This window comes from Lepisosteus oculatus, chromosome 10 (assembly GCF_040954835.1).
Source record: "Lepisosteus oculatus isolate fLepOcu1 chromosome 10, fLepOcu1.hap2, whole genome shotgun sequence".
Classification (NCBI taxonomy): Eukaryota; Metazoa; Chordata; class Actinopteri; order Semionotiformes; family Lepisosteidae; genus Lepisosteus; species Lepisosteus oculatus.
Window position 1 is genome coordinate 8,852,292 of NC_090705.1, and position 121,109 is coordinate 8,973,400.

At 46.0% G+C, this 121,109-nt stretch overlaps 4 protein-coding genes, 3 long non-coding RNA genes and 1 other non-coding gene across 12 annotated transcripts; 2 read left to right on the forward strand and 6 right to left on the reverse strand.

Moving 5' to 3' along the window:
• Positions 1-1,081: 1,081 nt before the first annotated feature.
• Positions 1,082-21,821, reverse strand: LOC102693637 (sorting nexin-31). 3 transcript variants are annotated; one of them, XM_069194844.1, is made up of 14 exons: positions 21,510-21,816; positions 20,516-20,590; positions 18,852-18,966; positions 18,359-18,423; positions 17,623-17,733; positions 13,838-13,928; positions 12,511-12,598; positions 9,969-10,038; positions 9,684-9,776; positions 9,074-9,277; positions 7,606-7,701; positions 6,094-6,171; positions 5,102-5,152; positions 1,082-3,384 (listed from the first exon to the last, which is right to left on the reverse strand). In XM_069194844.1, exons 2-14 carry the CDS (start codon positions 20,534-20,536, stop codon positions 3,295-3,297), a joined length of 1,173 nt encoding a protein of 390 aa, XP_069050945.1. In that variant the 5' UTR covers positions 20,537-20,590; positions 21,510-21,816; the 3' UTR covers positions 1,082-3,294. The 3 variants fall into 3 exon arrangements, 2 of the variants coding, with proteins under 2 accessions (XP_069050945.1, XP_069050944.1); XM_069194843.1 differs by having other exon boundaries at positions 20,756-21,816; XR_001479666.2 differs by lacking the exon at positions 1,082-3,384 and having other exon boundaries at positions 5,131-5,152; positions 6,094-7,037; positions 20,756-21,821.
• Positions 21,822-24,896: 3,075 nt separating this feature from the next.
• Positions 24,897-34,410, reverse strand: pabpc1b (poly A binding protein, cytoplasmic 1 b). Of its 2 annotated transcripts, none has more exons than XM_069194842.1 (15): positions 33,389-34,410; positions 30,772-30,965; positions 30,519-30,634; positions 29,826-29,965; positions 29,401-29,495; positions 29,150-29,287; positions 28,558-28,653; positions 27,619-27,891; positions 27,264-27,354; positions 27,006-27,122; positions 26,774-26,910; positions 26,326-26,410; positions 26,078-26,208; positions 25,648-25,746; positions 24,897-25,296 (listed from the first exon to the last, which is right to left on the reverse strand). In XM_069194842.1, exons 1-14 carry the CDS (start codon positions 33,579-33,581, stop codon positions 25,654-25,656), a joined length of 1,899 nt encoding a protein of 632 aa, XP_069050943.1. In that variant the 5' UTR covers positions 33,582-34,410; the 3' UTR covers positions 24,897-25,296; positions 25,648-25,653. The 2 variants fall into 2 exon arrangements, with proteins under 2 accessions (XP_069050943.1, XP_006636038.2); XM_006635975.3 differs by having other exon boundaries at positions 26,759-26,910.
• Positions 30,155-30,291, reverse strand: LOC138241648 (small nucleolar RNA SNORA5). The gene has a single exon (XR_011190906.1). It is a non-coding gene; the product is annotated as a small nucleolar RNA SNORA5 (small nucleolar RNA).
• A 4,444-nt stretch (positions 34,411-38,854) lies between the features above and the next one.
• LOC138241400 (uncharacterized) lies at positions 38,855-39,351 on the reverse strand. Its single transcript, XR_011190628.1, has 2 exons — positions 39,235-39,351; positions 38,855-38,945 (listed from the first exon to the last, which is right to left on the reverse strand). It is a non-coding gene; the product is annotated as an uncharacterized lncRNA (long non-coding RNA).
• Positions 39,352-49,207: 9,856 nt separating this feature from the next.
• Positions 49,208-58,227, forward strand: LOC107078696 (uncharacterized). The gene is made up of 2 exons (XR_011190625.1): positions 49,208-49,297; positions 58,075-58,227. It is a non-coding gene; the product is annotated as an uncharacterized lncRNA (long non-coding RNA).
• Positions 52,588-76,698, reverse strand: ywhaz (tyrosine 3-monooxygenase/tryptophan 5-monooxygenase activation protein, zeta polypeptide). The gene is made up of 6 exons (XM_006635974.3): positions 76,461-76,698; positions 71,141-71,446; positions 58,398-58,521; positions 54,190-54,353; positions 53,988-54,083; positions 52,588-53,532 (listed from the first exon to the last, which is right to left on the reverse strand). The coding sequence occupies exons 2-6, from the start codon at positions 71,432-71,434 to the stop codon at positions 53,476-53,478; spliced, it is 735 nt and encodes a 244-aa protein (XP_006636037.1). The 5' UTR covers positions 71,435-71,446; positions 76,461-76,698; the 3' UTR covers positions 52,588-53,475.
• Positions 75,355-85,408, forward strand: LOC107078697 (uncharacterized). The gene is made up of 3 exons (XR_011190627.1): positions 75,355-76,429; positions 83,684-83,830; positions 84,947-85,408. It is a non-coding gene; the product is annotated as an uncharacterized lncRNA (long non-coding RNA).
• Positions 85,409-101,456: 16,048 nt separating this feature from the next.
• znf706 (zinc finger protein 706) lies at positions 101,457-109,457 on the reverse strand. Of its 2 annotated transcripts, none has more exons than XM_006635973.3 (3): positions 109,181-109,457; positions 105,791-105,939; positions 101,457-103,073 (listed from the first exon to the last, which is right to left on the reverse strand). In XM_006635973.3, the coding sequence occupies exons 2-3, from the start codon at positions 105,923-105,925 to the stop codon at positions 102,978-102,980; spliced, it is 231 nt and encodes a 76-aa protein (XP_006636036.1). In that variant the 5' UTR covers positions 105,926-105,939; positions 109,181-109,457; the 3' UTR covers positions 101,457-102,977. The 2 variants fall into 2 exon arrangements, with proteins under 2 accessions (XP_006636036.1, XP_015213695.1); XM_015358209.2 differs by lacking the exon at positions 109,181-109,457 and adding an exon at positions 109,094-109,151.
• Positions 109,458-121,109: the final 11,652 nt, after the last annotated feature.

A 121,109-nucleotide genomic window follows, 5' to 3' on the forward strand; every position in this document is an offset into this window, starting at 1 on the left:
ATGCGATTTTAACCTGCATGTACTGTACACCCAGTTTTTGGGTTTACCAAGCTCTAAACCTTGAGGGTTATAAACATACAGTACTGTTCAAGTCAATGCAAAATATGTCAAAGACGTTTTTTTGAAAGGAAGATAAATTAAGTGAAATCCCCCCCCAAAAAAACAGCTTTCAATTCCAGCCCTGATCTGTTCAGTCTTGAAATGTGCACTGTGTGTAAATGGGGAGTGTACAGAGAGTGTGACTCACAGTACAGTACCTAGAAATGTAGTTAGTTCTGTTCTGTGTGTTGTAGGCAGACAAGCCACCTGTTTCCCATTAAATGACACAAAGCCATGGGAACAATGGGGCTTGTCAGGCTTTTTCCTTGACTCCCAGAAGAGAGTGTGGGCTGAAGCTGATCAGACCAAGCCCCAGGCTACAGGGATGCTCCTGTCAGAAAACCCAGTTCAGGTAACATTTCCCCTGCACAGGTGAAGCACCACAGCGCTCGTGTACATGCAGTAAAAAACGCATGGGTCTTCAATGCCTCCGCTGGCAGGGATACTGCAAGCTCATCCGGTTTTGATGTTTCCCAGGGTGCGATTCCACAGCATCGCTCCCGGAGCACCAGTTCACAGCGCTTTTTCAGTCGCGTTTTTCTTTACGCTGGGTGAGGCCTGAGGCTGCCGAGAGCTGCCCTGGGGGGTTCGATGGTTATATATCATCGGTACGGGCACCTCCGCGTTCCTGACTGGCACTGGACACCCTCCAGTGACAATTCTGCACACCTGAACAGAAAACTATCCCTCCACCTTCTCACCAGTTTATCCAGTACAGGGGAACGGGGGAGCCAGAGCCCGTCCCAGCAAGCAGCTGGTGAAGGGACACACCCTGGCCAGGACACCAATCCAGCGCCGGGCACACGCCGACACAGGAAACAGGTTCAACCACACCGGCGATACAGCCTTCTCTGTGTAAGGATACCCTTATCCCCCAACACAACGAGCTCAAACCACTGCTTCTTTAGGACAGTGCCGAGCCCCAACACACCAACTAAAAGACAACGATACCCGCTGTCACTTGAGAACGACCGTGAGAGTATTAAAACGTGCGCAAACAATCTTTAATGCTTTATGGTAACCAATTTCAACATCCACACAAAAGGCAGCAACTACAGTATTTACAGTAATGACATTTTTACAGCCTGCAATAAGCAGAACTGCATGAACAACATTGAATAAGGGAGGAAGGAAGACTTCAGATCCAGCAGATCTTTGGACTTTCTCCCAGAGAGATGTAACCTGGTGTCTGATGTAAGTAAAATGCAGGAAAAAGTGCATTATATGTCAAATGTTATATAAACATTTGAAGTGACATTATAGTGAATCTCACTAATCCTCCAGGCAAGAGTATAAAGATATGTTGTTTGGGTATTCTTGTCCATCATCTTGCTAGCTTTTCTTTCTAATGGGTCAAATGAGGCAGTGCATCTATTGTACTGATCTTCCACAGACAAATCCCACTCCTCCTCTAGACAAGGGCACCTCGGTTTCTATCCAGCACGTACTGTCATTTTATACCATTTTGATCCCTGCCAGAACACAGCACCCGCAGAACCAATGGCATTGAATTTCATTGTACCAACTAAATAAACTGTATGATTTCCCACAAAAGTCATTTTAGAGAAAAAGGAAAGAGGAAAAAAAAACACATATCTAGCATATCACAGAAGGGCAGTCCTGGCACCAAAACTTCAAATGAAATTTTTTACAAAGCATGCGAAAGAAACATCAGAAACAGGAGGGCCGCGAGAGTCTGTGAAAACAAAAGCAGAAGGGCGTTTCAAATTCCCAGTAAATCAGACCACTCCGCGGGTTGTTTGAGAACTTTCCCGGGCTGGATCACTTGAAGCTGCCTGACCTCGATTTAACAATGTTGCAAGTCAGAAAGGGCTTTTTGGGAAGAAAAAAAAAAGACCGAAATGCCGAATGTCTTGGAATCCTACAGGAGGCCAACAGCCTTGTGCACCATCTCCTGTGTGCTCCCGTTAGCTTTTATTCAGTAAGGGAATGTCAAAGCACCAATAACAACTTCCCACAACAGCAAGGCCCTTGTGTCCCTGCAGAAGGCTGTCCTTGCCCTGTGGTGAAGTGGAGGTTCTGTTCCAGCTCCTGTGCGGAACAGTGCTGCCTGCATTTTTGTGGCTGGCCCAAGCCCCCCGAGAGAGAGAGAGGGGGGCACTAGCAACAAACACTGTAGTGCCAGCCTTCTAGTTCAACAGCTTCTTCTTCCCCAGCTAAACAGAAAGGAGCGTGCCAAACAAGAGAACTGCCAGTTTCCTTACGGCTCATGAGACAGGCGTCGGAAAATATACAGAAAGGGAGCAGCTGAAAACATTCTCGAAGCACAGAGCTGTTTAGGGAAGAGCTGCTGGCAGAACGACTACAATAAACGGACTGCCGACCTTGAAGGAAACAAAAAATCCTCAGCAAACACCCCCCACTTCTGCCTGTTCATCGAGGGCTCCAGGCTTGTTTAATAGCAGAAATATGTTAAAAATCCTCTCCAGCTTAAACAAGGCCGTCTGAAGTATCTGCATGTTTGTGTTGGGCCCGAGCTTGTTCCTGGAACTGCCTGTACCCACAGGACAGCCCTGAGGCAGAGGGCCAGAGCTCAGCAAGCGTCTGGGCTGCCCGAGGGGACTCGCTGTACGGTCAGTCAGAGTCCGAGTCGCTCAGCTGCTTCTGCTGTCTGGACAACTAGTCACCAAGAGTGGCGGAGGCGGGCGGCAGGCTTGAAAAGTCCACGTTTGTCCGCCAATGACGGTCGGAGGGAAAACGGAGCCCAGCAAGCCTTCCGTTTCAACTCCTGCAATGTCAGACCAGGTTGCTATAAGGGTCCAGCTGATGGAGGACGAACTGCGCTGAGCCCAGGCTCTGGGCTCCTTGGCATTTGTGTGGGTGCCTTTGTGGTTTCGTCTCCCGGATGACGAAAATGAAGACTGAAGACAGTCGTCTCATAATGCACACTCACGCACACAAAAATCTATTTTCTGAAATGGTTTTTTTTTCAGGGAGTAAAGCCAAATAAAAGAAATTGAACTGGTTTGTTAAGAAAAAAAAAAGAGTCTTCTGTCTTCGCTGTGCAGAGGAAGAGGGAAGGTTCTTCTCTGCCCTGCGCTCAGAGAACGTTTCGCACGGCCCGAGACAGCATCAGTGCCGGGACGCCCGTAGCCCACCCAGCCTCTCTCTGGGTGGCTCTGGCACGGGCTCCACGCCTGGTGTCGTCACAGCGTCGGCCTCCGCGTGTACACCTCACAGGTCCTTGTCCTGGATGCCTTCAAACACGACCTCCCGGCCTCCGGCGGCAGCACGTCTCCCAGACACGGGTTCCAGAGGGCTCGTCTGCGAGTAACCGAGAGAGAATAAGGAGCGAAGGAGCAGGCCTCTGGACACAGGCCACCCCAGGTCTGGAACCGAACGGCACCGCTGTCATGTCTCGATATCTCGACCCAGGAATGGCAAAGGCCTTGAAGACTGTGGCTTCCTTGCTCTGTCCTTTCACTGCTGGTTTTTTCCCCACTTCTGTATTCTCTTTCACACCTCTTTTTTTTTTACTTTCTACTCTTTTATCTCTCTTTTTTTATTTTAATGCTGGATTTATACAGTTTGTTGCGGTACCAAGTCCGCTGTACCATCGTGATTGTTCACATCTTTTCATTATTATTAAAATGGTACTATGTCACAATCTTTTGCTTTCTCAGAAAATCCCGTGAACAAATTGAACATTAAAAAAAAGAAATATCCCGTCAAGCCCACCAATAGTAAATAAGATGTTTAAGCTCACCCTGGAGAGCAGCGATTATCGGTAGCCCTGAGACATTTCTCATTTCCCCGACCACACATGACTAAATCACGGTCATTATATTTCTTTTACATTAAGTGCTTTGAGTGTCCAGAAAAGCGCTATATAAGTGTAAGCAATTATTATTATTATTATTATTATTATTATTATTATTATTATTAAGGGGTCGGAGCGGAAACCACGATGATTACGGTTCATGCAGTATCTCCGTGGAGTTTCTCCTGTTCAGAAACTTTCGCTCCATCTGTCGGTTTGTTTCCTGCTTCCTGCGTCTCTCCGGAGCGCCGCCGCCCGCACTCGCTGCGCGGCCAGCCGTGAGACCTGTGCCGGACTGCCGGCTGACCGCGCACCGAGCGCCTCGGCTCCCCCCTGCGGCGAACTGTAGCCGTTTCACCGGCCCCACTTCGGAAACCGACACCCGGTCACCGAGTGAAACGCGACGCTCGGGGGGGCTGCGGTCTGTCAACGGGGGGAGCGGCCATCAGTAGCCAAAACTTTCCTTTTTATACTCGTCATGTGAAATTCCCAGGAGCTATTTTGCACAGAACTCACAGTATTTATAACTATAATAGTATCACTGCCTGCACCCTGGGGCAGTGTGGCACTTTCTGAGAATTTGCATGATAAACACTGACATTCTAGAATATCAATAACAATATTAGGTAGCATTTCAACACAACGCTATTAATTAATAATGCACCACTTGTATTACACAACAACTTTTCCCTCTGTTGCCTGCAGGGTTTTGGGGGTGGCGACTTTCACAGCTGGTATCTTTCCACTACCTTCTTCCAGTGCGAAGAGAAGCTGTGGAGCCATTTCATTTAATTCCGCATTTAATTAGTGTTTATTCACGCTGTGGAACAAACAGATCAAACAAAGCCTGCCTCTGCAGTCTGCATCTGGAGCTAAACCGACTGAACTCTTGACCCTCAGTCAGTTTGCTCAACAGATGAACAGAACAGTCCTTTCCTCATGATTCTTTTAGTCTCTCCCCAGCTCCTGTATGGTATCTCCACCTCACAAAAGTGTCACAAAATACACATAAAAGCCTCAGAAACCCATGAAGCTAAGGGAACCAGACCTGTGAAGCACTGGTGAGGGACAGCCTGGTACTGAGATGTGGTCGTGTGCTCAGAACACAATTTTATTGGAAATGCTATATTCCAATATACTGTTCAGCCAAGTCCAAACAATTTAAAATAAGTGTCATTTTGGTGCCGTTCTTTTGCTCTTAATGGCTTCTTCCTCACTCACCTTCATGTTCTTGAAAATGCTCTTCTTCCTCCGCACATTCGGAGGGTCCGTCTGCAGAGCATGAAGATAAAACCTGAAGTTAGTCTCGTCAGAGTGATGAAGAAACTCAAGCGCTCGTCGAAAGTCAAGAACGTTTTCCAAGCACTTTGAAATGACACGATTGACACAGCTCACAGCTCGATCAACTTGGAAGATACCTGGTGCTCGTAAGCAAGTAAAACTTCAGCAGAGACGGGAATTGGATGGTCTGTTTGTAAGCAAAGTGTTGAGAGGTTTAACTGCTGCAAAGGCTTGTTTGCCTGTAAGAACAGGGCCTTCCATTCTCACCTTGTTCAAACAAACGCTGCTCTTGTTCCTTCACACTGCAGTTCTGCAAGGAGTCACAGTGCATTTCAGCAAAGATACGAAACGAGTTTTAACGGGCTACGGAAAAGGCCATTTCCTTAGAATAGACAGAATCATAGAAAAGTGCCTTCTCCTGTAGTGCTCTGCACCCAAAGATTTACAACCAGTTTATACTCCAGATCACCTCTCTTGGGTACTATAGGTTTAGTATTTAGGAGAGAGACTATTGCATATGCATTAAAACAAAATACATAGTATTGCATTTTGGGGCATCCTTATTCAGCCTTCCAATGGCTCCAAAATGTCACATACTGTTCTGTAAACACAACTCATGTCCGTCTTCCAGAGCATCCGGATAAAATCCTACAACATAACGAGCCCTATCTCAAATGCGCGCTAACCTTTTCCAGCTCATCATAGCCCAAAGACAGCAGCAGATGAGACAGCCTGGCAGCTGGAAGCCTTCGCTTTCCTGCTTTTCAACCTGCTTCCTGACCAACTAACTGTCTTCCAGCGACTCATCTGATGACTGAGGGCAGCAGGTCTTTCACTACAGCATTCTGCGGCAAGCATTCCAGACAGGACCCTCCATCTTCTCTGGCCCGCCTGTCCGCTCAAAGGCTGGAAAACAATACCTTCTTACTCACCACGTCAGTGAGGTCTTCAGCGACCTTCGCTTGCTGTTCTTTCAAAACCAGCAGCATTAACCTGCTTAGCAGGAAGGCCTACAAAAATAAAAAGCCAAGAGTGTCTTCATAAACCATGGCATAGCATACCACGACACTGAAGGTCTACAGTTTCTTGCAGATTTGCTTTCATTCTAAAGATTTAATTTTTTTTTAACGTGCATGGCATATTTCTGTGACCAGCACTTTCCCATTTCAGCTATATATCCTTACTGTCAATGGTCACCTAACTATTAGTGTCTAAATTTGCTAAAGGACTGAAAGAAAACATTCGGGAATGACAGATTGCAGACAGCATTTTCAGACTACTTTTCACAACCCAGTAAGAGCTAATACTCCAGACACCACTCTCCATTTGTCACGTCGGTGAAAACAAACCAGATCTCCATCAATGACACAGATTCATGCCAATTAATCCAACTGCTTTCCAACCAGTAAGTCAAGCGAAGTACTTTCTGGTAAGATACGCATTTGCCTGGAGTTTTGAGATAAAGTATTAGTACACTAAACAGAACAGTACTGCATTATGTAACATTAGAGGATTACAAAAACATTCAAACTAGGAAAAAGCAGTGCAGAACTATCGTGTCAAAAAAGTACTGATAGAAAAGAACAAGTAACATGGACAATCCCCTGTTTGACAAAATTGTCAAATATTATTAGACAATAACTTATAATAATATGACTATTATTTATTCAAATTCTAATCCCCAATTCTTATTTTCTTTGCTCCATTCTTTGACCCTTGTCTGAACTGAAGACCTGGACCATGGAAACAGGTCCAGGACCAACTGAACTGACCACTTGAAAGCTCACAGGCTGCAAGCTCCACAGTTACTCAAACGCCCCCAAGCCAAAGGCACGAACCCAGCGGGCCTCTTCAGAAGCCACAGCTCAAGAGGAACCTGAGGACACAGGCAGAGACGGCATGGACGAGCAGTCAAACCCACGAACGGGACACGCTTCTTTCCACCAAGGCTTGGGGAAATCCGGACCCCGCTGCCGAGCCGTGCCGCTGAGGCCGATGTATCTTCGGTTTTGTTACAAGAAACGACAGGATGAGGCGCCTGCATCAATCGGCTCTGGATTTCCAGAGGGGCAAAAATGGCCCCCCCTCTCGTTCCCCCCCCCCTTTCTTGTGCTCTCGTGTCGAGGACAGCGATGGCGGGGAGGTCGTGCAGCAGACTGAGGGGTTCATGCCCGCCACAGCAGCACGCTTCCTCAGTGCCTGGCTGGCCAAGCCCGGGCACGAAACTGCAGGGCGGCCCAGGTGGCTTCCACCAGCCCAACGAGGAAGGTCCCTCAAACACTGTTATCATCACCAGCGTCTCTGCACGTGGTGAGGGAATTCCCGTAAACACGAGGAATCGAGGCAGCAGGAACAAGGGGAACCTCTCTGAGGAACTGTGGTTTTAAAAGAAATCGTGTACCAGGCACAGGAACGATCGGGATGCCCCCAAACAAGACGGATACCTGTTTAGTGTGAAGAGTAATGCTTTTCCACACGTCATCAAAGGTGTACTCGAAGCTCAGGCTCAGCCCCACGGCGTCATCTTGACTCGATCTTGACTATTAAAAAAAAACAGGACTTTATGAAAAGGGTGGAACAGGACAAGCGTTTTTATTTCTTTAAACTGTGTACATACACTGTACATCCAGCTGAGAGAAAGAGATGAATTTGAATTTGAAATTGATTGCAGGCTGAATAACACTGCATCCCCACCAAAACCAATTTTTGGTGAAGGAGGAGCATGCAACCCTCAAAAATATTGGAATTAAGAGTACAAAATGTGCTTACAAATCCCCCGAAATGTGTTAGAGTGAATCTAAGAACTGCAGCATTTTTAATAAATTCTGTAGATGTCAGCAGTCTAAAATGCACGTGGTCATAAACTCTTATTAAATAAAGTGCAATTTCGTAAGTATTTTTGTATAGCACAAATTCTGATGAGCAAACAGCAAGGAGATGCAAATGGGGAACTTTAGAAACATGGAACAGTCTGCAAACTGGTGAAAAAATGCTAATATCATTTATCTGAAGTGTTGTTACAGAAAGGGAACAAACTTGGCCCGTACAACCAGTCATCTTCCTGGATCCTCGCACGTCACAAACAGAAACCGAAACCGAAAGGAGACAACCCTGTGGTCAATTGGGATCAATTCATTTTCAGATATTCAGTATTCCTTGACAATGCACCAACAGTACTTTTCATAAAACATCAATAAAGAGAAGAATAACTGCACAATTCAAAAAAGGCCTGTGCTAAACATTGTGTTAAAAAGAATGACCAGGTTGTCATCAGATTAAAAACACACGATTGGAGATGTGACTGTAATAAGTAATTTATCTTAAATTTAATCTGAAGTCATTTTGAAATGTCACTTAACTGACTTTGGGCATTATTGATTATTAAATTGCGTTTTTTCCACGTGTTGCGTATTTGAAGGTAATTTTTAAGATAGTAACAGCTTATTTTGAGTGTATAGTTCCATTGCTCTTTTAAAACAGATTTGTCTTAGCATGCACCTCCTTGAAGTACTGGTTGAGCACATGTATTGTTTTAATAAAGTATCAATAAATATTCTTATGAACCAATGTACAGAAATTAAAATGACTAATAAAAACCACTGCCACCTTGTGCTGCCATATCGTATATGTCAGAGCCTGTATTTTCCCAATCAAATGCTGTACTGTAACGATTTCATCTTAAATTCAGCTCCATATTATCTGTAATGTACAATCAGTGAATTTAACTCCAGTAAACCGCAAGAGTCAACATCGTTTTATGCATCTTGCTTGCTTACGACAAGCTAAGGGAATCGTGAATGCATTAATGAATCCATGAAAATGCAGTATATGCTTAAATAAAATGACCTACTGTATCCTGGAACACTAAAATCCGCGGCCTGGTCATAACATTTAACACAACTGTATACTCACCAACATGCTGACACACCAGGACTTCATCCGATTGATCTCGAAGTGCTCTTCTCTTGTCTGGTTGCCAGGCAACGTGATGCAACAGTGCAGGCCTGGATGCCCCACCCACACGGCGGCAGGGCAGCTGGGCTCGGGGTGGTCGCAGGTGCAGGGGTCTAACTGGATGTGGCCGTAGAACCTGAGGCGCTGGGCAGCCTGCAGGAACTGAAGGGGAACGCCGGTGAACAGAGAGGGGCGAGGGGGGCGCAGACTGGAATCAGAGGCAGCATCTTGGCTTTAGCTCTGCTACAGGGCCCAAGGAGAGTGCAGAGGCAGCGATTTATTATTCTAAGACACGCAGAAGCAGGAGGGGCGCATGATCAGCGGCTCTTCGTCCCTCTTGCACCTGGAAACGAATATTGATCCTTCAGCCGCCCACAGTCAAGAGAGGGGCTCACCCCTCTCACCCCTGAATCACGCAACAGGGCAACTGCGCTGTCTGAAGAAACGGCCCCTGAGCCTTCACGTCAAGAGCCGCTGATCTTGATCACCAGCGCCTGGTTACAGAGAATACAGAAAGGCCTGATCTCCGGGGCGTCGGCGGGGGTGCGAGCGCACTCCTGCGGTGTACCTCTCTCTTCCGGCCCGCCTCCAGCAGAGCCCCCAGTGTCCTGCGCTGCTCCTCCGTGGGCCGACTCCACCCCCTCTCCAGGTCAGCAGCAGCCTGGAGACGAGTACGGAAGCATCGCTCTAGACGGCTGCCTGGACAACCCTCGTTCTGCGCCCCCCCCCCGATTCCCAGAATCCTCGATTCCGGGCTCGTCCCAGAGAGAGGGCAGACTGGCTCGTCCTCTCCCTGGCTCTGGCCTCAGGACGGTCCTCCCCCACCAGCCCAAGCGCCCGGACCTCAGCTCACCTGCGCACAAAGCAGACTCAGGCCACAGCTGCTCTGCAGGACCTCCGCGTCCACGGACGTGTCCAGGTAGCTGCAGACACACAAGAATAAAACCGCTTCCCGGCAGGATAGAGACTAGCATCATCAGGAATCAGCATCATCATGTGTGCAGTAATAAACCAGGGAGGAACAACAGTGCAGTACACAGGCCCGAATCAAAAGAGTCTCTCATTTCTGTCCATTTTCGTGCACTGGAAACATGTTCCAGGAAATGAACAAGAGGAGATGTACTCCACATCAAACCCAGACGTTTTATATAATGTAATTAATGTTATAATGTAATGTAATTCCAGGCTAATTTAAAAATAATTGCCCAGGCAGGTGGAGATCATGCATTTGGCCCATTTGTCTGCCAAGGGGCCCAGCAAGCGAGTGTCCTTGCCTTACCTAGAAAGTAATCTGCTTGAGAAGGCATCAATTAAAAAAAGGTTCCGATTGTGATCTGCAGGTTGCTAATTCCACGGCACTTACAGAATACTGCATGTTTCCGAGTTTTCACCCTTGACATTTTAATCCAATTCAGATCCCTTCCGCAAGATATTACAAAGAAAAGTACCAGACTGGCAATCATTAAAAAAAAATGTAACCAGACCAACTCTGGTTATTTAACACCATTTAACCTCAAATGGATACACTGCAATACAAGAAAGCAGATCTCTCCAGGTAAGAGATTAATATTAGGATTCGGATCACAAACGTCAAGTCTGCTGTACTTAAAGAGATCAGTCTTCAACTACAGTAGTGCTTGATCAGTAGTGCACAAGGGATTGGTGTCCCCAGAGAGCACGATCATATTTGAACTAAGATAAAGCTTTCCCTCACTTTTCTGCAGACTCGCAATAGACTATGAACGAGTGATACTGGGGAAATTCACAGCACACGTGACATCGAGGCAAACGCTATCGGTTCGGCCATCGTCCTTGTTTTGCTTCTGTGGAGTTATTTCTATTGTTGATGGGGAAAGAGTCACTATAAGAGTTCACGTGTGTGCGATGCTCTCTCCCGGCCGAGATCCGATTGCGGGTGATCACAGCTCTGCAGCCTGTCCACTGCCAGAATTCCTGGCTGACATCCACGCAATTGAAAATTATGATGATTACAGACGGATACAGAAAATGAAGAAAAAATAAAACGTTTCATATGCTTACATGCATACCGAAGCATAAAAACATTCAAATTAAACTTTAAAATGCAGCCAAAGACACATACTGGCCTAATAGTCACATGGTTATCAGAATGCTGCCATACACTTGATGAGGTCCATACTGACTGTAACTGTTGACATAGTACAGCACTGTCTTGCTTAAGCTCTTCATAGCATGTGCCCCAGCCTTGTAGACCCACAAATGATCAGTGCTCTTTGATTTTCATTGCGACTGCCAAGCCCCCACCCAAAAAAGCGATCAAGCACGCGTCGCTCGTCAACATGACTAGGATCGGCTTGGATGAAGACACAGATCTGTATTTACTACAGCTAATAATCATAAGCTATAAAAAAATAGAATCGCGCATTTTTTCTTCTCAGCTAAAGGCGAAAGCATTCGTGGTTTACAATTCTTTGCTCCGATATTTGGGGGGGGGGATTATTTTTAGATGTTGGTGCGCAGTGTAACCCTTCTCCTGCAAAAACAGCGCCCTCTAGTGATCGGTCACCTATACAGACGGTATACGCCGCCGAGAACAGTAAATTCTCCCATCTGTCCAGCAGCGCTGCCTCCTGACCCCGACCCCGGCCCCGTGCACACAGAAAGGCTTCTTCTGGACTTGAACAGGCATTTGTCACGAATCAAACGTTCAAATGTCTACAAGAAGATACTGTACTTGTACCTGTACGAAATGGTACCAAAATCAAACTCTTAAATATTTAGAACAAACTTAATTTTCTGCGCAGACCCGTGTAAATAACAAGCTCCTATACTTTGTCAACAGATATAGTATAAGACGTCTGATTTTGGCTAATTACAGTGAGTTGGGTGGTATCTCTCACAGTTTTGTTACGGAGGGAGAGACTTCAGACATTCCCGAGCATGTTTTAGTCAACAGCAGTTAATGCAAGTATTGTAATCCTGAAAAAAAAAAAAATGTTGTACAAAGCACACACAGATCTTCCACCTCGTCAAAATGCAGTCAGTCAAAATACAAATCCTTTTTTAAGAGTACATCTGAGCACTTAGAATGACAGGCAATTACTTAAATAAAGTTTAAATGGGCATCCAGCTGTTCTCTCGGCCCTTTCCAGGCCAATGCAATCGTTGGTAGGCTTCACCAGCCTACAAAACACTGGGCCAGAAACCGAAACGAGCCTTTTGTACTGAGAAGGCAACACTGTCCCCTCCAAGGTCTGACACACAGCAGGATTCTGCCATACTGGGTCCTATATGGTCCTCGGAGCAGACATTTTGCAGAACACCCAATGCTTTTGCAAACCACACATAAAGTTTACCTTTCGCCCCCCGCTGTAAGGAATGTGCGCGTCACACATCTCAGCCGCACGCCAGCTTACCTCTTCCGGAGCATGATGGCGCTCGGGCCGCCCTCCAGGCTCTCCAGAGTGAGACGAGGCAGCTCGAAGGGCACCAGCTTCTTCACGACTGAACCGGGAGGCAGATTGGCGAAATGAGCGAGATGGGCCCGTAGAAAATACCCGACCCAGCGGTCCTTCCAACTCCTGGCCCGGCGGGGGTGGGGGGTGGTGCGCTCCGCTGGCGCTCCCTCCAGACGACCTCCGCGTCGCAGGTGCGAGTCGACGCGTGGGGCGGCTCTGCTCGCTGGCCGTGCAATACCACTTTGGCGGACGTTACTCCCGACTTCAGCTCACGGAGCGTCGTGCCGTCTCCCCGCAACGTGCTCCTTCAGACTTTGCTTCGTTATTTCCGATTTTTTTAAAAAAAACTTGATCAATTCGTGGTGGGAGGACAGCGGTGGGAACGCTGTGCTTGGCTTCTCCCGCCATTTCAGTCCAACGGGTTCAATTCCAGCCAGCGCACACAAACAAGGGGAGGTCTGGGGCTCCAGCACGGGGCTGATAGCTACAACCCCCCACAAAATGGTTTTAATGTTTGAAAGCGCACCTACAACCTACAGATCAAGAATGTGGCTGGACTGGAGAAAACCAGAGAAGAATGCAGCTACCCCCCACAGGACCAGGATGGAGAACCACTGGTGAAGAGGAATATAGAAGATACCTTTCATCCTGCACAAAGCAGCGTACAGAGAGACTCAAATATTCGAGATCCTGTGAAAACGACAATTTCAGTTCAGAGGGCTTCAAGATCAGCAGGGAGATACAAACCAGCAGCCCCGACTGCAGACCACTGGGAAATTCGTCTAAGACTGGGAACAGGAGGCACTTACACAGACGCCTGGTGTCTAAGCTGCCCCACTCAGTCCAACAGCCTCTCCCAGCTGTTTTCAACTAAGTCAACTGGATGCGACTAGAAAATCCTACGCCATTTTAAAGCCTGATCTAGCAGTTTTGTCTTCGTACCAGTTTTTTCCAACACACTTTGACTTGATGTGTTGATTCCTGTGAAAAGATGGCACTCCTACTTGGCCCTCTCAGCATATCTGTACTTTGAGACAGATGTACTACACAGAAGCTAAGTGAGCTTGGAATACAAAAACCGTGGAGCAGCTAAATTATTTCTCCGGGGAGAAAAAGAGGCATAAAACCCACTAAACCTCAGGCTTAGTAGAGGACAACCTTGTTGTCAGGGCTCTACTACGCTCATTCATATTCTGCACAATTTATCACTGAGTGTTTGACACTGTTATCAAACTGGATATGTCAACTTGTTTCTTAGGGATAATGCCATACATGATCAGCTTACCAGACAGTGTTTCATTGCCTTTCACTTGGACGAGGAACAGACCGAAATACCCCATCAGATCTCTGGGCAGTCCCATCTTGTCTGACACGATCTGCCAGAGAATTCAGACACAGCTTCACGCTTCAGACAGTGAAGTATCTACAGATCAGCTAGCTCTGGCAAACAAACCTAGAGTATATGCAGGAGCAGACTTCAAATAAACCAAAAGGCGGATTAAGTTGCAGCGATGAAGCACACGCTTAATGGAGAATTTTCAACAGCAACGACCGAAATGTTTTACGGATTTTATTTTGAGCGTGACATGAAACACTGCGCTTTATGGACATTCCAGGAAGGAAACCTTGTTACTCAGAACGGATTTGAACCAAAGATGCAAGAATTAGCTGTTCTAGCCATTGGATAATTTCGGGTGCGTCGTTTTTGATGCACATATTTGTATTGACATGAAAGAAAGAAGAATATTGAGAGCCGTTCACACTCGAGTGGAAGGGGACAGTGTGCAAAGAAAAATATCAGCTGGTGAGATAATTAAATGCTTATGCCACCACAATAGGGGATTTGAAGAGCAAAACTGCAAGACCTGGAGGCTACTATATTAGCAGATGACTATAATCGAATTAGAATAACAGAAACATAACTAACAGATTTTCTTTCCTCACGCAGACTGGGAAAAACCAAAAGAAATTTCAGCTGCCGAAATTAAAACGCTCAACATTGCAAACAACTGCCTCCTTATTCAGTATGTCAGAGCACCTCCAAGAAGAAACACCCCAAGTGGTCTGCTGGCGTCAAACTAGACCACGTCTAGGGCGCGTCCTTCTTAAGACAGCTGCTCCATCACCCTGCAACTCACAGCTGGCAGCCCACTGGAGCTCAGCAGGTGTGAGCCTGGTCAGGACCTGGATGGGAGACCTCCTGGGAAAAACTAAGGCTGATGCTGGAAGAGGTGTTAGTGGTACCAGCAGGGGGCGCTCACCCTGTGGGCTGTGTGAGTCCTCATGCCCCAGTATAGTGACGGGGACACTATTCTGTAAAAAGGCACTATCCTTGAGATGAGAAGTAAAAACAAGGTGGATTTAAAAATCCCAGGGCGTTTCTTGAAAAGAGTAGGGGTGTGATCCCGCCATCCTGGGCAAGTTTCTCCTGGCCTTTACCCATCATTGCCTCCTAATAACCCCCCATCTATGAACTGGCTTCATCACACTCATAGCTGGTGTGGGGAGTGTTCTGGTGCACTATGGTGATGCTGCATCATCCAGGTGGGGGCTGCACATTGGTGGTGGTGGTGGTGGTGGAGGGGAGTTCCCATTACTTGTGGAGAGCTTTGAGCAAGGATATGCAAGTGTAAGGATTATTATTACTGTCTTTTCAAACAATCCAGAAACAGAACAAACCATTAGGGAACTGTGAGCATTTGACATATGCAACCAAGTAAAGCTAATTTGTTTTAAATCTGAGCACATTCTTAGTCAATTTTCTTTAATGTTTTCAGCGGTATATGGGGCAGAAAATCCAAATAGATTTGACACTCAGACATGAAGTCTAAACGAATTGCAGCAATCTCCACAGGGAAGGCAGCACACAGACATTGGAATCTACAGCACGTTTTTTTCTCAGCTGGCAACAAAACCTCATACAATATCTCCTGTTTAGATCAATGTGATCATGACTCGTATAAGTACGTTATGATGCTGATGACCAGATGACAAACTCAAGACCTCTGATGACCAGTGGGTAGAGTTGCCAGATTTGAGAGTTACCCTGAATTTAAATCCCCGTTAGGCCAGCTCAGTGTTAAAAAAAGACCTGCTGATCAGTTTCACACAACAGGAAGAGAAAAGAATGGGATTTGTTCTCTTCGAAACGTGTGTTGTTTTTATGAAATTTGTGTATTTTAAAAGTTTAATTAAGAAGTAAAAACCTTACAGCGTACACAGAGATTTTGAGCTGATCACGAGGAAGAACAAGCACCCGTTTTTGCGCATAAAAAGTGGTTAACACTCTAAACCTGTTTTTATAGGTTTTAAAGTCGTGCAATGTCTAAGTTAAGCAGGAACACATCATTATATTTCATTTTTGACTTCTTTTTAAAAAAAATTAAAAATCGTTTGCCCAGCTCAGTGTTAGTAGGTATCCTGTTACCCACGGATCAATCAGCTACTTGCTACCAAATGGGCCAGGTGATCTAACTGACCTCCTATCACTTGTAACAATGTTTATGTCCTTATCAGCACCACACTAAGTTTAAACGGGTGCGATTTTACAAAAGTATTTTAACAGAACTTTCTTCCTGTTCAGTATATGTTGGTCGTGAGAAATGAGAAAAAAACAGAATCTGAGTTTCAGCCAGACCTTTCATGTTACAAGTAGTTCTGAACGACATGGGGAGAACTGACTTCACAGACACGTTTCCCCCTCGGCACTGCTGCCAAGAAACACACATCTCCCAGAAGGCTCTGTAAATAACTGTCATCCTGAACAAATCCAGGCACGTCTGCGGAGCTAACAACTGTAACTCAAGCACTTGAACACGAGACAGACTCCAGATCCCTCCCCGAGGTTTTTTTATGCTTCCGAGATTCCAACATTATACCTACTGCACATGAATATTTTATTTTCGGCGGGGCTCAGTGAGAAACGCATTCAAGAATTACAAGGGAGTAAACCGACTGTTTCTGCGAGATTTTGAGAGGTCTCAAATTACCCTCCAAGACACATTTCCATCAGATTATTCCATGACATTGTTTGAGATTGATCCTCACAACAAACGCTCGAATTGCTATTCGGTTTAATGTTCCTTGACTTTTAATACGTTTGCCTTTTCTTTTTTAAATATTAACATTCACCAGCCGAGTTAGTGCACTAAAACCTGTTGGCTCCTTTGTTCATCACATTTGCAGTATTTGCCCAGACTCTTCCAAAGGCCAGGAAATTAAATCATGCTGCCGGTATGCCAGGATTAGTCATGAGATTTTTTTTCCCCCAGTACGGGTGCTCATACGAGGGCCGCATCGATGGCGTGAAGCCCTGGGTTCAAGTCCTGGGGTTCTGTCTGTGTTTAGTTTTACGTTTTCGCCATGCGCTTCTCCTCTGGGTGCTCAGGTTTCCTCCTCCAGTCCATAGAGGTACTGATAGGTTAACTGGCCTCTGGGAAAAGTGGCTCTGGCGTGCGTGTCTGTGTGCCCTGCGACAGACAGGTGTCCTGTCCAGGGTGTACCCTGCCTTGTGTCTACTGCGTGGCCAGAATAAGCTTCAGCTCCCCCACGATCCTCAATAGGATAAAGCAGCTAGAAAATGAATGCATGGATGGGAGCTCATATTTTCTGATGGTAGTGTAGACATCAGAATACTGATGGACTACTTAGGCACTTTTGAAAGTCTTTGCTTTGAGAGTTTTACCTCAGCTGCGGTCGGTAGTGGAGGCAATTTAGTATCTCAAATAAACTTTCACAAAGTGACCTGTGTGTTTTCTTCGCAAACTTGTCTAACCAGTTCACCCAGGATCAGAGCCAGATCCAGCAGTGCTGATCGTGGTACAAGTCCTGTACTGTATCCAGAGGGAAAATACTCTTCCAAAGGGGCCTCTTTCACACACCTGTGCTTATGCTTAACACAGCAACTTGTATTCAGTAAAGCTCCGAAGCACCATCAAATCCCCCAAAGATAACGTCTCAAACATCCACCGCACTGTAGTTTTGATACAGAGCACAACTCTTCAAAAAAAGAACAAAAAAAAGTAACGAAAAAAATCAAACCACAAATCTATGACCCAGGTGGGCTTGTACCTCCATCAGAGTGTGGGCTGTGTCTGAAATCCGGATTTCCACTCCGATTTTCCTTCCGTCTGGAAGAATGACATCCTGCACAACACTGCGCTCAGGGATCCTGAAGGTCCCCTGGGGAAAACGAGCAGGACATTCAGCTCAATGCGCTCCAAGCTGGGTCCGAGACCAACACAGAACCATAGCCACACGCATTTCAGCTGAGGCCCTGTGCAGTGCACCCCAATAGGCACAACCAGAGAACCCCGATAGAGGGCAGGAGGCGCCCAGATCTCAGCTGAAAGAGCTTTGCCAGCAGGAGTGTAGGAGCCAAGGCCAAACCTACATACAGCCCTAACATGGGACCAAGCAGAACCCCAGATACACACGTAATAACGGTGCCCTATCTCTCACTCTAAAGGTACAGTGATCCAAATCATCAAAAATTAAACCTGACACAGAGTTTCAGACTGAAACACCATTCAGATTGTTTTTTGTTTACATTTAGCTGTCTCCGTTAATCCCAAGCTGTGATTTCTCCTTTATCATGTCCGGGCTTGATCATGCAACCTCTCCTTTCTCTTGAACTTCTGTACAGTCTCACAAGCAAACCACTGAACAGTGTGAACCTGAATTAGAACTGGCTGTGCTGCCTCTTGCGGTCGCAGAAATAAGAAGTACACCTGCTTCTGAAGGGCAGAAACAGACTGTTCTGGGCAAACAGAGAGTGGTGAAGGCGGCGGCGGCGGGCACATTTTACCTGTTGCATTTTTCTGAAGAACGAGCAAAAAATGCCAGACGTCGCAATGCTGGAGATTTCAGCCACTGAAAGAAGAAAAGACATTTCTACCAAATAAAACAGCCCCTCCCAAATCACCGCCATTATGTAAAATTCATGTTTTTGTTGTATTAATGTGTTAAATTGATCTCAACGGGCACCTGAAATCTATGGGAAGACACCTTCCTCACAAGTGAAAATGTCTGCTGGGATGTGAATGAAAAGTGACCTCGTTCTTGCTGCACGAGCTTCTAGACCTCGTAGCAGTCACCTAGGGTCAACACACTGACATCTAGCAGTACAGTCTGCGTCTTTGTGTCTATCATGCACAAGCGCCAAGCGCTTGAATAATGGCAACAGTATAATCACACAGTCTATTATCTCTACACACTTGCCGCACTCGTTACCACAAACAGATTCCACCAGGCTGACCTGATGAGGTCAGGAGGAGCTCTGAGCAGGACAGGAGACCCACCTTTCTGGAGGTACTGCTCCAGGAGGTGTCTTCTCTGGTCTTGCATCTTCTCCGTCATGGCCAGGAAATATTTGGGTGGGAAGCCGGGGACGCAGTCCTTGAAAACTCTTCTTAACTACACACACAAAGCCCGGACAGCTCAGTTGTATTTAAAGGCCCCCAGGGACTACGAGCCTCTGGAAATTGTAGACAACACGGTGGCATCTTCCGCCCTTTGACTTGTGGCGTGGAACTGGCCACACTCCCCTCTCTGCCCCAGGGGTATTTCCAGCAGCAGGAAAATATACTGCACATCTGCACGCCCTACATTCAGGCCTGTCCTCAGTCTCCACGAAGCCCTGGTGCACACCTAGCATGGTTTTGCTCAGTCTGGCACGACAAAACCTTCATAGAACGTAACAACCATCGGGGGTATTACGTTCAACAGAACACTGGAGATCACAGTGGTGAAGGACAGGCTCAGGTGATGTCATGCAGCTCCACCACAGGAATACAGATACAGAGGACATGCAACTTTACAAGTGACCCAGCTTCAAATCCTGGATCTGGAATATGGGAATAAGGGAACCAGGAGAAAAAAATGTGCCTACATCGCCCATGCTACCAACACGGTATTCCGTAAGAAACAGCTCGGTTGCTGCCTACTGATGTCCCTATAACCCTTCGTGTATGTACGTCTATCTGTACTTTCTCCTACACCATCCTATTCAAAGCTAATATTGGTAGTGCTAACATTGGGAAAGAGACTTCAAAACTGGAAAAATAGAAAGAATAATTCCATTACCGATTGGTTTAATTTAACATGTGAACATTCAACTGTAGTATACCTCCCCACCTCCATTCAAAATGCCATGTTTCTCCAATGCAACTTGCTCTCCTTTTCTAACCTCACTACACATGACTGCTGAGGCCCAACTACATCAATTTCTCAGAAGCTTCACCTCCAAACAGCCTGATCTTTATACTTAACTCACAAGTGGCCACCAGTTCCCTTCCCTCCCAACTTCCACAATCAAATCTGCGAGCGCTCTGTCCTCTGTTTCTTTGGTTGAATTCTGTATTTGGTACTGTGTGTTTGTTGTGTGCTATGGGTACAACTGGGGGGGAAGAAAGATTATTGGCTCACACGAGGTATAAGGACTGCAGCACTTCTGTTCAGTTTACATGGAGATATAGAAAGGACCGCACCTGATTTTAAATCCCCCGTTAACGTTTTAATTATTTTTTTTTTAACGATGGAGTAAACCGGTTGAGCCGGACGTGAGTGAGATTATGATGCACATTATGTTTTTAGCAATATGTACGGTCTGAAGTGCACTGGTGTAGAGCCACTTTCAGGAATGTAGGAAGGAGATGAAAGCGGTTTAAACGCTTCGTTAAGTCGCTATGGTCTGGTGTGCAGTTATAACGGTGACTGGTGGTTAATAACGAATTTCGCCGACGTACAACTATTTCTTCGCATTTTCACAAACCTCGTTTTCAACAGAGGAAAGTAAAGGGGTGATTGTATTATCATTTTTACTTCTGTGAATAGTATAACCTGATCGAATCAGTGTCCTTCTGCGCCACTCAGGAGTAGCCGTCCGATACAAACACCCAGACAGCAATACCAAAGACGCCAAACGGATTTAATATTTTGGAAAAGCGAAACATGAATTCCTCACCTCTTCGTTCCATTTGTGCATGTCGCTGTATCTTACTTTACACAAAAGTAGGCCCTCCAGGTAAATATTGTACACCTAAACAATAACGACAGTCAGGAAACGAAAGGCATACGAGCTCAGTTTAAGAAAAACTAACACGCAAGAGTCACTGGCAGCCAGCTTAACGTTACACTTACAAAACTAGGGACTGCTACCAACAACACATTAAAAAAGGGCAAAAAAACAGAGTATTTGGCATACCACATAACGTCCACCAAATTTGTCAGTTTTTTCTTCTGTTACGGGTATATTAAAATGCATCCTCGTCTTCCGAAACGAAATGCAAGACTCCGCTCTCCCCCTCCCCGAACCGCACACCACCTGCCACTCGGCTTGCAGTTTCAGGGGTGTGAGATTGAGATTTTAGAGCTCCGCCCCATCTGCAGGTAAAGGAGAGACGGCAGCGACGAGTCCTGAGCTGCTCGGGTAGGGCTAAGGAAAGCTTGTGCGCATAGCTGTTCCGCTCAAAGGACGCCGTCTTATTAATAAAACAGCTACCCGTCCTCCGCGTTTGAAGTTCAGACCCGTTCAGGTCAATACAGTCCCCTCCCACACATCACCCGGCGACTATGGTTTATTTTCCATTTCTCTGCATTTGTAAACGCTGGAAAAGCGCTTTATCTACGGCGGGGTGGGACTCATTTCATCCAACGGCGAAAAGCAGCACCCGCTTGTTGCGAGGCGTGACCATTATGCTCCCGGAGCCCCACTGCACACCCGCTGGAATGGGGAGAGGAGAAATTATTCCCCAATTCAGTCGAAATAAGAACTTTTAGGGAGGCCAGATTATGCAAAAGCTTTTTCGGCCAAAAACACCCCTCATCTCTCGACAAGCGCCATTAAAATCTTCAGCGACCAACTAGTCGGCGCCTTCTGGGGCAGTGGTTGGAAAATTCTGGTCAAGACCGGCATACAGGTCCGGCAATGACCACTTAAAACAGCGCTTTGGACCTACTTAGAGGTCTCCAGTCCCAGCTTCGTCCGGGCCCAGCCCACGACATGTTGTTCTGTTTCGTCCCTTCAGATATTCAGCGCACGGCCTCAAGCAAAGACAGACAGCAACAAGGATGCTGAGCGGACACCGTCAGGACACTGGAAATGGAGGAGACAGACGTGCATGTATGTCAGAATGCATTATTTCGTGCCGGCTGAAAGAATCACCACTTTCCTGAACATGGTGTCGGTGTGTATCGCTACTAGTCACAAAGCGCCACCTAGTGCACTCGTCCGGTTTTTTTTCTCCAAATTTATTTTGGAGATCATTCAAAGCGAAGGAAACGTATTTCTGGCTAGTTTTTTAAACTTTTGCGAATAGGCTGTCGCGACACTAAAATGAATTGTGGGGGGACTTTTGTCTGCATCCTGATCAAGCGAAAACCATCCTTCCCTGCTGCAGGTAGGGGAATACTGTTTTGTCATCAACAGAGACGTCTCCTGCAGGTCTGCCGTCCCGGACACCCGTGTTTCTCCTGACGAATCCCAGAGGATAAATTTCCATCTGCCCCTGCTTGTCATTGAAATCAAGTCAGACGCAGAATTTGTCGGTTAAGACAACCGGCAGCTAAAACTTTATAATTGATCTTGAGGCTCTTTTGAAGGCTGTACCACCAGCACTAGACATTTACAATTTTCTTGATCAACTTTTCTAACGCTACGTTAAATTGCCGCCCGTTTTTTGGGGGTTAAAAATGTTTAAAAGCATCACAGAGATTAAAAGATGTTTCAGGATCCCAAATTAAAAATTAAATGATTGTTGATTTTTTTAACACTGTTTGCATTGTTATAAAAACAAATGGCGCGGGTGTTCGGGTTAAATGTTAAAATTGTGACTTCAAGGCCCGTTTTAAACTTGTAGTGGGTAGCATTCTCTTTATTTTGGCTGATGCACACCCTTTAACTCGTATTTCTGTTGATCAGGTTCCGTCATAAAACCTGTTTTAAGGTATTACCCGAGAAAACGCGCCCAGAAAAGTGTGTCCTTATTAATTACATCAAACGTCGCGCCAATGCTCTGTGCAACTCGACAAAACACGCCACTCTCCGGGAAGACGCGCAGAAAACATCAAAGCCACGCAAAAGAGTACTTTTCTTCTACACATCCTGCTCATTTCCTCCTTCTGGTTCCTCATGGTCCGCGTCATTACGCCCGCGGGTAAAATACTTTCCCTCTTCCGTTTCCACATTCGAAATTTGGGGTTAAGATACCAGTGTATGCGGCTTCGCAGTTTTTAATCTGCATACGAAGCTTGCCCGCTGTCTTCCGGAGACCCAAGAGTTATGAGCCGCTAATTCAGCAGCAGTGTGAAGGGAGTGTTAGGCTCCACAGGCGCTAGAAGGGTTTGTGGGTTTCAATCCTAACAGGGCACTGCTGTTGAAACTCCGTATGAGGTACGTCACCCAGATTGTGGCGGTAAGGTGTCCCACTGTTGAAACGCATGCAGTTACAAGTTGTGTACAGGAACGTGTCTTTGTCCTATAAATCACAAAAAAGCAGCACCCAAGTAACACCAGTCTGATAAGACTTTTATAAAACAAGAATACTTTATTAGCCATATACAGTGTCTTGTATTGGGAATTTGTCTTTTTGCAGACCCCAGCTTGCTCTCCATGAGACACCCAGACAGGGAGAGAAGCTTGGGGTCAGACATTTATACAGCCCCCCCTGGGGCAGCTGGGGTTAAGGGCTTTGCTCAGGGGCCCAAGGGAGTAGGATTCCTCTGCTAGCCACAGGATTTTAACCGGCAACCTTCCAGCCTCAGGCGCAGATCCTTGGCCACAGAGCCACCGATCTGCCCATGATTGGTTTCATAACCCATCATAAGCCCTATTTTTAGATCGGTTTGCCTAAATTAACACTGGGCAGCTCAAGAGAATTTCTAATCAAGCTGCATGGTGAAAACAGCCAATTACCGCTTCTAAACTTGAGTGAATAACAGGATGTTATATCAAATATGGAAGTGCCATATTGGATATGGAGTCTAGTCTTGTTTTTGCTGGTGTTCTGGGAAGTCTGAAACTGAAGGGTGATTTATGAAGTATTGCATATACACACAGGCTTGGTGCAGCTGAACATCAGGTTTTTATCTTCAATATACAGACTGCAGGAACCTAGAGCCTGATTTCCCTGCCTCCAGCTCACAGCAGGTGGTAAAAACTGGGTCAATCTGTTCTGTAGGCAGTGAGGTATTAATGACAGAATGTAGAGCTCAGCAGTAATTATATTCATTCTGAAGGCCACCCCCCAGGCAACACAGAAGCTAGTGAGCTATTTTTTGTTTTGCAAACATCACACTTTTAAACAAAATACTTGGTTTCGGTGAACACCTGCCTTTTCAAATGGTTAACATCTGCCATCTGACCAAAGTATGTACCCATTCATTGTGGCGACTGATTTCAGGAGCATCATTTGCTGCAATTCCAATCCTGTCATTTATACAATACGTAGCAAATTAACAAATTGAATAACTAAGACGGCCTCTGTAAGACTGGACTCGTGACAAACTCTCAGTGAAATAAAATGAAACCACCGAGATCGATACTTATTTCTTTCCGATTGGCAAGGACCACTCGGGCATTTCAAAAGCCATTCCAAAAGGTGAGGGACACCGGTCCAGTTCCCTAAACTCTTGCAAGTCCAATAGGCTACAGAAAGTTGGGCTTTGTAGATAAAGGACTCCTGGTTCTGAAACCGACATCTGCCAATTTTGATTTCACTGGGATGTTAATCGCTAATAAACAGATCAATACAACTGATCGCTTTAGACGTTCCTGCCCCATTTTAGCTTGGGGAAAATACCCCATGTATTTCCAAAATATCACTCCGCAAATAATGATACACTCTCAATGTGCTTATTAACCACTTTCCAAGCTAAACAGTATTAGGTACAACAAATGATCCATTTATAAAGAGACAGCAGGTCATGACAGATGCAATACCTCAAAAATCCAATTGGTTACATTTGCACTAATGTACCCAATTAAGGAAAGATTAAACTTGCAACAGGGCTAATAATTATTAACCATGTACAACTCAAGAGCTGTAAGAACACCTAAAGACAATCTTCCAATGAAGATGTCTGAAGTAAATCAGAAATATACGGTCAAGGACAGCAGATATATACAAAATCACAATACAAAAAAAAATCGAGAAGCAACGTCACCATTTTCTGATTGTTGTGGACATCAGGTCAGCCTGAAAACTATGTGGAGTATCAGGACTGATTGGCCACATTCAAAACTGAATTCTTGACAGACATGACAAACTGCTACGAGTGCAGTCAGTACAGAGACTCCTCTGATAGTCTCCAGATCAATGCTTGGAGGTACAAAAAAAAACGATGACTCACTGTTTTAATGTTTTATTAAAGCAAGCATTTTTCAATCCATTACTTTTCACAATGCTCAGCTATCAAATCTCACTGCCAACTAAAACAGTGTTGATATTCTGGGCATTCACACAGTAAAAGGAATAAAAAGTAAGAAAGGAATGATCTGTTTCCTGTTTTGCAATAAATTTTCAAACCCCCGATTAATTTTTTTATTTTTAATTTTTCATTTTTTTCAATTTTTTTTATATCTAGGCCTAGCATTAGCTTTTCTAGACCTGGCTTTGGTTGATCTGGTTTCCTTTCCTTTTTTTATAGATTTTATTATTTTTTTTGCGATGTTTTGTGTGTTTTGGCTTTTTTCAATGTTTAGTTTTTTTTCCCATTCGGTGAAGCAAGTTTCAAGGTCCCCCATACCTACAAAAAAAAAAGATCTCCGTTAGCAACAGCAGGAAAGCTTGCCAATAACCTCACACTTTACTTGCTCATGTACGGACTACATAGTCCCTAATATGAATCAACTGCTTCAGCTAATTTACTGCAAGAGGCAAAAAGACTATCTTCATCCTTCATCTAAAACCACACAGAACTTCTCACATGAAAACCCGCTCAATATAAAAGCAAGCAATGCATTGGCTCCAACATTTAAGTTCCCGACGCTTTGTAAAATGTTAGACCTGATCTCAAGCTAGACGTTAATCTGCAGCCATGTTCTGAGCCCAGAACAGAAGGGTGGAAAACAGCCCTGTAACAGGCAATGATCCCTACCTTGGCTTAGACACTTGGAACACCAGCAGAATTAGTCACAGATTTCTGAGCAGCCTCTTTGGCCTGGTGAGCCTGCAGCACAGCCACTGCTTCATCAACCTAAAAGGCAAAAGACATTAAAACTGTGAACTCTGGAGGGCTGTTCGTATGCACTCTTTGGCATAAACTGGGTTCAGGGGCTTATGCTGGAATTCCCCTTCTTTCACAATGTCTTTGGGAGTGAATGCATAAAACCCAGTGATTACCAGCCAAACAACTGAAAAGTCCAACTGCAAACCAAAATAATCAGTTTTAACCAAGAACAAAAATTGGCATCCTTTACAGGAAGGGACACCAAGCAAAATGCCTAAAAAAAAAAATCTAAAGCCAACAAAATGGAAAACAGGAAAGCACAGCAGGACCGGGTAAAGAGCGTTGCACCAACACGGACCTTGGAGCGCAGGGACTCGGGAGACTCCAGCATGTGCAGGAGCTCGGAATTGTCGATCTCCAGGAGCATGCCAGTGATCTTTCCTGCCAGGCTGGGATGCATGTTCTGGATGAGAGGGAACAGACGCTCACCTAAAAAACAGCCAGGAGAGCATATGCATTATACATCATACACCGACGTGACAGGCAAGCGAGGCACAGGTGTGTGCGGGGGAAAAAAAAAAGCAGGAAGCGCCCAGAGAAACTTACCCAGCATCTGCTTCTGCTCCTGTGGAGGAGCAGCAGCCAGCATGGAAGCTGTCAAGGGTTCCTGACCTTGGACGTGCACTGCAGGCTAAATAAGAGGCAGAGGAAGTGTTAGTTCCTATCTGGAAAGCTCTGGAGAACTGTGGATGCTATTGCCATCACTTGCAAAAATCTTATTCCATCTGCAAGTATTTGCAGGTGAAACATCAAAACCTAGTCTCAATGCCGGCTCCTAATTCAAGGAGTGTTATTCCTCCATTACCAGACTCTGAATCTATATAGAGAGTACTGTATGCATCAGAGTACTTTCTAGGAACAAGTAAAGGTTTATTCCACACTGAAAAGAGACAAAAATTGTTTTGGGCTGTGGAGCCTTCTTTAGGAGTGAGTACTTTCTACATAGATTCAAGAGGATCAAGAGGCTATGGAGCTGTACCTGCTGCATGGTCACCTGTGGCTGCGCGTTCAAGTGCTGTTGAGTGTTGCGGACTCCAGCAGCATACTTGTACTGGGGGACGCCCCGCACCCCTGGGGTCGCTGCCGCGGCCGCCGCCGCAGTGGCAGGGCGAGGGCCCATGGTCTGGGTGGCTGTGGAAGACGAGGGCAGGGCGATCAACACTCGGGCACCGCAACTCGGGAGGGAGGGAGGAGAAAACGTGGCACAAAGCCGGGCGGATACTGACCGACGCGCTGTCCGGTGGACATCATGCGAGGCACCTGGGAAGACGTCGGTCTCATCGCGTTGAAGGTCTGCGGCCTCGGGGCAGAAGGGCGGATGGCACTGGGCATGTTCTGGAAATCTGCACCGGGAAGATTTTTCAGAGTTGCGTAAACCAGGATTTAAATCCCAAATCGGGGGATTTCACGACCGTGCGAAACCACGGCCTACAACAGTCCAACTGCGCCTTTAAATCGGTTCAAATAAAAGGAGGACAACTTACGCTGCGGTCTCACGCCCTGGGTTGCCCAGCGAGGGCTGGGTCTCAGCTGTGCCAGCTGGCTGGTGGGGTAGTATGCAGCACGGTTCTGCGTCTGGCCAAAGCAAAACCGAAAAGCCCGTTAATATGCTCCTTCTACTCGCCGCTGCCAAGAAAGTAGATTTAGGGCTGTGCAAGATGAAGTCTTGTCAAAAGAGGGTTTTAGTTCCGGCAGGAACTGAAACTTTATACCCACCCCTTGTTTACTAAGAGGAACCACTGACAAGACCTACCAAAATCCCACAGGAATCACTACAGTCTGTAAGGGTGGGGAAAAAAACGGACCCAGCCGCAGAGGGAGGAAGGTAGAAACTCTTACCGGCGGGATGGCGGCCATGAAGTAGCCGGAGGGCGGGGCTGGCTGGTACGGGTTGATGACGGGGTTGGGCACGGCTCTCACGCTGGCCATCCTCTGCATGTACTGGTTGGTGAGGTGAGCCTGGCGCTCCTCCTTGCGCTGAGCCAGCGCCACGTACAGAGGCTTGGTCGCCACGATCCTGCCGTTCATCTCCGTCACCGCCTTGGTGGCCTCCTCCGGCGAGGAGAAGCACACGAAGCCGAAGCCCTTGCTGCGGCCGCCCTCCATCATGACCTGGCCGGGGGACAGAGAGCTCACTGACAGGACCACAGGGGCACGGGATCTGGCCCGAAACCGTATCCGAACCCTGCTCTTCGTCAACTCCGCCTGGAACTACAGCCCTGGTACCAGGACAGGTACTACACGGGGGCGAGGGCTATGACCTTCCTTCCACCATGGAGACCGAAACTTGCTCATGAGCATGAAACAACCGCTTCAGCTTAATTACTACAAGAGGCAAAACGATTCATTTTCTTAATTCGTCTAAAACTGCACAGGACCTCAGATGACAACCTGCTTATTAGATGCTCAAGCAGCAGTTATAGATGCGTTCTCACACGAGGAGCCCCACACTGCCGAAAGGGAGAGCGAGCACTGACTGGGGATAAGGTCTGCAAGCTCACACAGGCCATACTGAGTCAAGCCCACACAGCCAACTGGCAGCTCTCCACTAGAACCACTGCTTCAGCTGCCGTGCTCCACTGCCAGTTCTCGAGCTTCTCTGGAGCCCAGTATTATTATTCCAAGTCCAGCGCATTAGTGAGTGTTTGCCTCAATTCTAAAAGCCAATCTGGAACCCTGAACGCAGGCATTTAGAGTAGGGTCTTCAAGCTACTTTAATCAAGGCTGCTTGCCCAAGCGGGCTGCCAATAAAGGGGTTTAGACAACGAGAAACCTTACCTTCGCACTTGTAATGGTGCCGAACGGGGAAAACTCTTTGCGCAGCCGCTCGTCGTCAATTCCATCATCCAGGTTCTTCACGTAGAGATTGACTCCCTGCAAAATGAGCCAAACCATTAGATCTGCTAAGCTTCCTTTCAACTGCGCTTCCCGTCTGCCTCCGGATTCATTTTCGGATACCGAGAAGATCTGAGCTGCAGAGAACAGAAGATGTGGACCTGCAGAGGCTCAGCTGAAAAACGAAGTGCGGTACTGGACCGCACAGCCCAGCCAGAATGACAAGTTACTGTCCGTTCAGTAGGGTCACCGTTTCCTTACAGTCTGTAGGACAGCTGTGCTCAAGCCAGTCTAGTTCCTTTGCTCCTTGAATGACTGCACAGATCTACACTGTGCTTTCTTCCACAGTAAAACAAGCTCCGGAATGCTTGACAACTGTTTTCTCAAGCATTCAAGCAGATGCTGAAAACCACTACCCATCTATGCAAACCGGGACTAACGAAGCACAGCACAATCTCCAGGCAGAAATAAATCGACTTAAAATCCGAAATCCTACACAGACCTCGATGCCACCGGGGCAAAGGAAACGACAGACCTGGTAGCGAGTCATGCGGTCCTGCTTCATCTGCTCGAACTTGCGCTTCAGCTCCGTCTGCCGCTCGACCTTCTTCTGGGCCCGGCCCACGTAGATCTGCTTGCCGTTGATCTCCTTCCCGTTCATGTCGTCCACAGCCTGAGACGACAAAAGACCTCAGCCCACGCACGGGAGACCTCCTGCAACCTCCAGGCGCGTCGCAAAAAAAAAGAAAAACGGGACGAGCCAGACCAATCCCTGCGACTACTTACTTTTTGTGCGTCCTCGTGCCTCTCAAAGCTCACAAAGCCGAAGCCCTTTGATTTCCCGCTGTCGTCGGTCATTACTCTGATGCTCAGGGCCGGTCCTGCAAAAAGGAGGGAGAAATCCCATCGGTTCTTGCCAACACTTCGGAAACGGGCAGCTTCATCCCGATTCCGACAGGCCGCCTCTAAAGGTCTACATTCCAACTCGGCATTTGACCAGCTAAACCCTGCTAGTTACTGCTTAATTCGACCAGTTTAACATCTCCAAGCTTTTCGGGTGCCGTTGCTTCCATGAAAAGGAAATCCTGCAAACAGGCCTCTGGGATCAAGACAGGACTGCCCTGTACACAGAACCCATCATCTTCGCGAGAGCTTATACTTCCTGCACACTATATGCAACGTCAAACCCTGTATTCCTACACAGAACTTACCATATTTCCCAAAGATCTCTTTAAGCTTTTCATCATCCATGTCTTCTCCAAAATTCTTGATGTAAACATTTGTGAACTCTTTAGCTCTGGCCCCAAGCTCGGCCTCGCGCTCCTTGCGGGATTTAAAACGCCCCACAAACCTGAAGCAGAAGGAGAACTTGGGTTAGAATCTCATCTGGAGACACGCCAGGAAAAAAAAACAAGGCAAATGGATCACATCAAAAGGCACAAAAAAAAAATCACAATGCTTGTACCGTCTATCATCTAATGTACACAATCTGTACAGCAGGTAATCCTATAGATCTTGAAATATCATCAAATTGGCTATAAACTGTCCGTAGCACTAACTTATCCCCAGAATCCACATGATTAAGATGTGGGGCCCATGAACTACCATGTCACTGTAGCAGCCATTTTGGCCAGTAGAGTCCACCAGGGAGGGCTTACTGAATTTGACAAGGCTGCACACCAAGGAGCGATCAAAGCAAAGTACACCACCACTGCTAACAGAGGCAATACTATAACAAAAGGACACATTCCACAAACCAACGAGCAGCATTCCCAAGGTGACGCCAAAGAATTTTAAAAGGGTGCAAGTGTCTCGAAAGGAGAAATACTAAGAAGTTAAACTGTCCCATTCTGGGGCATTCAACACGAGCGCACATGTACAGTACTAGATAAACCTGGACTTACACTTTTCTGTCATTAAGCAACATGCCGTTCATCTTTTCGATGGCTCTCTCAGCAGCCTCCTGGGTCTCAAAGTGAACAAACCCATAGCCCTTTGAACCATTTTCATCACACACCACCTACAAAAGGTAAAAGTAACACAAATACTAACTTCAATCACACGTCACTGAAATAAAGCCCCCTGAAACAGGGCGTGCCTGACAGCCTCAGGGAACAAGCTCATTCTGCGGGCACTGGAAGCTGCTTAATGCCCCACCTTGCAGGACAGGATGTTCCCAAAGGCCGAGAAGGTGTCGTAAAGGGCTTTGTTATCGATGGACTTGTCCAGGTTCTTGATGAAGATGTTGCCAACCCCACTCTTCCTCAGAGAAGGGTCACGCTGAGACCACATGATCCGAACAGGCTTGCCCTTGATCACGTCGAAGTTCATGGTGTCCAAGGCTCGCTCAGCTGAGGGGGAGGGAGGGGGGAAAGGCCCACAGTTAAAATACTTTCACACAAACCAGCCTTCAGTTTTAACGGTCAACCCTACTCGCACAAGGGACAGCCACAAACAGATGTGTTGGGAAGAAACATCTTAAAGCAGCACTTACACCATGTTCAGATTAGATGGCCTGTAGTTCACACAGCCACATGTAGACATGGGTACTAAACTCTTACAGTAGGGAAAAAGACTTGCCCGGTTTGTTCCTAGAAACTGGAATGTCTGGAATAACCCTAACCCTGCTGTTGCACTTGTCAACATAGGTCATTTGCATGTACCAGTCACAGGAGTGCCACAACAGAAAAATGACCCAAGTTGGAGATAATGTCTAAAACAAGTAATACAAATAACTTAATAGGGTACATTTCAGGTAACCAAATAGTTACTCAACTTAAAAGTTTGTCATGACAAGTTTTTAATGTGTTTCTTTATTAGCCCTATACAATTCCTTGCATTAGGAATGCGTCTTTTCGCATACCCCAGCTTTTCTCCAGGGAGACACAGACACAGAGACAGGGAGAGAAGCTTGGGGTCAGAGCGCAGGGTCTGCCATTGTACGGCGCCCCTGGAGCAGTTGGGGTTAAGGGCCTTGCTCAGGGGCCCAACGGAGTAGGGTTCCTCTGCCGGCCGCAGGATTTGAACCGGCAACCTTCCGGTCATAGGCGCAGATCCTTAGCCACAGAGCCACCGCTCCGCCCACATCCCAGTAGAACAACCCACTGATTACCTCCATAACACTGTGCTGAGTGAAACCCCTTTCCTAAAGGTCTTCTGAATGGAAATGAAGTGTGCAGCTGTCTTTTCTCCACACGCAATGTACTTTAACGATCAGATGGAGGAATGCAATGCCAAAGCTCGAGGAAATTCAGTGCCTGCACACACCGAACCTCTCCCACTGCAAAACAACTCAAGTGTCTGCGCAATCACGCCACTTTCTGCGGCTGCAGAGGATGAGGGTTCGAGAGCACTGCATTATGACAGCATGTCAAGCGCTAGAAAAATGCAGCTGAACCATCAGTCTAAGTGAGTCCTGCAGAGTTGAGTGAAAGGGTCCAATTCATACCAAATAGCTTACAAAACCCACCATTTTAGAAGGAACTGACAAGCTCTGGAAAACGAAGACAAGCTGAGACTGAATCGTTTATCCAGGACTGGGTGTAAAGGACAGTTCAGGGAAATTGTAACACTAGCAGTGGCACCATTGCTTCACAGGCTTGAATACTACAAAACATAAAAACTGAGAAACAGCTCCAATTACAGACTTCTTCAAAATGGTTCCATTAAAGCCAGTGTGTTTCTCCCTCCTCATCACTGCTCTCCTAGGATGCTACCCTCTGGGAACCTCCAGCGTGTAAGCACGCATTACATACACACTCCTGTATATGTGCATGTGTACAGCCGCTCAGTCCTCCCTTCAAAACAAGGACGTGAACGCAAAACACGAACACGGCAGCGAGCGCCGTGCTGCCCATCGGGCTGCCCCGTGACCCCCTGCTGTCACGGAGGTGGGCGGCGGCGGCCCGTGCCCTCCAGGGCACGTTATCAGCCGGCGGCCAGGCGCGCTCGCCTCGCGATCTGCCTCGCGCAGGCCAGGCCCCGCCCAGCGGAGCGCGTGCGTGGGGGGGGGGGGGCGCGCGAGGGATTCCTCCTCAGCCTCGAGCTCACGCCGGACTCACGCCGCGGAGAGTCTCCGTCACAGACGGGGCGCGGAAAGGCTTTTCACAGCCCAAATAAAGGCCTAGGTAGCGGGCAAAAAGGCAAAAACACCACGCAACGCGGGGCCGCCTTCAGCCGGACGGCACTAACACGGGGCGCTCCGACGGCCAACATTTCGCTCGAGTCCACGCCATTCCGACACACGCAGGCCACCGCGAACTGCGCCACGACACGCACACGGCAAGACGTGGGAGTTTCGGGGGTGGGGGGGGGACTGGTCGCTTTGAGTAACCGCTCCCCACCCCACTGTCACCCGAGCAGCGGGAAAGACACGAGGTCCGCCGTTTCTCGAGGGGCCGCTGACGTCACGCACCAGGCTTCCCCGTCCCCCCGTTTTAAAGCCTCGGGGCTCTTTAAACGCCGAAAAAAAATAAATCGAGTGGACATCGCCCTGACCCACCCGCGTCGCGCAGGAAGCCGCAGACCTGTCCACCCGGGGGGGTTTTCTTCCTGCCCCCCGCCCGCCCGCCGCCCCGGCTCACGCCGAAACGCGTTTAAAAAAGCCGAGGCGCCACATGCCCGCCTTACATAATAATACGCCATCGCCACCAAGGCCAGGCCCCGCTACCGCCTCCCGAGAGCCGGCGGAGAAAGACAGAACCGAGTCCCGCGTGTCCGGGACGATCCGTGGAAAGGGATGGCGGCGTGGCGTGGGGGGTGGTGGTGGTCTTACCGTCGGCCGGCTGCTGGAAATTCACATAAGCGTAGCCGAGGGAGCGCCGGGTGATCATGTCCCGGCAGACGCGGATGGACAGGATGGGCCCGGCGGGGCTGAACTTCTCGTACAGCATGGCCTCGGTCACATCCGGGTGGAGGTCGCCGACGTACAGGGAGGCCATCGGGTAGCTGGGCGCGCTGGGGTTCATCTTCCTCGCCCTCGGTCGGTGGCGGACGCCGAGAAGGGGGGAGTCGGCGGCAAAAAGAAACGGCGCAGGCACTCCCCGAAGAGAGAAACGAGGGGAGAGGAGGAGGGTGGTGGCGGCGTCTAGTTTAAAATATTAAAAGGCCCGAAATGTTCTCTTGACACGAGATGTTTTTTTTTAAAAAAAAAATCGGCGTTTCTCTTCGGCGTTCAAAAGCCTGCTCGCCTTAAAACTTAAAAAAAAAAGAAACCCTCCCTCACAAAACCTTGGTAAGTAAAATACGGAACTTCGAATTTAAAAAAAAAATAGCTTTCGGCCGATCACGCTTTCCCGGGATCTCGTCTACTTCGTAAGACGCCCCTTCTGGGTTGTGTGGGGTTTTCTTTTTTTTAAAAAAAAAGAAGAGAAAATAATTGAACGAAATCAGAGCCACGCACACGGGCGGCGGATTCCAACGCGACGGAGAAAGATGAGCGAAAGAGGAGGGGAAAGGGAGAAAAAAAAAGAAACAGGCCTTCTGCTCTTCGACACGGCGGTTGGCTTCAACTCCTCGTCTCCCAGGATCTCGATGTCTCGTCACGTTCGACCGACGTTTCTCTCCTGATCAATCCCCTGGCTTCACCGGGTGGGGGGTGTTTTGTTTTGTTTTTTTTATTTTTACCGTTACAAAAAAAAAAAGAAAGAGGAATTTTTTGTCGTTTTTGAAGTTTTTTAGATTTTTTTGTGTTTTTTTAATTTTTTTTTAGAGAATAAGGCGTGCGCCGAGGCAAGCTCAGGAGCACACACTCACACACACAGCACTAACAGCCGGGGTTTAGGGGGAGGAGGACGCGCGCACGCCGCCGCTTTTGTACCCTCGCCTACGTCACCGGAGCGCACCATCTCCCGGGGTTCCGCGGGTGGTTGGGAAAAAAAATAATCCCGCGTTCCACTCCAGCTCGCGAGGAGGGGGGCGGGTCGCAAGGCTGAGCTACTGCGCGTGCGGCAGGTCCTCGTGGGCCACCTGGTTTATTATAAGCCGGAATATGTCGGCTTCAAACAAAAAAAATAAAAACGCGTATGTGTGCGGGAGCGAGGCTTGTTTTGTTTTTGGTTTTTTTTTAAAAGAAGACCAATATAAAATTTATTTTCAGAGACGCATCACCCAGTCCCATTCGCAGAGGGATAGGACGTGCCTTGTGTGATAACAGGCATCGTAGCAAGGGCGAAGGGTATAGGTTGGTCTGTATGAGTCTCCTACGTATACATCATGCTCAGACAAACCATCCCAAGACGACCTCGAACCAGCGCGTTTAGATAGCTGCTACAACTGTTACCTAAACTAGTCGGTGGGAAAAACACCCATGACTGCTATTCAAAGGACTCATTCCAATCCCAGAAAGCTTTTCGCCTCCGGCGTCGTGATCGTGGGCGTGGCTGGGAGACGGGAGGCGGGTCCCCTGTCATGCGCGGTGCAGCTGTTACTGGCTCAATCACATATTTGACACTTTTCTTCATTAAACTCGGACTACCGCACCACTCGCTGTGTCGTATTCTATCGTATTTACTTATTCGCGTACTGTGTTTGCCAGCAATATCGAGTCTGACGGGTTGTGTTACCCCGTGAGTTTGCATTTCAGAAATATTTACGTACAGTGCCTTTCAAATGTAAAAAAAAAGTTATTCTATTTATGAGCCCTTGTCAGGAGGTGAATGAACTCACCCAGTGTTCCCCAGCCCAGGTCCTGGTGGAAACTAGTCTGTCTCTCCATCCAGTGCTTATTGATCAATTGATCTGCTTGTTTAGACATCGGTTATCTTGTTTTCAAACCCAGTCTAGAGTCTCAGAAATGCCTTGCTTGGAACTGCTTCCAACAGCTTTAAAAATTCAGAACTTTAAGCTGCCTTTCCTCAACATAATCAACTAAACAGCTTTTAATAGGTGATCAATTGACGATGAAGGTAGGGTGAAGGTTGTGGTTGTTATGTTTTACGCAACACATATAAACTGAGGCCAGTTCTGACACTCAGACGTTGATTTACAAATAAAAAATGACAAATCCCATTCAACCTTATAAAAGCTTAAAGCAAAGTCAAAATATCCCCCCTCCCCCAAAGCCTGTGATTAAGACTAATTGATTTCAGTTTTCAATCACTGCAATAAGCAATCATTCTTAAGTTTGTCATGAAAAATATTGTGTGTAACTTTGGTCACCATGCTATAGAAATATTGCTGTGCTGGAATCTATCCAGATAGATTCTGGGGCTTAAGAGCAGGTCTGACACTGACAGGCTGAAAGATCTGAACCCTTTCAGTCTAGAACAGAGAACGCTATGAGGGGACCTGATACGAGTTTTTAAAATCCTCAAAGTGTTTGACAACGTTGACCCTCTGGGCATCTTCAGGATGAACAGTGAAACTGAATCAGGCGACACAGGTGGGAACTACATGGTAGTGCATTTGAACCCGGCAATACGAGGCGCTTCTTTACCCAAAGAGAAGCGGGAGTGTGGAACAAGAAACCTGGCCTTGTTATTGGAGCTGATACCAGGGCTTCTTTCAAGAAGCTGCTGGACTGGGGGCTCCCCAGGAAATCCTTTGGAACCCCCTGCCTGCGTGCCCAAGCAGTTAAGAGAAAAAAAAAAAGCCTTCACACAGATCACCATAACCATAAACTGTAGGAACAGTAGAGTTACCATTTAACTGGCACATTTGTTTGGAACAGAATGTCCAATGTCAAAACAAACAAGCAAGTCCCTTCATTTAACATTAATTACATTATCTGATCCTGTATCTTCAGAAGAGCATTTGTTGTTCGGCAAACAATACAGATTGTTTACTCTGGGTTTGGGATGACACAGTTCCTTGATTGTGTCAATTCAAATCAGTGCTCCAGACAATGTCTGGGTTTAAACACTGTTCATAGTCTTTGCTATGTGATGCCAGTTCCGGAACTGTAGAATTGTAAAGTATGCCTACTGTCAACAACAATGTGTAATTTCTACAGCTCCTTTTATGATACATCATCTCCAGGTGCTTTACAGTGAAACAAGAGAGAGGTACACACAAACGAATACAGTAAATGAAACAAGGCTCGTGTCAAAAAGCGAGTCTTCATTTGAAACTGACTTGCCAGGTGTAAGACGGACCGAGAGACCGTTCCAGTACTATGGAGTGACAGGATTCAGATTTTCAACAGCGAGCCGCCTGTTTGTTCTATCAACTCAAACCTGAGCTACAGTACATTCTCAGTTTCGCAATCTCTAACTCTACATCTCTACTCACCGTGCTTTACCCCTCTGTTTGTCAGATGATGCAATTCACACACAACGATGAGTGCGTTCTCGTGTCGTGGGGAACAATGCTATCCAAGAATCAGAAACTTTGTGCATTTCGGAGCGGATTAGGCTTCACCCGCTTGGCTAAGGGACACCCCCCTGGCCGTAGGACCCCCCCATCAGAGAGAGGAGTTAACGAAGGTGGAGAAGGGCTAGAGGGGGGATGCTCGAGACAAATGGGAGAAGAAGTGTTTGTGTGAGATATATACGGTGAATGGACAATTTCAGTAAGGGTTATGATTTAGAAGAGCTGGGTGAGATTGGCTTGTTGCTTTTAACACTCGCAAACCTCTGTCTCCCAGTGGCTCTGGGGATAACTGCACATGCGCATGTCACTGTGTGTTATGTGTCTGACTGGGCTTAAGCCACTGCAAGGAAAAGAGATAGCACGGGAATTAACTAGGATGTATGAATTAACTATGGATGTATGCAAAGGAATAAGTGAGAGGTTACGAAACACAACGATTCGGCCGTGGAGCCTTCTTCGGGTGTGAGGGTGAAACTCCACAACTCCACGACTGAAACGCTGTGTTTTCTTTCTCCTCTTTTCAGCATGGAATAAGCCTATTACTTTGCAGCCTACGCATGCTGACGCAGCTACCCAACGGAACTACTGAATAGAGAAGGTTTCTAGCTTCGAGCTTCTTTTGTAGCTATGTTGTTCCTCTCACATCGTAGAACCGAGCAAATGTACGAATGTACTTTTTATTCTAGATTTTGAATTGCCTCATTGTATCTGCTTTCATATTGTTACTAATGAAGGGTTTGCGAATTCTCTTTAAGCTGCATCAGTTTCTTTTCACTAGAGGATAAAGAGCTTTGCTACCTCTTATATGAAGCATTTTTTTAGGGCTAATGGACATTTTTGTTATAATTTTAATTTTGTTGTTTTTCTCTGTTTAAACCTAGAGGCAAAAAACAGTATTGTTGTCCAAAACTCATCTGTTGCTTTTTTTGCTCTCATACTAATATAATAATAACATCACTTTATTAACCCTTTGCAATATCTTGCATTAGGAATTATCTTTTCGCAGACCCCAGCTTGCTCTCCATGAGACACACAGACAGGGAGAGAAGCTTGGGGTCAGAGCGCAGGGTCAGCCATTTATACAGCGCCCCTGGAGCAGTTGGGGGTGAAGGGCCTTGCTAAGGGGCCCAATGGAGTAGGATTCCCCTGCCGGCCGCAGGATTTGAACCAGCAACCTTCCAGCCACAGGCGCAGATCCTGAGCCACAGAGCCACCTCTGCCCATGACTTTATGTTCAAATGATTTTTGGAATGGAAGGCGAGAAGGTTGGATTGAATCATATTTAAAATTTGCTTCAAATGAGCAAGAAAACAATTTTGTCCAAAAAAATTGGTTAAGAATTCAGATTAAATAAGATGATTATTAGTCTCTATAACTGATATGGTAAATTGTTTCATTATGTTATCAGATTTTCGAAATATTGAGTCAAGGGCATGAATGACGCATTTTTTCTATTTAATACTGATAATTTAGGAGGGTTTCACTTGATATTATAGTGTTTTGTGTTGATCAATGGCAAAAAATCCCAATTCAATACAGCAAGATTCCATTGGTAAAGGGAAAATGTGAAATAGTCCAAGGGAGAGATACTTTTGATAAGCATTCTAAGAATGTATCCATATATACTAACAACAAAGAAAAAATATCACTTTTAGGTAAAGATAAAAGGGGTTGATATGTATTTATGTACCGTACACCCTTTAAAAAATTAAAATGTGTTTTGAGATTAAAATGACACAAACGACAGTCTCTCAGTTTAACGATTATTCAAACTGGACTTCAATCTCGGTTTTTCACTGTCAGTGTTCATTTTTCTTAATCCGTAATAACAACACAAGAGCCGTCGTTTAATTGCTTCTGCCCGATTGGCAAAAGCAATTAAAGCATAAACATCAAAACAGTGAGATTACTTTCAAACAAGGAGATGTACTTACTAACTTGAATCCCTGATGTGTTCAACCACCCGGATTCCAAAAGTGGGATGTGTTGACTTAAAAGATGAAGAGTCTCTGTGATAGAGCCTTAATCAATAGATAAAGTATTAGAGACAGTATTAGAAATACACAAGCATTATTAAGTATGCTCCCTTAGTGTTCCGTCGTCATAAACTGATGTACAGCTCAGTGCTGGTCACTTTTACTTCACTGTCTGCTCCTGTTTTGTAATGGGAAAACAAAACTGAAAGTACAGGAAAACACACGGGACACGATGGATTAAGAGCAGAAACGGGACTTGGAATACTCTGTCTGAAGTGTTTTTTTGTTATAACGAACATTGAAAAGAATGCTGTACAAGCGTTAAAATCCCGACCTGTTTTACTGTTGTGTTCTCAAGTGTTGTGTTTGTGGTCTAGACAGTGTCACGCCGTCGTCGTTATTCGGGACTGCGTATAAACACCGCTGTGAGGTACAGCAAGCAGTAGCTCCCCGCAACATCTATTCGTTATGTGAAGTTTTGGAAGGTGAGAGCTCTTACACCACCTTTTCAATGCGAAGCGATCGAAAACGCTTTTAAAGGGCTGAACAAAAGGCTGATTGTTTTGAACGCTGACTGCGCTCGGTGCTGATAACGCCCGCTGCTTCTACCCAAGAAATTCGTCGGCCTATACAAACACGCGAGCAGCCCGATTGGAGCGCATGGAAACGTACGAGACCGACATCGAAAACGAACCACAGCGTTTGTTTTAGGTCTACTTTTTGCTTTAGACATTTTGCAGAAAAGATTTAACTACGGCCAATGTGGTAGATACTGTAGGTGTTGGCAGCGAGGACACTATCAGTAATCACTTGGAAACCTCGTTGCAGACAATCTAGAATCACAAAATACATCAATTTAATCAAAAACTCCACGAGTGGTTTCTACTATCATAACAATGTTGACTGTTTTAGTTTAATTAGGTTGACAATACATGAAGCTGGTCATTTAGCAATCTTTAGCATTGAATGAGGGGACTTCAAAAATAGTGCTTACAATAACTCCGGGTCCACTGTACATGAGCAGCCAAAGTGAAATAATTTACAAGTAAAAATCGAAGTTATTCCCTGTCAGGGTTCATTGTCTTTAACTTTGTTTATTTTTCCCTCTACACATCTATATGGCTAAAATTATGTTCTGTGTACTCTACAAGGTAGAGCTACCTGGATGAACTGATAGCTAAAAAACTAATGACTATGGAAGATCGCCACAAATTTGTACCCCTTTTCAGAAAATAAAAAAGTTCAATGCGAGGTGTTTGCCCAGTCTTGAATTTTATGCAAAATCATCCCCGGTTTGAAGCCTTAAATTTGGTGGGTTTTATATGAAAGTGTTTCTTCTAACGCGGTTGTTGCTGTGCAAGAATCTCAGTATTGTCAGAAGTGAAGTCAAAACTCAGTTTGTCCTGGAAAGACGTCTGCTACAGCAGTGATCCGTGTCAGATCCGTAATGCTTCATACTGGTCGTCATTTTCCGCTCGATTTCAGTTTTGCCACTGAGGAACAGCACTATTTCAGAACCATTTCTTCAGACTGCCATTTTCTCAGGGATGCTGGCTGTAGGTCATACGGCCTAGACCGGTGTCCGTCGTCACCGAGGCATTCAAGCAAGCTGCAGAGGAAAGGAGTGAATTCAGAACTCAAAAGAAAACACCAGTACAGAACCTATTCGCTCTTCTTGAGGCATTCTCCTTGATTCACACGTAGGGAAAGGGGTGGGAAGAGGTTGTGTAACACTGTCACTTTGGTTAACAAAGGTGTGGACCCCTGCAGTGCAAGCATGACACTTCTATTGGAGCCATTCGTCTTTACACCCCTTACACATACAGTAGTCCTTAAAAGAATGAATCTTACAGGACAGTCCTGGTAACACCCCAGTCTGCTGCAACAGGCTTTTGACTCAAGGACCCTTCACAAAGAAGCAGGCATCTAAATAGCTCATTCCATTTGAACACTTTCTCACATAGTTGCTTTTAAGAATATATTAAAAAAGAGTGCTTACAAACCACAGACACACATGCCACTAGTCTTTTTGGTCGTTGGCAGCTGATCCAAAGAGCCGCATGTCTGGATGGCTGTCACGGACGTCCAAAGGGACTAACCGTGGGGAGCAGGAGAGCGGAAAAAGACCCATATGCGTAGCGGCGAGACGGGAAAAAGGCCCGGGCTCATTAGTGCAAAGAGTTCAGGAATGCCGTATAGAAACCTATGCCCTCAGGGAGCGGACGTGGGGCGCCCTGGTGCTAGGCGGGTCTCAGGACATCCGAACGTCAATGCTGAGCGAGGACAGAGTGCAAGACCCGGAAATATATAGCCCAAGGGAAAGAGAGGGACAGGAAGGACAGCAGACCGGAAACTAGGGACAGGACAGAGAAGGAGCGCCCTCTGGCTGCAGAGGACGTGACAATGGCTTGTTCCACACTCCCCCAACCCTTTGGGTACAGAAGTGCCTCCTAAACCCTTGGTGTCAAATGTCCGTCCACACAGCTCCCTCCTGCGTTGTCTGGTTTGTGTTTAGTTGTTTACCAGTATTGGTTTTTCATCACAAATGCAGTGGATAACAATCAAATAATTCTCATTGACAGAACCTTCATTACAAGAAAAGGAGACTCCTGATCTACAAAGGAACAAGTAATAAGTTTATTCCAGGCTGAAAAAAAGAAGAAAGAGAACACAACGTTTCGGCCGTGGAGCCTTCTTCAGGTGTAAGGGCTGAAGGCTCCACGGCCGAAACGTTGTGTTTTCTTTCTTCTTTTTTTTCAGCCTGGAATAAACCGATTACTTGTTCCTTTGCAGCCTACGCATGCTGACGCAGCTACCCACCTGATCGACTCCCGATCAATCCTTGTGAACCACGAGGAGAAACGCACAAGCACGTTTAAAGATCCATCTCTTTCGCAGCCAGGTGACACAAGCTGAAAGAGCTGTTGCCACGCGCTGGCAAAGGATCTCAGATTTCCCCCGATCAGATGGGTCTCCAGGGGGTCTCTTCTCCCCTTAATCCAGCTCTGTCTGTTCTCACGATTTGAACAGACACAGCTTTCGCTTCCAGGTCATTTTCAGCATCGTGCTCAGTAGCGTTGCCAAAGATACGAGATGGGCGGACATAAAGGGGAGCTTTTGACACCAAAGCGGGCCCAGAAAACAGGATTAACTTGCGGGGGAAAGGCTTTGCCTGCCAGAGATACCCATCTGAGCTTTGTCTTCGTGGAGCTCTGAAAAGTGCATAGTGGCACATATTCTACAAACGCCATTGTGCCATTCTGCCATAGGGGCTGTATTCCCTCAACATTGAACCAAACTGTTCCGCCTGCTGTTAGCGCAACAACTGCTTGTGCGCTGCTGGCCCTGAGGCACTCCCACTGCTCGTGACAATGGAAATGAGTCTAGTAAAAATACTCTGCAGAAGAAAGACTGCTGTGGAATGGTGTCTCTGATGCTCTCATGACTCCGAGGATGACTAGGTGCTGGGATACTCAGTTTCAGGGTCTTCTGTGATGAGTATCACTGCGGTGTTCCACTGGAGAATACTGACTTTTGCAAAGGGGCAGTAAACCAATCGAGCTCGAAAGAATACATTTCATCTTTCAAAACCAAAATTCTTGAGGGGCTTTTTCTTGAAGCTTTGTAAAGCATGCTACATACCCTCGCATGAATACATTGGTGGAAATAAAGAGATGATTAAACTTCAGTCATGGCACATCAAGAACATAGGGTAACAGTGGACTTTTGTCTCCATTTTTATGAAGGTTAATCCGCTCAGCCAAATCGAACTAATACCGACACTTGTATCGAGTCCTGGAGCTTGGCAGTTGTTTCCCTCGAAGAAAAAGAAACTTTGATTTAAAAACAAGAGCCTTTTTTTCCTTATCAAGCAATTTTAGAGGCCCATAAATATCTTTTTGACGTTCTACATTCGCAGCGTGTGCTCTGTCTGCGGCTGAGAGTCATAAATAAAAGACTGAAATAGAACGGGAATCAATGTTCAGTTCCCAGGACTGTCACTCGCGGTGGTGTGTTTGTGCGTATTGGTGGAGGAGGTTCAGTGTGTGGTACTGTATGTGAAAGGGTTTCCTCTAGGTGTCTGTGTTGGTGCAGGCTGTTTGGAAATCCTTGTTGCTAACTCTGCCAGAGTGATTATATAAGAACAGGAGAGAGGCTGCAAAAGAGAGGAGGCCCTTCTAGCCTGTTCGCTAATGAGTAGCTAATTGATCTGAGGTTCTGATCCTGCTGTTTATTGAAAGAAGACTTCCACATGCTGTAGTTATATAAAAACAATAATAAGGAAGTAAGGAAGAAGTAAAAGTTCATTCCATGCTGAAAAGAGAAGAAAAAAAAACCACAACGTTTCCGGTTGTGGAGCCTTCTTGTGGTGTGGCAATAATATATAAGAATATTATTATAATAATTCCTTACACTTATATAGTGCTGTCCTGGACACTCCACTCAAACTACCAAACTACCAAGACTTTCTGAACATTTCTGGAAAAATACAGTGAATTAGTTGGGGTGCTTTACAGGTAATGGGGATCCCCTCCACCACCCCCAATGTGCAGCCCCACCTGGATGATGCAGCAGCAGCCATAGTGCGCCAGAGCGCTCACCACACACCAGCTCTCAGTGGGGAGGAGAACAGAGTGATGAAGCCCGTTCAGAGGGGATTATTAGGAGACCATGATTGGTAAGGGCCAATGGGAGATTAGGCCAGGAGACCAGGGTGACTCCCCTACTCTTTTCGAGAAATGTCCTGGGATTTTTATTGAACACAGAGAGTCAGGACCTCGGTTTTATATCTCATCTCATCAAGGACAGCGCCTATATACAGAATAGTGTCCCCATCACCCACACAAACCGCAGGGTGAGCGCCCCCTACTGGCCCCTCTAATACCTCTTCCAGCAGCAAGCTTAGCTTTCCCAGGGGGTCTCCCATTCAGGCACTGGCCTGGCTCACACCTGCTTCACTGGGTTACCAGCTGTGTTGAGCAGGGTGATATGGCTGTGCTCATTTGCGCCCTCTGGTTTCAGTTTAACTGTTCATTCTGAGGACATTCTCTGGGTAGACTTTGTCACAGACTTTATGGCTTCTGATTGCTTGTTTCATTGCTATCCCCTCAGTCTTCTCTGTTCAAGACTAAATGTCGTGGGTTTCATACAAGTTTTAAAGCATCACGAAGGATCTATCAAGATTTAAATTAATATTTTCAAACCTTCGCAGTTTTTATTCTCATGGCTTCTCACTCGATATTACCCTTGGGGCGATGCATTTTCTCCAACCTCTGAAACCCGTTCGTGCCTGCACGTTCTTCTGGCATGTTATGCTCAAGTCCGCTGAATATTTAAAGGCAAAGTAAAAGCTCCGTGAAGTTGCCCCCCTACAGACAGCACAAACGATGAAACCCACCTCATTCGTTAGTGCTACGTTTGTGCCGGTTTAAGCCGTTGAAAGTAGCGCTTGTGCTGCTTTCGTTTCCGAGATACTGCGCCTTGTTTTTTTCCGGTGCTTACGTGACCATGCACGGTGGCTTTGACCTCCAGTGACCCCGTCTGCTGAGTTCAAGCGCTCTGTTACAGTTTAGCTCGTACCCGTAACATTTTAATGACAATCAATATCCATAAACATATGAGCCTATTATTCACATGAGATGACGCATGCCAACAAGTTAATAAGTTATGACATAAACCTGTGGTTGTAATGTATGTGAAATCACCGTGATTGTAAGATCTATGTTTTTTATTTTCTAAGGCACGTTTCCCTTTTTTCATCTACCGTGACACGCTGTTGCCAAACGCGTAACTGTTGGATACCATCGCGACAAGACCTCAGCAGCATGTCATGATCTGGACCCCATGTATATCGCAGTGTATATCACGACTGGCGCCTTGCTTCCATGCCACCCTGGCACCGCTGTCGCAACAAAGGTCTCATATCAGGACATGATATACCCAGATAGGACGTGTCGCTATATATGGACTTTGTGTCGCGACATGGGGTCAGCATGTCCTGTCAGCGTATGTCCTATCGCAACATATGGACACCATGTCGCGACATGGGGGCGGAGCATTTTGTCGGGGTATGTCATATCGCGATATAGTGCCTTTCATGTCGCGACATGGGGTGTGGCAATTTTTTTGTCATATCGCGATATATGGACTCCATGTCGTGACATGGGGCGGAGCATTTTGCAGGGGCATGTCATATCGCGATATAGGGCCTTTCATATCGCGACATGGGGCTGGTCATTTTTGCCGGGGTATGTCATATCGCGATATGCGGGCTTCATGTCGCGACATGGGGTTGGGCGTTTTGTCGGTGGTACGCAATATCGCGATATACGGGCTCCATGTCGCGACATGGGGGCGGGGCGTTTTGTCGGGGTATGTCATATCGCGATATAGGGCCATGATAGTGTTGCGCCGGTCGCAACGGTTATCGCGATGTGATCGTGATACGCGCATTCCTATTGTGACATGCTATCGCAGTCGTGAAACTCTGTGGATGCCAGGACATTCTTTGTCTGCTATTCAGTTTTGACCTCAGTGCGACTTCTCTTAGATTGATCAGTAATTGGAAACCAATGGATGTGTTACAGTATATCCAGCGTGCTCATACAGAACACACGATTAACCGGTTCTACAGTATTTGGACCAAGAAGAACAGCCATCACCTGTGTATTTACATGTTCTCGGGACTTCCGCTGTGGCGCTTTACCCAATCAGAGTGTCGATTCTCACTCTTCACCCAATCGCGGCCCGAGCTGTTCGGGGGTTTAGCCAATCACGGGTCTGAGAGCTGTTCAAGCCGGCAGCGCCAGGTGGATCGGCTTGTTTACTGTCAATGAGAATCTATTTTTAAAATGCTTTACTTATTTGCAAAATAACTAAATCGGCTTATTTTTTTTAACGTTTTTATTGATTCACAAAGTCCCGTACCCTTTGAAATAAATACATTTTTTATTTGGAATATAATTGTCTCCGCTGCTTTCTGTAATGAATACATGGTATTAGAACAATTTTAATCGTATATTTAAAGTAGGTGAAACACCTGCTTTGTACTTCAAAAATGTATAGAAAATGTAAAGTCTATGATCATTATATTATTATGCTCGTGCTTTCAATTTTGTTTTTAATTGTTAAATTGTATCGATCTTGAAACTAATACTTAAACATGTGAATATGGGCTCTCGTGTTGTACCAGCGGTAATTTGGAAACTGGTTTACCTGTGAACAAGTACTAAAATATACTGTAAACAGGTGCCGTCCTTCGGATGAGACGTAAAACCGAGGTCCTGACTCTCTGTGGTCATTAAAAATCCCAGGGCGTTTCTCGAAAAGAGTAGGGGTGTAACCCCGGCGTCCTGGCCAAATTTCCCATTGGCCTTAACCAATCATGGCCTCCTAATAATCCCCATCTATGAATTGGCTTCATTACTCTGCTCTCCTCCCCACTGAGAGCTGATGTGTGGGGAGCGTTCTGGCGCACTATGGCTGCCGTCGCATCATCCAGGTGGGGCTGCACATTGGTGGTGGTGGAGGGGAGACCCCATTACCTGTAAAGCGCTTTGAGTGGAGTGTCCAGAAAAGCGCTATATAAGTGTAAGCAATTATTATTATTATTAAAAATTAAGACAACAAATAACTGGCGGTAACACACGATTACCAGTAGAGGGCAGTATCTGTATCTTAAATCGTCAAGTCAGATTTTATTGGAAGGAATATGAGGCGTATGAAAACGGCTGTTCACGCATGCTACAGTGTTAGAGAAGTCTGGAGTCTCCTTACAAATCTAGATTTTAAAAAGCTTTTATCACCAATGCATGACAATAAAAGAGACACGTTTACAATAATAAGGTGTTTTAAAACCTTCGCGTTTGTGAGGATAAAATCAACTATATATGAAGACACCTGGACACGTGAAGATGGCCCCTTAGCCGAAACGTTGTCTCTTTTCTTTTCCTTTCAGACGTGGAATAAACCTTTACCTGTTCCTATATGTATAAAGGATGTGTTTTCCAAGGTGGTTGAGGGGATCCGGTAAATGGTAAAACGGTAAACATATTGTTTTATTTGTATTTATATATATTGTTAGAAAAGAGAGAAAAATTATTGAAGCTCCACTTAAGTGAAATGTAACGGCTGTATATCTAGGAAATCTGAATTTCACTGGCTGTCTTTTTAAAAACGTCTTTTGAGATGACTTTGCACACAGTGGCATTTACAAACAACCGCGTGTAAATGCTGACAGTTCGTCAAGGTAAACCTCCCTCCTGTACTGGGACTGTGGGGAGTATTTGGGGCTCGCCTCTGGTCTTGCTGGCGACGGAAAGTAAGCTTTTATGTTTGGCTGAAATGTATCTCCCTTTTGCCATCGTGACATGACGTATCGTGACATCGTGACATGCTGTCGCCATTGCAACGTGATGTTTTCTTATCGTGGCATGGTGTTGCTACCGTGACAGGAGGTTCTGTCGCAATGCGTGGCTACTGTACTGACATGCTGTTTTGTTACCGCGACATGCTGCCGCTGCTGTGACGCAGAACACGCTGTCACGATAGGCTGCTACTATCGTGACATGGCGGTTTACTATCCCAATACGCTGCTGCGCTCCTGGTCTGCCGTTCTGTCTCCAGCTCAGTGCGCCTTGTATCGGATTGAACAGTTGCTGGCAACGGATGGCTGTATTCCTATACAGCGCCGCAGCGGGTTAGCTGTGGTGCTCTGTAGCTGCAGAATTTGGAACCAGAGAGAAAGACCAACGCCTGCTTCGAGTTGCGCTGTGGGGCAGGACTCGTTACAGTGTCTGTATACCGTACAGAAGCCCAGAGAGACCCAACAGCCTACAGACAGGATTCAGGGGTACATGGGGGTTGGAGGATTGCTCTGCAGTGTATATACAGTGTACCGTGCATACTGTATACACAGGCAAACACGTGCTCTAGAACATTCCTTTATTTCTGAAAAAAACAGCTTGGACAGGATTCCGAACCCCGGTCTGAAGAGTTACGAGGTATGCCGAGATGTCTATGACAACTAGAAGCAATGGTTATTCAGGAACAACACTTCCAGAAACAACCCGGTGATCATAATGGGAACAGAGGGCTTCCTGGATGAGACATCAGTCCGTTATACTATATTAGGACAAACTGAGAGACACCAAGTAACCTAGCTAGCATGCCTTTGGAAAGTGGAAGAAAAGTGGGCACCTGATGCAAATGCAGCTGGACACATGGAGAACACGCAACACGCTACTCGGCCCAGTCCAGAAACGAACCCAGGACCCAAGAGCCTTGAAGCAGCGCAGCGGTGCTGTCCGCAACGCTACCGCCCAGCCCCACCTGCAGGCCTGGCACGGGACTGAAACAGCACAGCAACGCACACTGCCCCTTACGTGAGCGGAGCAGCACACCCGGACACACGGAGCAGCCGAAATCCCATCCCCACTCATGACCCGTAAGACTGCAGTCCCTTCCCAGCTTCCCAGGAGTTTGGGAGTTTTCTTTTTTACCAGGAATTTGTCAGCTGCAGCCTGTGCGTAATTAGTGGGCTTTCTGTCCAGCGACTGGCCGGGCACTGGCAGAGTTGTGATGGCCTGGCTCTGTATACACTTCTGCAAAAGCGTACAGGAAACTGATATCAAGGCCAAAATTCCATAAACATACGACAGCGTCCTAGCAATAGAGATTTTTCCCAGTGGGACATCTGACAGACTACGGCCACGGCCATCTGGCCAAACAGGGAAGGGAAGCGGTGGTATTTTCAGGTCTGCGGTGGCAACGCAATGAAATCAGAACCCAAGTGTCCTGCGTGGAGGGGGCGACACTGCCACCCCCTGGCAGCGCTGTGCAGTGCAGGTGGAGAATCCGAACTGGACCCCACAGGCTCTCGGAGCGAGTGCCTTTCCCAGCCCGCTGAGTCACATGGGAGCCCGTGTTTCGATTGCTCCAGCCTCCTGTTTGATTCCGTCAGCTCTGCATTTTCACGGGACGCCAGCAACGGTCTTTTTTTTTTTAAGGGGTGTAAAAAAAAACAACCGTTCTCACTCTTTAGGAATTCCTGCGCAGTCAGCAGGCAGCTGCGGGTTTTCCCCAGCAACCTGGGCCTCCGCCGCGCCCACATTGCGAGCACAGCCGGCCCGGGACACACCCTGGCGCTGGCGGGGGGCGCCGGTCTCCCCCGGATCAGCTTCACGGCGACTCGCGGGGCGGAGCTGCGTTCCCTCAGCCGAGAGCTCCGGTCCGCTCCTCCAACAACAGGACCCGACCCGGGTGCGGGGAGGAGAAAGAGCCCACATCCGGCTCGCCTTTCCCTCCTCCTGCTGCGAACGGGCGCCCGCGTTCTCGCCGTGTAGCAGAGGTGTGCGAGCTGGAGCCCATGACGATCCCATGGCTGGAGCCGTGTGCAGGTGAGTCACAGGGTGGAGGCAGGGATTAAGGGTGCGCGCAGGAAGGGGGCTGAGTCATTATGACACTGGGAACCGGAGAAAGAAGGAAGAAGAAAAAAACAACAACTTTTGTTCCCTCATGGTTTAAAGAACCTGAATCAATGGGTCTTTTTTTTTTGCATGAGAAGACAGAACGTATGGAGTATAGGATATACACAGACTACCCTGAGGTTTCACCTGCAAAAACGTGCATGCGCGACTCCTTCCCGTTTTACCTTAAAAATCCAATGAAACCCCGGCCCCCACCGGGCTATTCTGGAATGGAAGCTATTCTGGAATGGAAGAAGTCCATTCCAGAATAGCTCCTTCACAACGCTGACCCCTGTGTGGAGCCTGGGTCATGTCTTTCATAACCGGAGAGGTGTGGCACAGGCTGGATCCAGTGAAAAGGACAGGTCGCCAAAAGGGTCAACTTGTGTCCCACAGGAACACGGTTCCTGGCGGATATGAGCTTTGGAATGGCGGGGTTAGTCCAGAGGGGCAGGCTGGATGGGTCCTTATCTCGGCGAAGGGCATGAGACAGAAGAGCTCTCTGCAGGGCGTCACTGGGTATATTGGTTAAGAGCTGAACCTACCGTTGGCAATCGTGGCCATCCCCGCCCCCCCCCTTCTCCTGAATGACTCTGGGAGCTGCGGCCTGCACCGTTTCCTGTGTGAAAGCGAAATTTGAGGACCTTTCCAGGCATCAGAGACCGCGAGCCAGTGGCCCAGCTGAGAACTGTGATAGTAATTATTTCCTTACTGTTACATAGCGCTTTTCGGGACACTCCTCTCCAAGCGCTTTACATGTAATGGGGATCCCCTCCACCACTGTGCAGCCCCACCTGGAAGATGCAATGGCAGCCAGAGTGCACTAGTACGATCCCCACACACCAGCTCTCAGTGGGGAGGAGAGAAGAGTGATGAAGCCCGTTCACAGATGGGGATTATTAGGAGGCCATGATTGGTAAAGGCCAGGGGGAAATTTGGCCGTGTGTTTTCAAGAAACATCCCTGACCATGGAGGGTCAGGACTTTGGTTTTACATCTCATCCAGAGCTTTTCTACAGTATAGTGTCCCCGTCACTATACTGGGGCACTAAAAACCACACAGACTGCAGGGTGAGCGCCCCCTGCTGGCCCCACTAACACCTCTTCTGGCAGCAACAGTGTTTCCCAGGAGGTCTCTCATCCAGCTACTGACCAGGCTCACACCCGCTGAGCTTCAGTGGATAGCCAGTTGTGAGCTGCAGGGCGACATGGCTGCTACTGTTCCTCTGAAGGGTGTGCAGCTAACAGCCCGCCTACACCACAAAATAAAGAGGAAAAAACAGGGACTTTTCACCAGTTGGTGGCACTGCTACTCTGAACACGGCGAGTGAGTGACAAGTCTCATACCGCGCTAACGGTGCTGTTTCAGAGGAGTCTTGCTAGCTTCAATGAGTTTGGTCTGTAATAGCAGAAAAACAAGAGCAAGATCTCAACTCGGTCTACCCGAGGTGCTTGTAATCCACAAGTTAATCTTAACCTATTTAAGGCACTCTCTCTCTCAACATATATTTAGTGGATTACAGGAAATACACATCTGCCATACATGTATTTGTCCAGCCCAGCATGTGGACACTTGGCTCAGTGCTATGTTCATACTACAGTACTGCCAAACTACCAAGACTTTCTGAACATTTCTGGAAAAGTACAGTGAATTAGTTGGGGTGTGGTTCCATTCACTTACAGCTTGTGTCTCATCGTCTCATCAGTGCATCACTGTGTGGTTACAGCATTACCACACATCATGCATTCTTTATACAGGTACGCATCTCACATCTGTGGGCCTGTTCCTTCAAAGCATTCACACCTCTGCTGAGTCGACATGTACTGAAAAGATGAAAAGACTGTAATGGACCAACCATCTGTCTCCTCCCCCCCATGTTACATTTTTCAATGGTATTTAAAGGAAATTTTAAGAAGTAGTTGCAAAAAAGACAATGGCACTTTTTTTCTGCTCCGATGTTACTGAAGCAGGATATTTGTTACAGGACCACCCTCATCCCTCTTGTGGATTTCTAGTTTTTAGAGCGGAGTTGGCAAAGGGCAACGTCCACATCTTTCAACCCCCAGAGCAACCTGACACCTATGAGACACAGACATGTGCCTGCAGAATTCGGCAACGGCTCCACTTCTTCCCACACCAGTTGGTCCTTGAGGACAGCCGAGCCTCTAAAGGCAGAGGGACAAGAAGCCTCAACGCAAACAAGCCTAAGTCATTTGGGTGATGCTTTTATTTAAAACAACTACATTTGACCTCAATGTAGTTGGGTATTTTACTAGAACTACTCACATGAATCACTTTACTCAAGGATACAAAAGTAGTGTCTCACCTGGGATGACATCCCATAACCTTCCACTACCCTGACCACTGCACCACAATGCTGCCCCATAAATGCACTGGAGGCAGCACTGGTTTTCACATTCCGCTTTCCCCGAGACTAAAAAAAATGCAAGAGAGGCAAGACGCACATGAGCAGTAGATGCAGAAAAGTCTGCTCACATCAGCAAAATTTACACGGATCTTCAAAGCCATTATATTTCAAGGGGCTTCAGCGAAGACATCTGCCTTACTTTCCCTGCAAGAGCCTCGGCTAACAGGACAGCAACGACGGGCACTGTACTGTACAGTGTGGAGCAGTGGTGAGGGTTAAGGCCTCATAACTGGGAAGTTGTGGGTTCAAATCCCAGATGAGATTCTGTTGTTGTACCCTCGGGCTAGGTGCTTCATCTAAAATGTTCCAGCAAAATTCACAGCACGTAACGGGTGCAAATGTAGGTCGCTTTAGATAAAAGCATCAGCCAAATGAAACGCTGTAGCTCTCCGCAGAGGAAAGTTTGTAATGGGAGGATTTCTAAGAATGGAAAACCAACAGATGCTACGATCAGCAGGGATAAAGGAAACCGTCAATCCTCACATGTAAGGGGGTTATTCGCTGCTTGTGCGCCTCTGAAAGTCAGCAATACTGCACAGTGGGTAATTAACGTAAAGAGAAGCATGGTGACCTGCCACTGTCGCCGTACATGTAAATAACTGTAAGGATGTGACGACTCCAGTTTTGGCGCTTTCAGGCGAAAGATTGCAAACTTGACCACAGTCGCACGTTAGCTGTAGTAACAGCTACAATAAAAGTCTCATCTTCTTTCATAACCGGGGCCGCGTGTTTTCTCCTATCGAGAAGGCCGAGCCAGATACGAAACCAAGACAAAGGAAAAAATGGCAACAGGTTTTAATTTAATTTTTATTTCACTTACATGAAATTACATTTTCCCCCTCCAAATAACAATTATGCTTGGGTGTTCTGTATGGAAACTCCAGAAGACATTAAACAAAGCTAGCCAGACAGCCTCTGCCTCCATTTACCTCCCCAGTAACTATTTCTTAGCCACATGCATTTTAGGCAAGTATCAAAAAAAGAAAAAGGAAAATAAAAACCCTACCTGAAAAAAGAACTACATAAAGCACATGGGATACTCGTACTGCTCTGCTTGATATACCATAACCTCATCAAGTATCAATCTTTACATTGCTTGCTTTGTTCTCTTAGGTTTTCTATACCTCGTGATTTATTTTCTACATGGAGATAAAATCACTTGCAAGTCACTCCAAATGAAAAACATGAGCAAACGGTGGTTTTTAATGGAATGTGATCTCTGCCCATCCCAGAGAAAGCCACTGGATCACCTCTCTCTGCTCTCCTTCTGCCAATTTCCTCTTCCTGGGCTTTACAGCAAACCACAGATGGGCGAAATAAGTATGCCAAGTATTTAAAATGTCATATTTATATATAAAATATATAAATTCATACCCTCTGACTAAACACGTTAACTTCCCAAGTGTTCAGAATGGCGTTTCCAACCCCCCCACCCCCACCCACCCACCCACAACGCCCTCCCATTTTCCCATGGGCCCTTTCCTGCTGTTCCTCACACATGGAAGAACCCCACCCCCACCTCCTTCTCCCCGCCCGCTCACCCTCCCAGAAACGAAAGTGACAGAAAGCTCGTGAGTGAAAGAACCGAAACAGAGACTAGTCGTACGGTACGGGACAGCTGGATGAGGCGGTCTCAGCGTCGACAAACAGGGATGACAGCGGACGGGAGCCGGGCCGGCCATCAGTTGTCCTTCCCGTCCTCGGCCTCCTCTTCGCCCTGGTTGTCCGAGGTCCACAGCTGCGGGGGAGAGACGCGCTGAGTCCACATGCCAACCAGTCACTCTCAAAGCAAGCTCGCACCGTTACGAGCCAGTTAGCAGGGAATCACAGTTGTGTGCAGAGAGACGGCAAAGTGAAAAGGCTCTGGAGCAAGACAGAGGGGAAGGAAGGAAGCCGTCTGCTCGAATTTCTACTTGTAAGATCTAAACATCTTTGGGCAAAACCAACAGTGCTGACAGAGAATCAGCACGCATTTCATGCTAAGGACAAGACACCAATTCAACAGCACGGGTGTCCGACGTGGATGCAAAAGGCAAAGACCCACTCTGAAATGACTTTTAGAAGAGCCCGAAAGAGGAGGAGAGAACTAAAAACTCTCCTGAAGTCAGCAATAGCACACTTCAAGTAACCATGGATCAAAACACTCCTTCCGAGCCACCCCGCCGGACCTTACCGCCGCTGCCCTGTACTTACGGTCAAGTTGTCCCTCAGTAGCTGCATGATTAATGTGCTGTCTTTGTAGGAATCTTCGTTCAGCGTGTCAAGCTCTGCGATCGCTTCATCAAACGCCTTTGGGGGGGAGAAAAAAAAAAAGAGGGAAAAGGGCGATGTGAGCTCAGCTGCGCCATCTACTGCTTGAACCCCAGGCTGCGCACGCCCAGTGCCCTGGCCTTACCGTTTTCGCCAGCGAGCAGGCTTGCTCGGGCGAGTTGAGGATCTCGTAGTAGAAGACGGAGAAGTTGAGGGCCAGGCCCAGGCGAATGGGATGTGTGGGCTGCATGTCTTTCTTGCTGATGTCGAAAGCTGCCTGGTAGGCCTGCTGCGAGTTCGAAATTATTGCTGTGGAGAGAAGAGAAACGTTGTTTTTTCCTCCCATTTGCTTACTGCGCTCACTTGACTCAGTCCAGCGCTTTTGACTTTGCCACATAACTTAAAACAGAATTAATGTTTCTGAAACAAGAAACAAAAATGTCATTTCTTATGGGGGAGGGGGGTGGGGGCAACATATTTCTCCAAATATCAGCTAGGTGGAGCTTGAGAACTGCGAAATCATACTATTAACTCAGACTCTGCTGCTGTTCCGTCAGAAAGTTGTAGCTGAAGTGGTTTCCAATGGGAATGAGAATAACTCCCAATCTGGAAGCAGCAACAAAGAGCACGACGGGCCGAAATTCCTTCCCTTGTTTCTGAACGTCAAGTTCAAACAACTGAAAATTCACAGCAGGATGCAGCAGATTCTGGGGTGTACGCACATTCAGCATTTGTTCAATACTGCTGGAAGACAGCCATTCTCTGATGAGCAGCAGTCAAATCCAGGCTGTGGCATTGGGGGGGGATTTGAGGAATGAGAGACTTAGATACAAAAGCCTGGGCTTATATGTTACTAAGGCAGGTAAAAGCAGTGAACTCTTCTTAAGTGCACTAGCTTTCCTCCGAAGAGTGATGAGCACACCTCAGGACTGCAAACAATGAGGGGCTGCTGTATCCAGACCGCATCGTTGATGAGATCTTTTCACCCACACTCAAAACCTGAAATGCCATCCATGACTGGTGAGCACACCCTGTCCAAGAGCACTGTACAGTCCAACTGTAACAAGGTAACTTGAACAGCACCAGTTTAAAACACAACAGACTGGACTTTGGAGATGAGTAACAAATAGGGAAAAGAGCGCCAGGCAAAATGTGATCATCTCTTTGCACAGCTCGAACAACTCTGTCCTTAAAATCCCAGTACTACAGAACAGGCATTCAGTGGGGATTTGAAAAGTGATTCAGCTGTCCGAAGACTCCTGGTCTAAAACTACTACGCTTTGGTGAGTAAGATACTCAAGTACACCTACAACCTTTAAGGTGCTTCTTTCCCCCACGAACTTCAAAGGCTAGGACATACATTTTTAATATTTCCTCTGATAAGAACATCTCCGTCCCACTTCCTCCTCTTGAAGAACACAATGGTCCGATTGTAGTCTGCAGCAGCCAGACAAAGGGAACTGTTTATCTATTTTAAGTTTATTATTCATTTAGCTTGTATTCAGGCGACTTACTTCTGTACCTGTTTATTCAGCTGGGCATGTTGCTGAAGCAGTCTTATATAAGCAGCTTATACTCCATGGGACAGCAGCAACACTGCACCCTGGTTTCGAACCCGCCAGCTTCTAGCTGTGTGTGCCACACTGAGTTCAATCCTCCCAGTCCAACTACCTACAGAGAGCTTGCGTGATGGTGTAACTATCTCAAAGTTCCTTAATGGATATTTAGGTGGTCTTCCCTGTGTCTCCATACAATGGAAGGGCATGAACAGCTATGATTTTTTAAAGAAACCTCATCTAAATTGGGGATGGATTGTCTGCACCGAAGAATATCCCCTTAACCACAGAACAGCACAAAGCACAATGGCACCACTGAACTTAAGTGGTGAAAATGGTGGCAAATGGCACGTTTTCCAACAATCCAAAACGAGAAGACTTTAATGGGATGAGCCATAAATCGCCCCAGAGTAACTGTGAAATTGATGCAACACTTGAACTGTGTTCCAGCTGTACTGCTGCCAGCAGCCCCTGCTGTAAAAACCAAGTTGGTCCCCACAAGTACTTTTAATTTCCAAGATGACCTTTCACTTGCGAAGAAATTTGTGCTTTGTCTCCTGAGAGACTAAAACGAGAAGGTTTGATGAAGTTCAGCAGGTTAAGTGGAATCCCAGAAAATCACGAAAGCTTTTTTTTTTTGTAAAGTTGCGAACTGCCAATTTTTGTTACACGCTGCAGATTTGGAAGAGCAAATGCTTATTTTTTCCTTGCCCAGCGTGTCCTCTACAAACCCCGTGACCGCACACGGGGAGAGTGAGGAGGTGTGGGGGAACTTCCACTACACGCTTAGTGAATCCTGCTTGGTCTCAAGCCTGCGATCACAGAGCTTAATCTACACTCAGGTAAGCGCCTTTACTAGTGGAGTCCTCCTCTCTGGAAGCCCTGGAAAGGCTTCACAGCAGGGAACTGGGTTACTTCTGTGTCAAGACAAGCCTAATGGATCTAAGTCACAAACGGCCTCTTCGGGACACTGTACTCAAAACACATCTGAGCTGCGGACAAAACCTAAGCTCACAGGTCAGTTCCAAGACAAAAGGACAAGTATTTTGTATTTTGAATAAAGGGGGTAAAACTGCATCCTTCCCCACAGGAGTTTTATTAAGAGGACGGGCGATCTTGGCTATTCAAACTGGTCTTCCATGCGTCGGCAGTCTATACGCACAGTACCTCACAAGGATCACCCCGAAATCTCATTTTGATGAAGTGGACCTCGTCGGTTTTTAGGAAAATACACATGCGTATGCGTCATAAGTTACGAAAAGTATTATTCTCTGAAATCTGACACTTTTGGATCTAGCTACGGACAAAAAAAAAGACTCTACAATGCATTATACTAGGATAAAAACTCCATTAGATTCAACAATATTAATCTCACTCATGATTATCACAGATAAACGTCACAATAATATTACAAAATGAGCCTCCCAGTCAGATTGGCTTTCAAAGTCCCTTCAAAGCACATGATCACATTCATTTCTGCTACCTCGGCTAAAAAGAAAAACTGCTCAATTCTCATAGCCTGTAGTCACAATTGAGAAAAATCTGTTAGTTAAGTGCACCTCTATACAGATTTTAGGAAAATCGACAGTATGCACTACAAATATCTGTTCAAATGGCCTAACAGAAAGCCTGCCGCAGGCAAGACAAGTGGAAAGCCAGCTATAAATGAGCCTCAGATGAAAGCCGGGTGGAGTTTCAATGAATCGCCAGCCTAAAGGAATGTGATTGAGCCCATCCTCCATGACGTATGACGTGCCGAGCCTCAGAAGGATCAGACCAAGAGTTAAGTTTCTTATAGCGTCCCTTGCTTTCACACTTGGCGCGTTCCAGCTTGTCCCAATCCCTCGTTTCCTGGGAGAGGTTGAGTTGTTCTGCTGCTTGGTCGGATTCTTCTGGGGGGGGGGGGGGCGGGGGTATTCGTGGCACATGATTCACAGCTGCGAATCCTAACATTCCCTCTTCTCGAGAAAAATGCAGCACTTTCTGGTGTAGAATGACTTCCCGACCCATGTGCGTGAAAGAAGAATATAGTACTATAATACAGCCCCTTTTAAAATAAGGCTGATTTTTTTCCCCAAATTCGAGCAGATTCCCCCCCTTCATCCTTTTTTGTTCACACTTACAAATCTGGAACCTCTTCCTCATCCTCCCCCCAGCCCAAGTACTGACAAAATCTAAGTGCTGGATATTTTATAACCAAAGGGGCAAAGGAACATGTGCCAAACGTGTGAGCTGCCAAGCAGCAGGGGCCATAGGATTGCAGGCTGTACCGTCAGATTGCTTCAGGGCGCTGCACTGATGCGGCTCTCCTTTAACCCATTTTTTGTTTGAACAAAACAGGCTCACAGAGCCAAAGTCTTTCTGTTGCACATTCTGATCTATTCTTCTCTCGGGCACACATAAAACAATGATCTGGTTTGTTAAACCTCCTTCAACAGGACTTATTCGATGACCATTTATGTATTTATGTCTAGACAGGAGGCTCTCACAGCGAGGGATCCAACAGCTGGACACAGCCTTCATGGGGTGACTAAACATCTGGAAATACTGGGTTCATCAATACTGGCTAAACTGGATTACACTATCAGGGACAACAGCAAACATTAAACTAACACGTTGAAAATTAATGCATTTCTCATTACTGTATTATTCCTTGCTGTAATAGCTGTTCTGCAAAATTATCTCTTAATAAAATTGCTGCATTCCCAGAAATATCATTAGAAATCTCCCTGCCCCCCTCCCTGCCCACATAGCCTCCCCAGGCCAGGCGTCAGATGCACGTGATCAGAGCTCTTACTGTTTTTCTCTTCTCCAACAGCCACCTCAGCTAAGTAGCGATAGTAATCTCCTTTCATTTTCAAGTAGAAGACTTTGCTTTCTGCATGGGAAGCGTTGGGAATCAGGAACTTGTCCAAGAGAGCCTGCAAAGACAAATGAAGAATTGCCGCGTGAGTTGAACACAGGCATATTTCCAATATTCGAAGGTCACATCTTAGAGAAAAGATCAGGTCTTCAGGTTTTAGGTTTCCGAAAAAAAAAAAACCCTGCACAACCTGACTCGTGGAAGTTGACAGTATAAAATGCATTCAAATGTTACTTCCTCCCAACTCATGCTTCTGAACTTTTAAGTTTCTTTAAAAAATAAGCAAAACTTAAAACAGTGGTTCCAGTTATAGAATACGTTTCCACGTTCCACACATTTTTCTAAACAACCTCAGGCCATGATGTTTTTACATTCCCGTCATCCCTGGAAATGAACATAATAAAGAAAACATCTGTAATGTACCCTACTTGAAATGTGAAATTCTTATTCATTACCTCAATGCGCACAAATGAAGCACAGGAGTGCTTATGGGCGAATGCGTTTTGATCAACTGAGAAATTGAACAAGCTCAATTAAGTCACGAATGGCCAGCAGTGCTCCTTGAGAGGTACAGCGTTGGTGCTTTTGTTTCAAATGATCTCTTATGTATCTATCTGAGCAAATCACCTTCAGAGGTCAAAACATAATTGTTCCAGGTGTGTAGATTTAAGGGTAGCCTATAATACCCGTGTATTGTTAAGCATCTTGCACTGAATGCTTGCGTCTGCGGACTAATCAAGTACACATCACACTCGCTACACCCCGTGGCCAGTCAGATCTCCACCTCGACTCATATAGAGTATACAGCACTGCTGTCTCCATCAAGGGGAAGCACAAATCTGACAACAGCAGCCTTAGGGATTTTAATAAGAACCACGAACACATTCATAAAAACAACTGAAAACAAACTGATTTTCCTGGGATCTTCTTTTTCATCCTCTGATTTTACCCATCTAATAACCGAAGGAGCCAACGTAATGAAACCCGAAAGGATCACAACTGACCCGTGTCCTTTTGCTGAAGCGCATCAGTTTATTCTCCGCATTGCTGTCAATTGCATCAGCCTGCCTATCTTGTATGGGCTGTGACTGCAAAGTCAATGGAGTCACAGTAGACTGTATTCAGGAAAACCACACACAAGGGATACCAATCCCACTATTGTAAAAAGATAGCAGACTGACAAATACAGAGAACGCAGAGCTGGAACTGCTCTTGGACACAATCCAGGAACATCTACTGCATGTCTCACCAAGTATCAGTGAACTATGTCCTCTGCTTTGCCACATTTACAAAGGTATGCAAAAACATGATCTGAGTATGTGGTGGCAAAATATTCAGAGAACCTGCTCAAGAAAAAGTGATTTCACAACACACAGCATCCTTTGAGCCTTCAAATGCCAAGACTGCAGATGTCTGGATTTATCCTCTTGAGAAAGAACACAACTTTCTCTTCGCGACCACCATTTGGGCACAGAATGTAGCATAAAAGCCAACAATTTCAAAAGCTAGTTGAAAATGACAACATTTGTTTTTCAATAAAATTATGCAACCGCCTTTTAAGCATTCTTTTCAAAAACCTCCGGGTTGTAAGGCTTTTTTTCTCCTGCTAATCACCTCATACTACCAAAAATACTGGCAGTTCTTGATTTAGGAACGCACTCTTACACTGCACGTTCGCACTTACAACTGTTGGGAGTTATGGTTAGTGCTGCAATTACGCAGAATTACACTATGCAGTTCTTTAATACTAAAACTATCCTCTTGCAGAGTAACTCTGCGGCGCTTCCTCAGAGCTGCAGCTCTTTTCACATCACTAAAACGCTTTTCAGCCGAGACTCAAAGGACAAGGCCCACCCACGAGAGAAGATACACAGACGAGGCAGAGCGAGGCCGGAGCCGAGCGCCACACTCGAGGTCAAGGTGGGTTTACACAAGCCAGGGACAGCCCCCACCTGCCTCATCCGATGTTACTAATCAGTTTATTATTAAACCAACTGAACTGTACTCTTTCATAGCTTTATTCATTGAATTTTAAACGTGCCAGACTCAAAATGGTTAAAGAAAAGGTGTTAAAAAAAACAGACATTAAATTGGCTGGACTTCCCAAATTTTTGGCAGTGAATTACGTTCCGGGATTTTGATCGTTATCAAAAATAATGAAGCTCATTGAGCAAGCGTGTAAGGACAGGAGGTGAATGTTAGCTGGAACAACACAGACCAAGATCATCCAGAAGGTTGTGACACCCTACCAATGCTATTCACAGCGTACACCATCTATATAATGTTAATTATAATTATATATTATAGATAGACATACAATATAAACTATTATAAAGTGTAAGAACTCGCAGTGTCCTAAATTAAGAAATGGTACAGATACTTGAGGTGTGTTCAACCAAAAATGTGTAAATTCAAGGCACGCTAATTGAACAGTAAACGTACAATCATACAGCCAATATACAGCACCACGGTAATGGAAAACAACAAACCGCTATGAAAATCTGTTGTCAAGCAATGAACAGAGACTTCAGAACTGATGTCAGCTCAGTGTGGAAGTAGGAAACGCTGTTAACAAGGCTGGGGTTGAAGATCGTTTTGCGGGAATGTCTTAGACAAGGATAGAACACCAGGAAAATTAAGCTACTTGGTGACCAGACATGCAAATAGGCTTTCTCTTGCTCATAAGGTTTGTTACTTTTTTTTTTTATAAGGCCTGTCCTTTAGAGTCAAATATTATGCCACAAACAGACTGCTGTACAAATTAAGAACGTGCTCGTTTAAGATTAAACCAATGACAGCTGGCAGTTTTGGGAAATTATCAATAAAGAAAATATTCCGTTCTGGAAGAATTACAGGAGGTCATGCCATTAAATCAGTTTACACTGAACAAAGCGAGGCTCAGTACACTCTGTAACGGCACTCCGGCTTTCATATGATCACCGAGATGCAATCTGCAGTTTCAAACACTGTAAGGTTGTGCATGAGCACAGGGGATTGGAGAGTTAAGGGTGCTCCATGCGTCTCAGGAATGCTTACTAGGGTATTGAAATGTTGATCTGAAGCACTGTAAAACAAGGCAGGGACTACGGTTTGAAAAACTGTCGAGTCTGAGCGTCTGCAAACTGAAGGCTGCTAGCTGCCGGAGAGTTCAGCCACATCGGTTTCAGCTGGCTCAGGCTAGTTCTCCAGCACGCTGGGAGATCACATGGTGTATCTGCAAAGGGCACAGTGACTCAGAGGCTAAGCATGGATTCTGACTCTAGCTCCCCTTTCAATCGAAACAGCCAAGCAGCCCGGTCTCCGCAAACAAGCATTCCCATGGAAAGCACAGAGGCGTTGTGTCAGCATTCGGTCTCCCCAGTGTGCACAGAGCATCCCCATGGATGTCAGCCGACACTGGTGCTTTATCATATAACACTGCTGTTCCTACTGCCACCTCTTACACAGAGCCAGGAAATAGGATGAAGACTAAGCCTTTACAGCATAGCTGTACAACAGCTCCTGCACTTGGACCCTGCATCAGGTGGCATCTTCAGTAAACCTGGGGCTGCCTTGGCATTGTGGGCATCAAGGCAAACAGGATGACACCAGGTGCAAACACCTGAGGATACCTTTTGTTTTCTTGCAAAGTGCTGTGGGCTCCTCCTGCCCCCCCCCCTGCTGACCACAGCTTTCCTCTCCCATAGGGAAGGGCTCAGAGGTCAGGTGACCCCAACACCGGCTCAGCTACCATCGCGACAGGACTAAAAGTCAGCCGCATGGCATGGTAACGCACACTGCCACAGTGATGCACGCTAGGTCGCGCCTGCGTCCGCCACTGCAAGGCGGGGTCGAGATTTCCACGCCACGCAAGATGCAATGGTGCCATAGGAGCGTCTCCAAGCCGTCTACGCTGGAGCAGCGGCTGGATCCGCGCGTGTCCCCACCCGGCTTCCAGCCATCACTGACCTCTCAAGACACGAGGGGTAACGCACTCAAAACACGCCCACCCTCCACCCCCTCAACATTTACTTTCCCTTCGCTTAAGTCATGAGGCACAAAGGGAGGGAAAAAAACAAGAACATTTCGGGACAAATGAAGTGCAGCAAAAAGCGAAGAGCTTCGCCATTCCTGTCCCCTTTTGCTAAACGCTCAATCGGACGCTATCCCCAGTTGTCTCGGTAATCGGTAGCTAGTCTCGACGCCATCGCTCCTCACACTGGGCGTTACCTTGTGCCCCCTCACACTGTCCCTGGTCAATAATGCTTGATCCTGCCTACAGGTTTGACTCATTCCACCCCTGCTTTACAATTACTCTTCACAGCACTCTTTACAGCGGTGCTAGTAAGTTTGTGAACCCTTCAGAATTTTCTGAATTTCTGCATAAATTTGACCTAAAATGTGATCAGATCTTCATCTGTCATAAAGATGGATAAAGAGAACCCAATAAAACAAATAACACACAAAAGGATATACGTTTTCATTCATTTATTGACCAAAATGATCCAACACTATATGTCTTTGTCGGAAAAAGTAGGTGAAGCTCTAGGATTATCAGTTCAGTTAAAGGGGATAATTAGTCAGGAGTGTCAATCAATGGGATGACAATCAGGTGTGAGTTTGGGTGGCCCTGCCCTATTTAAAAACATAAACCTGAGTCTTCACTACCAAAGTCTGGTCTTCACCACGCAGGTTCGTGAACGCATGCCATCCCTCGATCAAAGCAGACTTGTGAGGACCTCAGAAAAAGAGTTGTCGATGCTCATCAGGATAGAAAAGGTTACAAAATGATTTCTAAAGACTTTGGATTTGTGAAGCCCGCTGTCAGACAGTGTACAAACTGAGAAAATTCAACACTATTGTTACTCTCCCCAGGAGTGGTCGTCCAACAAAGATCACTCCAAGAGCAAGGCGTATAATATTCCGGGAGATCACAAAGAACCCCAGGGTAACGTCTAAGGATCTGCAGGCCTCTCTCGCACTGGCTAATGTCAGTATTAATGAGTCCACCATCAGGCAAACACTGAACAAGAACAGTGTGCATGGGAGGATAGCAAGGAGGAAGCCACTACTCTCCAAGAAGTACATTGCTGCCCGTTTAAAGTTTGCTAAAGACCACTGGGATGAGCCAGAAGACTACTGGAAGAATGTTCTGTGGACGGATGAGTTGAAAATATAACTTTTTGGCTTAAATGAGAAATGTTATGTTTGGTGAAAGCCCAAACGCTGCATTCCAACATAAGAACCCCACCCCAGCCGTGAGACACAGTGGTGGTAGTACCAGGGTTTCAAGCCGTCCTGGAACAATGAGCTCTGGATCGTACCAGCAAAATCTACAGGAGAATGTCAGGGTATCTGTCCGTGACCTGAAGCTCAACAGAAGGTAGGTCTTGCAGCAAGACAATGACCCCAAACACACGTCAGTCTACCAAAGAATGGTTGAAGCAGAAGAAATTTCGCTTTTCGGAATGGCCAAGTCAAAGTCCAGACCTTAATCCAATAGAAATATTGTGGCAGGACCTGAAGCGGGTTCATGCAAGAAAGCCCCCCCAACATCACTGAGTTGTAGCAGTTCTGTAAGGAGGAATGGGCCTAAACTCCTCCAAGCCGATGTGCGGGACTGATCAACAGTTACCGTAAATGTTTGGTTGAAGTCGTTGCTGCTCAAGGGGGTCACACCAGTTACTGAAAGCACAGGTTCACATACTTTTTCCGACAAAGACATTTAATGTTGGATCATTCTGATCAATGAATGAATGAAAAAGTACATCCTTTTGTTGGGTTCTCTTTATTTTTATGACTTAGATGGAAGATCTAATCACCTTTTAGGTCACATTTATGCAGAAATTCAGAAAACTCTAAAGGGTTCACAAACGTTCTAGCTCCACTGTAGGTCCCGAGATAATGGTGCCCTTGCTCAGCTCACTGCTTCGCCTGAACTCCTTCACAAAGGGTGAAGGTGCGAGCTGCTGGGTTTTGAAGCCTAAGAGCAGTGCCAGCAGCAGTGCTGACAGTATCTGATCTTGGGGTCCCCCGCTTGGCCCTGCACGCAGAACCCCAGCACTGGTGTCTTTACAGACCCCTCACATCACGCCTCTAAGAAATCTGCTGGGCCAGAACCCAGGAAGGAGGGCAAAAAAAAATAACATTCATAAAATCCACTACTAATGTAGTGCCAACCTTTTTTTCAGTTTTGGAATTGACACCCTCCCAGTGTGCAATGGATTAGGTTTATATCTAGGAACGCTGTACCAATACAAGATGCGGCAGGTGGCGACTATGGCCTCTGCCATTTAAGACAGTGCGGTCTAGGAGGTTCAGCACTGCAGCACTGAAGCTCTAAGAGTCAGTACATCCCAGTGGAGCAAGACAGCCACCACTGAGGAACCCTGGGGCTCGGGCTGCCAGCGCTCCCACAGAACCGGGACCGGTCAGGTCCCATGACGGATCGTTACACCCACACCCTGAAATTCATTATTCATTAAGAGAAAAGGTGTGGATCAGCAGTAGGGCTGGGCGATATACTGAAAATTTACCGATACCGACGTTGAGAATCTCTCACTGACCTAATTTTGCATAGGTCGGTATTTTCGGTAAAAGCTTTCCCCACTGTGTGCTTTCATGAGCGGTCCCCTTAAAAAACTACAACACCCAGCTGTCTTATCCAGTCACATGCTTCTGCCTTGTCTAACCTCCGTTCTTCATCCAAACACAAAGCAGCGTGCCGGGCTTGAGACAACACGAGCGATTCTGCAGAACCCCAGCCAGGCAGGGATGGCTTAAGTACAAATGAAGACAAGCTGGTATCTAAAAAGGACGCAGTGTCGATCGTTTGTTCTTATTTTGGCTTCAGCAAACAGGATACTGAGGAGAAAAGAGAAGTCGGATTTAAACTCCCGTCGGAAAAACGTTTCTGGGCCCAAATGTAACACGAGCAACTTAAATAGTTTTGCGAATTTAAAACATGATCTTTCAGCTTATCATGTAATCCTATAATTTCAAGGGTTTCAAAAAATTGATAATTCATCGTTATCGAGGTAAACGTGTGAAATTATCGTGATACTGATTTGTGGTCATATCGCCCAGCCCTAATCAAGAGCTTTGCATAGCTTTCCCACACAGAACCAAACATTAAACTTCCTAATAAAGCTCACATTTTGCATGGAAATACACTTAAGAAAATAAGTCCAATACTTCATTGGAATTGTAGTCTCTTCCATTTTGCAATTTTCTTGCAACATTCGTGCGGATGTTAAATTCATCTGATGACCCCCGCAAACTTTGGGAGGTTAAGCACAGTGTAAGCTGAAAGGGTTTTGGAAGCACTGAGCTAGAGTACGATACAGTGCACTAACTAGTAAGGAGCACAGATGATATAAAGACAGGAGTACTGCCAAACACTGAAACTGCAAAGGAAACGCAATCAGAAATCAAGACCGGGGAAACACCTGCCAGTTGACATTTAATTCAGATGTAGAAAATCGCATGCAGGTGGCAGAAAAACTATAAATATGGGAAATTGAGCTTGAAGAAATAAAAAACTTGGATACTCATACTGACAATTTCATCTTCTAGATGTGGGGAAGCAATAGAAACAAAAGCTATTTTATAAGGATATACAGCTCAAGTGGAAAATGTAATTTATATGTAATACAATACACTAATAAATCCCCATCTAGAAAATTGGTTATGTTACAAAAAATACTGCTTCTCTGGAATCACTCTTGAGAAGTGTGATATATTTCAGCATTTAAAGGAATGTCCCACATGGACAAGTTAAATGAACTGAAGTGTTTTATTCTTGAGCAAAGACAAGGGGACCTGATAGTAGTATTCTAGATCCACAAAGGCAGAATAAACAGTGAAACCAACAGGTGGAAACTACACAGTAGTGCATTTAAAACTGAAAATGGGAAGCATTATTTTATACAGAGGGCTGTGGGAGTGTGAAACAAGCTACCTAGCCAGGTGGTCAAAGTCAATGCCATGGCTTTTTGCAAGAAAGGACTGGATGAGACGCTCGGATCAATGAGCTACTGACCAAATGCAAATGGCCACTTCAACAGAGCAAGAAAACGTATACAGAAGGACAGGCCAAAACTGCAAGAGGGTAGCAACATCTTTGTAAGGATCCAGCCAATGTTTCTCATACTCATCATCGTGGGACGAATCTCTGCTGGGATTTGAGTGGACCTGGGACTTTTCCCACCTCCTAGAGGGGTTTTGAAAAACTGAAATCTTATGCGTATTAGATGTCTGTGTATTCCCTGGACTGCTGGGAACTCGTGCCCAAGCTCATGTCGGGGGGGGGGAAAAGGCAGGGATGAGATATTATGTCTGGGGTTAAAACTGGAGACACTAACAACCACATTTAGTTTGGGGCACTTAATTGTCAAAGGTCTGAAAGTAGTTCTGGAGTTAATTACTAAAGCAAGACATCCTCAAGTTATTTAAATGTCCATAGGGAATTTAACTTAATTCCTGTCAGAGTTTTTCTAACCAGCATCCTGTTTTGGGAAATGGAGGGATGAGCCGGCCAGACCAATCTGTGACAATCACTGTAGAGTGCTGTTTTAATCTCACAGCATCCCTGAATTTCTGCTGCAGTGAAACACCTGGACTGACTGGTAATTTCTCTGGAGATCTTAAGTATTTAATTTTCATTGGCCTCATCCAAGAAAACCTTGGGAGAAATGTAGGCAAAAACCCAGGTTCCCGTTGCTCTTGATATTCTGAAAAAACACCTTGAAAGAACCCCCACACTTCTGCTGCAAATGTGTTAAAGAAAAGCTGCAGCGATTGTCAGGAACATGTCTAAAGCTCCAGCCTGCATTTAAGCAGCCCTCCAAAAGTAAGAGCTCCTGGTTCTAATTCTCCCTGGACGCTGAAGAGCTCACCTGTGCCTAACCTCAGTCTAGGGACAATATGCATCAGTGGGGTGAATTAAATCAGGAGTGCACTAATGAGCTTGGCTGAAGAGTGCTTGTGGTCAAGACAAGTAATTAGAACAAGCTGGGTTGACTTATCTGGATTACTGTCAAACTAAACCTTAAAGCAAAATCATCTCGCGGGAGATTTAGTCATGGGAATGCATCTTGCTGGCTGTTTTCTCAACACAGAAACATTTTTGTGCAGACTTACACAATTTTTGTAACCATGCAGATCACCTGTGCTAATGTGCAGTTTGTGAGGAATCCACAGCCTGCAGGCAACACCCAAGAGGCTAGAGGACAGATCTCGCCACACCCTTCCAAGAAAAAAAGTAAATGCAACATGACAAAATGCTGTTTCAGCACCACAAGCTGCGAAGCCCATCAGAAGAAAAGTGCATCTGTGGTCCACATTAAAAGCCTCATTTGCCCTTAAGTGTTAAGTGTAATACTTGTTTGGGGCAGAGCGGTGGCTCTGTGGCTAAGGATCTGCGCCTGTGGCTAGAAGGTTCCCGGTTCAAATCCCGCAGCCAGCAGAGGAATCCTACTCTGTTGGGCCCCTGAGCAAGGCCCTTAACCCCAACTGCTTCATGGGCGCTGTACAATGGCAGACCCTGCGCTCTGACTATGCGAAAAGACAATTCCTAATGCAAGAAATTGTAAAGGGTTAATAAAGTGATGTTGTTATTATTATTATTACTATACTTAGCGTCACAGGTAAAGAGACAAATATCACCTCTTTATCAGCTGATACCTTTGGAGTTTTCCCAAGAGGATTTTGTTCCCTTTTAAAATACTCTAGCTGGTCTGCTGATTAAGAGGAGCTGTAGTTAAGGGCTTTGTATTTAATGACGCACATCAGTCCTGTTTTCAGAAACATCTTCTCCCCAATAGCGGCAATCCCCCTCTTTTGCAGGCCCATTTTAAAAGTCTGCAGCATAGACATATCTGAGCAGTTCAAAATAGCTCTCTGTAAAGAACAGCATTTTAAACCCAATACTGGCTTCAATTCTGTAGCTTCTCTGCCTCATAACATGAAATGCTGGAGTCACTTTTCCATACACACAGTGCTTTCAGAATGGGGATGTGGTTGAGCTCTCCGGTGATCCTTCTGGAAGAACGATCAAGGGGGGAAAAAAAGCGCAAGTGCCGTAGCTTATTACTTTTCTGCACATTCCTGAACTCGCAGCACAGCTGTGACTAACCGCCCATGATGTTACAGGGAACGGACAAGGCTACACACTGGCATGGTTTTTCCATAAGGCATCCGAGGCCAGGCCAGCAAGTCAGCCACGCCTCTGTACCGATGAGAATACATCTTAAAAACAGACTTCCATTGACTGAATAATACTGTCCAGGCTCCGGATGATAAGCTATTAGAATTAACTTGAAAGACCTTAAATATCATTAAGAATGAAGCATCTATAGATATGTATACAGCTGAACATTTTAGCATAGCAATTGGAGGGAAGTTCCTTAGCTCAAGGTGCTCGCCTGGGATTTTAACCCACAACCTTTCAGTTCTAGACAAAGAGCCCCAACTACTCCTCCCCACTGCTGCCTCCTGAACACATCTCCATTGTAATACCCATACCAGTACATGGGCAAGAATAATGTCACAGTTAAAGAGCAACTGAAGAGAGTACGCAGAGTCTGAATGACAAGTGTACATCACAATAGGGAGGTGTCACCGAGCGCCAATTATAAACACAAATTGACAATCATTTAAAGAAAATGTAAAAATGAACTGAAACCAGCACTTCTAAAAAAAAATCTTCAAAGAAGATGTTACAAGTGTACTTTTAAATATGGTATACCCCACATAATATGGCTATTAGAATGACAGATTTCTGATCAAAGCAGAAATACACTTAAATACACTCAGATGCACTGTTTCATGATGAATGGGACATGTGAACTATAAATCTTAACTGGATAAAGTAACCGCATGATGCATGACTTTTAAAGCACATGGTGCACGTTTATGGGTAAGTACTTACTACAAACTACAAAAAAACACCTCTGTGCCAAACCAGCATACAGTCTAACAAACAGATGTTTTTACAATCTAAATGTACTACAGCATAAAATCTTAAAGAAAGCTCTTTTCACAAAACCAAATTTAAAACTTGGATTATCACGGTTTGGCTGGATTCTGGAGACACCTGAGGACCTTACAGCAGGCGAATCAAGAGGATATACTGGAGTCGGGGGCATTCAAAGGTGGGCACCAGAGTGGCATTATTTTTTTTATTTGTATGACAAAAATAGTAACAAAGATGTATTTTTGAATGATATACACAGAACATAGCCAGGACAGGCTTTCTAAAAAAAACTGTCATGACAATTTGGATCACAGATTGCACGGTGGTCGGCCCTGCTGTGTGTGTGTGTGTGTTTCTCTCTGCCCTGTGATGGACTGGCGCCTATTGCTTGCCAGGACAGGCTCCCCACAACCCTGAATATGAAGCAGTGGTTAGAAAAGGCTTGGATGTATGGATGCATTCAAAAGATGCTTTTGTGAGAAAAGGTGCACCACCTCTTCAATCAAGTCAAACAAGCGATGTATTCAATCATGCACGACCATGTACTGCATATACTCCATGACTCGAGGAATGCAGATAAACACGTTAGATATACATTTTCACTTTATGTCGGACCTTTTGTATTGTTTTTTTGTTCACATTGGTGAGGAGCACCCCCTCTTTAAAAACCTCAGGGGGGTTTCCCAGTTTGCAGCAGAAAAGCTCTCTGACAGGTGTAACAATACTACACACAGACAGTGAACAGAATCGCATGAAAGACAAACACCGCCAAACTCACACTAAACCTGTTGGGAAAAAAAAACATAAAAGAGAGCAAAAGTCTCAGGTCTCAGGGTCTGAGGGTTGTTGCTTCTCAAGTGGTGGTTGCGTGGAATCTAAATTATAAATGCTAAAACACGCAGCATTCAAGAGGCGTCCCAAGAGGGAGGGTCTTGGGCCATTAAGCGAACGATCAACACCACAGGAAAATGGACCGTGCCGATCGTTATCCTTAAGTTCCCCAATAATTATTTACATGTCACAGTGCGTCATCGATCACTCCTGCACAACAGGTGCAAGATGTCCAGTTATTGCAACAGGAACAACACAGACCTGCCGGAGGACAGGGCCTCCTTCTTCACAACTGGAGTTAAAGCACAGGTTAGGGCAGAGGAGCAAATCTCCGTCCCTCAAGGGCTGCCGACCAGCAGGTTGTATAGGTCTCTCGAAACCTACACTTTCTCGAGAACACAGAAGCGATCCAACTTGTCTCGTTAGGCAGGCAATGAGGTAATTAAGGGCTCAGAAAGAAGGCAATCCAGACGTCCCGTGACCCTCCAGGACTGGAGCTGTGCACCCCTGATTTAGGACGTTACTGTACCTCTCCCAATCCTATATCACTCCCGTCTCAAACCTAACACAGTTATTCCCTCCCAGTCCTGCAGGGGGCGCTGTGTCTTCTGGGTTTCATGCCACTGCAGACTCTTAATGGCTTGACTGGAATCACCTGTTCACTGGTGATCCATACGACTACCGTTTCCAGGTTGGCGCTCACTGGGGATTTCAGTCCTATAAAACCGGGGCAACTGCGGCCCTCCAGGACCAGCAGAGAAGATCCCCATTAAGGCAGCCATGTTAAAACTCCCACAAGCGCACCCGTGGAATACCAGGAACGTTCTCGCCTGCCTAAACGCGGCTCCCCCCGGCGCGGCGCTACATTAAAGGCCGAGGCCGCTGTCCTTACCAGCACGTCCTTGCAGATCTCCTTCAGCTCCTCCTCGATCTTCTCCCGGTACTCCTTGGCCATCTGCTGCTTCTTGTCGCTGCCCTCGGTCTTCTGCTCGATGCTGGAGACCACCCGCCAGGAGGAGCGCCGGGCGCCCACCACGTTCTTGTAGGCCACGGACAGCAGGTTCCTCTCCTCGTTGGACAGCTCGCCGCCCTGCTCGGTCACCGCCTTCATGGAGGCGGCCATGTCGTCGTAGCGCTCGGCCTGCTCCGCCAGCTTGGCCTTCTGCACCAGCTCGCTCTTGTCCATGGCTGCTTGCGGCTGCGGGGGGAGAAGGCAGGAAAGAGAGACGGAGGCCGTCACTAAGGGCAGCTCCCTGGACTCGCCCTGCGCTCGCACCGTTGAGGCGTTCGGTCATAGCCCCGCAACCGGGAGCTTCGCGACACTGGCTCCTCCGCCAAGCGCCGACGCCGAACATCCGGACCTGCGGTTCCTCTCGTACTGAGCAGGATCACTGGTGCGACACCACCTCATCGGCAGGGTAAAACTGACCTGCCTCGCGACGGTCCAACCCCAGATCCCGTTCCCTGCTAGCGGGTGAGCGATCACCCTTCGGCTACACGCTGCAATAGTGCCGCTCCCCACCCACTGCCCTGAAGAGCAATGCTGGCCATTTTATTTATTTTTCATTCAAAGACACGCACACTTTAAGAGGCATGCACCGCGCACTCCATAACCCGCATCTGTGGCTGTCATACCCTCATCGCCACCGTTGGGGTGGTACCACACCCCAAAACTATAGATGACACCAAAATTCATTTTTGTCCACGTTGCGGATTATTCATCATGTTACATGCAGGCTGCCTGTGTAACAGCTGACGGCGGTGTGCAAAGTCACTTACAGTGCAGGAGTGCCCAGATAAAGCCGCTGCCTGCTCCGTTCTGTTAGACCTGAATTATTTACGTGCCTGGCAATCAGTTCAGCTCCATTACTAAGAAGCTGGATGCAACACAGCCGTATCGCCCTGAAACGGACTGGACGTCCTGCGAGCAGGAAACCCCCGAGAGCACGGGCACACACATCACCTGGCCAACAGGCAATAAAACCCGAAGAGTTTCTATGGACTTCCAGTAGATCAGAACAGGCCACTAACAAATCAAAAGCTCTTACTTTGTTTCAGATGTGAAATTTGAGAACAGTGTAGCACGGCTATTTGTCTGAGGTGTCCACGGAAGATGTCGGCAGGAGGCCTGCACAAAACACTGAAGTTTTGTCAAAGGGCTCGCTCGCCTATTCATTCCCCTTACTTCCATTACGAAACTCCTAGTCACCCCACCGAGAACGTCCAACTCACCAGACGACATTCTGACTAGGTGATGAAGCACGTGGAAAGCAGCAAGAGGCGGGGGCTAAACGGGTTTTAAAGGAATGGGGCTTAAAGGAACTTGGTGTTAAAGGGAAGCTACTGCACTGACAGGCCGAGAAAACTTGACCTTTTAAGTCTCGGGACAGGGAAAACAACGAGGAGGACCCGATTCAAGTATTCAGAAACCTCAGAGGCCTTCCTCAGAACGAACGCTGGAACACGAACCAGAGGCCAGGTGGAAACGACATGGATGTGCACTTAAAACCAGGGAACAAGGGGGACTCCTCTACCCAAAGGGTTGTGGGAGTGTGGAGCAGCCCATCCAGCCATGTTGTTAAATACGACACCCTGATTCATTAAAAAAAAAAGCTGGATAACATACTTGGATCAATTAACTATTAACTAGCGTACACAGGCTAGATGAGCCAAAAAGCCTTCTTGTATTTGTAATTGTGTTTTGGCAAAGCGCCCAGTCTCCACTAATCTTGATGGTGTCATAATGAACCACACCTACATTAACTCAGTTTAACTATAAAACCAAATAAATCCTGGTTTTCATCATTGGGGCATCTTAAAACTACAATACAAGTCAGTAAGCACTTTTCCATACAAACTCCAAACCCACCACAAGTGGATAACAGTGCAGTTTCTGCAAAGGGCTTAAAAAACATCTTACCACACACAGCGCACTGGATGTGAAAGGCTTACAAATCACGATGCATCGGGTCTCGGGAACGGGTAAAATCGACGAGTTAAAAGCTTTCCACTTGCAAGACTGGGGAAGATACTATTGCCAATAGGAAATGAAAAACAAAAAAATGACAGCTATTATCCGTCATTATATGAAATGACACACGGCAGATGTGCAAGATGAGCCCCGTTCATCTGCTGTTCCGCAGGTAATATCAGGAAAAATCCGTGGAAACCCCAAATACCTCAGGGGCGTGTGCACTGGCAGCAGCATTTGAATAAAAAGCAGGCTCAGGCCAAGCGGGGGCTTTGGTGTGACTGACGGGAGGCCTCCATCCCGCAGCTTGAACCCACGGCTGCTGACGCACCCTGGCAACTGTCATGGCGGCTAGCTGGACGCGACATATCACACACGTCCAAAAAACAACAACAACAACAACAGCCACCGACGTTGACGATAACCCCTCACAAAAATCAACGCTGTGCTTTTTTTTCTCCCCCTAAAACAAAAAAAGCGGTGTTTCATGATTTAAAGCCCGGAGTGAGGAGACTCTGAAGCCCGGCGGTGTCTTGTCAGAAACCCAGCCCCCGAGTCTGAAGAGTACGTTAGACAACACCGACCACACACACACACACCCATGTCGCATCCGCGGCGGAAATCTCCTCTCTCACACGTGTCGACGAGGGAGAGGAGAAAAACGCGGGGCTTCTCTTTTAAAAACCGGGTTTCGGGGGTGCGAAAACGCTCCCCTGTTCAGCCCCCTCGAGACGTCCCGTCCCGCCCCGCCCAGCCCGCGTGGACGGTGGCGGCGGGGGGTGTGGAGGCGCACGCGAGCTGATCACGGGAACGACTCTCCCACGGGCTCGGGTGGGCAGGGCTGAGGAGACGCGACCGTGGCCGCCACACCTGTCGCCACATGGCGAACCGATCCCGGCCGGGAGAAGCCGAACGCGCTGTCGCCCTCCGTGAAGTAGACGCGCGTAACCTTTTGTAAAAAAATAAACTTTCCGTCTACCTTTTCAATACAGGTCTTCCGACAGCAAAAGGGGAAAAAAAAAACATCCAAGACAGCCTGTTACCTCAAGCTCACTGTGGAAAGAACTCACACGGGAGACGACGGGACAAGCACAGGCCCACGGGCCCTGAAGGCTTCTGCCTGTACGGGGGGGGGTGTCAGGCCGGTTCGTGGACGAGCCCGTCTATTTGCATAAAAGGAAAAGCTTCACCTACCCATCCCCGCCCCCCCCACCCGAGAGGGCGACGAGCTCTTAACCCTGGGCTGCAGAGCACCGAACACACGACACAAGCGAGGGACACACACGCGTGGGGGGGAGTGAACCGCTGACCCCGCGCCGTGGAGGAGCGGCAGCAGGCTTCCCCGTCACCTGCTCTGACGGGCGCCGGCTTCCCGTGGCAGAAAAGCCAGAGCGGGATTTATTTTTTTTTATTTAAAAAGGGGGGGACAGGCTGCCGGTCATGAAGACGAAGGAGGGACGACCCGGCCTCGACCCGAACGGGCGTCCAAGCCCGCTTTCTCCCCGGGTGTCACCCACAGCCTGTCGCCGAGGGAGCCGGGTGGCAGCCCAGCCCACTTGTGAACGGAAATCCTCCTGACTGACTCAGCGTGAAACTCCGCGACAACGGCAGAGAACAAGCGGCCCATAGTAGTAGTAGTAGTAATAATAATAATAATAATAATAATAATAATAATAATAATAATGCTATTAATAATAACAACAATCGTATTACTGCAGCTACTCGGCATCCAGCTTCTGCACCGGACTGCTGCGGTCCAGTAGTTTTGGAAATGCCCCCCCATCAGAAACAAAACCACTGAGGTGCAAAGAGCGAATCACAATCAGCCCGCAGGACGCCGACAGACCCGGAGCTGGGAAACAAAACGTCTCCCATCAGGCGACAGGTCTCTTCACCCCGGCTACCTGGGCGAGCACCGTGCGCCAACAGGGGCACGGGAAACCACGGTTCGGGTGGGTCACCCACGGGGGAAATCCGATCGTTGGAAGCGGGGGACGACCCGCCCCGCACGTCCACGAAATAAAAGAAAAAGAAAGAAAAAAAAAAACCGCGAGCGGGTTCCGACCTCGTCGCCAGTGCGGCCGGGCCCCGGGCAGCGGGGGCGGCTCGCGGCCTCGCCTCGCGGGGCTCCCCCCCCCCCCCGGCGAGGCACGCGGGTGCGCGGCCGCCCCGCCACACCCAGTTTCCTACCTGGCCCCGCGCGCACACCGCGGGGCGGCCACCCCGGCCCACCTCGCGCCGAGCGCGCGTCGCCCGCGCAAGGGCAGATCCGGAAATGGCTGCACGGCTGGCGCTCGGTAACACGGTGGACTCGCAGGGGCGGGGGAAGGAAAGATATATCTATAATATCCCCCCCACCCCTTCCTCCGCGCCCGTCTCGTTTGAGAATTACAAGTCGCTGTATCTACCTGTTTCGATTTAACTGGGGGGGGGGGGGTACCCCGAACTTTTAATGAAAGACGGCCGGGGTGGTGTCAGCGCGAATGAATGAAAAAATGAAGGAGGGGACAGGCGCCGTCGGAGGGGACGAAATGGGAAATAAAATCGCCGATGCGGTGACCGCCGAGCCTTACCTGGACAGAAATCAGGGCACGAAGGGAGGGCGGCGCGACCCAACCCATTCTGACATGAACGCGCTGGCCACACACACACACACCCGTCAGCGCCCGAGTCTCACCGTCTCGGCAGACAAAAACCTTCGCTAACTTCACCACATTCACGTGGTTCCCAAAAAGCGCTTCGTTCCACCTCCCCCTCTAAAGCCCTCCACTCCCGGAGAAGGACGAGGGCTGCGGCGTTGGATTTCTAATGAATCGCCGTCGACAGGGAGGCTTTTTGTTTTTGCCCCCGTTCTCTCCTGTCTGTTGTCCCGAATAACAGTTCATTGTCAGTCTCTGCTCCTAGAACCCCCTGCACGCCCGCACCATCAAAATCTCCACACTACGCGTACCGTAGTAAGCGGCGCCGAGCCCCCAGCGCAGCCAGCTCGGAAGCAGGCGCAGCTGAGCGTGGAGAAAAGAGGCTTTCTTTATGATCAAGGAGGGACCGAGCTGCAGAGCCATAGCCGTACAAAGCTCGGAAGCATCCGAAAACACCGGGTTTTCTTCCGTTCTGGTCCCTGTTTAAAAGCCCCGAAGAAACAAGCCCGGCTCCGTCGAGCCCACCGGGGACGCACCGGACCGCGGAGACGGGCGGACGCGAGTCTACCAGGTATAATTCGCGATCGGCGGCGCCAGCTTACCTGAGAGTGTGAATTAATCGCGTCCTCGCTCGAGCTGCCCAGCTGACTCGCACTCGCAGGCAAGTCGGTCCGTCTCGCTCTGATCCACGGGGTTTCCCTCCAATCACCAGCCCCAGGAGCAGGGACAGGGCAGGGAGCGGTGACGTCAAAAGGCTGCCAAGGCAACCGGTGATTGACGTGCGAGCGCCGATCCGCCTGCGCGGCCGCCCCGGAGAGACCCGGGGGCAGCGCGAGGGCGCGCTTCTCTCCTTCTCTCTGCGAGTCGACCGCCGCCGCCTCCTCCTCCGCCCCGCTTTCCTGTCCTCCCTCCTTCTCCCTCTCCCTCTCCCTCTCCCTCTGTCCGGCCGGCAGCAAGAAATGACAGCGCAGAGGCGGGAGCGTCTCTAACCCTCCCCCATCGCTGTTTCCTGGAACCGCAGTGTTGGGCGCAGCGGCGGCCGCCGTCTGAGCAGGTGGAGACAAGAAGCCGCCGAGGAGTGGCTCGGCCTGAGGGGGGGGTTGGTTGGCGAAGAGGGTGAAGTCAGAATATAGATTGCATTCCCTTTCCAGGCTTTTTATGCCCTGCCCGGTAGTCTGACTACAGAAGTCTGAAAACACCCCGCGAAATTTCAATGTAATAGGATACCACCCATCCTCTCTCTGATCTGTCGAGAGAGAAACGCCGTCTTGTTTCTTCCTCGATTTGACTCCAGGCTCATGGGGACTGTAAGGTCGTCGCTGCAGGAATAGTTGGTGCCTGGGGGATGCTGGTCAGTGTCACACAGGCGTCCCTAGTGCGGTCCCCATTGCACTTGACATTTTTTCGGTTCGTTTATGTGTTTTTAGTTGTTACCACGGCGATTAATCCTATCGGGAACAACAGGCAAGTTAGGCTAGCATCCAAAATAAAATATTACCGATTATTGATTGAAATACATTGGAGAGGCCTTCTGCTCCATAGGTCCATACCGATGCAGTGGCTATCAAAAGTATTCACCCCCCTGGGACATTTACTTTATAAGATCAGATCACTTTATTGGCCGTATACAATTTATTGGGCGCTTCTCGAAAAGAGTAGGGGTGTAACCCCGGTGTCCTGGCCAAATTTCCCCCCTGGCCTTTACCCCATCATGGCCTCCTAATAATCCCCCTCTATGAATTGGCTACATTACACTGCTCTCCTCCCCACTGATAGCTGATGTGTGGTGAGCGTTCTGGCGCACTATGGCTGCCGTCGCATCATCCAGGTGGATGCTGCACATTGGTGGTGGTGAAGGGGAGTCCCCATTACCTGTATAGCGCTTTGAGTGGAGTGTCCAGAAAAGCGCTATATAAGTGTAAGCAATTATTATTATTATTATTATTGCATTAGGAATTTGTCTTTTCGTGTACCCCAGCTTGCTCTCCATGAGACACACAGACAAGGAGAGAAGCTTGGGGTCAGAGCACAGGGTCAGCCATTGTACAGCGCCCCTGGAGCAGCTGGGGTTAAAGGCCTTGCTCAGGAGCCCAATGGAGTAGGATTCCTCTGCTGGCTGTGGGATTTGAACCGGCAACCTTCCAGCCACAGGTGCAGATCCTTAGCCACAGAGCCACCACTCCGCCCCTTAAGCAGGAGATTATATATGTGCCAAAGAGATCAACGTGAAATGTGAAAACAATTCTACAGACCCTCCTAAATTTAATTGTAAAACAGAAAATAACTGCATAGGCATTCACCCCATTTCCTGTGACACACCTATGACCCAACAATTACAGCTGTACTGTGAAAATGAGACATTGTATTCAAGATATCAACTTACAAAGCTTAATTCCAAATCACTGTCCCACCTTTCATTTTTTTAACTAAAATTTCTGTTTTTAATCCCGGCGTTAACAGTGAAACAGGAGTTCACACACACGTTTTTTAAATCTGCAGGCTCTGTTTAGTCAAACATTTGAATTCTACGCAAACACAGTTTCCTATATTAAACAGACAAAGGAAAATTGAAATAAATGGGGAAAAAGAGGAGGTGGGTGAACTTTGATGATTGTATGAATGGCATTTGAATTGCAAATGCAGAATCAGGGATGAGCAACAGAATTGTTAGCGCATCAAGTGGACGCCTTGTTTCTGTGCAACAGCATTAGAAAAAGTGTCTCCATGTAATCAAAGAGAGAATATAATTGAACATGCATCGCAGTTAATAGCTTTTCTCCTGTGAAGAAAGAATCTGTCATTTCAAAGCTTGTTAAAAGAAAAAGAGCAATTTCAAATGCATGTCACTGGTGACCCTGACACTAATGAATATGTACGTAATGCATCATCCTGGGGTGTATTTATGGTGCACCAGACGTGTGCCGAACACAATTCTGGCCTGAATTACAAATTGACCTTCTCCATCACTGTGTGGTCTGGCAACACGTCTGCCCAGGACAAGAAGCAGCCGGAGAGAGTAGTACTGTATATAGTCGCCTGAATTACAGGAGGCCACTTTCCCTCTCTGGACTGAAACACAAAGCTGTAAAGCTCCATGCTGACCCTTCCCAGCCTGCCCAACCTGTCTTCTTCTCTCCCCTCTGGTATGCGGCTCAGGTCTATCAGATAGGAACTGCCAGGTTTCGTAACAGTACCTATCCAGAGACCGGGAGGCACCCAAACTCTACACTTTAACTTTTGATTTCTTGCATGGCTCATTTTTACTCCATCAGGCCCCACTGTTATTTATGTGTTGGGTGGGTGATAAATTCTGTTTTTGGCTGTTGGTTGTTTATTTGTTCTGTATGTCTTTTAATTGCATGAGCTCACCGAACCAAATTCCATGCAACTAGTTGTCATGGCAATAAAGCATTGAACTGAACTGAACACATGCTGACAAATACTAACTTTTGCCTCATATTTGAGGCTTAACAGCCCTTCAGTGTTCTAACGAAAGACATGCAGTATCCGACACCAGCAGGAATTACTTGTGATTGTAACTGAACCCATTTACTGATGGCGACATCAGCCCCTTGAAGGCTTCTAGACCACACTGACCTTCTCCATCACTGTGTGTTTTGCCAACACTTCTGCCTCGACCAGCAGGTTAGACCAGCAGGTTATCCAAGACAGGGCTGGGTGGGGGGGGGCTGCCTCCTAGCCTGGTCAGCAATGGGCACAAGGCAGGATACACCCTGAACAGATCCAAGCTTCATCACAGGGTTGACACGCACACACTCACAGCAGGGCCAGTTTTCCCTGAAGCCAATTAACCTACCAGTACGGCTTTGGTCAGTGGGAAGAAACCAGAGCACCCAGAGGAGAACATACAAACTCCACGCAGAGAGCACCCACCCCAGGACCTGAACCCAGGGCCCCCCAGCACTGTGAGGTAGTAATGCTAACCACTGTGCATCTGTGCCACCTGTATATAAAAAATAAAAATAGATGGGTACTTGGATACTGAATGAATGTTATTTTGGGCATGGACAGTGATTCAAGTGGCTTTGTTTCATCTGCACTAACTCCCCCTATTAGTGAGGGCAGTGCATCAGTAGAAAGAGTAAGGTGATTGAGCCTGTGAACCAGTGGACTCAACACGAATAAGAAACACAGAAGTGTACCCATGTGCCCTGCTGATCAGGAGGACAGCACCTCCTTGCAATTGGTATGTTGGAGGCTGAACTAAACCAGCACACTTCACAGCCAGCAATTTCTAACCTGGCAAGGCATTACAGCCTTGGGCATTCCTCACTGATAGGCCATGATCTAGGAGGTCAAAGGGCACGAGGCCCCTCCAAGATCAGCACATCATCATCCAAGTGTGCTTATCTAGCTACTACAAAACCCCACCCCTAGTGATCGATGGAAACCTGACTGCATGCAGCTGCATCAATCAAGTCAAGATGGGACATCAAGATGGGACACCTTGACTTGCTGCCCTTCCTGCCAGCTGATCCCGACTTGGAAACGTTCCAGGATGACAAGGTTTCTTGTAAGAAGAGAAGATGACGCTTATTTCATCATTGCCGTTCGGAACGGTGTTTTTTTACGTTTTGTACTGAATCGGAAAAAGACCCATGAAAGGATTTGGAACTTTGTGCCACGAGTTGCATTTAATCAGCATTTCATAATTTAGAGAAAAACACACCATTGTGAACCATTGCGTGGGTGTGCTTTTTTCTTTACTTGTTGATAGCTACATTTTTTGAAAAAATCATGAATCACAGGCACAAGTAAGAATATTAAGATACAGGACATTTGTTTCCCAAAAAAATATGCTCCGTATTTTGTTTTACTACTAACAATCTTGTCAATTGTTAGAAATATACTTCTCGCAGAAAAGACACATCATTCCCTCTTATTTTGCAGACGGAGAAATCATATCTCATAGAATCAATCAAATGAATAACTGAGGTTTCCTTGAACACCCTACTGTTCTGCTTTTTGAAGGTTTTCTGTGCTGCCTTCAGGGGTGAATCTTCTTTAAATGGAACAGAGCAAACAAAACAGAGACTCCAGACTTCTGTCAAAACACAAGCTAAAGACTATGCAACTGAGAATGTCACCCTGTACACTTGTGACACAGCTTTACAGGTAGTTTATTTCCAAACCATTTATTTTTTCAGGGTTGTCAAGGTATTTGCTTTCCAACTGAGAGATGGTGTGCAGCCACTGTGCTCACCTGTAGACTGGTGCTGTATATTCTTGTTCAAGGGAGATAGTGTGAAACGGACACCAGTGGGTTTAAATATGAGCTGTGGGACTTTTTACAATTTTTCTCTATCATTTAATTGCTTTCCAAGACTGAAGCACATGGCCGGAAAGTTTGATCTTCTGTTTATTGAATGAGAGTGAAAATGCATTTGTGATACCATACGGTGTTGAGGTTTGTGATTGTTTTCGTACATATGTTTATATAGCCAAGATTTGTTACCTGCATAATCAGGATTATTATTTATGCATCAATATTGATACAGCTTTAGGTGACTAACAAGTGTCTCTTAGATTTTAGATGAAGTTTGTAACGCTTGGCAGAGTAAACTCGTCTAGCTTCAAAGCAGAGGGGATGTTTGCTCAGATGTGGGGGTCCTTTGAGCAGAAACCATTGAAAAGTTGATCTTGGTATGCCTAAGTAAGTTGTGGGTTAATGATTGGCAAAGAAACACCAATATAGGATCACATTAAGAGCACAGGGAGAAGAAGAAAGGAAACAACAAGAAGGGAGACAGCCAAGAGCCAGGGAAGAAGAGAGGAGATGGGATTAGAAGCCTGCCCCAGACGAGAGACCCTGCTTCATGACCATCCAAACCAAACCAAACCTGACTGGAGCTCAGTATTCGAACCTTGCTAGAGAGAGTGTCCTATTCTGCGTTTTTAGGGAATGGGTTTCCAGGGTAAAAGATACCTCAGTTAGAAACATCTTTCCTGCTTAGGGCGCATTTTTAGGATAGGCTGATAGGCTCCCATTTATTTTGTGGCATCCGGGGTGCCAGAGACAGATTTAACTGCAGGTTGTATCGCATTTATTTAGAAAGACCGCTTATCTCTCATTTGGCCTCTATATACATCAAGATTTTAATACTTAATAGCATTCTGGGGTTTTCTAGGTGATTAGAATGTTAGGCCTGGGAAACACCTTGTTTGTAGATAGTGTAAACATCATAACTTGTGTGTTGTATCTTTGTGGCGTGTAGTGTACTGTAGTTTGTGTCTTGTCATTGTTAACAAACGTTTGTGTGTCTGGAGTATTACTCCTTTCACCAAAGCTGTGGGGGTTCTGAATAATTATATTACTTATTGACTAAGCCGCTCGGTCAACTCCTGATTTTTCTCAATTTTGGCAACCAAAATGTTACTTCTGCCATTAATACATCTGATAATTCCTGCATCACCTACAATGGCAGAGAAGCTGACGGGCTACCTACAGTAAAGTCCTGCAGACTAAGCAGGCAGTAGGAGGGAAGATGGCTAACGGTTTTGTGAATTGTCCAACACTAATAGAATTGTGCGGCCTGAGGAAATCCCAGGTGTAGAATAGCACCTGGAGTTCAACAATAGACATGAGCTTAAATGGACTGCACTGCAACAGGCTGCAGTTACCAGGAAGGAAGAACAGGAAATACGAAGGGAATCCGAGAAGACAAACATTATTCCAGAGCTGTGCACGGCGGTCCCTCTCTTGTAAGAGGGCAGGAGCAAGCCAGTTAGATGGAACTTTATTCCTTGCCTCAGGTTTACACTGCATCTGCAGCAAAACCTCAGCCTCAATCTGCTTCGCTATCCTCAGACAGGACCTCGGAACCATTTGAAGAGAAATCTGCCCTGAAACCACGAACCATTTTCTTTACAATACAGTTCTCTCTTCACGCTAACTTTGTCTTTCATTCAACAAAGCAATGGGAGGATTTCCCTGGGCATGCGGATTGAGCTGCAGAGACGAGAGAGCAGTTCAGCTTGTGCCGCCCACTGTCTCCTTCAGTGTAGCTTAATGGAAACCAATTCCTGATGTTTTACATATTGGGTGATAGTGCAGAATCAACAACAAATTCGGCTTCAAAAGCAACCTCAAAATTGATTTTGCTATCTGAGGTTATTGTTTATTTAGATTATAGGGTATAATAATATTATTTTTGTGTCAAGTCAAGAGGTTTTACCAAGAAGGAAAAGCTCAGCTTTTTACAAATCTGGGATAACGTGCATTTCCCTGCTTTATTTTGAAAAATGTGTTCATCAATACAAATTCTAAACCAACTGCGGATATTGAAGGCCTTTAGATTATCAAAAAAGTAATCACAGTATTGTGTTAATTTTGTCTTTTAATTTTAACAGCCATGCTGAATTACTGGTATCCATTAAACAGGAAATAAACTTTAACACAGACTACCTTCATGGTAAGCACTGAGTGGTAAACACTTTCAGTATGTGTCATCTTCATCTTTGTGGGGGTACTGATTTTACTATCTTATATTCATTTCAGTGATACTGTGCTCATTTCGGCATGATACTGTAATTGTATTGTGTAAAAGGAGTACTTCGGAAATGAGCAGCATCTCACCACATGCCCCCGAAGCTAAAAGTAATGGTAAAAGTTTAAATAGAGTTTATAAAGAACATTTGGGAGGGATGACAGCAGCCAAATTCAATCAGACTGAGCTCTCGGTAATTAGTTATCACTGCTGATGTCACTTCCTCTCCACTAAAACATTATACTGTAGGTGATCTCCTTCTCTCCCTCACAAATGTCTTTTTGCATCCCTTCTCCACCCCATCTCCATCTCTACAGCCTTCTCGGCCTTTTGCCCAAGATCATGCGTGGAGTGTCGTGTGTGTCTCCCCCTCTGCAGCTGCCCCTGGGTCACTCCTTACTCTGCAGGGGGGTCCCAGCCTCCTCCTCCTGCTCTGGCCAGGAGGTCAGCCCTCAGCCAAGCAGGTAAAACCAGGTTTTATTGACTGAAACACTCCACAAACCTTTTCAAGCTGCTAAATTCTTGGGTTTGTTATTCCTAGTGAACTGTCGGTTAAGTGGAGCAACAAGACAGAAAGAACAAAAGTGGGCTATTGGATATCCATTGCACAGATCTGATCTGACCTAATAAAGCACTCTATTAAACTTGATGCAGAGTAACCCACTGATTCAGAGCAGATACTGAACTCCCCCCAAAGAATTGCATTTTAAACTGTGGGATAATTGTAATTTGGCCCTCATTAAACCTAGTTAATCTCTCATCAGCAGAAACTATTATTTCAACCATGTCTAAAATAAAATAGGCTTTTCTGACAAGGAGAGAGAACGGGTGTGCTTAGTTGTTAAACAATCACATTCATCATCACATGCTTATTGTTTCTCACGATGTACCTAAAACATTAATTCTGCACAGCTTAATTAAGAAATCGATTTGGACCTTTCTTAATTAAATATGCGTAATTATAAGCTAAGCCCTTATTACGAACGTTTTTGCATTGTAAAGCCAATGAAATTTAATATTCTATCTGAAGTTCAAAACTGCCCACTCTTCCTTAAGAATCTGGGACAGATGCATTTCACTCAAACTCCCTCAACTCTGATACTGGGAAAGTGGAACTGAGGACAAGGACTGAGTGTCAACTCTTTCATCTCCGCTGCGTATGGGAATGAAAAAAACAGAAGTCAGCCTGGCAGAGCCTGCACACAAACAGCTCAGTTACAGCCAGGGCCGTGTTACCCAATAGGCACAGCGGACACTACGAAAACTGGAGGCCCTATGAAAAAAAAACTGCTTTTTTATTTCTAAAAACAAATATTCAAGATCAATAGTTTGATCACATGCTCCTCTCCCACAGTGCTGGTAGGTCAACTGGCTTCTGGGAAAACCGACCCCAGCCCGAGCATGTGTTTATGTCCGTGGGTGCCCTGTGATGGAATGGCGTCCCATCCAAGGCGTACCCTGCCTCGCGCCCCTTGCTTGCAGGCTCTGGCTACCCAGCGACCCTGAAATGGGTGACATGGTTGCAAAATGAATGGATGGAATTTTGAGCTTTCTACCCATTGTAATTGACACACCCACAGAGCTGCCTCCGCCACAGGGCCCATGGAACAGAAGTGCCTCCAGGGACTCCAGGGACCTTAGTCCAGCCCGGGCTGCGACTCACCCCGGGGGCCCACGGCAGGAGCCACTGCTCTTCAGAAGAAAGAAGATGCCCCACGCTGCCCTTCCTCCGAAAATAGTTTCAGCCTGGGCTCACATCTTCCACCTGAGACCTGCAGCTGTCGAAACCCTTCCAGACCCCGCGTGCAGTAAGGGAATGCCTTCACGTTGGAAAGAATAATAAAAAAAAAACAGAATCATTCCGCCCTCAACGCCTTTTTCCAGCTTCTCCTTAAATGATGCTCCGCGAGAACGAGCAGGCATCGCAGGAATGGTTCTCTAGAGGATGCTTCTTCCTGCTTATGATTTTCGGATTTAATTCGGTTCTCCGGAACCCGGCTCTCTAATTCTGTAATGTCGTATTAGGCAGAGAACAATAAATGCTTAGCGCATAACACATCTGATTTTAATTGCTCATTACTGTAATTACCACTCGGTATATGCCCGTGCCCCAGAGTCATAAACACATCTACTGGCTGTTCATATGATTATACCACAAAAACGTACAAAGGAAGTATCAAAAGAGGGTCTTTCTCTTTGTGTCAACAGCTGTGTGCAGTGTGCCGACACGTTACAGTTCCCCAAGAGCACTAGAAACTATCCGGCGCACACAAGACCATGAACCTTAAATGACTATTTCTGCTCACTTTCCTTGGGGGAAAGAGGGTCTATTTTTTACAGTCACGTGTGTTCCCTTCAGACCTGAACATCAGGCCACTAACCTATTTTAAACTGAATCCTCGATTTCAGTGATTTCGTTTTACAGCAACAAAACTGCAACGCTGAGGCAACAGAAAATGAACCAGTGAAAGCATGTGTTTCCGAACTGCTGTGGAAGACAGCTTGAATCACCAGGAAAGGGCATTCACTGCAAGCTGAGACATTTCTCTGTTCTGCTACAGGTGGGGCAGGTTTTTCACATCGGCAGCCACACCTAAAACCCCTGAAGGGGCTGTGGAGCTCCTGCTACACACCGAGCTATTTAGGGCTGTGAATCTCTCCTGTGAAAGGCTGGAAATGTACTGTTTCAGCTCAAAACATCATTCATCTTATCAGCCCGTAAAGGCTGAGAGGACCCTCCTGTTACAAAACTAAAACTAGAGTGTTTATCTCTTGTGCCTGTCACCTAGTGACACAAAGCTTTCTTTTCTTTGGTGTCGGCCTTCTTTTTGTTTGTTTTTTTACCTTTTTTTGAAAAAAAAAACCAAGATAGCCATTAGTCTGTATCAGATTTTTTTCATTTTGTTTTGTGATCAATAGAACGAGTCTAACAGAAGCTTTGTGGCCTAAAATTCACTTGAGAGCAGTGTGATGACCTTGAAGCCTGATTTTTTGAGATCTTAGAAAGTAAACAAGGCTGCGCCTGGTCAGTTCTGGGATGGGAGACCTTAGGGATAACCAGATTACTGATTTCAGTGGTTTTGATGGACCAGTAGGTTTATAACTCTGGATCAGATTGACCCACTATGGCTGCAGGGTACACTGCGCTGTAGGAGGTTAGCTCCATATTACATTCCACTGCCTAGAAGACAAAAAATAATGTGTTGCATGAACGGTGTTGTTTTCATTCAGCATTTCCCGGTTTTCCAGTGCGTGTAGCACCCCGAGCTTGTCTACATCGAATGTTACCTGCCAGATATTTTCCCCATCTTTAATTGAAATAAAATTGATCAACTGTAATTTTCAAGGCTCAACGTATTAAGAGTTTTACTCTATTCGTGCCAAGACGGCAACAACAACTGATTTTTCCTGTAAGGCACTGATTGAAACACCTATATTCCTTCTAATGGCAAACAAACCCTAGAATGCAGGAGGACTGCTTGACAGGAGAAACAGAGAACAGGGAGCAAGATTTCACAAGAAGATATGAGTGTTCTGTGCCAGACGTGAGGTGCTGAAGAATCTGTACATTATTTTGCTGTTGTGCAGACTGGGTGCTCCACAGTGACACTCAATTTCTCTCGAGTGACAGCATCACTCAGCTTGCCTATTAAACAGCTTTTTTTTTACAGACCCAGGACTGAGCTGACAAGTACTTTCAGCCTCTTGTACTGAACACAGCAGCTCTCAATGGCCAGTTACTGTACCATCGTTATTCTCACTTGCTTTTCACTTACAGAGGTTGTGTGCTGCCAAAGCAGGTGGGTAGCAAACAGTGAACTCGATAATTAACTGTGTAGGAAATAAATGAAATCTGGCCTGGCGATACTGGATGCTACATCAGTGTTCTCCCACTCTGAGCTAAACACAAAAGAAGAAGAGAGTCCACTGGTACGAGGATCCTTTCCCTGCTGCCTAATACTATTATATAGCATTCACTCCACTGCAGAATGTATTTTTCTCCCCAACTAAAGCAGTCAAAATGAACGAATTCCACATTCTATTGTCTCCAGTAGTGTTCACCTCCTCTCCTATAGGACTCCCAAGTTATTTAAAATGTCCTAAAGAAAAGATTCAAGTGGGTAGCTGCGTCAGCATGCGTTGGCTGCAAAAGAACAAGTAAATTTATTCCACGCTGAGAAGGCTGCGTAGCCGAAACGTTGTGGGTTTTTTTTCCCCCATTTTCTTCTCTTTTCAGCATTTTACTGGTCCCTAAAGAAAAGATGTCGGTGTTCAGACCAACCCAGGGGGAAAAAAAAATAATTCTCACGACTCTGGCACCTTTTTAAGAATACAAATTTACTGAGGCAGTTTAGGAGTGACCCCCACGATGTACTGTATAAGAAACAACATAAGATAACAGGCTCACGCTGTAGTACCAGACACCACTGGTTAACAATAGCTTTTGAGAAGACCGAGAGGAATACGGAAGGAGGAAGGCAGACAGACAGACCACCGCTCTTGTAGAGAAGTATGAATGAAAACGCTTGAGTGAGTGCGGAGCTCGCTTCCTGTCGCGTCCGGCAGGAGAAGCCGAGCAGCTCGCGCGCTTCCGCTCCCCGCCCGTCGCCGGCGCTGCTCGGGGGCTCACAATCCTTCCGCGAGGCAGAGCTCCCGCCACACCCGCGGCTCCCCGGCTGCTCGCACACCTGCGCGCGGCAGCAGGAAGCAGCGCCCGGAGGAGGTGGGAAGCGCTCGGTGACGCAATTCATCCGCCCGCCGGAGCCGCCGGCTCCAGCGCCATCTCTCGCTGCGCCATGGATCGGATCAGAAAAGTTAAGTTAGGCGGCAGCAGGGTGGCGCAGGGCTGGGGTCCTCGGTTTAATCCCTGGCCTGGGTTGCTGTCTGTGTGGAGTTTGTATGTTCTCCCTGCGTTTGTGTGTGGGGGGGGTTTGTCTGGGCGCTCTGGTTTCCTCCCACAGTCCTAAAACACATGGGTAGCTTTAATTGGCTTCTGGAAAAACCTGTCCTGGTGTGAGTGTGTCCGTGTCTTTTTGCCCCGTGATGGACTGGCATCCTGTCCATCACATGGCTGATGCCTGTTGGGATAAACTCTGACTCATCCCACAACCTTGTCATGGACAATGTGGTTAGAAAATGGGTGGATGAATTTGGTTGCAGTGACATGTTTTTTTTTTTATTTCTCCTTATTTCACTTCCAAACATGTATATTGCATATATGAAGATGTTTAATTTGCACACTTACTGGAGGAGATTATGTAATGCCACCACAGTGCTGCTCTTGAATCGGTTAAAAGAAAATCCTACACTGACACGACTGGCTGAAAGAACCAAACCTTCCTAGTTCAGAAAAAAAAAAGACTGGGAGGGGACGCACTCCAGTGCAGTGCACGAGAATCAACAGTGAAACATGAACTAGAGAACACAAATGGACACTCTGCAGAAGTGCTTTTAAAACTGAACACCACTGCCCGGGATTCCATTACAAATTCTGATTTGAACGCCTGGCTAAAATTACACTAAAAGCAGCTGCCTGGGCATGGAGCAGGGCCTGCGGTTTTCATCATCTCAGTTCTACTTGAGATTTAAGCAAGTTATGCTTTCAAAATAAAAGATTAGCTGTATACTTGAATATATCTGGTGCCTAGGTGCAACAGTAACTAGAATCTGTATGACCCTTAAACCTTAGAAAGGAGTTTAGCTGCAGAAAGACTGTGACTAATGAAAGATGAAGACAGTACACACTTTTAAACAAAAGACGGCACTGAAAAAGACGTAACTGAATTTCTTTCTTACCTTCTGTTCCACACACATCTCTCAAGGTTGCATCTTATTAATGTATTCAAACCTGCAGAGCACCTCCACGTGCTTTAAAAGGGCCCACAGTGATCACTCCGAAGGGGCTGAATGGCTTGGATGATTTATGGTTTCTTTATGAACACTGAAGACATGGCATTGAACAGATTTCAGCGCTGGGTTTTCACTTCAGGAAGGTCACAAACAGTGAAAGTTTTCAATAAAGCTTTTCCCAGGTGTCTTCAAAATCTCACAAAGATAAAAACCCTGACATTTCAACTGGCATTTATTCTGTCAAAGGAATCAATGCTCTTCAAAAGTACGATTCTACCTCAAGAAGCTGGGAGGAAATATTCAAAGCATTGTCTGCTTTTCATGTTAATCATATAAATTAAGACATAATTAAGACATGTGGCCACTGATTTGTAACATATGAAGTAAAGACTGGTCCGTAAATCAGTTTCTGTTGCATGTCACGCTGTAGCAAATCAAGAGCTACGTTAATAGCAATTGGTTCCCACAGACATGTACCGATTCAGCCTTGAATCAGGTCTTTATGGAAAGTTAAACTAATATGGGTGTTTGTGAAACAACAGCAGCGGACAAGAAAGACAAACAACCTTTAAAGTCAAAGTGAAAAGTTATTTTTGCACTAAATAACACTCGTCTTCTCTAATTCTCAGAACATGGGCTACCTATCTGTAGATTTGAGCCCCTCATCATCACCAGTCAACAATAAGGATTAAACAGGATTAAACAGTATATAGCATGTTCCTGAAAAAATTGGTGTTTCTGTCTTTTCAGTCCTTCTTTTAAACTATACATTTGTGAAATCAACATGAGTTTTCTAACAGTTAATCAACACTGTTCAAACATTATTAATTTGTCATAAAGTCATTTTTAAATATATATATATATTTTTGATCTGGCAACATTTAAAAAAAAGCTTAAAGATATTCTCGGAGATCAAAAACAACAACAGTAAAAACAGTTTGTAAAAATAATATGGGAGATCAGCAACACCCTTCCTTGCAAAGCCACTGTCTGAATACCCCTGGAGGCCTCGTTAGCTGATCCGTCAGGCTGCTGGAAGCCATGGGGTAAACCCAGCTGATCTCCAGTCTCAACGCCGGCTTCACCCAAGAGAGTCAGGGCGAGCTGGGCAGGGCGAGGCCACACCCGAGACAGGATTCCCACCCACTGCAGGGCATGCACACGCACACACATGCATACCGGTAAGCACACACATGCATACTGCTTCACGCACAAAGGATCTGGACCTCTGGCTGGCAAGTTGCCAGTTCGTATCCCGCAGCCGGCAGAGGAATCCTACTCCGTTGGGCCCCTGAGCGAGGCCCTTAACCCCAGCTGCTCCAGGGGCGCTGTACAATGGCTGACCCTGTGCTCTGACCCCCAGCTTCTCTCCCTGTCTGTGTGTCTTGTGGAGAGCAAGCTGGGGTATGTGAAAAGACAAATTCCCAATACAAAACATTGTATGTGGCCAATAAAGTGATCCTATTCTAAAGCCTGCCTGAAACCTGATGTTTCTTTCAGCAATACAGCCAGAACCACAAAACACATTACAATGTGTTATGGACAATCAGCAGAACAGTTTACTTAAGAATCTTTGTACTAATCTTAGTCATGCCTACTCATCGATAAATCCTAGTATTCACCAGAACTGTACAGCACTTCTCATCTGAAAGCCATATTGAGGAGGCTGGAGATTCTAGTGGAGTTGTATAATGACTCGCGTATGAATAAGTCTGGTGTCATATAGCTCTGATCAGGTTACAAAGGTGTGGGTAATACCTATACAGTTGTAATGTTATTTACTGTGCAGCCTTTTGATATCTATGGGAAAATACAAAAGCAACATTATAATAACCTGTTTAACTACATTCAACAATTCCATTCAAATATTTGGAAACCCTTTGTAGAGTATTTGTCATTCATTCTCACTTATTCTAATATTAACATCTTTGACTCGTCTAAAATATCTATCTTCCTCCAGTTTTATAACAAGCCTATCTGCAAGTACTAAGTGCTATCGCAGTCTAGCGGGACTTTTTTTTTTTGTTTAGGAAAGTACTTCTTATGAAATATGCCGCTTTCACACATAATATTTACTTTGACGCGAAGCACGTAAAGGTTCCAAAGAAGAAACACGTCTAATATTTAATCAAGGCCTCAAGGTGTGTTTAATCAGACAACACACATTACCTAGTTAAGACGCGGACCAAGATGCGAAACGTTTCTTCTTCGATTAACGAGTTGGCTAGGATTTGCTAGAAAGAAATCAGTTTTTTTTCCCCCCATTGTGGTTTATCTTCGCTTACTCGATGCACTGAGTTATGTTGTAACACTTAAGCGCGTCTCTCTCAGACTATCAGGCGACATCTCAGCTGCGGATGACCTTAAAAAACACAGAGGTCTCGCCCTGTTTTTAGTGGAGATTTGTTCAAGCGTGCGCTGGCCGATGTTTCACTCTTACTCATGTCTCATCCTTCCAGTTTGTTATCCGACAGCTTCCCTTCCGATTAAAAAAAAAAAAATCAACTTCAACGAGCCTTTTAACTCTCGCCTTTAATCCCCGGACACCAGTAGTCAGGTTTCCACTTGTGCAGCGTGCGGTTTCCGTCACATCCTGGAGAAAACGCCGGGGTGACGCTCAGACCGTGGCTCACGGATCTTCTCCATTCTCCTCGCTCCGCTTCAAAGTCAAAGCTACTGTGTACATGGTTTCAGATTTCATAAAAAGCTAAACTTTATTTTACGCCTGGAGCATTCTCCAGTCGGAAGGGGGAGTGTAATCTTTGATGTTGTTGTTGTTGTTTATGGAGGGGATACATCGTCACAGGTGACATTCTCGAAAGGGCCTCTCGAAATCGGCCCTGTAGCCGGGGGCTTGAAATCGACGCGCCCCGCCGTCACCAGGGGTCGACCCCGGAAGGCAACGGGCAATCGGCAGCCTGCTCTGGGGCTCCGAACCGGGTCTCTGCTCTGGTCTCTGAGAAGCCGAGTACGAAGAGGATACTGAGGCTATGAATAGCAATGAGCGGTGGTGCACATTTCCCCTCAGGAAACAGCCCCGCAGTCAACAAATGCTATTAATAACACGTGTAAGAGCCATGACTAGCGGTGACATCTCTTCCTGGCCACTGACCGTTTTGTCTTGAATAACCTAACGACAGTCCCTACCTGGTTTTGCGGGAGAGTAGAAGCTAGTAGCTTCCATTGGTAAGACGCACATTTTCTCCCGGAAACGGCACGTTTTCCATGGTTTCATTCAGCTACTCGTTAAAAATAGATCTTCACAGTTTTGAATGACTGACTTGCTGTTTTGAATGAAAGTTGTTGTGTTTTATATATCATTCTTGTTTATTCTGGCCACAGCACAGTAAACTCGGAACAACAAACCCACTTCAGGATACAGAAAGCGATAAAGCTAAAATAAAGCCTCAAGTTTGTAGTTTGAGTATGATTTGACTGACGCAATTGCCTCACATCGTTGCTGGATGTAGAACATTCTTGATTTGTTCAAATAATTATGTTGTTTCAGATACATCTACGCAATGACCTATAAGTGCAAACGGAACTGATTTTAATTTTAATTCCACCGAGGAAGCTCTATTACATTTCTAGATGAGGAAAAGCAATAATTGGGATCCAAAGAGACAAAATAAAAACACAAATGTCAACTGTTTCAGACAGGTAACCTATCAACGCCCGAGATTCAAATACGATATTCAAATAAGAGGCGCATAATAATTACATGATAGCCGACTAGGAAAATAAAGTTTGAACACGTCAGAAGAAGAGTGATTTTGCAAACAGTCATCACGCAACCTGAGAACAGACGGACTTTGAAAGGGGCACCTACAGTAGTTTGGCCCATGGGCAATTGGCTGCTCTTAATTTTTCCCCCTGAAGGCATCTCCTGAGGAATTATCTTCCTGCAGATCATCTGTGCTGCATCCACAAAGCATCAACCCCATATTTTGCAGGGCCATCCATGGATCCACAATAGTTAGGAGTCTATTTTCATGTCAAGTCAATATACATTTTTTTCTCGTCTCCCAGTGTTTTTTTTTCAGATTTCAGGACGTAACTCTGGCCTTCACAGAACATGATACTTAAGCTCGCATCGTCTTTCCACTGGTCGCTGCTTGCATATGTAATGCAAAGTATTATTTCTTACCAACAACAAAAAAAAGTAAACACGCGCATAAATACCCTGTTGGCCTAATAGAGCCCAAATACTCCTTTCCAAACATGAAGTCTGCTGGATGATACGGCCATCGAGGGCTAAATCGGCAATAAAAGACATCTCTGCCAAATGAAAAACGACCTTTTCTGCCAAGTAGCCGGTGCTGGTTTCCTCACTTCCCCTGAAAGCTCACTAAGATCTGCTCAGTCTTGCACTGCCAGGTGCCCATGTGACCTTTGCTGGAGACGGAGCTGCCCTCTATCTGACTGTCTCGTCTGGGGTGAGACTGGGGCCTAGCGACAGGACACCCTGCAAGAGCTCATGTTACAGTACGTGCTGCTGCTGCTGCGTCTGGTGATAACCCACTTCCTTTCAAACTGTGTACAAGACACATTTATGTTGTTCTCCTATAGCGAATATGGAACCTGTTTTCCTGGTTGTTTCCCCTTCTGTTTCTTTTGATGCACCAGCTGCTGATCTATTTTTTATGTCTTCCTGAAATGATTCCCGCTGGAGTCCGGAGCGCCGGATTGCTTCTCTAGGCGTGTCGTTTTCAGGAGGCGCTGAGCGCACTGTAGCTGCCCGGTCAGGAATCACGGTCAGCGGGGAGGGCGCGGAACTGAGGTGCCGGCAGGGTTGTCCTTCGCCTGTTGTTTTTTTATTTTTCGTTCCGCGAATCCTATCGACACGGCGTTTTCTCTCTGGATTTTGAAAAGGCGCTCAGCGAACGAGTCAACACCAGTCTTTTTTAAAGGAAATCTGAGCTTTTAGAGCACCGCACGCCTTACACTGTGATGTTTGATTACGTTAAAGAGTTCTGCTCTGAAGGCCTTTGGAGACAAATTACCAGTAAAGTTGACATCTTGGACTTGCTGTATAACCAGCTTTTAAGAAAAATGTAGTCAAAACAACGTTCAGGAATAAATGCATACATATCAATGGAGAAAATTAGTATTTTACTCTCCTAACGTTTATCTAATTTTGAAATTCTTTTCATCCATTTGTATCATCATTTGAATGATGACTTAAAAAGGCATGATACAATTAACAGTACTTTTTTTTTCCTTTGCAAACTTATGATTGTATTATCAAAATCCAAGGAAACTTTGCTTTGATTAAAAAAAATATTGGAATAATATGCAGAATTATTACTAAATGCTAATGATCTGAAATGGTCTCTTTCGATGTTTTACTAAACTTGTAGTTTTGTCTCCCAAAAGAAAGTAAAATCTGGCAGATTGAGGTAAAAAAACTGTTTTAATAAGAAGGATAATGAACTGCTATAGCAAGGGGTAAAAGCACTCATTTGAGATAATTTGTGACCACAATTGTTCTAATGCAAAATTCAAAATATCAGATGTGCTACGTTCATGAAACCTGTCCCTAATCAGCATAAAAATTAATCTTTTTGAAGCTGTAAGCAATTACAGCTGTAGAACGTTCGCATCCTACATAAATGACACCCACTAGGTTTTCTGAACTTGAGGCCGTTTTCATTATATATTTATTTTGTTTCCCGAATGTTTTCTGAATAATGAAAATTAAAAGGTTCTACTGCCAGATTGTTCTGAATTTCTTTAACCCTTCAACTGTCGGTTCATCTGGCCGGTGGCAGCTACGTTCGCAACAAGCAGTTTGTTTCTAATGGAGATGAAAAGATCAGCTGCTACTATGAAGTGTCAGGCAGTGAAATCCGAAATGGTTATTTCACTTTTGAAAGACTCCTAGAATCTTTAGGCTGTGCCCAGACAGACTGCTTGCGTTGCTGCATGTTTTTACCTGCCTAGAATTTGCCTTGGACAGATGCTGTTTTTTTTTTTTCTGGCATCACAGCAAGGAACAGGATTTTAATGGATTCCTGCTTCTGCGGTACAGAGTCTCTGGTACAAGCACATGGACCCAATCCAAACCCACCTGGATCAATATTCATTGCCTGTCATCTGGGCCTTTAGCCCTCATGCGTAATGAACTCGAGACAAGCAGCAGAAAAGAACTATGCTGCCACCTACACTTTTGTTTTTGAATGGGCCGGTGTAAATCTAATAAAACTCCCACTAGTTCACAGGAAATAGGATGTCCCGAGCTGGAACAACAGAAAGTTCTTTCTGTTTAGGGTAGAGGAATTTTCCAGCCACAGAACAAGCAGCAGTAAAGCAAAGTGAAAATTGTATTAAGAATAGCATTCCATAATTTTGTAATAAGGTAACATTATTGCAAGAAGGTAACATTTGTAAACCTACGGCTGAAGACCAGACAAATGTCTGTGATTAATCTTGGGGGTTTTGTACTAGATTACGGTTGAACAGTAGGATATGGCCATGAAGAAATCCAATAAGGTTCTAATGTATCGCAAGAAATGTATCACTGACAACTGCAAGGAATTCTTAACATTCACCATCATGAAAATGTCAGCAGTGTTTGTAGCAGATGCGATGACGTTGTACTGAACAGACATGACACAGATAAACTCTGTTTGACAGGTGAACATTTGTTTTCAATAGTGATGGTCAACAGGGGATCGACTGTCTCAGACTAACAGAGTGCGTGCCCAACATTGGGAGCTATACAACCTCTACATCAGAGACACTTCCTGTATGATACCGGGCTGGGGATGCTGTCTTGTGCCATTCTGTCCTCTTGTGCATCCTAGTCAAGAACTTGCCTGTTCACTGGTCTCAGCCCTGGATGATTCAAGTCCAACCTGATCACCCCACAAATGTTCAATGGGGCTCAGGTCTGGTGAGGACATTCTCATCAACTTACAGTACCTGACACATTCTCACCTCCCAAATCAGCCGTCGGTACATGACCGGCATGAAGACATGCATCACCCTGCTGGAATGAACGAGCCCACAGGAAGGGCCCCAGGCCTTGAGCAATGCAGAGCCATGCAATCAGGTTTCCATCAATCAGGGCCAGAGGAGTTCTATGGTCTACACACACATGCCCAGAACATCACCCTGGTGATAATGTGTCGGTCCAGGCAAGATGCTGTGACCTTTAGTCTCCCAGATTGTGACCTGGATGGTATTTGGCTTTACAGCAAATCTTGCCAGATTAGGAATCGCTGGCTGTGAACACTCCAGACTGTGAACGACCGCATTCTGGCTTAGTCCAGCCTGCAGCATATGAGTGGCAGAGAGGTGCTATTCTCTCGATAGGAGGGAGTTAAATCACTTCATCCCCTGTGCCCACTTCCTTACTACAATAAGGAGACGTAGTGCTTTTGCAACAGTCAAAGCCACTGAAGTATATCACAGTCAGCCAGGAAAGATCAATTCATCAAATCAAAACATTTAATCAACATCAAAAAGCTGTGTACTTAATGGTTCTAAAAACTTCCATCCATCAACAGAGCGATGAGTCTCTTTTGATGCTCAGCGTACTATTGAAAGCTCACAAGCATATGAAAGTTTTGAGAAAAGTGTGTGAAGATGTCCTTGTAACTTCAAGTACGCGGCTGACTCACAAGTCTGATGCAACAGTACGTGGTGTTCAGTTTTTACATTGTTTCACCCGGTACTGGTAGCATGTTGTGTTTTGGTAAGACTCTCTCATGAGGAAGTTGGCGATGGTTTGCAATGAGCTTTGCCACAGACGCTGCAAAGACTTCGGCTCCACAAGGGTGGAGGAATAGGGGGAACAAAGTCATCAGTTCTGCCCACCACTGCCTCTCCAAGAGGGTGCCTCAGTCTGCTGGTAGAGCGCTGTCGTTGTGTCGAGAGAAAAAACTCAAATAATAATGAGACAGACAATCACAAAACACGTGACTCTGGCACAAAATCGGAGACAACCTTTTCCAAAGTTAAAGCACAACTCCCCTGTACTCTGCTCAACCCTGAAAGTGAGACTGATTTTTTTCCTTCACTTTCCAGCTGAAAGTTCCTGAAACCTCAGTTCAGGTTTGTCTCAATACTGCGGTCTGTGTGTTCTTGTATGTTTAATTTGTTTTTTTTAAGGTATTTTTGGTGATGTGGTGAAAAACATCCTGGAAAATATCAACCACCTATTAGCCAGAGCCATTTTGCGTGCAATTACAGTCACAGGTATGTTGCACATATCAAGAAAAACACCACAAAATGCTTTCTTTAAAAATGTAAATTTTTTAATTAAAAAAATTAACAAGCATTTCTTTAATCTCTAATGTAAAATACATTTTCTTCCATTAATGCTGAACCTCGTTATAATGATGCTAATAGTTGAAAGTTTTTGTTAGCAGTTTTGCCTTTTCACTTCGTACAGGCAGATCGCTGTTCCTTGTTTGACATATTTATTAGTGACCACAGATTAAGGCCAAGATGCCCCAGAACAAGAGGAACTACAGTCTTGTAAATTTAAGACCTATAATTGCATGTTTGGTGTTTTACATTTTCTACAGCTTCCTCTGAAGCATGTATGGTTGTGAGAAACAGAAGATAAGACCTTCTCAGTACCAAAAAACACAAAGCCAGACTTCCTCAACCGAAGAAGATAGCTATATATACACATTTCACTTGACAGAAGCTTTGCAAAAAAAGGAAACCCCTGGAATTTATGGTTTTGCATTGTATGAGGGTTGTACTACATTTAATTTCTTCTCGTGCAGAGAGAAACAAACTGAGGCAGCCTTTGCATTTTTACATACATTTGTAACATTTTGTATTTTGTATTTTTTATGGACTTATGACTGACGTTAAGCTGAACAGTGGTCAACAGTGTGACCTAACTGTGTGTAAGAGCTGAAGTTAATTCATTCAGTTCTGTGAAGCATTAGAAAATCCATGCAAGCAACATCTGCTTTTGCGTACTACTGGTACAGCTTTTTACCCCTACAAAATTCAGGGGATCAACACAAGAATTACTTTTAATGAACTCTAAAAATGAGAACCAGAAACTAAATGAATGACCGTGAAACGGGAATGAAAAAGGTGGGGATGAATTAGGGAAGGGCACTGGAGTGAGGTTGCCTTGAAAGTAGATGGGTGTCTAATCACTGTCTCCAACTCCAAAAGAGCTGCGAGTACACCAGCCACTCCCAGCAGCGCCAGAGGCTTAATTGCTTTTAGCGGTAAAGGAAAACTCCCGTCTTCACAAGAGAATCAAACAAAATTGGAGTTGGGGATGGGCCGAGCCTGGGTTTGCTCCGTTCCTGCTCAGAGACCGCGGCTCGCAGGTCAGCTCCAGAGGAGGTAGGTCCAGCACTGCCTATCAAGCAGGAGCAGGGGAAAGTGCCCTCCGCTTGTACTGCACACCGGTAACGAGTGGCCTGTCACAGCGCCACACCTGCAGCTGCTCAGAGCAAGACGTCACAAGTCCCTCCAGAAGGGAGGAGGCTGCCCCGGGCGTTTCCTGTGAGCAGGAATGGATGCTCAGCAGTGCGACGCCCAGCTGGCAGAGGAAAGCAAAATCCATTACTCTCTCCCTACAAGGCTCATGCTGGGCCCTGCTGGATTTACACCGGGGGCGCTACAGACACTCCCCCCCTGCACTGAGCCAGCCCATCCATCTGGTGGCAGGTTTCTTCCCGTTTAATTCAGGTATTAATAATAATAATTGCTTACACTTATATAGCGCTTTTCTGGACACTCCACTCAAAGCGCTTTACAGGTAATGGGGTCTCCCCTCCACCACCACCAATGTGCAGCATCACCTGGATGATGCGCCGGCAGCCATAGTGCGCCAGAACGCTCACCACACATCAGCTATCAGTGGGGAGGAGAGCAGTGTAACGAAGCCAATTTATAGAGGGGGATTGTTAGGAGGCCATGATTGGTAAAGGCCGATGGGGAAGTTTGGCCAGGACGCCGGGGTTACACCCCTACTCTTTTCGAGAAATGCCCTGGGATTTTTAATGACCACAGAGAGTCAGGACCTCGGTTTTACGTCTCATCTGAAGGACGGTGCCTGTTTACAGTATAGTGTCCCCGTCACTGCACTGGGGCACTAGGACCCACATGGACCGCAGGGTGAGCGCCCCCTGCTGGCCCCACTAACACCTCTTCCAGCAGCAACCTTAGTTTTTCCCAGGAGGTCTCCCATCCAGGTACTGACCAGGCTCACACCTGCTGAGCTTCAGTGGGTTGCCAGTTGTGAGTTGCAGGGTGATATGGCTGCTGGCACCGTTTAGCACCGTTTCAAGAAAAAGAGAAGCGTGGCCATGTGCCTCTTGCTCGAGATGCCCGCTTCAAAGTTATTTCACCGGCTTAATAAACATACCCTGCACATATTCTCTTCTGGAAGGTCAAAACGAATTTACTCATTGTTTGCAAATGAAACAAGAACGATCCCAGGACTGATCCACCTCCAGTCACTTGACTCTCAGTGTCCGTATGACTGAGGGCCAACAATGCTCTGCTGACACCAGTGGCGGTTTTCCAGAAAAAGGTGAAGATCGGTGTTAATTCTTATTTAATTACTGCATGTTCCATAGAGCAAAGAACACATGCTTTTTACTGCTGCTGTCGTGGGACAGCCCTGTCAGCTAAGCCCGAATATGAATTTCAGATCAATTCCTGTTGGTTATTACATTATCTGGAAAAAAAGAAGCTGGATGCAAAAAGAAAACAAGTGGAAACTATTTTGTAACATTACTTTCCTGTTGGTGCAGTTACACCTTCGTGCAATATTTTTGACACCTATCATTGCATACAGCATTTTGTACCAGTGGTATACAAATGATAGCACAAAAACACAAAAGTACAGAATTTGACTGAACAAGCACCGCCTTCCTTTCCATTATTTGCTTTCATTTCCATTATTTTTCCCCGTTTCTCGTTTATGGCAGAGCGGACCTACGAGCTGAGAAAAGGACATTCTATGAGAGACAATGAGACAAAGCTGCCTCTGAAAGTCTTGCTGGGTCCCAGTCTCTTTTGAACTAGCACAGAAATACAGTCAGAGTGTCAGTAGAAAAAAATTTCAGGAAATTGGATTCTCAGGAAAAATATTGTGAATGGCTTAACGAGACGTTAATTAAAATGTCTGGTTTACAATAATCTATAGAATTATTATATATACAGTAGAACAGTGGAGCAAAACCGTGAAGCACCTTGCTTAAGGGTATAACAGTTGTTTGTGGGATTTGAACCCCTGCCCAAGCCAGCTGAAGTTGTAGTATACAACATTTGTCATTATAACCTATACTCCTGCAAAGGGGGACACCTCTTCTTCTCTTGGTCTTTTGCCATTGTTTCCCCGTTCAGTTTCTACAGTGCAACTTAATCTTTCCTGCAGGAGCTCCTAGTCTAAATCCAGACTCCCCTTATGCAGGAGCTCCTGTGGGCAGGCACAGTGGTGTAGGGACGCCAAAGCCCTTTCTATGGCACCATATACCCGGTACGTGTACGACACCCTCCATCAGACAAGGGGAGGCCATTCTAGCTCATTTTAAAGTTAGCAGTTAATTGATCCCAGACATTTCTGTCGGCTTTAACAACATGGCCGGCCACGTTGCCCCAGAACTCCCACCAGCCTTTGGGCACACAAGTTGCCCCCTTTTTAAATGCACTTCTGAGCAGCTTCTGCTCGTGCTCTCTGGTTTGTCTCACTGTCCATTCAGAAGGGAGCTGCTGGGTGCCCTTTGTCAGTACCCATGAGGTTTCTGAATGCTTGTATCAGGTCATCTTGCAGTCTTTTCTGTCCATGACTTGAAAGTCTTCAGTTCCTTCAGCCTGGCAGTGTAGGACTTTCCCTTGACCCCTACATGTGTGTTACTCTTCCCTGGATAACTTTCTACATACCATAGGCCACACCATTGGTTTCTCCATGCTAGATAAGTGACTATTCTTATCCGCTACCACATAACTTATCCCTCCTTGAGTCGCTCACAGGAAGTAACTTTGACTTAAGGGTCTTAAAGCACAGTTTCGTCAAGGGACTGTTAGAACCGGTTGTCTTTTTTAAAAACTCTGAATCGCCAATTATTAATGAGGAAAATTCGAGTAAACAGAAAAATGAAATTATTCTACATGGAAAGAAGATCGATGTACAATAGGCAAGACTGAAAATGAAAATGGGGAAAAAAAACATTTTTGTTTGCTTGGAATTACAATTCTCAATTTAGAGTTCAGTGAAGGGAACGTATCACAAAACAACACACTAAGAAATTAACCAAAATTATACTTTATTAAAATGTTATATTACATAATCGGGGCACGGGTATAATTACAGGTGTAAAAATGTCACTGATAACCAGTTTAGCCAAAAGAACACAATGCTATGCACCAGTGGTTCCAAAATTACAGTAGACAAAATATTTATGTATAAACAGGTACAGCATATGAATTACCCTAGTACCTCCTTGGTTCCAAACATACAGCAGCTCAGTGATGAAACATGCCTGTCAGTCTTCTGAGACTCATCTACAGACAACTGTAATGTCTTTAAATCAACCCACAAGCTCACAAACCCTTATCAAGCAACATTTCACAGGAGAATAATTTTTTTTTCCCTTAAATTAAAACGTTAATATTTATCTGAGCAGGCTAAACAAAATAACTGTCTGGTGGACATCTCCAGTCTCTGTGCATGAAGTACTGATGAATTTATTTATTTCAGAACAAAAAAGCTAACACCAAAGGTTATATATATTTTTTATTATCTTACGTACAATCAAGCTAATTTGTCCATTAACTTCACAGTTGTTTTTTGAGTAATCAGACCAGTGAGAAAAACAAAGAGACATTTTCTCACAAAATGAAGAGCACAAAAAAATGAAAAAGTTATACACGATTCCTCAAATTTCTCTTGTTCAAACTACAGAACTGAGAAGAAACTATAGATTCTTCTCAACACTACATCACAACAGATCCTCTACAGCTTTCTGATTCTGGATCCTTAATGAAATGCAAAATAATAATGTAAATACTATTTAAATTGTGAATTTTGTGGACTGATTTCTTAGTCAACTGAAGTGCTCATATGAAGGTCAAGGTTAACACAGAGAACCTTTGCAGGCAAATACTGCCCCTAGTGGTGGATACCCTTAGTGTCCCAAAAAGTAATGATCTTCTGAAAAGGACAATGTTTTTACAGCAATAGCTCCCATATGCTACACAAAACTCATTTCAGTTACTGGGTACACCCCACCAATACAAACAGAAGATTTTTTCTGCTTTTAAGGGCCAGGTTGTCCAACCATGAGTTTTCAAAACGATTCTCAAAACTGCTACCTAAAACCTGCTTGGAAAGACTAGGGCAACTATATACTGTACATCTCTACTTTGAAAACCTTAATACTTCTCGGTTTCCACAATCGGAGGCTCAGCCAAAACACCTCAACTCTTGACAAAAAAAATAATACATTTTAAGACCAGAAATCTGCCCAGCCACCTTTTTAAACAGAAATCTTGAGCTCAGTTTCCTTGGAAGGGAACCTGGGGGGGAAAAAGGCTGAGTAATTAACCAATTCAGAAATCCTATAAGCAAACCAGGCTTTTCCAGCGCGCCCCCTCGTTTGTGCTCGGATTCACACGCTCAACACAAGCCAGCGACTGCGTTAAAAGACCTTAAGAAATACAGTGGCGTCTCACGTCAACAGTTCGTTAAGATGTGACTTCTGCACGAATGCCGTGTGCGCCGTTGGCCGTTGAATCGTTTGCGAGAAACGCTGGCCCGGCCGCCCCGGGTCAGGCCTGCACATCCACGAGCTCGGGCGGCATGGGCGCCTTGGGGTGCTTGCTCTCGAAGTGCTGCTTGAACGTCTTCGGGTCGGGCATCTGCGTCTGAGAGAGACGGGGAACACCCTCTTGTAAGCGAAGGAGGCAGGCAGGCTGCTCAAGGCCCCTCACGACACCATAATGCCTTCGCTGTGTAATCATACTTTTTTCAGTGTGCAGCCCCACCTGGATGAAGTGACAGCAGCCATAGTGCTCCAGTACACTCCCCACACACCAGCTCTCAGTGGGGAGGAGAGCAGAGTGATGAAGCCCGTTCAGAGATGGGGATTATTAGGAGGTCATGAGTAAAGGTCAGGGGGAAATTTGGCCAGGAGGCCGGGGTTACACCCCTACTCTTCTTGAGACTCCCAGGGGTTTTTAATGACCACAGAGAGTCAGGACCTTGGTTTAACATCTCATTTGGAGGATGGTGCCCTTTTATAGTATAGTGTCCCCATCACTATACTGGGGCATTAGCACCCACACAGACCGCGGGGTGAGCACCCCCTACTGGCTCCACTAACACCTCTTCCAGCAGTAGCCTTAGTTTTTCCCAGGAGGTCTCCCATCCAGGTACTGGCCAGGCTCACACACCTGCTGAGCTTCAGTGGGCTGCCAGCTGGGAGTTGCAGGGTGATATAGCTGCTGGCTAGCTAGCTATGGGTTACACGCACACAAACGTACAAAACACACTCACAGTGCACGTTAAACAAGACATAACAGACATCTTTCCACACATATTCATTTGACACTTCTCCTACAGGAATCCACACAGCTGCACCAGACCCCTGTGAATTCACTCCCAGACAATTACACAAAGCCTTTATATTTACACATTACACCTTCACTTCTAAACACAACCCAATTGGACGTGCCATAAACCTCCCACTTTTAGGGTGAATTAGTTTATTGATTGAGTACAGGATAAAATAATTCCTCTTTTTGTGAAGTCTAATCTGTTATGATTTTTCCACTATACCCTGTCACTTCTGAAATAAAAAAAAAGTTTCCTAAAATCCGTAAAATTCTTATTTGAAGACAGTGAAGAGCTTCTGCTCCAAACATCAGATTCCCTGTGGCACCGAGAACAAAAAGAAAACCAGGAAAATGGATCTCAGGCATTTGGGGACTGTACTGGAAAAAAAAAAGAGTAAAAAACTTATTCACTGGCCTTACGTACTTGTTTTGGTCTTCAAAAGAGCTGCATATGGTTTTGTTTAATAAACTTAAACACTTTCCATTTTCCAGTTATGAGATAAGATCTGGAGGGAAAAAAAATAACGCAAACTAAACAAAAGGACCGAACTGGACTAGCAAGACGGCTGTATTATGAAAACATTGTGCTTTGTGCTTGTCATTGCCAGAATAGTTAGTGAGGACACAGCAACCACAAGCTAGGCCAGACAACGCGATAAAATGTTCCCGTTAGAGACAGGTCACGTGCCCCTGATCACTGTAAATAAACTCCACCCTACTGGCTACCTCCCCTAGCCAAACGCTGTCAGCATTTTTCATGATACAAACCATTTTCATGTCCTTCACTGCCTCTGCTATGGTTCACTAATTTAGTGTTTAATGAAAACAGGTGCTGGGTTTATTCCCAATGTGGGTTTAGTCCATAAAAGAGAAAATATTACTGCTACCAACTGCACAGGATCTCAGCGTTCGTGACATTCAGTTTTGTCTACAGCACAACCTTTGTAAATACATATTTTCTGTGGGAACCCGACAACAGGAATCCATTAGAATCCTTTGTCCTTGTTGTCTTTCTGGTCATCGGCACCTATAGCTTCGGAGAATCGGACTGCACTTTGTCCAACACACGCCAGGGAGGTTTAAAAACAAAAAACACGAAGAGCCTCAATTTCTCCAATAGCCACGTCTCTCAAGCTTTTGCTTCTGGGAGTGATAGTCCATGATACCGTTTAATTTCAGGAATTTAATAACTGATTTTTTTAAAGCACTGATTTTTGTAAGTGGACCCAGGGGGCGTTATGACCAGCATGTACACGAGCCGGCCAGGAAGTACGGTCATACCCCTTTCCTCTCCTTACAGTGGAGCTTCAGTGCTTTCCTGTCCCCTGAGAATTTTTAAAAATGTCTTTCTGGCTGTCCCCTCATCCAAAAAAAAAAAAAAGATTAGTAAACGTGGTCAATGCCAGTAGAGGCGGGAGATTTCAGAGATTTCTGGGAAGCAGCTGTAACGCAACACTTACCACTGTGACTTTCAGGCAAACTGAAACCGGGGCTCCTCCTTCAGACTCAGAAAGAAGATACCTACAGTGTCAAACAAGTGACGTTTTCTGCCTTCTCAGCCTTATCCTAGGCAGCCTGGGCTCTCACCCCACAGACAGAGCAGGTGAACACTAGGACAGCCTGGGCTCTTAACCCACAGGTGTCTCACCCCACAGACAGCGCAGGTGAACACTAGGACAGCCTGGGCTCTCACCCCACAGACAGCGCAGGTGAACACTAGGACAGCCTGGGCTCTTAACCCACAGGCGTCTCACCCCACAGACAGCGCAGGTGAACACTAGGGCAGCCTGGGCTCTCACCCCACAGGTGTCTCACCCCACAGACAGCGCAGGTGAACACTAGGGCAGCCTGGGCTCTCACCCCACAGGTGTCTTACCCCACAGACAGCGCAGGTGAACACTAGGACAGCCTGGGCTCTCACCCCACAGACAGAGCAGGTGAACACTAGGACAGCCTGGGCTCTCACCCCACAGGTGTCTCCCCCCACAGACAGCGCAGGTGAACACTAGAGCAGCCTGGGCTCTTACCCTACAGACGGCGCAGGTGAACACTAGGGCAGCCTTGGCCGCGGCCTTCTGGTCGTGCCCCTGCTTCTTCTTCTGCTCCGCCTGCTTCTTCGCATTCTTCTGCTGGGACTGAATCTTCTGATGCCCACGGGCCATGGCTGCCGGGCCACCTAGGACAGAAAGGAAAGAAAGGAAAGTCAGCGGGGTGGGGGGGGGGGGGTGGGCGAGGAAGACGAGGCGTTCAGTTCTGGGTGGCTGCACTGCCGTGGTGCCACACCAGTGAAGCACACCCAGCAGATGTGGGTACAAGTGCCAGGGGCTGTCGGACACGATCACCGGCCAAGTGGATGCCCTCCCCCAGCTCTCCAGGCTCAGAGCTTCAGGTCAACAGTCAGCAGAGCGACAGTAGTGGACTGTGTGGGTTTTAAATCAACATTTAGATCAACATGCTTTTGGGGGGGACAGGCGTTAATTTGAAAAATGCAAATGGATACCGAGGCTGTTACACTCAGCCTGGATTTAAAAGCCTTGCCGATGGGCCAGGAAGCCCACCCGGGGGGGGGCTCCGCTTTCATTATCTCGGCTTGTGCAAACAAATCGGAAGAAGGAAGCCTCCCTGTCCAGCCGAGATGGATTTTCTTGTCTGGTCTCCGAGAAGTCCCCACGGCCTCCCTCTCAAGAGAGGGGCAAGAAGGAACCGTCCATCCCCAGAGAGCTGGTGCCTGCCGAGGCCGCTGGGCTGGGCGGCTGTAAGGCAGGCAGAAGACGCCCTTCACATGCCCGCGGTAGGAAAGGGAGGCCGGGCGGAGGTCAGGGCTCTGTCGGGGACACAGCGCCCCCTGTGGCCTTCTGTGCTCATGCGGGCGGGAGGGCAGCGTTTGCGAAAAAGCGACGAGCGATAAAAAGCGACACGATAAAAGACAAGTGGCGTGCAGGCAGGCAGGTGGAGAGATTGTACCTACGCTTCGTCACTCCCCCAAGTACAGTGGGCTGGACTGTGGGGTTCAAAACACATGGCTCACTGTTCCCTACGGGGGGCGCTAGAACAATAAATAACTGGCAATTATAAACTCATAAAGAACATTGACAGGTTACATATTCTAAGGTGCTTTGAAAGATGAAATGCCTCTTCCACGACAGGCAGGGTTCAAGTTTTAAACAGGAGATGACAGAAAAAGACTGATTACTCCAAGGTGCTACAGAGACTCGAGTTAAAGAGCCACGTGTTTAACAAGCTTCTTGGGAGCCACGACACATTAAAGAGAGCAGTTTGCTGAGCAATGGGGAGGTGTTGCTGCTCAGACTGAGAAATGACTCAATGAATTCCCCATCATGGCTTTTAAGAGTGAGGGTAAGGGGCGCTGGATGAATATACTTTTCCCAACTCCCGTTTGAGACCGCTAGATTTAATTTTGAATACTTCTACTTCGCCAATGTGACCACAACTGTAAAAGCTTGGAGGCGTAAAAAGAATCCTCATACAGAGGCTTTCGAGAGTCACCACAGTGGAGACAAACCGGAAAAAAAACAAAATATATGAAGCAGGGTGCCTATTTAAAAATCTTCACTATGTAAGAATATTCATTGTAAGAAAGTGAAAACATTTGTGTCAGAAATAAAGTAAAAAAAGATCGGCCCACAGCATCAGCAGCACCTTGCAGCACAAACTTCCTTCTGCGCAATGGCTTTTATCTAAAAACTAGTTTATTTTAGGGACACCAGGATGCTTAAAAATAAGAGGATCATTTACCCATGTGGCTTGTTTGGCTGCTAATAGCCAACAGATCAGATAGATGTTACCCCCTCCATCGTTTCATACCTCCATCATCAATTAATTAAGTGCCTTATCACAGCAGGGGATACACAATCACAGTATTGATCGGGCTACTACTGGGCACCACGAGGCAAGCATAAAGTCTTGAAAATAGATTAGAAATAGAGGGCATCTGACCAGAGGAGTTCTGATGATTCATTTCACATGCACTGGTAGAGCAAGCCTTATAAGTGGGTTAGCAACAACAATTTAGGGCACACGCTATTATAAGCAATTAATCTCTGAAATATCCCAGGAGGGAACGAAGGAACAGAAAATGAAATAATTGACAAACGAATTAGGTCATTTAACAGTCCGGTTTTCAACACAGTAGTGCTGTGCGGAAGGAAACGGAGAAGCTGGCAATGTACAAAAATAAAACTGAACAAGTGTGTTAGTAAAGCACACGCTCAATATTAAGCACTTAAAATACAATGGGCTGCATTACACCTGCTACCGTATTTACTGTGTTTTTGTCAAGCACTGAGAAACTACCCTATAGATCCGCGCTATACAACCTAATCCTTCTGAATTACGTTCTAGTTTGGAAAATAAAACAGCATTTTATGAGCCACGTCACTTTTATTGAGCAGAATAACTCGGCCCTGTACCTCAACACATTATTTTAAATCTTATGCTGCGAAGACCGGTCGGGTACAAATAAATAACTACGGAGTGTTTTGAGGCACTACCTGCTAACACGCAGGGTAAGTAAGCCATTTCACGAACCCGTGCAGAGAAGAAAACTCCATACTCGCGAGTCATTTGCCGTTGACGAAGGAAGCACTTTCTAGAAAGGTCATCAGGAGGCAATGGCCCCGCTTTGCACATGCATGCAACTATATCCCTAAATAGCTCAGAGAAAGATAAGCACGTCGAAATGTATTTATTTTTTTTTATCGTTCATTAGCAGTCAATAAGGGAGTGGCTCAGTTACCAACTGGTGGGAGATTATTTTATTAAAAATCACTTCGACATTTACAGCGTCATTTCTGCATTTACATGTACAGCAACCTCTTTTGTCGCAAAATAAATCCTATGACTAAAACAACCTAAAGTAACAGCCAAGTAAATTTATGCGTAATTACAAAGTGGTTTTCGAGGCTTTTTAAATTGCTTGTGTTCTACCGATGAACTCCCCTTTCGTTGATAAGACGCCCGTTTAATGTCCGTTAACAGTCTGAGGTTACCTAGTCGCGTATTGCTAAATAATAATAAAAAAAGATGTCAAGTGTAGCTGGAATTATGCAAACGAAGAGTCATGTCAAGAGCTGGTTAAGTGATGTAGGGTTGCCCGTGTTTTTCTAAATCAATTTAAGTTTAGTGCCTTTTTTTAAACTTTCAATCTGTAGAGAAAACGACACCGGTAGCGCATAGTTCACTTGTGTTTGGAAACAACACAAAGAAAAACAGCCTCTTTTCGTGTAAAGCCAATAAGATAAAACGTGCAAGTCCGATGAACATGTTCATAAATATATATATTTTATTTTTCTGGCCGTGAAACACGTTACGTTGTTCAGAGGTCTTCAGCTTTGTTGCCGTCCGTCTCAGTCCACCCCCAGCTCTAACGCTGGTTTAAAAACAACCCCTCCACTTACCTCACCAATTTTAGTGTAAAACAAGCGAAACCCGAGGAGGCTTGGCGAAACAGTGCCAATACTTCCGGCCCCCTCTCTCTCCGCACGCCGGTGCTCCCACGCAGACCCCCTGTCCTCGCTCGCCCGCCCGCTGCGCGCCGCACTCGAAGCCGGTCACGACGGCTGACGGAGCAGGAGCTACAGCCGGGAGGAAATGTAGGCAGCGCCTCTTCCTGCAGGCACAGCAGGAGGAGGAGGAGGAGAAAGAAAGAGACTTTCAGACGGCGAGAGGAGAAGGAGGAGGAGACTCAACCTGCCTGCTGTTATGTAACAAACTTGCCTGCCTGACAAGGCGTTGCATTACAAAATAGGCGGGGTACAAAATTGCAGACCACAGCTCTGATACATTATACCCTCCTCCCTTCCGATTCAGTTACGGGGTTCACGGAGGCTGTGGAAAAAATGAACACCGGGTCTCCTTTTTTTTAAATTAAATCCTGATGTACCTCTTTATTTTTAACTCTGATTTGGACGGCTCTGGTGCGATTGCGACATAACCGGACCTCGCACAACACGCTTGTTGCCAAAGGTGCTTGGTTGTTTTTCTGTGGAAATAGATAACGCGTGCGAGAAGAATCGTAAGGATTGTGAGTTTTCTTGAGTTTGTGAATCCGACATGAAGAATAAGGCAGATATTTAATGCCTCCCAGTGAAAAACAAATGATCAAACTGTTCAAAATTAAAACTGTATATTAAAAAAATTGGTGAGTACTCAGGGGGTCCAAAAGAATGATCTTAGACAATGTTAAACAATGTAATGCGAAATATCCTCCTTCTAGCTTAGTGATATATTGTACATACAGTATCCGCAAACATTACTGTTACTATACTTGCAGGAGCAACTTTGTGTAACTTTCAAAAGCACAGTCTATAAGAGAAAATCAGGTATTAAGTCTTGGCTTAAGACCTATAGAGCATCCATTTATCTAACAAAAGTCTCCTAATATATCATTTTATCATGAATAATTAGTACTGGCTCCACTTCAGTGCAATGGGCTTCTGTCCAAATTGAAACAAATAACTTGTTTGTGTTCAGATGAAGTAAGTAGCTGAACTAATTTATAAACCCAGGCTTTGAAAAGAAATCTCTTCTGTTTGTTTAAAGGTTGGGGAGAGTCTTACTTCAAAAGGCGTAGGTGAAGTGCTATATTCCGGCGTACCCAATACGCCACATGAAATGTTTGCATTAACCGATGATTCTTCAGGAGTGCCATGTGCAGACTAATTGTTTGCAGGAAAAACCTTCCGAGTTCACTAAACAGCCCAGTCCCTCTCAACGGAGATTTCATTTTCTAGTAACGAAATAACTTTCCTCCTACGTTTCATGGTTTTGATTCCATAAGACGTTCTTGTTTTTCCCAGAGCTTAGGTTAATTATCAGCCGTTTGAAGGCCAGTATGAGATAGGGTGAAAAACAGGTGGCGACCTTAACTTTTCTTCTCTCGGGTGAGCTTTTCATTTGGTTTTCGTCCTGTTGCTTTTGTCTTCTTTAATTTGTTTCTATTAAAGTGGGACTCAAAATCCTGCCTTCTGGAGAGACGTTCTGTGTCTTGGGGGCCAACACAGAAATAATGCCACAACCTGTGCATGGCATGGAGGCTGGCTTCCCTTCTCAGACAATATACGAGGAGGTCTGGGGCGTTTTGACAGACCAGTGTGAGAGGCTGCTGGTTTGAAGATATTCCAGCATCTGTTAACATCTCGGTCCCCTCCCTCCGCAATGGTTGAGATTGAAAAATAAAGGAAAACAATATCACCATTTGTACATAAAAAGCTTTGGTTTGATTTAAAAAAAAAAGTTTACAGTGGTATCTCTCCTGAGATGTAGTCTTCCGCAGAAAGGTGATGGGAACCACAATGACTTGCTGACATAAATTCTGACCTCTTCACCCTGGTCTCTTGTTAGCCAATGTAGCAGCCTGCCAGCGTGCGGTTCGATTGAGGTGAGAAAAACATCTCATTATTCAGGAACAAGAACAGGTTAAAGGGGTGCTGCAGAGCTAATTTTAAATGTCTGGGTTGGAAAGAATCTGCACTGATGAGTGCATTTCAAACCAAAATAAAAGTAAAATGTACACAGCAACTTGTAACAGGTCCAAGCTACAACACAGAATAGACAACATTTTCAGGTATGCACAGCGCCATGTTGGGCAATTCAGAACGATGCAACAAAACTTCTGGTGATGTGTTGTGGCCCTATTACATTGTAAAGCAGCTGGCTTGTGAATACAGCTCTTTTAATCCGATGGATATATTGCTTTCGAGTACGTGACGGTCTTGCTGTAAAATGCCACTAACTCGTTAATTCTGCATACAGATCACATCGGAACATTTCAGCTGCACAACCTGTACTTACTCGCTGGTACATCACAGCACATGAGTCATTGCAGGGACTAGTGAGCAGGAAGGGCCGCCTCACATCACCACCCACGTGAACTCTCACTCTTGCCAGTGGCGAGACCAGGGGTTTGCGACAGCGTGGCGAGACACGGTACTTTCACAAAGTTTGCGATCTTGTGCTGAATTCGAAATTTGTCAAATTTTTCAGCACCGTCAATGGATTTACCATGCAAACGCGTTGTGTTCATTGTGTTTTGCAATAAAATACTAACTTCAGAGTAACTCGTAAAACTACTGAACAATCTAAAAGCAGGCATACGAAATTCTTAGTACTGTCACAAGCAACAAGTGAAAATGAGCTCTGGCAGCGTTTCTTTAGCTTAAGACAAAGTCCTCATATGAGAGACCTTTGCAAACTAGCTGTCATTTGAACGGGAATTTGCCGACTCTCTACACAGTGACGAGATTATCGCCATATTCAATTGCAAGCCCCGATGCCTGCGTCTGGTCTAGAAGGCGAAAACCTCACAACAGAGGTAGGCACTGATTGTTTTTTTACCATGATTTAATAAGTGGTCTGAGAAAAAGGGGACTGCTGTTTCCCTTTACATCCTTGCTGAAAAGTAGGAAGAAGGAACCGAGCTCGAGCCTGCCACCTGAGGAAGTGTGAAATTCACCCTTGCTTGTTCCTTTTGCAGCACCGCAGGCTGACACGGCACCTAGCTCGAAGGTCTTATGATTTATCCCTTCCTACCCTATGCCTGCTGAGAATGCATTCTAGCAGGGCCGTCTGTGTCAAAACACCAAATAATGGATTTTCGTCAGATTTTCCACATCTCCACAGGCATAGTGAATGGTAAATCTATTACACCAGCAGCTTCAATGGCAAGTGTAAATTCATTGGGAAGGGCGGACAGAATGCTGGATAACAGATACATGTACAATTCCTTCAGTCAAAGAAAGGATCGGACTTGTTAATAGGATAATCCAGTTCTGGGTGAAACTGATTTCTGCAAATTAGTAGGCTCCTGTTGTATGCGCTATACCGGCAGTGGGGGTTTAATGTTTGAAATAAAAAAGGGCCACTTTAGTTTTTTTTTGTCTGAAACGTGAAGCAAAACAAGGTCCAAAAGGGTCGTGTTTTAAAGAGCAGAATCTGGAAAAACGGTCTTTTCGGAAACGTTTTTAAATTCAAATCCCTCGAGTGGTGCATAAATCAAATTCCTCATGTTTTGTGGCTGTTGAACATGTTTTGGCTGTTGTACCTTTTAAAGTATTGCTGACAAAACTATCGTTTGACAGGCGGTGCGATGGAGAGAGGTAAAATGCCTGAAACGCAGAACAAGAAGACCTTTTAAATTCGGCACAGAAATCACTTCTTAACTGTGCAGGCCTATGGTGCGAGGCAGGAGCGTAGCCAGGAATTGATTTTTGGGTGGGTCTGTGCAAAAGTGGGTGGCCCGGGCTCTAATTGACCGTCCTGCCAGCATAGGGGCACCCCTCCAATTTACAATGCAATCCTCGAGCGGTTTAATCAAACAACAGAATTAACGGCACCTTATATATACATACTGTCTCTCTCTCTCACACACACAGGTTAAGCAACACTTATCTAGGCTGCCGAACGCTACTGTGCCACAGCGGACACACACACACACAAAAAAACAAACAGTGCCTACCTCTGTTGCGAGGTTTTCGCCTTCTAGACCAGACGCAGGCGTCGGGGCTTGCAATTGAATATGGCGATAATCTCGTCACTGTGTAGAGAGTCGGCAAATTCCCGTTCAAATGACAGCTAGTTTGCAAAGGTCTCTCATATGAGGACTTTGTCTTAAGCTAAAGAAACGCTGCCAGAGCTCATTTTCACTTGTTGCTTGTGACAGTACTAAGAATTTCGTATGCCTGCTTTTAGATTGTTCAGTAGTTTTACGAGTTACTCTGAAGTTAGTATTTTATTGCAAAACACAATGAACGCAACGCGTTTGTACCGTTGAAAGTAACTCCCCAGCTGCTTGCGTCTTCTTTTTCAGGGGGTGAAAAACAACGTCGTAGGGGAACCGGACCGGTCTCAATCGTTTGTGCTGCTTGCGTTCCCGAGATATAGCGCCTTGGTTTTTCTCGTGACTATCTATAAGGCAGTTTAGCGGTTACAACAAACTCGGTACTTGAACTCCTGATTGTGATTAAAACAATGGGGGCAATGTGTTTTCCGAGTCTGTCTGGTCGGGTGGGGTGGGTGTTTCAATATATTTCAATATAGCGCCTTCTTTTCCTGGCTGTTCTCGAAAATGTATTGCTTGTGTACTCCTTTCATTGGGGAAGAGACACCAGTTTCCAAATTACCGCTGGTACAACACGAGAGCCCGTATTCACATTTTTAGGTATTATTTTCAAGATCGATATAATTAAACAATAAAAAAACAAAATTGAAAGCAGGAGCATAATAATATAATGATAATAGACTTTACATTTCTATTCATTTTTAAAGAACAAAGCAGAAGGTGTTTCCCCTACCTTAAATATACGATTAAAATTGTTCAAATACGATGTATTAATTACAGAAAAATTATATTGCAGAAACAAAATGTCTTTATTTCGAAGAGTACCCATTGATTCCCATTGTGAATCAATAAAGACCGATGTAGTTATTTTGCAAATAAGTAAAGCGTTTTAAAAATATTCTCATTGACAGTAAACAAGCCGATCCACCTGGCGCTGCCGGCTTGAACAGCTCTCAGACCCGTGATTGGCTAAACCCCCGAACAGTTCGGGCCGCGATTGGGTGAAGAGTGAGAATCGACACTCTGATTGGGTGAAGCGCCACAGCGGAAGTTCTGTGTGTACCGTGTGTGCTGTATGAGCACGCTGGATATACAGTAACACATCCATTGGTTTCCAATTACTGATCAATCACGCACAAAGTCTCACTGAAGTCAAAACTGAATAGCAGACAAAGAATGGCATGGGATCCACAGCGCGTTCACGACTCCGATAGCATGTCACGATAGGAGTGCGCGCATCACGATCATGTCATGACACCACTGACATTAAATCCATATATCGAGATATGACATACCCCGACAAAACACCCCCGCCCCCATGTCGCAACATGGAGCCCGCATATCGCGATATGGCGTACCCCGGCAAAAAGGACCCGCCTCCATATCGCGACACAAGAGGCCCTATATCGCGATATGATATGACCGGTCAAAATTCCCCGTCCCCATGTCGCGACATGGAATCCAAATATCGCGATATGACAAAAATTGTCACGCCCATGTCGCGACATGAAGTCCGCATATCGCGATATGATATGACCAGTCAAAATGCCCCGCCCCCATGTCGCGACATGGAGTCCATATATCGCGATATGACAAAAATTGTCACGCCCATGTCACGACATGAAGTCCGCATATCGCGATATGACATACCCCGGCAAAAGTGACCCGCCCCCATGAGAGGCCCTATATCGCGATATGACATGCCCCGGCAAAATGCCCCGCCCCATGCCGCGACATGGAGTCTATATGTTCCGATAGGACATACCCTGACAGGATATGCTGACCATATGTTGCGACACAAAGTCCATATATCACGGCAACACGTACTGATATGAAACCTTTGTTGCAACAGGGGTGCCAGGGTGGCATGGAAGCGTTATATACACTGCCGCGATATACATGCGATATACATGGGGTCCAGATCATGACATGCTGCGCAGGTCTTGTCGCGATGGTATCCCACAGTTACGCGTTTGGCAACAGCGTGTCACGGTAGGGAAAGAAAGGAAAATGTGCCTTAGAAAATAAAAACAATAGATCTTATAATCGCGGTGATTTAAGATAAATTACAACCACATGTTTATGTCATAGATGCTTAACATGCGTCATGTCTTTAAAATGTTAAGGGTACGACTTAAACTGTAATAGAGCGCTTGAACTCAGCAGGCAGGGTCACTGGAGGTCAAAGCCACCGTGCATGGTCACGTGATCACAGAAAACCCAAGGTCGTTCACTTAAAAATACTGCAGGGTATTTAGAGGCGATCTGAATAGTTAACTGTAAAATGCATCTATCCGTCAATATTATCTTAATGTTATTCATGCAATCCAAAACTTGTCATTTGTTTACAGGAGAAAGTGTAGAACCTCTTCGTGTTTAACTCCTACAGGTCGAGCAGGTATCGAGCTGCTACTTGCGGTCCAGAAACACTTGTATTCGGGAAGCCAGGCTGTACTCCTTAAAACCCAAGATGTCGGTAGCATCTCATGTGTCTTATTTGTTTCGGGACTGGTCTGGTCATCTACAGGCGGCTTTTTGAAAAACGTAGATACAGTATATGCATTTGTTTTGTTTGCCATGTTAGCTAATAAACCAAAAACCTAGCACTAGACAGCTGCAAGAGCGTCTGACGACAACGGTAGCTAATTAGGCTACGGCTACACATGCACCGCCCCACTATATTTACATAATTGTCTTACTGGTCACAAAAGATCCAGCGAGCCAATAGCAAGTCACATACGATGAAAAAAATGAAACACGTAACATTAAAAAGCAAATCACGTAACGCAAGCAAGGAAATAAAACTTAAATTACTTTGGACTGATTAGGTAGGCCTAGGATCCATCAGGATGCGAGGTACTGTAAAAGACACCGTAATTAAAAACAAGAAAAACTGCAGCCCCATCTACAGGTTATTCTTCACATTGTTACAGTATTTGTGTGTGTCCTCTTCAGTGTCTCAGAAAAGCTTTCTGTAATGGTGCATAGGGCTTCGTTTCTGCCTGGCTCTGTGAATTAACATTAGACAAATGTCCGGTGCAGAAACAATCACACGGGGCAGGAACCAAAAAAAAAAGAAGAAGTAACAATCTGCTTTGTGTGACGATGTTGAGTAAACCTGTCCAAATACCTCTTATTATGAACAGTCAGGCTCCCTTGCAATGTCAAGAACCGTCTGTTCCCTGAGTTCCTCTGTGTGGAAATTTGATTTGTCAACCCTTAGTCACTTTCGGTTTTCGGTTGCCCTCGTTTTCATTGAAAAAAATAACATCAGTGAACGCAATAGGGATATAATCGTTGAGGATATCAGACAGACCTTGAATTCGACTGCTGTTTTTCATCTTCTTTTGCTACCCGGTACCTTTGTCTTTCCTGTTTTTTTTTTTTAAAGAAGCTCTCTGACAATAAGACAATAAGACAATCTAGATTTCTAGAAACGAAACTAAATCCATACGAAACAAGGAGGTTTTGTGAAGAAAGGAACATCTTTTTTCCCTGTTGATTAGCCTCCTTCTCGTTTTGTGTCCTGTTGGCCGTTAGTGTTTCAGGTTAGACTGTGATTTGCAAGGATACCTGCCTACTCATCGCCAGAGAAGAGCTGTACAGAGCCTTGCACTGCAGTTCTGAAGACCACAGAGGAAGAGTATTTAGCAGCCCCTTCTCAGATCCGAAACTCACCGGCACGCTTCTTTTAATCGGCAGGCTTGTGTTTAGCGCGGCGCAGTCAAAAAGAATAACAAAGAAAACAGCATTGCATAACGTCATGGGAGAACAACAGTATACAATTCTCTGAGACATCACCAAGGGTCTTTAAAGACACCGTTTATTCTAATTCCCGGCTCTGATTTTAACGGTTCATTTCTGGTTGATTTGAAACGGCATTCTGAACTTTCTAACACCAGCTTTAAGCTGCAGTTAAAAGTCACCCAGCCTGTGTGCCCGGAGTCCCCGTCGATCAGCGACCCTCTTGCGCCAGGATGCGCGCATAGCGAATCCCAGTGCTTACTGTATATCTAGCAGTGTAACGCATTAATTTAACGTCTTTCATTCGCCTGTGAGTGTATAGCGTTGACAGATGCTCCCCAGGTGAACCATTGTGTTTTATTTAACCCTTCTGTGAAGAATTAACGTGTTCCCTTTATCGTGTTTACAACCTATGTTCGTCGCATGCTTCGCGGATAGATACTCGACATTTATTCTACCCGCCTAAAACAAACCATAAATGTCATGCATATACTGTAGGTTTACAAATGTTATTAGCAAGACTTTGTCCTCACGGTCACTAGGTGGCAATGTAAGGCTAAGAAAAAAAGCAACAACTGTACAGCAATAAAATTCACGAATCCGTTCAAAACGCCGCTACATTATCTTTCTGAGCTACAGTGAAGGGAGATGTTTGTTCTGTATGTTGTTCAAAGCTCACATTTCTGTTAACCGGCATTCAGAAAGCATGCCTACAGTACCTTTACCTGCCCCACAGTGGAGCTTATTGATGTGTTGGTACAGTACACACACATACAGTACCTTGTCTTTCAATTTCCATTTTCAATCCTTCATTTGCCATCTAGTTGATGCTTCTCTTCACTTTCCTCAAATTCACTCCTGGGGTCAAACCAGTATCCTTGCTATAATTGGGGTGACCTGTGATTTTATTTTCAATTCAATGCATTGTGCCGAATTCTTAATAGTTTTTTTTAATTAGAACTACCCAGAACTATTCAGCTCGCCACATGCTTTTTAAAACGTCCCACATTTTCGCGGTTCACCAAATGATTTTGGAGTATCTCAGAGGAATCGCACTGTGTTTTAATACTAATTAAATAGCATGTATTCTCAACAAACCTCGACTACAATTGTAGTGAGAACTGTTTGGATCTACTAATTTGATTAAAGTTTTCATGAAAATTGTGAACTTGTTGCAATGAGCAGATCGGTTTAATATTTGATTCAACTCCGGAAAGAGCTACACGAGCAATCAACATTTTTCAGACACGATCTCTTCTAGGGGAACAGCACACCTGAGAACCTTTCCAAGGCACGACTGTCTTGAGCTCACAGTGTTGTCCTGACTGACCATTTTGTCTTTATACAGCGAGCGCAGGAGACTCAGTGATTTAAATCCACTAACTTTACGGGTTGCCTCTTTTAAAATGTGCTTCCGATCGAAATGCGTTTAAAAATCTGTGCCATCTCACAGAGTTAAAGAATAATCATACACCGATGAAGCAGACTGCATTTCTTTAGCCATGGCGATATACCTACGGCCTTGTCCTAAAACTGCATTTCTCTTAACTTTCCTCAACAGAGAGACGTGGTTATCAGTAAATGCCCCGTTTCGTTTTCCACTTCACGGGTTTATCTACAGCGCTGAGTCAGCGAGTTATATTCAGAGAACCCAGAGTGTTTAAATGCAGAAACTCCGGTGTGACTTTGATTTTCCACCCCCTCCCAATCCCTTCATGACACGAAAGCATTGCACGGTCTGTGGAGATCTGTAAGAAGGCCTAATCAGTCGTGTTGTCAGGGTAAAGCCGTGTAAGGGCGGTGTATAAACGGAGGCTTTACTTCAGAGCATACAGGCTGCGACCTTCTGCTGACGAGCGCAGTCTGGCCGATACCGCTCTCTGGTCAGTCGCGCAGCCGGCTCGTCTGTTCCTGTCAATTTCAGTATAACAAACACAGGGCCGTGCCCGGAGGCACAACTGCTGAGGCAGGCATTGTCTAAGTCAAGACGGGACGACCTCTCAGTGCCCTTCTTTGTGCGAGACCGCCAGCGCCCTGATTCTGTTAGCCACTGCACAGGGGACAGCAATAGTGTCGCTTCGTGAAGCCAGGGTTCATTTCCAAAAGTGGTACGAGATGAAATCGTTCGTGGTGATGCATGAATACTGCGACTCCTCTTTTTACAACGCCATAACGACTAGCTGAAGATATACCTTGTGTTAACCTCAGACCTGATTTAAATAGATCACGGTCGTCTTTCCACGCGTCCTAGCCGCTGAGACGTCATTTCTTCATTTCTACCCCCGGTGCTGTGTCATCTTTTATAGAAAAAGGGTCAATCTTTTTTCCTCCCCTTTCTCACTGAAAATGTTTATGTCTCTAAAAGAAATACGATAATTATATGAAAAAGCAGCCCCCACAGAATCAAAGCAATTCCGTTTTCAATTCTTCACGTTTGCTTGGGGATCGACAGGGGTTCGAGTGTGAAGCTCCTTCGTGTTGCTCTAAGCTGAAACAGCTGGTTGGGAGAGAGAGCCTATCCTGGGCCTGAGTTCGTTAAAAATACATTCCGTACAGCTACATAGCGCTTTTCTGGACACTCCACTCAAAGCGCTTTACAGACAGAGCTTTACAGGTAATGGGGACTCCCCTCCACCACCACCAGTGTGTAGCCCAACCTGGATGATGTGACGGCAACCATAGTGGACCAGTATGCTCACCACACACCAGCTCTCAGTGGGGAGGAGAGCAGAGATGGGGATTATTAGGAGGCTGTGATTGGTAAATGACCTCGGTTTTACGTCTCATGTGAAGGATGGAGCCTTTTTTGCGGTATAGTGTCCCCGTCACTATACTGGGGCATTAGGACGCAGACATACCGCAGGGTGAGCGCCCCCTACTGGCCCCACTAACACCTCTTCCAGCAGCAACGTTAGCTTTTCCAGAAGGTTTCCCATCCAGGTACCGGCCAGGCTCACACCTGCTTCAGTGGGTTGCCAGCTGTGATTTGCAGGGTGATATAGCTGCTGAACGTGAGGTTTGGTCGAGAATCAAACCTCGGACCATCTGGGTAGCAGGCAAGCACCTAACCACTGTGCCAAAGTCACTGTCCCTAATAAAGAGTTAAAAGCTGGGTTTTGAGTCTGGACTTCCAGACGCACTGTCCCTTTGAACTACCTCGAACCGACACGGAAGGGCAGGCCAGGGTGACGTGGACCGATTCGCGAGCTCAGTAAAGATCGATGACGTAATACTTCCCTGCCGGCGACTGATTTTGTCCTTTTCTGGATCAGCAAGGTTGCAAAACCACCACCAGATGGCAGGAGACACACGGCTACGGATGTTTCCCATAATGAACAGATTTCAAATACAGTGACACAGAATAAACACATCCTAATAAGATAAATATTTGATATTTACGCGTATGAAGCATTTCTCAATGGACATATAACATATAAAAGGGGAAACCTTTTTTAAAAAAAAAAAACAGAACTAGGAACAATATTAAAAGAAAAAGAAAAATAGCACAGATCACCCGAGCCCTGCAGGGTTACGGAAATACACTGAAGTAACAGATTCACAGAACAAGGTCCACGATACCCTTGGTCGTGAGACAGTGGCTGACTCCTTGAGACCCACTCTATCCCTGTCCCCACGCCAGTCAGCGGAACCGCAACGTGTCCTTGTGCTGTACTAATAAGACAAACAGAGACGGTTTTGTCTTGGTCTGTTCTTGTCTTCCCAAGGTAAGAAATGACTTCAAAAGAGAAGTGTCTGCTCTGCGATGGACTGGCGTCTCATCCAGGGTGTATCCTGCCTCGGTCCTGTTGCATGCTAGGATATTCTTTGGCTCTCCCGCTCTCCCGCTAACACGGTTGAAAAATGCATGTTTAACAAGTTGCATTATCGCATTTTTACACTATCAGGGTCAGCAACATGGGAGGCGTTAATTCCTTAGTGCTTTCTTTCATTTCCGAGACCTTGATTTCGTTTTCATAAGCTATGGTATCCGGACTCAGACCTTTGAACAGACCTCATTCAGCAAA

Coding starts and splice junctions, on each gene's coding strand:
- LOC102693637 (XM_069194843.1), bottom strand. CDS start 20,815: ATGCATTTTAATATACCCGTAACAGAAGAAAAAACTGACAAATTTGGT. Junction 17,734..18,358: donor TCTTCAGAAAAATGCAACAG/GTAAAATGTGCC, acceptor CGTTTTCCCCAG/GGGACCTTCAGGATCCCTGA. Junction 9,278..9,683: donor AGGCGGGCCGGAAGAGAGAG/GTACACCGCAGG, acceptor GTTCCCCTTCAG/TTCCTGCAGGCTGCCCAGCG.
- pabpc1b (XM_006635975.3), bottom strand. CDS start 33,581: ATGAACCCCAGCGCGCCCAGCTACCCGATGGCCTCCCTGTACGTCGGC. Junction 29,288..29,400: donor GGCACGAGGACGCACAAAAA/GTAAGTAGTCGC, acceptor TTGTCGTCTCAG/GCTGTGGACGACATGAACGG. Junction 27,892..28,557: donor GCACCATTACAAGTGCGAAG/GTAAGGTTTCTC, acceptor TCCCCCGGCCAG/GTCATGATGGAGGGCGGCCG.
- ywhaz (XM_006635974.3), bottom strand. CDS start 71,434: ATGGACAAGAGCGAGCTGGTGCAGAAGGCCAAGCTGGCGGAGCAGGCC. Junction 58,522..71,140: donor AGATCTGCAAGGACGTGCTG/GTAAGGACAGCG, acceptor TTGTCTTTGCAG/GCTCTCTTGGACAAGTTCCT. Junction 53,533..53,987: donor TACTGAGGGACAACTTGACC/GTAAGTACAGGG, acceptor TCTCCCCCGCAG/CTGTGGACCTCGGACAACCA.
- znf706 (XM_006635973.3), bottom strand. CDS start 105,925: ATGGCCCGTGGGCATCAGAAGATTCAGTCCCAGCAGAAGAATGCGAAG. Junction 103,074..105,790: donor TCACCTGCGCCGTCTGTAGG/GTAAGAGCCCAG, acceptor CGTCTCTCTCAG/ACGCAGATGCCCGACCCGAA.